The sequence below is a fragment of the Arvicola amphibius genome, chromosome 10 (assembly GCF_903992535.2).
Source record: "Arvicola amphibius chromosome 10, mArvAmp1.2, whole genome shotgun sequence".
NCBI lineage: Eukaryota > Metazoa > Chordata > Mammalia > Rodentia > Cricetidae > Arvicola > Arvicola amphibius.
In genome coordinates this window covers 95,389,124-95,502,307 of record NC_052056.1, presented here as the reverse complement: position 1 = coordinate 95,502,307, position 113,184 = coordinate 95,389,124, and the positions used below count along the sequence as shown (strand labels likewise).

General features: G+C 50.5%; 6 protein-coding genes across 9 annotated transcripts in view; 4 read left to right on the top strand and 2 right to left on the bottom strand.

Moving 5' to 3' along the window:
- The first annotated feature begins 7,322 nt into the window (after positions 1-7,322).
- Slc12a9 (solute carrier family 12 member 9) lies at positions 7,323-23,819 on the top strand. 3 transcript variants are annotated; one of them, XM_038346452.1, is made up of 14 exons: positions 7,323-7,450; positions 8,195-8,417; positions 8,614-8,748; positions 9,578-9,709; positions 13,033-13,341; positions 14,049-14,156; positions 14,271-14,382; positions 15,896-16,053; positions 16,170-16,252; positions 16,965-17,089; positions 17,225-17,417; positions 17,559-17,733; positions 18,301-18,447; positions 22,572-23,819. In XM_038346452.1, exons 2-14 carry the CDS (start codon positions 8,237-8,239, stop codon positions 23,456-23,458), a joined length of 2,745 nt encoding a protein of 914 aa, XP_038202380.1. In that variant the 5' UTR covers positions 7,323-7,450; positions 8,195-8,236; the 3' UTR covers positions 23,459-23,819. The 3 variants fall into 3 exon arrangements, with proteins under 3 accessions (XP_038202380.1, XP_038202381.1, XP_038202382.1); XM_038346453.1 differs by having other exon boundaries at positions 7,433-7,557; XM_038346454.1 differs by lacking the exons at positions 7,323-7,450; positions 8,195-8,417 and having other exon boundaries at positions 8,626-8,764.
- A 133-nt stretch (positions 23,820-23,952) lies between these two features.
- Trip6 (thyroid hormone receptor interactor 6) lies at positions 23,953-28,237 on the top strand. 2 transcript variants are annotated; one of them, XM_038345667.1, is made up of 10 exons: positions 23,953-24,408; positions 24,664-24,791; positions 24,905-25,030; positions 25,305-25,362; positions 25,564-25,688; positions 26,191-26,284; positions 26,366-26,535; positions 27,378-27,556; positions 27,749-27,869; positions 27,972-28,237. In XM_038345667.1, exons 1-10 carry the CDS (start codon positions 24,300-24,302, stop codon positions 28,101-28,103), a joined length of 1,242 nt encoding a protein of 413 aa, XP_038201595.1. In that variant the 5' UTR covers positions 23,953-24,299; the 3' UTR covers positions 28,104-28,237. The 2 variants fall into 2 exon arrangements, with proteins under 2 accessions (XP_038201595.1, XP_038201594.1); XM_038345666.1 differs by having other exon boundaries at positions 25,305-25,688.
- Positions 28,238-30,645: 2,408 nt separating this feature from the next.
- Positions 30,646-41,935, top strand: Srrt (serrate, RNA effector molecule). The gene is given in 24 exon segments (XM_042055905.1): positions 30,646-30,914; positions 31,155-31,294; positions 35,161-35,289; positions 35,532-35,678; positions 35,905-36,093; positions 37,794-37,963; positions 38,047-38,231; positions 38,343-38,441; positions 38,523-38,637; positions 38,827-38,984; positions 39,189-39,250; positions 39,335-39,413; positions 39,655-39,843; positions 40,175-40,351; positions 40,434-40,460; positions 40,462-40,565; positions 40,567-40,586; positions 40,678-40,821; positions 40,824-40,870; positions 41,024-41,054; positions 41,057-41,179; positions 41,333-41,422; positions 41,531-41,657; positions 41,745-41,935. Coding segments are annotated over 23 exon segments (2,610 nt in total). The 5' UTR covers positions 30,646-30,914; positions 31,155-31,172; the 3' UTR covers positions 41,821-41,935.
- A 39-nt stretch (positions 41,936-41,974) lies between these two features.
- Positions 41,975-42,989, bottom strand: Ufsp1 (UFM1 specific peptidase 1 (inactive); the record flags this gene model as incomplete). Its single annotated transcript, XM_038344469.2, has 1 exon — positions 41,975-42,989. A coding segment is annotated over one exon (789 nt), but the record flags the coding sequence as incomplete, so codon positions are not given.
- A 181-nt stretch (positions 42,990-43,170) lies between these two features.
- Ache (acetylcholinesterase (Cartwright blood group)) lies at positions 43,171-48,995 on the bottom strand. The gene is given in 15 exon segments (XM_038345837.1): positions 43,171-43,514; positions 44,293-44,346; positions 44,349-44,461; positions 45,398-45,417; positions 45,419-45,474; positions 45,477-45,521; positions 45,524-45,680; positions 45,682-45,883; positions 46,223-46,445; positions 46,448-46,493; positions 46,496-46,699; positions 46,701-46,721; positions 46,723-46,935; positions 46,937-47,336; positions 48,923-48,995. Coding segments are annotated over 14 exon segments (1,863 nt in total). The 5' UTR covers positions 47,324-47,336; positions 48,923-48,995; the 3' UTR covers positions 43,171-43,392.
- Positions 48,996-110,356: 61,361 nt separating this feature from the next.
- Muc12 (mucin 12, cell surface associated) overlaps positions 110,357-113,184 on the top strand; it is a 119,915-nt gene continuing 117,087 nt past the window's right edge. The window contains exon 1 of the mRNA XM_042055841.1: positions 110,357-113,184. This exon is cut by the window's right edge and continues 8,382 nt beyond it. Coding sequence (XP_041911775.1) covers positions 110,357-113,184 — 2,828 coding nt within the window.

Genomic DNA, 113,184 nt, shown 5'->3' with positions numbered 1-113,184 from the left:
ATGGGCCACCATGCTTTGGTTATCAGGACAGGGGTTCTCTGTGTAGCCCCGGCTGTCCTGGAATTTGCTCTGTAGACCAGGCTGACCTCTAACTCGGGGATCTACCTGCCTCTGCATCCCCGAGTGCTGGGCTTAAAGCTGTATACCACCACTGCCCAGCTCAGGATATTTTTTTCAGAGAAAGACTATGAGGCTGAGGAGATATTCTTGCAGAGGACCCACCTGGGTTTGGTTTCCAGTACCCAGATGGCAGCTTGCAACTGTAACTCCAGTTCCAGGGGATCTAACACCCTCTTCTGATCACCATGAGCATGTTTATCTGTGCACACGTGTGTGCCCATTTCCTGTAGCAGCCAGGAAAGGTCACGGAATCTCCTGTTACTGGAGTTACAGATGGCTGTGAGCTATCATGTGGGTGCTGGAAACCAAACCCAGGTTCCCTGCAAGGGCAGGAGGCTCTTTTAACCACGGAGCCATCCATCTCTTCAGTTCATAGTATCTTCTTAGTTTCTAAGTTCTATGATCACTTGCTCGGAACAGACACTAAAGATTCTCGGGCTTCACCAAGGTTATCTCCATAGTTGCTCTTTTCATTAGGGGATGGCAGTTCAGGACTTCATATTGTTGTTGCTAAAAGGGTCCATTATATATGGATAACATAATACTAACCCTTAAGTGTTTTACAGGCTTAGAGACCCATTTGAGAGACATGTGAGCACACTTAAAGGAATACAGATTGGGACTGGAGAGGTGGCTTAGAGGTTAAGAGCACTGGCTGCTTTTCCAGAGGACCCCACACTCATTTGTCAGCTCAGAACTTTTTTCTTCTCTTTCTTCCCCCCCCCCCCCCCCCAAGACAGGGTTTCTCTGTGAAACAGTACTGGCTGGCCTGGAACTCACAGAGATCCTCCTGCCTCTACCTCCCGAGCTCTGGGATTAAATGGGGTGCGCCACCACCGCCCGGCTGTTCACCACCAGTCTTGAAGACTTGAGCTTGATTCCCCAGGCCCCACATGGTGGAAGGAGAGAACCGGTTCCCACAAATTTTCCTACGATCTTTTATTCATAAGCCATGGCACAGGTTCAAGATTGCATGTGCGTGTACACATGAGTGCGTGCGTGCACACACACACTAAAGTATAAAAAGAAGGTTTGGTGACCTGTCAAAAGCCCCGAGACCTGCTGACCCACTGTTTCTTCCTTCCATTGGGGTCAGCATAGAGATGGGCACCCGTGCCACCTCAAGTACCTGATAGCTCCCTCAGCCTTCCCTCCTCAGCCACAGTCACTCACTGACAAGAGCCTGCCCAGGTTGAGGGTGTCATTCTTCTGAGGAGGCAGCATCTTTTCTTCTCCATTTCTCTTTTTGTTTTTGTTTGTTTGTTTGTTTTTGTTTTTTCGAGACAGGGTTTCTCTGTAGCTTTGGAGCCTGTCCTGGAACTAGCTCTTGTAGACCAGGCTGGTCTCGAACTCACAGAGATCCGCCTGCCTCTGCCTCCCGAGTGCTGGGATTAAAGGCGTGTGCCACCACCGCCCAGCTCCATTTCTCTTTTTGAAACTGGCACTGTGTAACCCAAGCTGGCCTCCAACTCCTATATATTTGAGGATGACTTTGAACTCTGGATCCTCTTCCCTCTGCCTCAGGACTGGGATTACAGGCAGGTACCACCGTGCTGGTTTATGCAGTGGTAGGAATCAAGCCCCGGGCTTTTTGGGTGCCTGGGTAAGCAGTCAGCAAACTGAGCCACATTCCCAGCCCTAAACTCATACTTTGCATTCACTATTAATAGAGGCTTGTTAAGCAGGGCGCCTTTAATGGTGGTGCACGCCTTAATCCCAGCACTTGGAAGGCAGAGGCGGGAGGATCTCTGTGAGTTTGAAGCCATCCTGGTCTACAGAGTGAGATCCAAAACAGCCAGAGCTACACAGAGAAACCCTGTCTCAGAAAACAAAAAATAAATAAAAAAATAAATACATAAATAAAATAAAAAAGAGAGGCTGGGGTGGGGCAGTTCACCCCTTACTACTGCAGGGGTGCCTCTCCACCTTGCCTTCACCCTTGTCAAGAAAAGGGACCCAGAATGCTGTTGAGATGTCAGCAAGTAGAGAGAACCCAACCAGTTGGGACCTAGTAGGGTAGAGCTTGCTGGGGTGGGGAGGGGGCATGGAGAAGAAGAGGAGGGAAGCTGAAGGACCAGGGAGGGGCAGAGTTTAAAGTCGGTGCGTGGCGGGGCGGGGGGGGGGGGGGGGGGGGGGGGGGGGGGGGGAGTGGAAAGGTGGAGCAATGGGAGGGTGGAGGAGAGTTAGTGGGAGGCTCATTGTCCCGGTAGGGGGAAGTCTTTTGTTTCCTCTCTTCCCTTGGCAGCCTGACAGGATATGAGGCCAAGCCCCCCAACCTTCCACGCCAGTATCTCCGGCCCCAACCATTAGACTGCTCTTTCCCTTGTCATTGTGCTCCCGCTGGGAAAGGGGGCGGGGGCAGGGGCAGGGGCGGGGGCAGGCAGGCGACTAGCTCTAGTTGGGACTAAGAAAACTATCAGTGGTTAGGGCCCAGGTTACCAGAGTTCTAGACGGACCCAAAGAACCAGAGCAGGCTAGGTCACTTGGCAGGGTAAGATCTGTGCTGGGGAGGAGCAGGAAGCCAGGCCCCGGGTGGGGCCACCACAGAGGGTAGCAGGTCGGGCCAGGGGGAGGTAGCCTGGGTCCCAGAGGAGATGACGCAGGGCTTCAGGCGTCTACCAGCCCCCACTATTCACGCCTGGGGGCCAAACAGCACACCTGAACCCCAAGATTGCCCCCACCCCCTCCATTCCCTAAGGTTGACATCACCCCACCAAGGAAGGCAGCTTGCAAGTTCAGGTGTCCCCAGTCCCTTTTAGTCTTAGTCCAGTTCCCCTGATGCGTTCTCTGCTCCCCAGGACGTGGAAGGATCCCTGGAGGAACCCTGGAATGTCATCTCTCCTGGACCTTTTTTTTTTTTTTTTTTTTTTTTGCTCCATCAGCTGTCCTGCAGGAAGGGCGCCCTGCTCAGCTTCGCCTCCCTTCCCGAGCCTTTTGTTTGCTGGGTTTTCAGGAAATTGGAGGGGTGGTGGCCGAGGGCTCATCTGCTCTAGGGACCTGACATGGTCGTGGTGGAGGGGGGAGGGACAGAATCTCCAGACTCTGGGGAGCTCACGGTGGGAGGGAGGATGGGGGTATCGCCAGGAAATTATTTGAGGTCTCGTTCGGAGTTCCCTGGTTGATTGGACTTCCTGACCCGCAGAGGAAAGAACAGATTATGTGTGTGTGTTTGGGAGGAGAGGCTGGGCTGACACCGAGGTCACTCAATAAGTTGACAAGGGGTTGACACAAAGGGTTTGGGGGAAAAAGTTATTGAATGCCACAAGTTCATCCTTCTGCCTTGGATCCTGGGATCCTCAAGAAGTGGGGAGGTCGCAGGTAGGTCAGATCATGCTGTCTCTGGGGTTTAGGTGTTTTGCTTTTTTTTTTTTTTTTCTTCCCTCTCTTTTAAAAACCGGGAGGAGGTCCAGTGCATAGACCCAGAGTTCCCGCCTTCCCAGCATGCAACTGCAGAAACGACGCCGGTGTGGACGCTCTGGCGCATCAGCGTCCTCTCGTTGATTGCCCTCTTTCTGAAGCCATCCTGGGCGCCGCCATAGTCCCTTCCCTGAGGGCGTGGCCTGCACAGTCACGTGACGAGCAAGACCTTGGCAGGAGCTGCTTACTGTGGACTGGGGGAGTCAGAGGGTTTCTACAGCTGCAGTCTAAAGACGTGGCTTCTATTTACTTATTGAAGCCAGGCTGTCCTTGAACTTGCGGTCCACCCGCCTCTGCCGAGTCAGTGCTAAGATGAGCCACCATGCCCAGTTTGAGGATGGTGGGGGTGTCTTAATTCTGAAAGGGGAAGAAAGAGACTAAGTAACTAGATTAACCCTGGGTTGTAGCCTTGGACAAAGCATTCTCTTTTTTAAAAGTTCTTTTCATTCAAAGCTACAGAGAAACACTATCTCAGACAACAAGGAAAAAAAAAGTTTTTTTAGATTTATTTATTTACTCTAAGTGTATGAGTGTTTTGCCTGCCAGTATGTATGTATGTGCACTATGTGCATGCATGTTGCCCAAAGAGGTCAGAAGGCATCGGGTCCCCAGGAACTGGAGTTAGAGATGGGTTTGAGCCATCATGTGGGTGCTGGGAACCGAGCCTGGGTCCTCAGCAAAAGCAACAAGTACCCTTAATAGCTGAGCTATTTCTCCAACCCCAGACAAAACATTTCTCAACTCACCAGCGTGTCTATATGTGAACTGGAGCAGAATTTGGCCCAAAGATTAAAAGCAGCAAAGCAGACAGAAGCAGGACGAGACCAGTTGCTGTTCCAGCTCATCATCGTTATCGTCAACTTATGAGATCTAGAGTCACCAAAGAGATAAATAACCCCTGGGGAGGTTCATGAGGGCTTTGGTGGGGAGACACACCGGCACTGTAGCCTGGCAAACCGTACTGGGGACTGAATGAAAAGGAGCGAGCAGAGCGCAGAAGCACAGGGTTCATCACGCTCCGCTTCCTGACTGTGGATGCCACGTCACGTGACCCAGCAGCCTCCTAGCTCCAGCTGCCTCTGTGTTGCAAGCCAAAACAAACTCTTCTTTCTTAGGTTGCCTTTGCTACAGTAATGTAAAAAGAAACTGAATACAGACGCCAAGACTTCTCATCCAGTTCTAGCCACCCTTAGGACATTTGCTAGCCCAAGAGAAGCATCTTCGTTTGTTACAAAGGCAGCCCTTATAGTAACCATGTAACCCACGGGAAGTGTTATCTCCAGCAAAGCCCCTGGGAGACGCATCAGATTGCCCAGCTGTGGGCTTCCGCCTGATTGTGAAGTTAATTACAGCGAAGATAAACCAGATGTGATGCTGTACTCCTTTAATCCCAACACTCAGGAGGCCGAGGCAGGTGGATCTCTAAGAGTTCAAGGACAGCCTGGTCTACAGAGTGAGTCCAGACCAGCTAAGGGCTACCTAGGGAGACCCTGTCTTACAAAAAGATTATGAAGCCAGAGGGTGAAGGCTCTTCCTTACCTCCTTTCCTCTCCTCCTTGATGCTTTGAAAGAGGATCTAGTGTAGATGAGGCTGGCCTCGAACTGACTATGTAGACAGAGATGGCCTTGTCCTCTCTGTCCAGGGAGAGGGGCTCGTTATGAAAGGATCCTGATTCTGCCCTGATGGGCTGTCCAACATTGGAGCTGATTCTGGGTGGCTTACCGAAGATATTTCCTGGGGTAATTGTGGGACAAACAGTCTGAAGCGAAGCGTAGAGGTTCAGGCTGACATACAACCTAGTGCTGGTATACAAGTGGCAGTCATACCTCTGAGTGCAGGCATGGGGGTCAGGAGTTCAAGACCAGCCTGGGCTTCATGACCCAGTCTCAAAAACAAACAGACCCACACTTAAAACATGGACAAGAGCATTTGGGTGTGGTGTCTTGTGCTCACCTTTCATCCCAGCACTCGGGAGGCAGAGGCAGACGGAGCTTTGGATTCAAGGCCAGCCTGGTCTACGGAGCATGTTCCAGGGCAGCCAGAGCTACACAGATAAACCCTGTCTTGAAACTAAACAAAAGACAAAATCTATAACCAAGAAAGAGTAAGGCAGGCATGATGGTGAAATACCTATAATCCTAGCACTTTGGAAGTAGAGGCAGGAAGGTCAGGAATTCAGGGTCCTCTTCAGCTCTGCAGCCAGCCAAGGTCACTTAGGAGCCTGTCTGTCTCCACCACACAAACGGGGAGGGGTGTGTCTAGAGCACGATTTTTTTAATTTTTTAATTTTTTTACTGGAGTACATGTGCAGACTGGAGGGAGCCACATCCTAGCTCTTAGGAATTACACAAAATCTCCAAAAATTATGACTGAAACACGGGTAGCAGAGATGATTCCGGAAATGCCAAATTTCTCCCTGGCAGAGCCACCCTGTGTGAGTGTGTCCACCTATGCTCATGCATGTGGGAAGCCAGAGGTCAATGCTAGGGGTTTCTCAGTCACTTTCCCTTTTCTTTCTTAAGATAGGTCTCTCCAGGTGGATCTCTGTGAGTTAGAGGCCAGCCAGTGTCATCTACAGAGTGAGTTCCAGGACAGACTCCAAAAGCTACAGAGAAACCCTGTCTCGAAAAACCAAAACCAAACCAAAAATCCCCCCCCCCCCAAAAAAAGTAAAACAAAACAAATCAAAACAAAAACACAGTAGCAGCAGTCACAGAACGGTTATGTCTATTTAACAATAGGGGAAATCAATGAACATGCATGCATTGGCCTAGAGAGTATGGTAAGGTGTGTGTGTGGTTGAGTGCTACAGCTCTCACTGTGCCTAAGGGGGGGGTGTTTAATGGGGGCGGCGGTGCTCTTTTAGGAAAATAAACTATTAGCATCGGGATGTGTTCCTTACCTGGAACCCCAACACAGGGGAGGTGGAGGTAGAGAGATCAGAAGCATAAAGTCCTCGTTAGCAACGTAGCGAATTGAGAGGACTGGCCCGGCCTCTATAAGGGCTCCCTTCCCCACGCCCACAAAAAAAAAAAAAGAAAGAAAGAAAGAAAGAAAGAAAGAAAGAAAGAAAGAAAAGAAAAGGAGCTTACATGATTAGCTCATCTCTCAACTGCTCTTTTAGGAGGGATGTTTTAGTTAAGTCCCGTTTTATAGAAGAGGAAACGCCGTTAGTGAGACCTGTAAGGGCTGGGGAAGGGACACCAATTTGAGAGTTGGGGGTCACAGTTTTACGATCTTTGCTGACAGGCACAAAAGCAGGCAGGGCAGCTTATCCACTAGGACCTGCGCCTGATGGGGGCTCACGGCTCCCTCCGGTGGCCGACAAGAAGAGCGCAGCCCGCGAGCTGAAACTGGACGAGGAGAGAGGGTCTTCTCCGGGTCTGAAAGGGGCGAGGCTGGAACCCCGAGGGCATTCTAGGTCTCGGGAGAGACTGGACTCGTACGACTCCGGAAGGCGCCGACCGACGTCGCTCGCAGTTCCCCGCCGCACACCTGAGTCAGGTGCCGCGGTTCCGCCCACTCCAGGCCACTTTTCCGCAGTCGCCACACGTTCCTCGGAGCTCGGAGTGGAGTCGGATCCGCACCTCGGGCATCCGTTAGCATCGTGGTAACGGGGGACATCTGGGGAACGTCACCCACTACCATGCAGATGACACCCGGGATGCACGTGGAGCAGTTTGGCTGGCACAAGCCGCTTGGCAGAGTGCAGGCGGGGCTTGTGCATGGGCCACGCCTTTGGGGCGGGGCTTGATCCGGGACCAATGGGACGCCTTACTGGGGAGGGCAGGCTCCGGGCCTGACATCCCGGTAGCCCGTTTGCCTTTTCCGGGCCCCTCGCCCCCTCCTCCGCGCGTAGCGGAGCCCCCAGGCGCGCGGGGATCACCCCGGAGCAGCTGCGTTCCTAGGGTGGTGAGTGAGCACCCTGCCGCATCCAGCTGCGGGGTGCGCTTGGCCGGCCGCAGCCAGATCTCTGGCCCCTAAGGCATCCAGTTACTGGAGCAAGTGGACAAGAACGGGTGGGTGGGGGAGGAGGACCCTGGGGACCCCGTGTGGCGAGATGCCAGGTGGCCTGCGTGCGTGTTTGGACAATCGGTGGCTCTGTTTGGACTGATAGAGTTTTTGGGGGGGGCTCTCGTAGGGAATTAGAAAAATCTGGTTACGATAGAAATGGGTTCAGAGACAAGATTGATGGCGGGTGGAGCTTTGAAAGTTTCTTATTGCCTATGTGTGAGATGCTGTACGGGGGGAGGGTACTCGAGGGGTGCAGCTTAGGACTCCGGAGTTGGTGCTTACAGCTTGTCGCTAACTTCCCTTTGGGGAGATCTCCTTCCTCTCTTGTTGCTAGTTAAGAAGAGACCCGGTGTGACGGGGAGAAATCGGTGTTCCTTTTGCAGATCTTCTGCTGCCTCTAGTTTTAGGGGCATAGAGGAACGGACGGTTTCAAAGAGCTGAAAGGGGCCCTGATTACTTATACCCCGGGGTCCGAGAATATAGGGGAAGTTGCTGGGACACTTTTGAGTTTCTTGACCCTGTGTGGGTGTGTGTCCTTTGCAACTCTCCTTTTGAGGAAGCTCTGAGTGTTTGATCAGGGTTTTGTTTGGGAGGAAACGGTTCTGAGGAATTGCTTTCCAGCCCCCAACATCTATTTTACAGGACACCTGGCTCTTTTGTGGCTTCCTCTGCCCACGCTCAGCCATGGCCAGCGAGAGCTCCCCTCTGCTGGCCTACAGGCTTCTGGGGGAAGAGGGGGCTGCTTTCCCTCCCAATGGAGCTGGAGGATCTGGAGTGGCATCAGCCCGAAAGCTCTCCACCTTCCTGGGTGTGGTGGTGCCCACCGTCCTGTCCATGTTTAGTATCGTTGTGTTCCTGAGGATTGGTGAGTCTGGGGACAGGCCAGGCTTGGGCTAGGGACGGTCCCTAGCAGATGTGGACAGATGGAGGGAGGACAGAAGGGAAAGACCTCCGGTGGTCTGGTGTGTGGCTCTGCTGTAGGACTCTACTACCCAGTGAGACGGGGATAGGGGAAGAGGCTGTAACTGTCCCTTGTGACCTGCTTTTCTCCCCCTCTTCAGGCTTCGTGGTGGGCCACGCTGGGCTGCTACAGGCCCTGGCCATGCTCCTGGTCGCCTACATCATTCTGGCACTCACGGTCCTCTCAGTCTGTGCCATTGCCACCAATGGCGCTGTGAGAGGGGGTGGAGCCTACTGTATCCTCCCACATAGGTGAATTGGCTCTCGGGGTTGTTCTGTCTTCCCCCGGTGGGGTGGCGGGGAGGGACCAGTATCTCCTGTCTGAAAACAGGCCAAATGTTTGTGAATGGTGAACAACAGGATGAGATGATGAAGGAGATCTGCACTGTCTGTCAGTTAGCGGAGGCTGTGGCTCAGTGGTAGAGTGCCTGCCTGGCATGCCTGAGGTCCAGGGTTTGATCCCCAGTCCTGCTCCTCTCTAACAACAACAACCATTAATAGTCATTCTACAGCCTAGGAAAGTGGATTCCGGGTATGGAAATGCAGGCCTGTCACCCTGCGTACCTGGGAGATGGGAGCGGGAGGATTAAAAGTTCTTGACCATCCTGGGCTGCAGATCTAATTTAAGGCCAGCCTGGGCCACTAATGGAGACCTTGTCTCAAAGTAAAATGAGTGGGGCGCGCATCACCCATGCCCCTAATCCTAGCACTGGGGAGATGGAGGCAGGAGGATGAGGAGTTTGAGGTTATCCTAGGCTACACAGTGAGCTGGAAGCCAGATTGGGCAGAGACCCTGTCTCAAAAAACAAGACAAAATAACGGGTAAGAAGAGAACAGGGTAAATAGCTCAGGGGAGAAGATTTGCCTGGCAGGAGTAGGAAAATGGAGAAGATTGTGTATTCTTGTCATTTACGCAAAGATACAAGACATGGGTACAGGGTTGCTGAGAACTGAGCTGCTATCTGCAGGAAACCTACGGGTGGAGCTGAGAGGATCAACTTATGGCCCCTTCCTCCATTTCGGTTTCTTTTCCCTTAACGCTCAACCCCCTGCTTCCACTTTTAGTCATGATCAGCAGAACCCTGGGGCCGGAGGTTGGCGGCAGCATTGGCCTCATGTTCTACCTGGCTAACGTCTGCGGCTGTGCCGTGTCCCTGCTGGGACTGGTGGAGTCTGTGCTGGATGTCTTCGGGGCTGGTCTGTATTCTCCCTGTCCTGCTCTGGGGGATGCTGAGTTTTCTAGGGTCTGGAATGACGGAGTCACGTTTCCCAACATGCACACACTGAGTCTTCTCTTTGTGTGGCCTGCCTTCTGCAGGACCTGCAGGCGGCCACGTACTCGCCTCAGTCCCCAGGGCACCATCTCCAGGCATGTCCAGCCTGCAGCCCTCTGGCCGCATGCGACTGCTTGTGGCCAAGGATAGCTAGCTATAAATGCTCCCAACACAAAATTTTAAGCTTATGTACAACATTAGATTCTTTTCAGATATGTATGTTTTTCTTTTCTTTTTTGGGGTGGAGTGGCGAGTGTGGGGCGTACACGTGTGACGTGTAAATGTGTATGTGTGAGTGAGCCTACCTGAGCATGCCTATATGGAGGCCGAAGGTCAGTGTTCTCTGTCTTCCTCTACTGCTCTTTACCTGATTTGTTCGAGTAGTCATTAATTGTTTTATTGTTGTGTGTATGTCAGGAGGACACACGCCTACTATGGTTTGAGCGTGGAGGTCACAGGACAACTTTTGTGGAGCTGGTTCTCTCCTTCCACCTTTGTGCTATTTCGGGGGACCAAACGCAGGTCTCCAGACTTGCTTAGCAGCATTGTTTACCCCCTGAGCCATCTTGCCTGTCTTATTTTTTTGCGCAGAGCAAAGTTAGATTTATTGAGGAAAAGCAAGAAATATCTCCAAAAAAAATAGGCATGGTGGCACACGCCTTTAATCCCAGGACTCAGGAGGCAGAGGCAGGAGGATCTCTGTGAGTTTGAGGCCAGCCTGGTTTACAGAAAAAGTTCCAGGACAGCATCCAGGGCTACATAGAGAAACTCTGTTTTGAAAAAACTTAAAAGGAAGGAAGGAAGGAAGGAAGGAAGGAAGGAAGGAAGGAAGGAAGGACAAACTCCCGAGAGTGTGAGGAGGCTCCAAGGAAGGAAGCCCTTAATGTTATTATTTTGTATTATTATTTTTGTGTGTGTGTATGTACCAGCATGAGTTTATGTGCACTGTGTGCATGGAGGTAAACTCAGAAGTCAGAAGAGGGCATCAAATCCCTGGTGCTAGAGCTTTGGGTGGCTTTAAGGTGCAGTGTGTATTCTGGGCGCTGACCCGATGCTCTGCAAGGGAAGTAAGCATTCTTCTTTCTCTTTCATTATTATTATTATTATTATTATTATTATTATTATTATTATTATTACTATTATTGACAGGGTCTCTTTGCATAGCCCTGGTTGTTCTCATATTCACTCTGAATCAGGTTGGCCTCGAACTCAGAGACCTGACTGCCTCTACTTCCCAAATGCTGGGATCAAAGGCATGCACCACCATGCCCAGCAGAATAAACATTTTTCACTGCCAACTCTTCGTCTTATTTTTTTGAGACAAGGTCTCTCACTGAGCCTGAAGCTCATCCATTGACTGCACCGCCTCGCCAATTAGCCAATTAGCTCCAAGGCCCTGCCCGGCTTTGCCCAACCAGCACTGCTGAAGTAGCTGACAGATACTTGCCATTGAGCCTGGCATTTGCATGAGTGTTAGGGATCCAAATTCAGGTTTTCACGGCGTCTTAGCTAGGGTTACCATTGCTGAGATGAAACACCATGGCCAGAGCAGCTTGGGAAGGAAAGGGTTGCACTTTGACTTTTACGCTTCCACATTGTGGTCTGTCACTGAATGAAGTTGGGACAGGAACTCAAACTGGGCAGGAACCTGGGCAGGAGCTGATGGAGAGGCCGTGGAGGAGTGCTGCTAACTGGGATGCTTTAGAACCACTTCTGGTACCCAAATCTGTATTTGCCGGGGTCTAGAGTATATAATCTCTCTATATGGGGATTTATTAAACTGATTTACAGGCTGTGGTTCTGCCAATCCAATAATAACTATCTATAAATGGAAGGTCCAAAACCCAGTAGTTGTTCCGTCTGTAGGCTGGATGTCTCAGCTGGTTTTCTGTAGAAGCCAGAATCATCCCAAAGAAGCAGGCTCCAGTGCCAGTCAGTGAAGGAGTGGACTTGCCAGCAAGGGCGAGAACAAGCAAGCAAAGAGAGAGAGCACCCTTCTGCCGGGTCCTTTTATAGGCTGCCAGCAGAAGGTGTGGTCCAGATTAAAGGTTTATCTTCCCACCTCAAAGATTAGAAGTGGGTTCTTCCTCCTAATAATTTAATTAACAACAAAAAAAATTCCTCACAGGTGTGCCCAGTCATTCGGGTTTTAGTCAAATCCAGATGTAGTCACGTTGACAACCAAGAACACCTATCACACATGGCAGGCACTTTACCAACTGAGCCGTCTCCCTCCTTCTTTTATTTATTATTATTTTTTTTAAATAAAAAGCCTCATGTATCCCAGACTGTCCTGGAGAAAACCTTGATCTCCAGACTCTCCTGCCTCTGCCTCCCCAAAAGTTACAGGCATGTGCCGCCATGCCTGGCTTTGTGTGGGGCTGGGAATGAAACCCAGGCCTTTATGTTTGCTAAGCAAGCACTCTGCCACCTGAGCTACAGATCCAGCGCTTGCATTCTCTCTCTCTCTCTCTCTCTCTCTCTCTCTCTCTCTCTCTCTCTCTCTCTCTCTCTCTCTCTCTCTCTCTCTCTCTCTGTGTGTGTGTGTGTGTGTGTGTGTGTGTAGCAGGCCATGTGGCTTTCTGGTGGAGGTCAGAAGACAACTTGTGGGAACTATTTTTCTTCTACCATGTGGGTTCCAGGGGGGAGTGAGCTCAGTTTTGTCTGACTTGGCAGTGGGTTTGTTTACCTCCTGAACCATCTTTTTCTTTTCTTTTCTTTCTTTCTTTCTTTCTTTCTTTCTTTCTTTCTTTCTTTCTTTCTTTCTTTATTTGGTTTTAAGAGACAGGGTTTCTCTGTAGCTTTGGAGCCTGTCCTGGAACTAGCTCTTGAAGACCAGGCTGCCTTGAACTCACAGAGATCCTCCTGCCTCTGCCTCCCGAGTGCTGGGGTTAAAGGTGTGCACCACCACCGCCTGGCCATCTTTGTTCGTCCCTTTATGAGATTAAAAAAATTTTTTTGTGGGGAGAGGAAGTTCCTGAGAAGGATTTGCTAATGACAGTGTCATGTTGCAAAGTCAGAAGATTGGACATGCCTGGTTTTAGTCAGACAGAATGGTCTAATGTTCTAGAAATTGCCATAGCAAGATTGGTACCCACTGGGAGAGAGCAAAGATGCCGGGGTTACCCTGAAAAGGGATACAGGATAAATGAGGTCTCTAGTAGCAGGTGGGTGGAGGGGGGTCATAGTTAGGGCTGGGTGTCTCCTTGGATCCAATCTTTTATCTCAATCCTGTTTTTTTTCCAGATGTCACAGGCTCCAGTGGGATCCGGGTTCTGCCCCAGGGTTATGGCTGGAATCTGCTCTACGGCTCTCTGCTGCTTGGCCTCGTGGGTGGCGTGTGCACACTGGGAGCTGGACTCTATGCCCGTGCCTCCTTTCTGACATTCCTGTTGGTTTCTGGCTCCCTGGCCTCCGTGCTGATCAGCTTTGTGGCAGTGGGACCCCGGGACATCCAGTTAGCACCCCGACCAGGCACCAATGGTTCCTCTGTACCACCCCGGTATGGCCACTTCACTGGGTTCAACAGCAGCACCCTAAAGGACAACTTGGGCGGTGAGATGAACACTCCAGTGCCGGGGGGTGGGGTGGGGTGGGGGCCTTGAGTGATGGGTGGGCCTTGGGATCCCTGGAGGCGCGTGGCTGGGGAGATGCTTCCGTGGTTAGGAGTGCCCAGCACCCAGGTCAGGCAGTTCATAGCACCAGCTTCAAGGGGTACTGACACTATCTGTGGCCCCTTTGGGCACCTGCACACACATTGCATAACCCCCCATACCTATAATAAAACATACAAATAAGCCTTAAAGACAAAGATCCCAGGAAAGGCTGTGGATGTAGCTCAGTTGGTAGAGCACAAAACACAAGGTTCTCCGCCCAGGACCACGTCAGCCACTCATGCTGGCCCACGCTGTGACCCCAGCACTTGGCTCCTTCTCATCCTCGGCTGCACAGTGGATTTGAGGCCGGCCTGAGAAGCAGGGAGGGACAGGCTAAGGGTAGTTTAAGCAGAGAAGGGGGAACCTGACCTTGGTTTTGGGCTGGGGGAGGCAAGAGCAAGCCCTGCAGGTACAGTGAGCTAGACGGGTGAATCTGGAGAGGAGTTGGGATGGAGGAAGAGACCCATGAGACGTCCGAGAATGGGGAGGAGGCGACGCGTGACCCCCGCACGGCTTGGGTGGAAGTCAGGGCTGTGGAGGGGAGGGATGGCAGGGCGGAGACGCCTGGACCCCCGAGAGGGATGCTGACATACTCTTCTCCATCAGCTGGTTATGCTGAGGACTACACCACGGGCGCCATGATGACTTTTGCCAGCGTCTTCGCTGTCCTCTTCAACGGTTGCACAGGCATCATGGCTGGGGCCAACATGTCAGGTGAGAGTCTGCTCTTGGTGGTGGTGGTGTGTGTGTGTGGTTAAGGTTGCCACCGTGAGCGAGATAGGTGTGATAGGAAGGCTGGCCTCTTTCTCTCTGCTCCTGTCTCTCCAGGGGAGCTGAAGGACCCCAGCCGGGCCATTCCACTGGGCACAATCATTGCCGTCGCCTACACCTTCTTCATCTACATCCTGCTCTTCTTCCTCTCCAGCTTCACCTGTGACAGGTACGTGGTGGAGGGAGGCGGCAGACCCTCACTGAGGCTGGGAGATACTGTCTCCCCATGGGAGAGAGATGGTGCCACCCATGGGGACGGCTATAATCAGCCTGTCACCAGCAGCTGCCATGCAACTGTTTGAATTGTAAGCACTTTGGAGTTGCAGGGGTGGTGGGGAGAGGGGGTAGGAGTGGGGTGGGCGGGGAATGCAGGTCCTTTCTAGTAATGGATGGTTTTTTGTTGTTGTTTGTGTTTTCTTTTTGGGGTGATAGAGTAGGTTATTATGTTGCCCAGGCTGGCCTTGAACACGCACTCTTCCCACCGTTCTTCCGGAGTAGTGCATGCACAAGCATTCCCTAGTCGCGTTTCTCGTCATTTGTATTTGTACAAATGTTTTGCCTCTTGGTTGCGTACTGTTGGGAATGACAAGCTCCAGGGAGATCAGAGATAACCGGTGGATGCCATGAACACATCTGGGCATCTCTGATGTATAGGTCAGGCTTGTCTAGATGTCAGGGCTGTAGTCATTGAGGGGGAATTTATTTTGTATTAAATTCTTATTTTTTGAGACAGGGTTTCTCTGTGTAGCCTTGACTGTCCTGGAACTCACTCTGTAGACCAGGCTGGACTCGAACTCACAGAGATCCGCCTGCCTTTGCCTGCTGGGATTAAAGTTGTGTGCGACCACCACCTGATTTTGTATTAAAGTTTTAAATAGAGTGTGCGTGTGTGCACGTGTGTGTGTGATATGTGTACATTCCTCTCCAAGGCTAATCAAGTATCCTCTAGTACATTCTTGCTCTTTTTTCAAGCAAGGTCTCTCACTTTGTAGCCCTGGCTGTCCTGGAACTCGCTCTGTAGATCAGGCTGGCCTCAAACTCACAGCAATCTGCCTGTCCCTGCCACCCCCCTCTCATCTGGCTTCTCTTTATTTTGAGGCAGAGTCTCTCACTGAATCCAGAGACCCTTGTCTCCTGTGGGGCTACAACTATGCTTGGCTTGTTACATGGGTGCTAGGATCCAAACTCGGGTCCTCATGGTTACCAGGAAGTTCTCCTAACTGCTGAGCTATCTTTCAGCCCTTTGTAGCTCGACCAAGGCTGGGGATGAACCAGAGATTCTCTCGTCCCTCCCGCAGACGTGCACCATATTTCCTGGCCTAAACTAGTTCTTTCACAGGGTTTTATCCTATGGTCTTACACTCATGGCCATCCTCCAGCCTCAGTCTCCCAAGTTCTGGGATTACAGGTGTGAGTCTTCCTGCCAGGCTCTAGGACCTAACTTCTTTTGTTTGTTTTTGAGACAGGGTATCAGATAACCCAGGCTAGCCCCAAACTCCCTATATATAGCTGAGGCTAGTCTTGAACTCCAGACCCTCCTGACTCGGCATCCTGAGTGCTGGCATCACAAGGCCCCCTCTGAGACATAGCTCTAGAAACACAGCGTCAGAAGTACCTCTTCTCATGAGGACCTTATGATGGCTCGCTGACAAACCCTTCCTCTTCCTTTTCTTCCTGGCTAGGACCCTGCTTCAGGAAGACTATGGGTTCTTCCGTGGCATCAGCCTGTGGCCCCCACTTGTGCTGATCGGCATCTACGCCACGGCACTCTCGGCCTCCATGAGTTCTCTCATCGGTGCCTCCCGAATCCTGCATGCCCTGGCCCAGGATGACCTCTTCGGTGTGGTGCCCTCTGGGTCTGCGTGCTGCTCTGGGCTTGCCCTCCTGGGTCTGCCTTTGGCCCCTCTAGGCCCAGACTCACGTGTCTGGTATGATTCTGTTTTGTTTTTTTAATAGGAGTCATCCTGGCACCGGCCAAGGTGGTTTCTGGAGGGGGCAACCCCTGGGGTGCTGTCCTGTATTCCTGGGGCCTGGTGCAGGTAAGTCTTCCTTTCAGCTGCCCTGACCCTCACTCTCTAGCTAGCAGATTGAGAACCCATCTTAGGTCTAGATCAGAGGTATAAATGAGAATAAGGATATAGGCCAGCTGGTGTTGCAAACCTGTAGTCTGAATTTGGGGGTAGGGGATTGGATTGAGACTGGAGCCAGCCTGAGCTGCATGATAAGACCCAGCCTAAAAATAAATAAAGTCGGTGGTCAAAGCATATTATCTTAACACTCAGTAGGTACAAGGATTGCAACAAATGTGTGGCCAGGCTAGCCAGTTAGAGCATAAAAACAAAAACACAGACAAACACGCACACACATATGCACACACACATGAATACACGCACACACACACACAGAGACACACACACATGTACACACTCATGCATGCACATGCACGCACACAGACACATACTGGCATTGAGACAATCTCAATATGTAGCCCTGGCTGCCCTGGAACTTGAGACGCACCCCAGAATGGCCTAGAATGCTTACATGTCTGCAACGGTTGCCCAGACTTGAGTGTGTGTATGTGCACACCTATGTCTGAGGACAGCTCCGGAGAATCGGTTCTCGAGAATGTGAATCCCAGGGATTGATTCAGGTCATTAGACTCAGCAGCAAACATCTTTATCCACTGAGCCATCTGGCCGGTCCTTGGAATTGGCACTTTTGATTAATGCTCACCTCTTGGTCTGTTCCCAGCTGGTCCTGCTGGCTGGGAAGCTGAACACATTGGCTGCTGTGGTCACTGTCTTCTACTTGGTGGCCTATGCCGCGGTGGACCTGTCTTGCCTGAGTCTGGAGTGGGCTTCAGCCCCCAACTTCCGGTGAGAAACATTGATGCCTGGGAAAACCAAAAAAAAAAAAAGGAGGAGCAGGAAGGACGGAGCCTCCTCAATGGGGAGGCAGGTGTTCAGGGCCAGCCCTGACTGTTTTTCCTACCCTCTGTCTGCCCATCCCAGCCCCACCTTCAGCCTGTTCTCCTGGCACACCTGCCTGCTTGGGGTGGCCTCCTGCCTCCTGATGATGTTCCTCATCAGTCCTGGGGCCGCTGGTGGGTCCCTCCTTCTCATGGGCCTGCTTTCTGCTCTTCTCACCGCACGAGGAGGACCCAGCAGTTGGGGCTATGTCAGCCAAGCCTTGCTTTTCCACCAGGTCGGGGAGCCTTGAGGAAGGGTGGGAGGTAGTCTTGGGACGCTTCCTGCTCCCACCCCTGAGGGCTTGTGTTACTGTCTGAGAAGAGCCCAGCAGCAGCTGCTGAGCGGAGCCCCCCCCCCACCTCCTCCTGCTTCCCAGGTGCGCAAGTACCTGCTCCGCCTGGACGTCCGCAAGGAGCACGTGAAGTTCTGGAGGCCCCAGCTGCTGCTTCTAGTGGGAAACCCTCGGGGTGCCCTGCCTCTGCTACGACTAGCCAACCAGCTAAAAAAGGGGGGACTCTATGTGCTGGGCCATGTCACTCTGGGGGACCTTGGTGAGTGACTATTCTTCTCGCCCTTGTCCTTCCTTTCTTCTGTGTCAGGTGCCCCATGTTTCTGTCCAGATTCATGTAGACTTTGCGCTCTAGGAAAGAGTAAATGATTTAAACAACCCAGGGTGTTGCTGAGCTACATCCTCAGCCCCTCACTGGGGGATTCTAGGCAGGGGCTCTACCACTGAGTCACACCCCTAGCCCCTCACTGGGGGATTCTAAGCAGGGGCTCTACCATTGAAATACAGCCCCAGCTCTAGTAAAGAGTAAATGACCTTGGCCAATAGCTGCTCCCCTACCCTGTTTCGCTCTCTGTCTCTCCCCTGTTTTTGAACTGCTGAGGACTGAAACCAGCCTAGTGCACATGCTGGGCAAACACTTCACTAATGAGCTAGATTGTCAGTCCTTTTGTGTGTGTGTGTGTGTGTCTGTGTGTGTGTGTGTGGTAGGTTCTCTCTACACAGGCCAGCTGGTCCTGATTTTGTCATCCTCCTGCCACCGTCCCCTAAGCACTGGGGTCAGGTGTTTGTCACTGTACCTTCACCGCCTCTCCCCTCTCTTTCTCTGTAGACTCCCTGCCATCAGACCCTGTACAGCCCCAGTATGGCGCATGGCTGAGCCTGGTGGACCGTGCCCAAGTGAAAGCCTTTGTGGATCTCACGCTGTCACCCTCTGTGCGCCAGGGGGCTCAGCATCTGCTACGGATCTCTGGCCTCGGTGAGCTGCAGTTCTCTAGTTCTCTGTCTTTAGCCCCCTCAGTGGCCCCTTTCTGTCTCTGCCCTTCCTTCAGGGAATCAGCTAGATTGTGGCTGCCAAAGGGACTCGCCACACAGAGCAGATAAGACAGGAGCCAGAGATAGCAGTGACCACAATGTCTGATTGGAGATGTGGCGTAGACAGGGCATGATGCTGGTGGCTGGCTTTTAAAAAAAAAAATTACATTTATCTGGGCAATGGTGGTGCACGCCTTTAATCCCAGCACTCTGGGGGCAGAAGCAGGCAGATCTCTGAGTTCGAGGCCAGCCTGGTCTACAGAATGAGTTCTAGGACAGCCAGGGCTACACAGGGAAACCCTGTCGCGAAAAACAAAAACAAACCAAAATTACATTTAATCATTTGTGTGTGAGTGTGTGTGTGTGTGTGTGTGTGTGCACGCACACACACATACATGTGCAGGCATGCTGCAGTGCATGTGTGGAGGTCAGAAGACAGCCTGCAGGAGTCAGTTCTCTCTCTATGTCATCTGAATGCTAGAGACTGAACACAGGTCATCCAGGTTGGCCGCAAACAGCCAGTGCACCACGGATCTGTCTTGCTGGCCATGTTTTGTTTTGTTTTGTTTTTCTCAAAGACAGGTCCAGTGGAGCTCAGGATTCCCTCTAGCTGAGGCTGACTTTGACCCACTGATCCTCTCGCTCAGGATCACAGGCCTGCAGCACTGTGCCCCTCTAGGGGGTGCTGGTGATGGAACTCAGGGATTTGTGCATGCCAGACAGAACTCTGTACACTGAGAACCATCCTCAGCTCTTTCTTTTTACTGAGGCCACAAGTAGAGAGAATTTGGGCTTTGGGCAGTATTTTTCCAAGGAGAGTGCGAAAATTGTTTTGAGTCTTTAGAAGGCCCCATTAAAACGGAATTTCTTTCATCCAAATACTAACTGGGCTTAATCCTGCTTAGTGTCTGAGACCCAGTGAGGCTAGGGAGATGCTGCTGCAGATAAGTAGATGCTCGTTAAGCACCGGAATTCAGAGCCGGGGAGAGCCCTGAATACTGCTGTAGTCAGCAAAGGTTTCGTGGTGAGACGCTAACTGAGCCTGGCCTGCAAAGACTCTGCAGTCGGGAAGCCTGGGTGATGGTTCATGCCTGTTGTCCTAGCACTTGGGAGTCTGAGGCAGGAGTTCTAGACAGACTGCGCTTTACAGCCGGACCCTACCCCAACAAACAGGCAATCAGGGTGGCAGGAAGGAGGAGAACGGGGTCCCTAGGTTACCAAGGATACTTGAGGGTGATGCTTTTGGATAAAATAGAGTGTTGCCGGCTCTGTGACTCTTTCTGTACACACACACACACACACACACACACACACACACACACACCTCTGTTTTGAAGCTAGGGCTTTGCTTAAGTTAGGCAGGTGCTCTACCGCTAAACCATGTCCCCAGCCCCTCACTGGGGACTCTAGGCAGTGGCTCTACCACTGAGCCACACCCCAACCCCTCACTGGGGGATTCTAGGCAGGGGCTCTACCACTGAGCCACACCCCTGCCCCTCACTGGGGGATTCTAGGCAGGGGCTCTCCCACTGAGCCACACCTCAGCTCCTCACTGGGGACTCTAGGCAGGTGCTCTACCACTGAGTCACAATTCTAGTGATACTTTACAGATACTCTACATGTCAGCCATTTTTTTGAGATAGAGACTCACTAAGTTGTCCAGGATAACCTCCAATTTGAGATCCTCTTGCCTCAATCTCCTATGCACCTAGGGCTACACAGAGAAACCCTGTCTGGAGGTGTTGGGGTGGGGAGACCTGGCAAGATGGCTCAGTTGATACAGTGTTTACAGCACCAGCCTGACAACTGAGTGCCCACAGGAGGTTAGCAGAGAGCTGACTACACATCAGGCCCCAGCACACACAACCTCCCCATCATGCACAGCATACCGTAATAACATGATAAAGGTAACGGCCCAGTGTGTGGGCACACACTTTTAACCCTATTGCCAGGGAGGCACGGACAGGCAGATCTCTGTGAGGTCCAGGGTACACAGTGAGACTTTGTTTCCAAAAAGAAAGGGGAGAGGGAATAATTAAAAATTTTAGATGGGAGCCGGGCGGTGGTGGCGCACGCCTTTAATCCCAGCACTCGGGAGGCAGAGGCAGGCGGATCTCTGTGAGTTCGAGACCAGCCTGGTCTACAAGAGCTAGTTCCAGGACAGGATCCAAAGCCACAGAGAAACCCTGTCTCGAAAAACCAAAAAAAAAAAAAAAAAAAAAAAAAAAAAAATAAAAATTTTAGATGGGGTGTCACTAAGTTGTCTAGGCTGGCTTTGAACTCGTGATTCCCCTACTTTAGCTGCCCAAGTACTGGGATTGCAGGCATGAGCTGCCATAGCCTGCAAATGAGGTTTCTAGGGCAGTAGTACGGTGAGTTCAAGGCCAGCCTGGGCAACGTAAGTAAAATTCTGTCTCAAAAATATATATATATAACTAACAGCTGGGCAGTGATGGTACACACCTTTAATCCCAGCACTTTGGAGACAGAGGCAGGTGGATCTCTGTGAATCTGAAGCCAGCCTGATCTACAAAGCTAGCTCTCCGACAGCCAAAGCTGTTACACAAAGAAACCCTGTCTTGAAAAACCAAAACCAAACCAAAACAACAAAAAAACTAAAGCACAAACTCCAGCAACTATGGTCAGGAATTTGAATGGCCCATGTTTTTTCTACTGCACCCTTGGGACTTTGGGGACAAGAGATTTCGGTCACGGAGGTTGGTCCAAGCTGACTTAGGTAGGTCAGGACTAGGCCAGTGACTTCATGGCGTGGGGCCTGAGGTCCTTCCTTATCTGTAAAGGGAGAGAATAAACAGTCTTATCTCACAGCGTTGCCGCGTTCAGATGAGGTGAGCGCCTTCTCGGGGATCTGGCCTCTGACAACACCAGATGCTCTCTGTCTCCTCTTGGGTACCAGGCTGCAGACCTCTGTCCTTAGAACTTTGCCACAGGAGGAAGCTGCGGTGCCCAGCTGCAGTCCCATCCTCCCCTGGAGGGATCTGGGATGTCAGGCTGATTTTATTTTACTCGGGCCTGGTGATGCAGGCAGTAACCTCTGCTACCGTGGAGGCTGAGGCAAGGAGGGTTGCAAGTTCAAAGCCAGCTGGGCTACAGAAGAAGTCTCATTTCCTCAGTAGAGTTCAATTTCAATCTCTGGGTTTTTGTTTTGCTTTGGTTTTTGTTTTTCGCGACAGGCTTTCTCTGTAAAACAGCCCTGGCTAAACTGGAGCTTACTGTGTAGACCAGGCTGGCCTCGAACTCACAGAGATCCACCTGCCTCTGCCTCTCCAGTACTGGTATTAAAGGCAAGCGCCACCAACCCCTGGCAAATCTCTGGGTTTTTGTCAGTTTGTTTGTTTTCTGGTTGAGACCAGCTCTTGCTCTGTAGCCTGCGCTGCCTGAAACGTGTGGCTCAGACTGGCATCAAACTTGTAGCAATCTCCCTGCCTCAGTTTCCCAGTTGCTGGGGTTACAGACTGGAGCCATCACGCCTGGATGAAACGGCCTCTCCTAATGAGATAAGGATGAGCCATTTAAAGCCTGTGGTGGATAACAACCAACCCTAACCCTAAAAGAGCCCAAAGCTAGGGCTGTGTAGCTCAGTGGTGGAGCATTTACCTAGCATGCATGAAGCCCCTCCCCCCACGATTCATCCCAGCCCTCCATGAACTTCACGGGATAGTGGTGACGGAACACCTATAATCCCAACACTTGGAACTGGGACTGGGAGCATAGCTCAGTGGTTGATTGCGTGGGTGAAACACCAGGTTTACTCTCCAGTATCACTCCCCCCCCCCCCCCGAGGAAAAAAAATCCTAATGTGAAATTTACATATTTAAAGTGGAGGAGATTATTCCTAGAGATAGTCAAATAAATGCATGTGAAAGTGTTTAAGAACGCCAAATCGTTGTGCAAACGTGCGTATAATGTTGCTGTGGGGAGGGCCCAGCCAAGTAAGATGCCATACCTCATGGCTGACCTAACTGTGAGTGGGCGCATTTTATGTGGTGTAAACTCAGCCCTCATCCTGATTTCTGTTCCTTCCTGCCTCCCTTTTTTTGCCCCTAGGCGGCATGAAGCCCAACACGTTGGTGCTCGGCTTCTATGATGACGCCCCACCCCAGGACCATTTTCTAACAGACCCAGCTTTCTCCGAGCCTGCAGAGGGCGCCAGAGAGGGCGGGTCGCCTGCCCTGAGCACGCTGTTTCCTCCACCTCGAGCTCCAGGGAGCCCCAGGGCCCTCAGTCCCCAGGACTACGTGGCCACGGTGGCAGATGCTCTCAAGATGAACAAGAATGTGGTTCTCGCCCGGGCTTGTGGGGCTTTGCCCCCAGAGCGGCTAAGCCGGGGGTCCGGTAGCAGCGCTCAGCTCCATCACGTGGACGTGTGGCCCTTGAACCTGCTGCGGCCCCGGGGTGGGCCCGGCTACGTGGACGTCTGTGGCCTTTTCCTGTTGCAGATGGCTACCATCTTAAGCATGGTGCCTGCATGGCACAGTGCCCGGCTCCGGATCTTCTTGTGCTTGGGGCCTAGGGAGGCTCCTGGGGCAGCGGAGGGAAGGCTGCGGGCTCTGTTGAGTCAACTCAGGATCCGGGCGGAGGTGCAAGAGGTGGTGTGGGGTGAAGGGGCCGAGACTGGGGAGCCTGAGGAGGAGGAAGGAGACTTCGTGAATGGTGGTCGAGGAGATGAAGAGGCTGAGGCTCTGGCTTGCAGTGCCAACGGCCTGGTGCGTGCCCAGCAGGGGCGAGGCACGGGAGGAGGCCCTGGGGGGCCAGAAGGAAGGGATGGGGCGGAGGGACCCACTACAGCCCTTACCTTCCTGTACCTGCCTCGACCGCCGGCCGATCCTGCCCGCTACCCCAGATACCTGGCGCTGCTGGAAATCCTGAGCCGCGACCTAGGCCCCACCCTTCTTGTTCATGGTGTCACTCCGGTCACTTGTACTGATCTCTGACGCCTGTTCATACAGGGTAGAGAGGGCGCAGGCCCATTTTCAACAATGGACCCTGCCCTTCGGATGATGTTTTAGGGGGACCATGGCCTTCTTTGGATGGGGGGGACATAGTACACTAATTCGGGTGGCCGTCCTCATTGTACATGGGAGGACACCGCGGCCCTGTCCCTGGCCTGCCTCCGCTTCCTTCATTGGTGCCTTGACCAGAGGGGCTGGTCTCTTCTGTGACTCTAGGCTACCTCAGTGACCCCATCCTGGCCACAGACGCACCGCCTCCCTCTCCTGACTTCCTTGGGTGGTGATGTTTGTGTTTTGTTTTATTTTTCTAACTACTGACCATTAATAAAAGACCAAAACACTACGTGCTGGTGGAGCCCTGCTGGTGGGTAGGTGAGGGGGGCGGGTGGGAAGGCAGAGATCTGGAAGGGGGTGGAGACCAGAAGCCTTTGGAGTCCCGGCCAAGAGGCTGCCACGTGCAGAACCGGGGCAGGGATCACAGAGAGTTGCTGGGCCGCAGCCGCTCTGAGCAGCTTGCAGCCCACCCTGTGGCTTGGCTCCGGAGGAGGGCGGTTCTTTCTTAACAGGAGGGGGCCAGAGAGAGGAGGGATTGCAGATTAGGGTTTAGGGGACCACGTGACCCTCCCCCAGGAATGCGGTGACGTCAGGGGGCGTGGTCGTCCCCAAAATTGGGGAGGAAGGGGAAAAAAAGCCAGAAAAAGTTTCTTTGCAGGAGTCCCAAACGGGGCGGGGGACGGAAGGGGAGGGAAGGGGCTCAAGGCTCCGGCCTCCGGGCTTGTGGGGGCCCTGACCTCTGTCTGGAGTGGAGTAACCATTCCAGACCATGTCGGGACCCACCTGGCTTCCCCCGAAGCAGCCAGAGCCCTCCAGAGTCTCTCAGGGAAGAGCTTTTCCCCGAGGCGCCCTGGGGCCGCCACCGGCCCATGGAGCAAGTAAGTGTTCCTCTCTCACACACCCGGGAGTGGCGGAAGGGCCACTGGCCGGCCGCTCCTCTTCGCCTTTTCTTCCCTGCCTGTCTGCTTCCTGCTGTCTCTTCCCCAAGCCAGAGGCCCCTACCTCTTGTGCAACCTTCCCTGACTCCTATCCATTCCCAGACGCCCCAGGTACGTGAAGGAGAGGCGCCCCGAAAAGGGCAGCCTTCAGGAGGTACCCCTTCTTCATTCCCACGTCTGTTCTCTCCCGTACAGCACTCCAGCCCCACCCCAGGGTCAATTTTTGCCCCCTCCCACCTGAGCAATGTTACCAGCCTTTGGGGGTACAGGACGATCGAGGGCCTTCCTGGGTGGGATCCCACGGAGCACCCCAGCGCCTGCAGGTGAGACTTGGAGGTGAGGGTAGGGTGTGTGGGTCTCTTTCTCAGGTTGAAGGCGAGAGAAGCCCAGGGGTTGTGGTTTATGTTTGTTCTCCCTGCTTTGGCTCTGTCTCCAGGGGCTCCCGCCAGACAGGGGCGTCATCCGCCCTGGAAGCCTGGATGCTGAGATCGATTCGCTCACCAGCATGTTGGCGGATCTGGACGGAGGTCGCAGTCATCCTCCTCGGCGACCAGACCGACAGGTCTGTGTCCTGTGTCCTGTTTCTGCTTCCCCGTCCCCAGCCAGTTCCCTTTTGTGGATTCTCAGCCTCAGCTCACCCTTTCCACTCCCCACCTACCCTCTTCGCAACTAATAGACGCCTGGCTCCAGGAAGCCCAGGAAGCCCGAGCTTCCTTCTTGTCAGGCCTTGTTTCTGGGAACTTGTCAAAAGTCATTGCTTCCCCAGGGCTCCCACCTGGCTTGCCTGGATGGTGGTTCTGCCTTACTCACTGTTTCTGCATTGCTTGTCTCCCCAGGCTTTTGAGGCCCCTCCACCCCATGCTTACCGTGCAGGCTCCCTGAAGCCCAGTGGAGGTGCGGGTCCAACCCCTATGCTCCCAGCATCCCCTTATGGCGGACCTACCCCAGCCTCCTATGCTACCGCCAGCACTCCGGCTGGTCCTGCTTTCCCCGTGCAAGTGAAGGTGGCTCAACCTGTGAGAGGCTGTGGACTTCCTAGGCGGGGAGCCTCTCAGGCCTCTGGGCCTCTTCCGGGCCCCCACTTTCCTTTGCCAGGCCGTGGTGAAGTCTGGGGGTCTGGCTATAGGGGTCACCGTGAGCCAGGACCAGGGGTTAAGGAGGAAGCTGCTGGAATACATGGCCCTGCAGGAGGAGGAAGAGGAGGCGGGCATGGGCCCCAGGTAAGCCGGGATGGGGGTCAGGGGGCACTGTGGTTTGTGGTCATTGTAGGTAACTGGGCATTGATTGGGCGGCTTGGAGGCTGGGGGTTGCTTAGGATGCTGGTTTTAGGGCTGGGGATATGGTTCAGTTGGTAGAGTGCTTGCTTGGTATGCAGAAGCTCCTAGGGTTCTATCCACAGCACCACATAAACCAGGCGTGATGGAGGTAGAGGCAGCAGGATCGGTAGATTAAGGTCATCTTTGGCTACGTAACGAGTTCCACCAGCCTAGGCTGTATGAGACACTGCGCAGATATAAATAAATGAATACATCATTCCTGGTTTTAGAGTACTCACAGGTCAAGGGTCAAGATGGCCAAAGGGAAGGGGCTAGGGCTCCCCACCGCCCCCAGCAGCTTCTGAGAGACGTTCTCAGAGGAGATTTCAGGGTTCCTGACCTTACGGATAAATTATGATATTAGAGACTGTAGGCCCGCACCGCAAAGCCCTGATTCTCACTACAGGTCCCCTTAAGCCAACCTCCAGAAGAGGAGCTGGAGAGACTGACTAAGAAACTGGTGCATGACATGAGCCACCCGCCCAGTGGGGAGTACTTTGGTGAGCTGGCCTGGTGGGTAGGGTGGGAAGAGGGCGGAGACGGTGGAGCTGTGCGCGGATCTCATTGCTCTCCATCCTCAGGGCGCTGCGGTGGCTGTGGCGAAGATGTGGTTGGCGATGGAGCTGGGGTTGTGGCCCTGGACCGCGTCTTCCACATTGGTTGTTTTGTGTGTTCTACCTGTCGGGCCCAGCTCCGGGGCCAGCATTTCTACGCCGTAGAGAGGAGGGCTTACTGCGAGAGCTGCTACGTGGTGAGTGGGGGCTGAGCCAAGCATCCGCGATGGGCAGGCGGGCTCCTGTCTGAGAGAGATGGGGCACGTTTCCAAAGATCAGTTGGCCCATAAACCAAAAGAGCATTTTGGGTTTTCTTTCTTTGATTTCTAGTTTATTGTTTTGGGATAATATGTCGTGTATCCCAGGCTGGCCTGAAACTCTTATGTATATAGCTAAGGAAGAATTTCGCGGGGTATGGGGATTCCAGGCATGTGCCACCAGGTGTTTTAGGGGGTGCTGGAAATGGAATCCAGGGTTTCATGCATGCTGAGCAAACACTTAACCAACTGAGCTTCAGCCCCCAGAGCAAGGAAGGAGTTAAATGTGGATACTAGTTGAGGGGGGTGGGGAGAGCAGCTGCTCTTTTCAATTGGCCTGCCTTCCTTCCTTTCTTCCTTCCTTCCTCCCTCCCTCCCTCCCTCCCTCCCTCCCTCCCTTCCTTCCTTCCTGTCACTGTGTAGCCCAGGCTGGCCCTGAAGTCATGGTCCTCCTGCCTCAGCCTCCCGAGAGCTAGGAACACAGATGTGGTCCAGTCCCCATACCCAGCTGGAAGGCATTTTAGGGTTGAGGTCATTTGTGAAAGCCTGGCAGCGTTCCTCAGAGGCAGCCATTACTGTTGACTCATCCTACTGGAGAAGGAAGTGTGTGGAAGCTAAATTCCTTGTCTGGAAGCCACAGTGCTGGGATAAGAACCGAAAGATGCCTGGCCACCTTCCACTGAATCCTGTGCGGGAACTGCGCACAGAAGATGGGTGGGTGGACAGCGAGCCTCCCTGGCTGTCGCTGCTTCTGTCTGACCTTCCTTCCTCCTTCCTATTAGGCCACCCTGGAGAAGTGTTCCACGTGCTCTGAACCCATCCTGGACCGAATCCTGAGGGCTATGGGGAAGGCCTACCACCCTGGTTGCTTCACCTGTGTGGTGTGTCACCGTGGCCTCGATGGCATCCCTTTCACAGTGGATGCCACCAGCCAGATCCACTGCATTGAGGATTTCCACAGGTCTTGCCTTGACTCACCTATCCTGTCTCTTCATGTTCCTTTGTGACTTCTGGTCCTCTCTTTCTTTGACATCCCTTTCTTTCCCAATCCTTCTCATTTCCCTCCCCTTTGCACTTTGGCTCGGCTCCATTGTGAGCCTCCTACGGGGGGGGGGGGGGCCCTGAAAGCCCCTATGGTTCCCTTCCACCTCAGGAAATTTGCCCCACGGTGCTCAGTGTGTGGTGGGGCCATCATGCCAGAACCAGGTCAGGAGGAGACGGTGAGAATCGTTGCTCTGGACCGAAGTTTCCACATTGGCTGTTACAAGTGTGAGGTGAGGGGTCCCTGGATGAGAACAAGGGCTTTGCAGAGCCTGGGATGTTGGGGGAGACACAGTGCTCTTGGGCTAATGGGAAGGTATTGTTTCTCCCTGCAGGAGTGTGGGCTGCTGCTGTCCTCTGAGGGTGAGTGTCAAGGCTGCTACCCGCTGGATGGCCACATCTTGTGCAAGGCTTGCAGTGCCTGGCGCATCCAAGAGCTCTCGGCCACTGTCACCACTGACTGTTGACTCTTCCTACAAGTGCCTGCTGGGATCTCAGCCCCGTCCGTCACCTCCCGACAACTACCTTTACTGTTTGTTACCAAGTGCTATCGCCTCTTCCCCTCTTTGTGAAATAATAACCCCTGAAGAGTTTAAAAGTACTTGTGAATCTGCTGTTTCATTGGGATCTTAGAGGATGAGGGCTGTGTAAGCCTCAAATTCCAGCACTTGGGAGTTTGGGGCCAGCCTGGTCTACATAGGAAGTTCCATGCCAGTGAGGACTCCATAGTGAGATCATGCCTAAGACAAATGATATCTTATACTTTATTTATGTATTTGGGTTTTTTTTTTTTTTTTTTTTTTTTTTTTTTTTTTTTTTTTTTTTTTGGAGATAGTGTTTCTCTGTTTAACAGCCCTGGCTGTCCTGGAACTCACTTTCTAGACCATGCTGGCCTTGAATTCATGGAGATCTTTCTGACTGCCTCTGCTTCCTGAGTGCTGGGATTAAAGGTATGTGCCACCACGCCTGGTTGCTATCCTGCTGTCCTATGCTTTCGTTGTCATTACATCGTTAATTAGCCCATTTATTGTAGGCTATGGATTCCTCAAATGGTTCCATTTCTACTGCTCTTTCAATTCCTTCAGTCTTCTGACAGCAGACTTGGCAAGCGATGTTGCAGGTCAAGGCCCACCAGCCACGGTTCTCATGCAGGAACCACAGTGCCAGGCTTGGTGGCACATACTATTTCCTCATCTTGATCTTGCCCTGGAAGGAAGGAGCCGATGCACTTGACATGCTAGCTGATTTCAATTTTCTTTGCTGTTTTTCAAAGGGAGTCGGTATAGCAGGTCCTGTGTTCACCGGGGACGCTGACCTTCTCAGCGTATTTAACTGTGATGTCATGACATAGGCTAGAGCCACATGAAGTACTTTTTATTAAGGACCAGTTCTGATGTATCCCAGGCTACCCTTGAATTTGATACACAGCTGAGATAGCCGAGGCTGTTCTTGAACTCTAGATCCTTCTGCCTTTACTTCTCAAATGCTGAGATTATAGGAATGCACTGCTGTGTCTGGCTACTTTTTTGGGGAGGGTGCTGGGGATGGATCAGGGAGACATACACGCTAAGCAAATGCCCTACCACTAAACTGTACCCCGCCTCCCTCTCTCCTTCTTGTTTGGTTTCTTCCTAAACCCAGGTTCTTTCATATGGTAGGCAAGCATTCTAACTCGAGCCATCTACCGCCACTGCTTCCCTCATCTTAAACTATGTGTGGATGAGCTGGGCACGGTGGTGCACGCCTTTAATCCCAGCACTTGGGAGGCGAGGCAGGCGGATCTCTGAGTTCTAAGCCAGCCTGGTCTACAGAGTGAGTTCCAGGACAGCCAGGGCTAAACAGAAGAAAAAAGAATTGTGTGTGTGTACCCATGTGTGGGTGGGTATATGGGCATTTGAGCATGGTGCCCTTGTAGTCCAGGAGAGCTCATCAGATCCCCAGGAACTGGAGTTAACCCGCGAGACACCAGACATAATGAAACTGGTTCTCTGCAAGATTAGGAAATTCTCTGAATCACTGAACCTTTTTCCAGACCCTTTTGTAAATATTTCTCTCTCTCTCTCTCTCTCTCTCTTGAGGCAGGGTTTTCTCGGTACTTTTGGAACCTCACCTGGAACTAGCTCTTGAACACCAGGTTGGCTTTGAACTCAATGAAATCGGCCTGCCTCTGCCTCCCAAGTGCTGGGATTAAAGGCCTGTGCCGCCACCGCCCGGAGGAAAATGTTTTTGTGACAGGGCTTCACTAAATTGTTCTGCAGTCTTTGAATTTGTGATTTTCTTGCTTCAATTTCTTGAGTAACTGGGATTACAGGCCGGTGCCAACATGACTGTACTAAATTTTAAAATGCCCCTTATTGGAAAGACATCTTTTTACATGCTGAGGTTTTCTTGCTGGGAGCAAGGCTGCCCCATTTTTTTTTAGCTTGGCATTCTATTTACTGAGACGGACTTAGTGTTATCTTGGGGAATTACGCGTTTAAACTGGGAGCTACAAGATCCTGGCGGTTGTTTTGACTGCTATGTACAGCTTCTCCATTAAAGTATTGGGCACTAAAACTGAGATCTGCATGGTTTTCACGAGGATTAGGCGCCTCTGTCGAAGAAAAGCAGGAAGAGCGCGTTTTGCAGGTAGCACATACCGTGGATTTCTGCGGAAGGAGAAAATGGTGGGAGGAGATGCGTTTAAAATGGTTGCTTCTATGCATTATTCCCTAGACATCCACTGCCCTCAACCCCATCCATAGCGTGGAGAGGGCAAATCCACCCTTGAAGAGGTCAAGAGGTGCAATAGCCCAGGGTTCTTGCAGAGCAACTCTTGGATGCAAACTTGTTCCGACCCAGAAGACGTTAGAGGGAGCGAAATTCCCTCCCCATCTCCATTACCCTCGTGTGCAAAAGGAACGAGCACTTAGGGGACGCCTGGCTTGGCCGCGCTCAGCTTCCGTAGCTCCTAGCGCTTGAGGGATTTTTTTGTCGTAACACCGCGCGAGATTTCCGCGTCTCCACCCTTTTCCCATCAGCCCCTCTTCCTCTCTCTTAGTTTAAGTTTGGCCGGGGGGCTTGTTTGTAGTTAGAAGCCCAGCTCGGGGCTGCTCCGACCGCGCGCGCTAACCCCGCTCACCCTCAGCCGTCTCGCCCTCCTCCTTTTCGGCCTCCGGGCCGAGCATCGCCCCGTCCTCCTTCCAACCCTCCTTGCGAGCCATCGCCGCGCGTTCCGGTCCGCCCGGAAAACAAGCCCGCCGCCGGCGCGCGCTTCCAACGGACCCGACCGCTGCCAGGTGGGGGAGGGGAAGGAAAGGCCCGGGCGGCGGGATCGGAAGCAGAGGACCGTGCCCGGGGGCTTCGGGGTGGACAAGGGGGAACCCCTGGGGACAGTGGCACTGTCGGAGCGATCGCCCTGCCCGGGATGGCAGGCCGGCCTCGGCGGGAGGGAGGCGGGCGTGCTGCCCCCGGGGGACTGTCCTTCCTCTGGTCCTCCTTGTTCATCATCACCGTGTCCGCCCGCCGCCGGGCCCCAGGCCTCCTCTGACAGCACGATGGGTGACAGTGATGACGAATACGATCGGAGACGGAGGGACAAATTTCGAAGAGAACGGAGCGACTATGACCGTTCCCGGGAAAGAGATGAAAGACGGCGAGGGGACGATTGGAATGACCGGTGAGACTATATTAAATTTTAACGTAGTTTCCCCCCCCCCCCGCCCCCCAGCCTTTCCACTCCGCGGTTTTATTCCGTTGCACCTTACCTGCGTCGCCTTTTCCCTTAAAAAATTTTGTTAAGATGTAGTCCACCATTGGACCGTTTTCTGTAATTCCATCTATTGACTGTTGTCTTGGATTTGAAAAGCGTTTAAGATCAAAGTGACAGCCAGTGGTAGCAGTGGACAGGAGCCCTATGCAGCTAGCTAGTTGGACCGGTGCATCTACCGTGCAGGTGTAGGCCACATAGGGAGAACTCCAGCTCAAACCTGCACTGTAAGGACGAACAGACAGATCAAAGCGTTAGAGCCAAGAGTTTGAATGGGAAAATCAGCCTTTATAGAGGCATCAGGAGGTTTCTTAGCCCTTTGGCTTGGAACTTGCTGGGTAGCCAAGGATGACATTAAGCTTCTGATTCTGTCTACCTTCCCCAGTGCTGGGATTACAGGCATGTGCCACCACATCCTTCGGTAAGCCGTGCTAGGGATGGGACCGAGGTCTTTGTACTTGCTGGGCAAGAGCTCAAGAAGTTATGGCCCTTGTCCAAGAAGCACTGCATTTTGTTACTTGTACATTGTATCTTTTATCTATCTATTTTTGTTTCCTTGTTTTGTCAGCTTTGTGTTTCCTTTCTTTTAGGGGTGTGTGTGTGATACAGGGTCTCTGTAGTCCTGGCTGTCCTGAAATTCACTACATAGACCAGGCAGACATTAAGCTCAGAGACCTGTCTGCCTCTGCTTTCCCAGTGCTAGGATAAAAAAACAAACAAAACAAATAAACAAACAAAAAGAAACAAAAACCCAAAAAGCAAAGAAAGGCCGGTGGGCGGTGGTGGCACTCCTTTAATCCCAGCAGAGGCAGGCGGATCTCTGTGAGTTTTGAGGCCAGCCTGGTCTACAAGTGCTAGTTCCAGGACAGGCTCCAAAGCTACAGAGAAACCTTGTCTCAAAAAAAAAAAAAAAAAAAAAAAAAAAAGAGAGAGAAAAGAAAAAAAAGGGAAAAAAAGCGAAAGAATACGGCAGAACAGTGTTGTATTCCTAGAACTGGAAAGTTGACAGATGGTTGTGAGCTGCCGTGTGATTCTTAGAACAGAGCCTCGGTCCTCTGAACTGCTGAGAGCCATCTCTCTACACCCCTTGCACTTTGGTTTTTCAGACAGGGTCTCATTATGTAGTATAGCCTGGCCTGGAACATGATCCTCCTGCCTCAGCCCCTTCAGTGTTTGAGTTAGGAGTGAGTCACCATACCCAGCTTTCCTTGGTGTTTCTTCCTCTTGAGAGAGTTGCTTTTCTGAGTCTGAAACTAGATGAAGTCCTTCAGAGTTCAACAGCGAGGTCAGAGTGGCTTTGGGTACATGCCACAAATAGCCACGAGTGAGAGATCATTGCAGAGAAACTTGATTTCTGAGGAGCAGATGCTTAGCACGGAGGTCATGGAAAGGATGCCAGCTAGGAGAAAGACCATCAATTAGTGTTTCTGGTTTGGTTTTCAGGATGAGTGGCCGATGGGAAGTATTCGTTCTAGAGCACTGTGCTACCTTTAGGGTCGGTGTCTTTAGCAGGAGCAGTTGTGTGGTTGGCTGGGGAGCCTGGAGCAGCTTTACTGGAGCCGTTTTTATTTGAGCAGTGTCAACACTGGGACTTCACCCTGATGTTAGCAGACTTGTGCAGAAGAATAATAAGCTAAGAGAAATTGTTGCTTAGAAGAAGCTGTCTATATTTGTTGCCAATGGAACTTGATGGTAGAAACAAATTTTGGAAAACTTGTATCTACTGGTATGAGCTTGAAAATGTCCTAGTGTTCAGACTTTTCTGAGATGAGAAGCCTTTTATGAAATAGGTCTTTTTTGTTTTTTGTTTTTGTTTTTGTTTTTTGGTTGTGTGTGTGGGTTGTTTGTTTTAAACACAGGGTTTCTCTGTGTATTCCTGGCTGTCCTGAAACTCATTTTGTAGACCCAGCTGGCCTTGGAACTTAGACATCCACCTGCCTCCTGAGTACTGGGATTAATGACTTGCCCTGTGGAATATATCTTGATACTGTATAGTGAGAAATGTCAGGAGCTGCTCAAAGAGCTGGTAGTACAGTGAGTAGTAGGGCATTGAACATTCAAGGCAAGCTACAGCATAGCCTACTGGTGTGGTTTTGGTGAAACAGTCCAGCTAACTTTTTAAAGACAGGGCCTTATAGTAGCCTCGTTTGGTCTCATATTTACTATGTAGCTGCCTCCATTTTCCAAGTGCTAGGTACCTGCCTCAGCTTTTAAACTTCTCTTTCCAGGAACAGAGCTCACCCTGTAATCAGCACTCCTGAGGCAAATGCAGGAGGATTTGTGCAAGTTGGAGACAATCCTGGTTTAAGTAGGGAGTTCCAGACCAGCCATGATTACAAATGAGAAGAACCTGTCTCAAAAACTAAAAAGGGGACCAGCGAGGGCCTCACACCTTCTATTAGTCGCAGGAGTCAGGGGCCAGCCTGATCTACACAGTGAGTTCCTGGACAGCTAGGACCACATAGAAAGACCCTGTCTAAAAGATATATAAATAAATCCCCCCCCCCCAAAAAAAAACCCCACAATGCCTGAAAACTACCTGGCCCAGCTGCTTGAGAGGCTGAGGCAGGAGGAATGAGAGTGGCTGGGCTTGGTGGCCCACACCTTTAATCCAGCACCTGGGAAGCAGATGCAGGCATTTTTCTGAGCCCGGCGGCCAGCCTGCTCTACAGAACGAGTTCCACAACAGCTAGGGCTACACAGGAAAACCTGTCTCAAAAAAAAAAAAGTTTGAGAACTCTGCCAGCACAGCAGGAGTCTGTTAACTTTATGCAGAAGGTATAGCGGTGTAGCCCAAATTGTCTGAAAGGGCCATTTAAGTGTTTTTCTTTTATGATAATACATGTGGGCCACGGTTATCTGTCTTTCCATCTTTTTTGGTTTTTTCGAGACAGGGTTTCTCTGTGGCTTTGGAGCCTGTCCTGGAACTAGCTCTTGTAGACCAGGCTGGTCTCGAACTCACAGAGATCCGCCTGCCTCTGCCTTCCGAGTGCTGGGATTAAAGGTGTGTGCCACCACCGCCCGGCCCTGTCTTTCCATCTTACCACTGTGGGCGCTCTTCTGAACCAGACCTCCTCAGAATAACTTTGTGATCTAAGCTTATAATCTCTTCCCTCTTGAAACTGAGGCAGGAGGGTCTCAAGTTTAGGTACTGCCTAGTATGCAGAGTGAGTTCAGGGGCAGCCTGACGGGTACACAGCTCAAAGGTGGAACAAATTCAGGAAGCACGAGATCTATATTAGTGTATAGTTTTAGGGTTCACACTAGATTGAGTTTCTGTACCTCCACAGTAACCTATATTAGTGTATAGTTTTAAGGTTCACAGATGCTAAAGCTTTGCTTTAATGGAAGTGTTGTAGTGATGTGTGCACTTGGGATGTGAAAGCAGCAGATAAGTTCAAAGTGAAGCTGTGGTCACATAGGGAGTTGAAGGCCAACCTGTGTGTGAACCACCACAGCTGTCAAGCTACTGTGCCTTGTGTGTGTGTGTGCAGTGCTAGAGAATGAACCCAAGGCCTGTGCTTTCTTCTCCTCCTCCTCCTCTTCTTTTTTTTGTTTTTTGAGACAGTTTTTCTGTGTAATAGACTTGCTTTGTAGACTGGACTGGCCTTAAACTCACTGAGATCCACCTGCCTCTGTTTCCCAAGTGCTGGGATTAAAAGCATATGCCACTGCAGCCCAGCTAGGCCTGTGTTTTCCAGCAAGCATTCCACCAATGCATCTGCATTTCAACCTTAGCTATCGTCTTTCCTTTTGTGACTTGTTCTTACTTTCAGAGAGTGGGACCGTGGCCGTGAGCGCCGCAGTCGGGGCGAATATCGAGATTATGACCGGAATCGAAGGGAGCGCTTCTCACCCCCTCGCCATGAACTTAGCCCTCCACAAAAGCGCATGCGGAGAGACTGGTGAGGTGGCATTGCTTTCTTTTTATAACCCTCAGCTCCCTCGGGCTTCAGCCCTCCTCTCCTGCTGAAAGCTGGTTGCTTCTATGTCTCGGCCATCCCCCACATACAGCCTTCCTTTGTCCCATTTATCCCTTGGGTGAGAGACTACATTCTATGTGTGCCCCTCCTCCTGCCCTTGTCCATGTCCTGGAGAGGTGGCTCTGGTTCTTTCTGTGTCTGACTTTTGTGTCCCCTACCCTCAGGGATGAGCACAGCTCTGACCCATACCACAGTGGCTATGACATGCCCTATGCTGGGGGGGGTGGGGGACCAACTTACGGCCCCCCTCAGCCCTGGGGCCACCCAGACGTCCACATCATGCAGCACCATGTCCTGCCTATCCAGGCCAGGTAAAGCCTGGGGTTGTGGGGAGAAGGGATTTTCCAGGTTTCGGGGACTGTCTGGGGCTGCTAGAGACTATGGTTGGAACCTGGGAGAGGACTAGGTTCTGGGTGCCTGTGAAGTTAGCACTTACCGCTTGCGGTGGTGGGCATGTGGGCAAAGGAAGGGGTGGGTGTCTGACTGCCTAGGCCCTACCTCTCCTTCACAACCAAGCCTTCCTGATTGAACCCTCAGGCTAGGCAGCATTGCAGAGATTGACTTGGGTGTGCCACCACCCGTAATGAAGTCCTTTAAAGAATTCCTCCTGTCCCTGGATGACTCTGTGGATGAGACCGAGGCAGTTAAGCGCTACAATGACTACAAGCTCGACTTCCGAAGGCAGCAGATGCAGGACTTTTTCCTGGCTCATAAAGATGAGGAGTGGTGAGTGCCCCTGTGTGCCTGCCCCCTTTGCCCTGGCCCATTTCTTCGGTCTGGCTGGAGGAGCTGCAGCCTTGTCCTCCTGTGCCCCCAACATGGTGCTTCCTGGGAGTGGGAAAGGGGAGGGAAACAGTGTTGGCTGGTGGGACCCTCCCACCCGTCTCCCTTCTCTGCTGTCCTCACTGGGACACCTCCAGGCAGCTGACCAGAGCTACTCAGCCTCTGGGGGCAGCACAAGACTGTGACCCTCTTGTTGGTGTGGGTCATCATCCCCAGTCACCAGGACCCTGTGTGGCAGTGGTCTCCCAAAGGCAACGAGTGAAGCCAGACAAGAACAGCCAAGATCTCAGGGTCGTTTGACAGAAAAAAGAATTTGAATTTTTTTTCTTTATGTGGATGTTTTAATTTTAATCAACCATCTTTTCCCCTCTCCTGCTCCTCCTCCTCATCCTCTTTCTGCTCCTCCTCCTTGAAAAGAGCCAGAACTGGGAACTACACCCGCTCATCGACGGAGCTCGGAGCAAACCCACCTCCACCCCCACCATACCCAGCCCATACATGAGCCCCTGGCAGAGCGGCGGGGCCCGGCCAGGCAGACAGGCAGGGCACCGCTGTGCACAATGCAGTGGTCTAGCTGAATGTATTGCTTAGGCAGCTAGTCAGTTAGGGCCCCCACCGCGGAGGCCCGCGGGGGCGGGGCATCTAGGCCGGTCACCCCAGCCAGGAGCCAGCGGGCAGCCCGCCAGCCAGCATGGGCCCTGGGCGCCACTAGTTAAATCTTGAGCTCTGTTTGACCAAGCAGCCAAGGTAAAGATCCTGGAGGTGACGCCTGCGGCTTTCCTCTCTGCTCAGCCTGTCCTGTCCTGTCCTGTCCTTGTGTGCCCTTTCTGATGCCCTGTGTGTCTTTGGATCGCTCATGAACCTTTCATTCTTTCTTTGTCTATATTCTGCTCTCTGCTGAACACTTGTTTTCTCAGCTCGTCTGTTTTTGTTTCAGATTTCTGGCCCCCCCTTACATTTCCACATACCTCCTTTCCTCTTTATTTCATACCCTAGTTTGTTCTGTTTCGGCTTTCCTTCCCTACCCTCAGAGGCCTATCAAAATGCTTCCTTTTCACACTCTACCCCAATTCTAACCCTCCAGCCCTCTTTTCTCTCCCATGGGCCTGTCTGAGCTGTACAGCCCTGGCCTCACCCTTTGCTCTTTCCTGTCCCTTCACTGCCTTATCATCCCGCTAGGGAAGAAAGGTGTCCTGCCTTCTGGCCTTTTCTGTCTGGTACACTTCAGGTTTCCTTCTGGCTCCACCTGGGTGGAGGGAGTTGGCGGGAACCTCGTCTGGGCTTGGCCAGGAGAGGGAGGTTCTCTGAGGGCTCCTGCTCCCTAGCTTTCTGTGAAGCATTGGGAATGGAAACCTTGGTACACCAGTGCTTCTTCCCACAGCAGTAGAGCTGCCTCATGACCCGTGACCAGAGCATGGTCCTAACAGAGCTCTCAGTTCTTGCTTCTCCCCAGATCTTCCCAGAGCATGATCTCTGGCTCCTTTTGGGATATTGGGTGGTTTTAGTGCACCCCTTTCTTGATTTTATTACCTTCTGTGGGTGTGAGAGGCTATGCCCCACCTTTCTTGGGCCCCTCCCCACAGCCTTGCCTGGACCTTTAGTAACTGTTTTGTTTCTCCTACCCTGCTTGCTTCTTCCCCCAGGTTCCGATCTAAGTATCACCCTGATGAGGTGGGAAAGCGTCGGCAGGAGGCCCGGGGGGCCCTGCAGAACCGATTGAAGGTGTTTCTGTCCCTCATGGAGAGTGGCTGGTTTGACAACCTTCTCTTGGACATAGACAAAGCTGATGCCATTGTGAAGATGTTAGATGCAGGTGTGGGCTTAGAGGCTGGGGAGGTCTTGGCTGGGAATAGAAGCCGGAGTTCTGGTTACGACCTCTGCTGTTGTTGTTGGTAGCTGTCATTAAGATGGAAGGTGGCACGGAGAACGACCTCCGAATCCTGGAGCAGGAGGAAGAGGAAGAACAGGCAGGCAAGGCTGGGGAGGCCAACAAGAAAGAGGAAGGCCGTGCTGGACCAGTCCCGGGGGATGGAGAGCGCAAGGTCAACGATAAGGATGAGAAGAAAGAAGATGGAAAACAGGTCAAGGGCGGGGGCTGAGGGAGCCGTAACCTCCACCGCGGCGTGGTAGGGGTGGCTCTGATGGTGGCCAGAGGGAAAGATTGACATTCTCAGAACCTGTCCTTCCTGTAGCCGGAAGATGACAGTCCTAATGATGACAAAACTAAGAAACCTGAGGGTGACGGGGACAAGGAGGAGAAGAAAGAAGAGGCTGAGAAGGAACCCAAGAAGGTAAGGTGTGTCTTGCATGAGACCAAGGTGTCAGACCGGATCTTGGGTGGTCTTGATTGGCTGGCTCCTGTTGTTTCCCAGAGCAAGAAACGGAACAGGAAGCAGAGTGGTGATGACAGCTTTGACGAGGGCAGTGTGTCCGAGTCCGAGTCCGAGTCCGAGAGTGGTCCAGCTGAGGAGGAGAAAGAGGAGACTGGTACGCTTCACTTTTCTTGTTTCTGCTCCTTTGTTTTACTGCATGGGCTGGTGGAGAGAGAGACAGAGAGAACATGCTCCAGAGATAGAGTGTCTGGTGGGAAGGCATCCTGTGAGGTGATGTCTGGTAGTGACTGCTACTCCACCCAAGTGAATAAAGTTGTATTAACTCCTACTTCTTCCTGCTTAGAAGAAGCACTTAAAGAAAAGGAGAAGCCCAAGGAAGAAGAGAGGGAAAAGCCCAAGGATGCTGCAGGGCTGGAGTGTAAGCCCCGGCCCCTGCACAAGACTTGCTCTCTCTTCATGCGCAACATTGCCCCCAACATTTCGAGGGCAGAGATCATTTCTGTGAGTGGGGACATTGGTCTTGGGGACAGGGTTGGCTGAGGTTCAGATTCTTCAGGTGGCAGACTTCCTTTGGCTTAGGGACACCTGGTTTGGTCTGCCTTGTGGTTTTGGGTGTTGGGGACGATGGGTACTTTAGGGTTCTGAAGGTGCGGAGATGAAAGGCGTGAGCTGAGTCACTCTTCTCTCTGTCCTTGACTCCTGCAGCTCTGTAAGCGGTACCCAGGCTTTATGCGAGTGGCGCTGTCGGAGCCCCAGCCTGAGAGGAGGTGAGCTGGACAGTGATGAGCAGTCCCGCTGGCTCCATCCTGGGACCGAGATAACAAGCTCTGCTAACAAGCTTTCTCATGTAGGTTCTTCCGCCGTGGCTGGGTGACTTTTGACCGCAGCGTTAACATTAAGGAGATCTGTTGGAACCTGCAGAACATCCGCGTAAGTGCTGGACACGGGGCTGCAGGAAGCAGCGCAGGCTCTGCCTGTTCACTTGCAGCCACGAGTGTTCACCTACTTATTTCCCTTCTGTCTGAGAAGCTGTGGGGCTGGGACCATGTTCAATCCCTCTGGTCCCTGACCCTTGGGGAGTTTGGATTTAACCACCAGTTCTCTATAGGGCCCAATCTTGAGGGTGTAGCTTCTGGGGGCAGTCATTGGCCAGCTTTTTGTATCCCTACAGCTCCGTGAGTGTGAATTGAGTCCTGGTGTGAACAGAGACCTGACCCGTCGTGTCCGCAACATAAATGGTATCACACAGCACAAGCAGATAGTGCGCAATGACATCAAGCTGGCAGCTAAGCTGATCCACACACTGGATGACAGGACCCAGCTCTGGGCCTCTGAGCCTGGGACACCACCTGTGCCCACAGTAGGTGACTCCCAGGGATTGTTTCCAGTGCATCCAACAGCTCCTTAGAGTATCTAAGTTGAGAAGTCAGAAGGGGGTAAAGTGTAGAACAATCAATTGGGAGAACTCACTATCCCTCTGACCTGCCCTCTGACCTCATTTTCTTATTTTCATGACCTCTGGATCCTATCCAGAACTTCCCTTATTTGCCCCTTTGGGTGGTATCTCCCCATTTTAAGTCATTTCTGGGCTGGGCAGGAAGGGCCTAGACAGTGGGGAGCAGTAGGAAGCTTCCCTCTCCATCGTTTCTGCCTTGGTTCTCTTGCCTCACTCTCCGGCTCCTTCCTGTCAGAGCCTGCCCTCGCAGAACCCCATCCTCAAGAACATCACTGACTACCTGATTGAGGAAGTGAGTGCGGAAGAGGAGGAGCTTCTGGGGAGCAGTGGAGGGCCCCCTCCTGAGGAGCCTCCCAAGGAAGGCAACCCAGCAGAGATCAATGTGGAGAGGGATGAAAAGCTGATCAAGGGTGCCAGCTGTGCCCTTCCGGGGTGGGTGTGGCCCCTGGGGGTGCAGGCCTGTGTAGTGACCTGGTGTGTCCTCACTCCCCCAGGTCTTAGATAAGCTCCTCCTCTATTTGCCGGATTGTGCACTCTCTGGATTATTACAACACTTGTGAGTACCCCAACGAAGACGAGATGCCCAACCGCTGTGGCATAATCCACGTTCGGGGGCCCATGCCTCCACCGGATCAGTCACGGAGAAGGTATGCGTCTGGTCCCTTCAGTCTTCTCCTGTCCCTCCTTACCCCTGCTTCCAGCTCCCTCTCATCCTGCACTGTCATCTAATCCACACAGTGCTAGAGTGGCAGAAGACGTTTGAGGAGAAACTGACTCCGCTGCTGAGTGTGCGTGAATCGCTTTCTGAAGAAGAGGCCCAGAAGATGGGGCGTAAGGACCCCGATCAGGAAGTGGAGAAGTTTGTCACTTCCAACACGCAGGAACTGGCAAGGATAAGTGGCTGTGTCCTCTCAGTGGCAAGAAATTCAAGGTCTGGGATGTGGAAAGAATTGGTGGGAGGGTTGGGCGGTGGCCTTGGGGCAGCAAGACCCCTGGGGGACTGGAGGAGGCTGTGACTGCCCACGGGGTTCTGGATGAATGAGTCTGCAGCATGTGCTGCCCTCTGCTGGTCCCTCCCACCCAGGGCCCTGAGTTTTGTGCGCAACATATCTTCAATAGCACGCAGAGAAGATTGAGGAGGTGAAGAAGGAGGTGGCATTCTTTAACAACTTTCTCACAGACGCTAAGCGCCCAGCTTTGCCCGAGATCAAACCCGCTCAGCCACCTGGCCCTGCCCAGAGTAAGATACGATCCATGGGGGGCTGCCACACCTGATCCTTACTCCTTGAGAAGTGTACCCCACTAACCTCCCGGCCCTATTCCTAGAATCCTTGTTATTTCCTTTCCTCCCCCGCAGTAATTCATGTTCCTGTCCATGTTGTACTCCCCCCAGGCCTGACTCCAGGACTTCCCTATCCGCACCAGACGCCACAGGGCCTGATGCCATATGGTCAGCCCCGGCCTCCCATCCTGGGCTATGGAGGTGAGTCTGGAGGGGCAGTGCAGGGGCTTGGTGTTTGAGGAGGGCTCCAGAGCTTAGCTAGGCTGAGGTTGAGGTCAGTTTTTAGTTCAACCTGGGTCTTTGTCATAGCTGGTGCTGTCCGCCCTGCAGTCCCAACAGGAGGGCCTCCATACCCCCATGCTCCGTATGGTGCCGGTCGCGGGAACTATGATGCTTTTCGAGGTCAAGGAGGATACCCTGGGAAACCTCGGAACAGGTGAGCAGGAGTGGACAGGCCCACGTGCCTTCCCCTCCCCTGACCAGGGGCTCCTTCCTGTTCACCCCACACCCCTGTATTTCACAGGATGGTTCGAGGAGACCCGAGGGCCATAGTGGAATATAGGGACCTGGACGCCCCAGATGACGTTGATTTCTTTTGAGCCCCTCTACATCGACGACCATCTACTACCCATGACCACTTTATCCCATCAGCTGAGAATTTTTTTGTACGTTGTTTTTCCTGCTAGTAAAAAGCACTTTGGTAGTGTCTCTTAACGCTGCTGTACACCTTTTCCCAAACACAGGCAGGACGAGTCAGCTGAATTGTACCAGTTTATTATTATTTTTGGGTCGTGTCCATCTAACCCTGGCTAGCCTAGAACTTGCTGGGTAGACCAGGCTGGCTTTGAACTCAGATCCACGTGCCTATGCCATTGTCCCCTGTCCCAGAGTTTTGGTGATGGAAGAGACTTCTCTGCTGGGGACCTGTGAGCAGTCTCAGTTCTGGAGCCTGTCCCACAGTGCAGGCAGGGGTGTCGATTCAGGTGCGTCTGGTCAAGCACAGGTTGTAAAAGGAATGTGAGTCAAAGACGCTGCTTACCTTTTGCCAGCCCACCCACCCAGCAGCTTGCAGTTCGCTACTGTTCTTTGGAGTGCCCCAGTAGTGTGGGTCCAGTATCAGTATATAGGCTTCCGGACCTGGCCCCTCACAGATTCCCAGCAAGGCTTTAGACTGAGCATCTGCGTCCCCTCCCACCATTACTGGGCCGCCGCCCTCCATGAAGTGGGAATAAATCCGCTCCAGTTCTCCCAGAAGTCCGGCTCCACGGGGCATGTGGCATAGGCGCCCCTGAAGTCCTCCAAAGTGTTCAAGGCAGAGACTGGCCTCTACACAGCCAATCCAGTCCCGAGAGTCCCGGAACCCGGGGGGCTTATCGCCCATGTCCTCCAGGGCAGCCTGTATGGCTGCCAGCCCAGGCACGCCGGAAGACTGGCCCTCTGGCCAAGAGCACAGCGTCTGCAGCGTGCGGTAGCCACATCCCCAGCCGCGGTCGTCCAGTCCGTCGCAGCCGTAGTGATAGTAAAGGTAGTGGCCCGAGAGGAGGGCCAGTCGGGCAGGACGGTGGCAGGGCAGAGCCAGGCCCAGGTGCACGTCCTTCAGCAGCTCCAGGGTGCTCAGACAGGTGTCCGCCGAGGCGGGGCGAATTACGGGTTCCCGGTCTTTTCTGGAGCTAGCGGCGGGCAGGGTGGGTGCGCGGAACCGGGCAACCCTCACCAAACCGAAGCACGAAGGAGAAATGCCACAAGTAGACCCCGATTTCCGAGCCTTCTAAAAGGCGCGGACACGAGCAGCCTTGCTGCGCAGTTGCAAGCTCCGCCCCAAGGGGTGGGTCCAGAACTTGCTTCCGCCGGATCTTGCAGACAAGGTGCACCGATGTTCGCCAATCCTGAGGCTTCTGTTTCCAGCAGTGACTCGGTCCCCGCCCCAACTTCCCGCCAGTCGCACAGACTAGTGGCTGTAACAGTTTATTGGCGGCCCGGAGGGGCGAAGGCACCGCGGGGATGGGAGCTCGGTCCCAGACATGCAGAAGGAGAGCCCCTAGTGGGGGGAAGTCGGGATGGGGTGGACAGGGTCTGGGGCTTGGTTGTATTATATCCCAGCCCTTAAATAAATAGTATATATACAGCTAGGGGCTCGGGCAGGGTGGCGGGACCTGAGGGTCCCCCCAGGGTCACAGGTCTGAGCAGCGCTCCTGCTTGCTGTAGTGGTCGAACTGGTTCTTCCAGTGCACCATGTAGGAGCTCCAGCGGTGGAACTCGGCCTTCCACTGGCGCTCCGCCTCGTCCAGCGTGTCTGCGGCCGGGGAGCCCCGCAAGAGTAGAAGGAAACGGAGCGGGTCGGGCAGCGAGAGGGGGCGTGAGTGCGCCGCCGTGCACACCACGCAGGAGGCCGAAGGGAGTGGTGGGAAGAGAACAGTGGATGGTACGGAGAACGAGAGTAGAGGTGGAGAAGGGTGGCAGGAACGCGAGTGGAGAGAAATGGTCGGAAGATGGAGGGGAGGGACAGGACCAGAATGGGAGGAGGGTCCATGGGTTGGGGAAAAGAGAGAAGACACAGAAATGGTTGGCGGTTATAAGCCCCATTGACTGACGCTGTCTATCCCCGGGTCCTTCTTCCCTCAACATCAGGCTCAATTTCCAGGTGATTTTACATTAAAAAAGAAAACTGGTTTTTGGGTTTTTGCTTAAACTGACTTTGTCCAGTTTGTCTCGTCTTGAGAAGGGAGTGGGGTGCAGTATCCCTAGAAGGGACCCCTCCTTTCCTTCCAGCCACATACTAGAGTAAGTGTCCTCTGAGGACAGAGGAGAGAAGAGGCTGTAGTCACAGCCACGGAAGCCGGGAGTGGAGGAGGAAAAGGAAGAGAAGGAGAAGGGGCAGGAATAAGTCGGGCCTGGGCCTCGGGGCAGCCTCCCCATGGGCGGGGCTTGGGCAGGTGCAGGGAGCCTCCGTGGCTGGGGGAGGTGGAGAAGAGAGGGGATTACACCCTGTCTTTGCATCCCTTTGCTCTCCCCTCCTTCCAACCCTTGCCGCCTGTTTAGTTCCCTGCCCCTCGCCCCCACCCCGCGCCTACCAGTGGCGCTGAGCAATTTGGGGAGAAAGCGATTCCAGAAGGCGCAGGTCTGGCGCGCAGCCCCCGCCGCACCTCCAAGGGCCTCAGGTTCAGGCTCACATATTGCTGCGCTCCAGTGGTGTACGGTGGCCACTGTGGGGTCTTGGAGTCTCGAGGGTCATTGGGGTCCCTGCGGAAGGAAGGGGAAAATCTCAGCCTGCCCAGAGGGATAGGAATGAAGTCGTTGGTCCTCTTCCTGACTCTGAACCCTCTTCAACTCCAGGGAGACACCCATCCTCTCCTCCCTACTCCTCCAGCCATCTGTCTATCTCATCTGTGTGTGTTCGCGCGCGGTGTAACTGTGTAACTCAATTTGGCAAATGCTTCTGCCTCAGTTTCCCTGAGCGCAGGGACGACAAAGGGTGTTTTTCCTCCGGACTTCTCTGTCTCTCCACTTCCCTTTGTTTCTTTGTTCAATTTTATTTTCCCCTTCCATTAAAAAAAAAATCCCTGGTTGGGCATAGGTAGGTGCAGTCCTGTCTCTAAAACATGGTGACAAAATATCTTATGCCCTCAAGGGTTTGTAAGTACTTTACCAACTGAGGTACAACCCCAACCCTCTATTTGCCTTCTCTGTCTTTAATATATTTTTAATTATGATGATGAATGTGTGAGAGAGAGAGTATGTGGAAGTCAGAGATAAATGTGTGGAGTTTTCTCCTTCCATGCTTATGTGAGCTCCAGGGATCCATCTCAGATAGTCAGGCCTGCACACGATCCACTTTTACCTGTTTTGAGACCCATTTTGGCCAGTCTCCTCTCTCTCTTGCAGTGCTGGGAACGGCCTCATGATATTTGTGTTCTTAGCCTTCTACCAGCGAGCCCCACTCCCCCACCAAGGCTTCCTATGTAGTTCCAGGTAGCCTGGTATATAGAGTGGACTGGGTTCTATCTCCTGAGTGCTGGGATAAAAGGAACCGGCTCTGTCTCTTAAGGACTTACCCCTTCTGCCTGCCTTGTTCTCGCATTCCCCTTTCCTTGTGGGTATTTCTCTTCTTCCGCTATCAGCCATAAGCACCCTCTCCCCTGGACCCCCAGAGGCCATCTCCACTCCAATACCAATGACCCTGTGCGGGCAAAATTGGTCCCAGTATTTCATAAGTCGCTGAGCAAAGATTCTCTCCTCCATGGTGTAGTTCAGCGAGGGTCCAGGGGGAGCCCAAAGATGAACTCGATTTCATAGCCATGGGCACCCCCATCCAGAGGGGCCAAGTCAATGTGGAGGCACGGTGTTCAAAGACGTAGGCATAGACCCGGGCCCCTTGGGCAGCCAGTCGCCCAGCCAGCTGGGCCACGGGGCACACAACGTTGTGGTCGCCTACCACTGCACTCATGGCGTCCCTCAGGTTGGGCAGGGTCCTCAGGGTGCAGCCAGTCTGTATAGTGTAGGACCACAGCCTCGGCCGCCAGGTCACTTGCTTGGGGTACACCGATCCGCACCCCAGCCAGGAACTGGGCCCGGCTGATGAGAGATTCATTGTCTTTGCTGAAGCCTGGGACCCCGTAAACCAGAAAGTAGGAGCCCTCGTCCTTCACCACACCCACCAAGCACCTGAGGATTGTTGGAGATGGGGGAGAAGGATGGAGAGATGATAGACAGGCAGACAGAAACAGATGAACAAACAAATAGCCAGAGGGACGAACGCATCACAGAGTCAGAATTACATAGAGCAGAGAGCAGGGAAGGGACAAGGCATGGAGAGAAAGAAAAAAAAAATATACCCATAGTTTCTTTTTGCCCAGCAAACCACTATGGGATCTGAACCCTCCTCAGGGAGGGAATAAACCTTGGGACCCACAAGCTTGGGACCTCTAACAGTGGGTCTGCAGTAAGCCCTCATGCTTGGGGCTCTGGGGAAGGAAGGGGAGGAACGGATGAAACCCAGAATACTCTGGTCAACCATTAGTCACCTGCAGGTCTTGAAAATCTCCAGCATTGATGAGGGCCTCTGGCGTGTCACTGAGGAAGTCCCCGTCCACCACAGGCACGAAGGAAAATCGAAGATACTTTCTTGAGGCAAGCACATGCCATTCATGGTCCACCAGGTCCTGAGCTGGCCGCGTCCGCAGGCAGGCTATCAGCTCTGTGTCATTGCCACCAGCGCCACCTGGGGACAGCCCACTAGGCGTGCTAGCAGTGTGGCCCTGCGCCTGGCCTCCTCCTGCACTCACGGGTGGCCCAGGGCCCGTTGGGCGTACCACTCTGTAGGACAGCCCTGTGGAAGAGGCTCCGGCTTGGCGGGGACAGAATGTGCATGCCCACCGAGGCTGCACCTGCACTCTCCCCAAACAGAGTCACTGACATCGGGTTTCCCCCAAAGGCTGCAATATTCTCTTGTACCCATTGCAAGGCAAGCCGTTGATCCAGCCAGGCCTACGTTGCCAGGGGCTTTCTCTGCTGCCCGGCAGGGCCAAGAAGCCAAAGGTTCCTACTCGGTAGTTCATAGATACCAATACGGTCCCCTCAACCTGGGCCAGGAAACGGCCATCATACACGTCCAAGGAGGATGCTCCACTGTAGAAGCCACCCCCATAGATCCAGATGAGGACAGGTGCGGGAGAAGCAGGCCTGGGGTGTGGTGTCCACACATTAAGATACAGGCAAGTCTTCACTCAGCTCTCGGTTGGGGTTCCACATCTCAGTACCCTCAAACCCAGGGTACAGGGTGTCCACATATTGGTAGCAGACATTTTGAAAGGTGGTAGCATCCAACACTCCTGACCAGGGCCGCTTGGGCTCTGGTGGCATAAACCTACGTGAGCCCACAGGCGGCTCTGCAAAGGGGATGCCCAGAAAAGCTGCAACTGGGCCCCCAGGGGCCTTCAGGCGAATGCCCCTCAGCTGGCCCCCTCGAACCCTCACCAGCAGCTGTAGGTCTTCCCGGCCCTCAGCCCCTGCCCCTCCTCCCAGGAGGGAGAGGAGGAGGAAGAGGAGGGGAGATGCCAGGGAGGGTGTGTGCAGGGGATACCAGGAAGGCCTCATCACTGCCATGACAGGTGGATGTCTGCTGGGAGAAAGAAAGGTAAAGGGTGAAGACTGGAAGCAGCTCGGAAGGAGATTAAGTAACAGTTTTGCCCAAGGATTATCAAGGAGTTGCAGACGAGGTGGGGCAGATTGGCAAGGGGAGGGGAGGAATGGAATCAAACTCGGAGACAAGACCGCAGGCAGACAAACCAGAGGGAACACAAGATCAAACAGACACACACACACACCCATACCACAACAAGTGCAGCCGACTGAGATAAGACACACTAATACATACTCTCCCGGACTCGGCAAGTCCCAAGGCCTCCCACACCTTCTTCCCCTGCCTCTGTGGCTTGGCCTAAGACCCTCCTTGCAGACAGCGCTGGGTTGGAAAGGCCTCAGTTCAAGTACAGGCCTCAGGACAGGGGCGGGGCCCTCGAAAACGGGTGGGGCCCTTCAGGAGCTTGCAAGTTTTGGTAAGAAAACACAGCCCAAGTCTCTCCTGGGTTGGCCAAAGCCTTCCGGGACTGGGTTGGGCATTCAAGGTATTGGGAGTCCCAGGTCCTGAAGGCATCCCAAATCATGTCCAGTCCACACCTTGCCCCACCCTGCTCCGCCTCATCTTCTTCCTGGTACAGCCGGTTGGTACCCGTTTGCTTCTCATCAGCCGCACCCCTCTGGCCTGACTCCAGCCAATTGGCTCACCAGCTCCTTGAGGGGCTCCCCAGGACTCAAGCCCCTATGCATCCCTATATTGCAGTGCCTGCCGCTGCCAACCGGGAGCAGTAGAGACCAAGAGGAGGCCAGTGCTCCCCGCCCGAGCCTTGATGGGGGGGGGGGGGATCTGAAGGATCGTGAGCATCGCAGAGGGGACTGAAGGGCGAGTCAGGACGCCCGTGTTCCGGAGCTCCGGAGATCCCCGCTGCAAAGGCAGGGGTGCTATTTTGGGGGCAACAGCTGTTGTAGTTCCGGCATCTCCAGCCAAGAGATCAAAATTCCCCGGGTCGGAACTACCCCCTCCGGGCGTTCACCCATCACCCAGCCAGCCCTGTTCGTCTGGATCTGGGGATAGTGGCGTTGCTGGAGATTAATCAGGAAACCCGAGTGGGGCTAATTATAACTCGGGGCTTCCGCTGAGCCTCTCTTAAGAAAAAAAAAAAAAAGAAAGAAAGAAAAATAGAGACGGAATCTCCGCAGGAGGGGGTCCTGGAGCTGGCAAGGGGCTCTGGGTAGGGACGTTGGGGTCGCGGCCTTCGGGATGGGGGGTGGTGCAGTCGGGATGTCAGTAACCTGCGCAGTTTGGGCTCCGCCCAAACAGGGGGCGTCTTCCAATGTCCCCAGACTTGGAGGAGAGTGGGGAATGGGCCTTCAGGGGGTCCCTGCAGGAAGAGAGCGCAGAAGCAGCGACCGGCCAGGCGAGCATCACCAGTAAGTATGCAGCGACTAGCGGGAGTTTCAGAGGAGTGCGAGGTAGTGGGGGGGCCCTCTGGGCAGGCCCCGGGAGGCAGAAGGTGCAGTGGAATCTGTCTGGGGGGCTCCGATCATTCCAGGACCGCCCGGTTCCCCTGGGAAGCGGATTGGTCCCCAGGCGGTGGAGGGTCCCGGGTGGGTTGGGAGACTCACCTGAGGCGGCTAAGCGGGCCGGTCGGGCCCCGCCGGGAGCTGGAGGCGGCCAATGTTCCCCGGCGCAGGCTGAGCCGACAGTGACAGCCGCCTCCGGCCCCCCGCACACACCCCTCCGGGCCGCACGGCGCCCCCGCCCGCCCACTGTCTCCGCCCCCCGCCCCTCCCCGCTCCCCCGGGCTGCCACCTCCCCTCCTTCTCCCTCCCTTCAAGCCCCGGGACCCCGGGGAGCGGGGGCCCAGACACACTCCAGTGTTAGACTCAGACAGACCGATAGACCCGCAGACCTGCAGCGACGGGTCAGACACCCACGTGACAGATAGACGGACCGCAGCCTGCGGAGACACCAGACACCGCTCACGCAGGCGACAGTCTCCTGCGGTGACAAGTCACAGACAGACCGACTTTCATGGACGGAAGGCCATAATGACAGCCCTAATCCAGAAAGATCAGAGGCCTATTACTTGAGCATCTGTAACCACGACATAGCATGGGGGTGGCTTAGGAGAAGCGACACGTGAAATCCTGGCCGAGGACCCCCTCAGCTGGCACTGGTAGAAAAAAAATGACGTGGAGCATCTCTGGAGATGAAGGGACACCTGTGGGAACAGATACAGAAACACAGGCTCTTCCTCATAGGAGGAGACCCCCGAGGGCAAGGATAGGTGACGCGGGGACAGTTGAGAAGGCAGGCCGCACAGTGGCCTGCAGAAGGCTGCAGGGCGAGACTGCACGCGGCTGCAGCAGTGGAAACTTCCGGAACCCCCAAGGGTGGGCTTGAGCTGAGTCCCCTGACCGATGACCTCTGGCTGTCATCACAAGGGTCCGGCCGGGCCATGACATCACCAGGCCAAGCTTTCATTGGTCGCTGTGGTTAGCAGGTGGGAGCGGCCAGGCCTTGGAGCCCCCAGCCTGCTCAGGAGTCCTATAGACCACAGCCCTGCCTTCTAGGGAGTCTCCCTATCAGCACCCGAGTGACGGTGGAAATTTTGCAGCTTTGTACCCACACGAGATCACTACGCGGGAGGGACAAGTGGCTCGCGTGGTGGGTGGGGGCATCTGTCTCTGGAGCCTGCCTGCCGCTGCTGCGTGGGAGACCGGCCTGCACGCGCGAGCGTGGGGACGTGCGTGCGCGCGCGCGGTGCGGGGCGCTGCGTGGAGCGATGTTGGGGGGGGAGGACACGCGCACGCATGCTCGCTGTGACCGCCACGCGCTGTCCCTCGCGCCCCAGACACTCCTCGGTCACCTCCTAGGTCCTGGGAACTAGGGCGCACTGCCTTGAAGAAGGTTGGCTCAGGGGACACCAGCGCTGAGTCGAACCCCGCCCAGAAGAGCGCTATCCATCTCTCCAAACTACCGCATCCCCACCCCCCGACCCTCCTGTCCCTGGAGAACCTGGCCACTGCATGCCGGGAAACGCATCTGCAGGCCAGCTCACCCGCGACGAGTCGGTGCTTGACTCCATGACACTATCGCCAGGTGGCGCCAGAGGCTGCCACTCTGGCCTGGAAGACGGGTGGGATCAGCCCTTCATTATCGGTTTCCTGGTCTTTCTGGAAAGAGGGGCGAGGGTGTGTTACTGTCGCTGTGGGAGAGAAAGTCTGAAGCGGCTTCTGAGCGTGATAATGCGAGATCATTAAAACCATGGGGAAACGGGGGGGGGGGTGAGGGGGACGAATGACCCAGTTTGTCCGGTCTTGACGCTCAGGGACTTTTAGCCCATAAAGTGGGCCCTGTTAGTGATGTTATCTTGTTCCTTGTCCAATTTGTTGAGCAAGTGATGCTGGGCAGTTTACCATCTGATCTTTGTAATTACGAGTTTGTTTCACGGAAGGAACGATCTGGGACAGGAATAAGCTATCTGTGGACCTCAGGGCTATTGCTAAACCCATAATAGCTGAGATGACTAAGTAAGTGAAAGAGCAGGGAAAAAGGCGGGTGGTGACCAGGCGGTCAGGGCGCTTACCATCAACACTGTAACCTAAGTTCCACCCCTGGGCACACAAAGTGGAAAGAGAGAAGCAATTCTCTGAAAGGTGTCCTTTGACCTCCACGTGGGCACTGTGGCATAAATAAGGATGAAGAGAAGAAGAGGAAGAGGAGGAGATGAGAAGCTTTGGAGACAGCCATGTAAGGCTGGCGCATTGCGCTTGACGTCAGGGACCAGTTGCTTTTACCGCAGGGAACCTTGCTGCCCCTTTCACTGCGTCTTGCTTTACCATCTTCAGCAAGGGACTCCCGCCACGTGGCGTGATGAGGCTACTGTTACATCAGCCATGACGTCTGCAACCCCCAAAACGGGATCGAAGAAACATTGAACAGCATTCCTGCTCCTTTTAATGTCATTTTCTGGAAATTGACACGCAGTCCTTGTGTTTCCACACCATTGGCCAAAATACTTAAGTTTCCATACACCAGGTCAAAGTGTAAAACTAAGATCATAATTGCTACGAAAGAGGTCCAAATATGTTGACTTTGTTTGGACTGATCTAAAATTTGACAGTATTTGACACATTTAAATCACGTTTTATTTATTACAAGGCTGGGCGGTGGTGGCGCACGCATGTGTGTAGAGATCAGAAGAAAACTTGTGGGAGTCAGCTCTCTCTCCCTCCAGCACATGGGTCCTGAGGACAGATTGCAGGTCTTGGTGGCAAGCCCTTTACCCGCTAAGCCAATTATCAGCTCTTGACTGTCTTTTTTTATCCAACTTATTTTTATTTTATGTGCATTGGTGTTTTGCCTGCGTATATGTCTGTGTGAGGGTGTCAGATCTTGGAGACACAGACAGTTGTGAGCTGCCATGTGGGTGCTGGGAAGTGAACCCAGGTCCTCAGGAAGAACAATCAGTGCTCTTAACAGCTAAGCTGTCTCCAGCCCCCAGCTATCTTTTTTTTTGTTTGTTTGTTTTTTTTGTTTTTCGAGACAGGGTTTCTCTGCAGCTTTAGAGTCTGTCCTGGAGCTAGCTCTTGTAGACCAGGCTGGTCTCGAACTCACAGAGATCCGCCTGCCCCTGCCTCCCGAGTGCTGGGATTAAAGGCATGCACCACCACCGCCCAGCTCCCAGCTATCTTAATAATAGAAAGAAGAGAGAACATATTCTTGGGGAAGGTTCCTATCTGCTAAATGCCATGACACCTTCCTTTGTCTCTATCACCTCATGTGTGAAACGCACCCAAAATATTCAGATTTGGAAGATGACCCCATTACTTCCACAAAAATCTGCACCCCTAGTTTGTAACTTGTGCTCCAGGATTGACTTGGGTTTTCTTGCCATGCCTGGGTTATCCACCGGAGGATGCTGTTTGAGATCCTGTGGTCCTCCTGGAGGAGTAACATCCATATCGTCCACTGGAGGGCGCTGTTTGAGACTTTGGAGGTTGGCCGGGAAGGAGCATCCAGGATCCTTGAGGGCATTGTGGACATGGGGAGGTGGACAGGACAAGCGGTCCTAAACGGGAGTTCTGTTCTGGGGACACTAGGTCCTGATTTAGATCTTTCCAGAATGAGAGGGACAGTCTCCAGCCAAAGCCATACTAGGTTGTTCTGCCCCAGGGGTGTCCAAAGCAGCCATTGCATGACTCCCAAGAATCGAGGTTGTGACTCTCAAAAATGGGCAGTCTGAGGCTATTCTTTTCATTGTCCGTTGTCTCCTATGTCCCTTACTCCAGGTTATCCTAAATTTTAGGCTTGGGGCTTGTCTGAGTGATAGAGCCCCTGCCTAGAATCCCCCAATGAGGGGCTGGGGTGTGACTCAGTGGTAGAGCCCCTGCCTAGAATCCCCCAGTGAGGGGCTGGGGTGTGGCTCAGTGGTAGAGCTCCTGCCTAGAATCCCCCAGTGAGGGGCTGGGGTGTGGCTCAGTGGTAGAGCTCCTGCCTAGAATCCCCCAGTGAGGGGCTGGGGTGTGGCTCAGTGGTAGAGCTCCTGCCTAGAATCCCCCAGTGAGGGGCTGGGGTGTGGCTCAGTGATTGAGGCTGCTGCCCTAGGATGTGGAAAATCCTGGGTTCTATCCCTGTCCAGCATAGGAGAAGTCGAGGAAGATAATATCCCATTATTTTAAAAGAAGCCTTAACCTTGGATTACACTTTTGAAACCCAGATGACCAAGGAGAACTATCTTTTACATAATAGTGGGACTATCACTTTGGGATACTTTTATTTAAAATGTTTTATTTTGACGTTTATTTATTTGCTTTTTATATCCGTGTGTGTGTGTGTGTACACATGCATGTGTGCATGTGTTTACAAGTGCGCCATGTCACACGCGTGGTGGTTAGGATGGGTCCTCTCTCTCTATGTGTGGGGTCAGAGGATGGGACTCAGATCATGGGGCTTGGTCCACATCAATCAACAAGCTGCGAAGACACTGGCCAACCCAGGCAATTTTAGGTTAGCTATCGTAAAAGTCACAGGGCCCTAGGACATGAGGAAGAGTCCTCGGGAAATGCAAAGTCAGCCCCAGTATTTGCTTCTCTCCCTGTCAGTCACCCACAGGCTCAGCGTCGTGAGCCCTGCACCGAGGCTCGAGTAGAGACATATAGGCAGAATCAAAAAATGAGAGCAGGGAGCAGCCACGGTTTCTGTCCACTTGTCACTGACCTAGACACATCCGGGAAGTAGGAAACTCAGTGGAGGAACTGCTCCCAAGAGACTGACCCCTGGGCATGTCTGTGGGGGCATTTTCTTAGTTGACAATCCATGTAGGAGGGTCTAGCCCGTTGTGGGTGGTGCCACTCTTGCGTAAATGGGTCTGGGCTGTCTATGAAAGCAGGCTGAGAAAGTTAAGAGAGCCAGCCAGAAGCCAGGTGGTGGTGGCGCACACCTTTAATCCCAGCACGGGATTTAATCTCAGGTGGATCCCTGAGTTTGAGGCCAGCCTGGTCTACAAGAGCTAGCTCCAGGACAGGCTCTAGAAACTACAGGGAAACCCTGTCTCGGAAAAAAAACAAAACAAAACAAAAAAAAACCAAAAAAAAAAAAAAAAAAAAAAAAGAGAGCCAGCCAGTAAGCAATATTCCTCCATGGCCTGTGCTTCAGTGTTTGCCTGCAGATCCCTGCCTTGATTTCCATAGCGATGGACCTGGAAGCCCAGTAAACTCTTTTTCCGCCCATGTTGCTCTTAGTCAGTGCTTTATCACGTGTCTAGTGTATGTTTGGACAGATGTGAGTGGGTGGGGCGTGTGGATCTCAGGAATCATTCCTAATTGTATTTTTTAAAAAGATTTATTTATTTAGTATACAACATTCCGCCTCCATGTATGCCCTCACGCCAGAAGAGGGCGCCAGATCTCAGTATAAATGGTTGTGAGCCACCATGTGGTTGCTGGGACTTGAACTCAGGACCTCCGGAAGAGCAGCCAGTGCTCTTAACTTCTGAGCCATCTCTCTAGCCCCTCTAATTGTATTTTTTACTCTATTCATAGAAGCAAGGCCATTCAATCTAACCCAGAGCTCACTGATACGGCTCCTCTTACTAGTCAGCTCGCTCTGGGGAGCCCCTGGCTCTGCCTTCCGGAGCTTGAATTATAGGCAGCCTGCCACACCCACTTAGCATCTACACGGGCTCCGAGGATACGAACCGTGGCTCTCACACTTGTACAGCAAGTAGGTATCCCTCCAGCCCTGGGAGGTACTCTTCTGAAGTCACAGAAAGGGGCGAGTGGCTCATTCAACACCGTGGCTTCAAGATCAGAGTTCCCATGTAAAGTCCAGGGCCTCCTGCTTATCACCCAGTGAAATCAAAGCAGTAAGCAGTCATAATCTGCGGATGTCTCAGCCTGTCTTGACGCCCTGCCTATTTCGTGGCCATGAAGACAAAGGCTCTCTGCTGCAAGGGATTTAAAAGACAATGAAATGAGATGGTGTTTAGTGGCATGTTGGTTGGCAAAGAAGAACTCTCCCCAGTCCCACATCCTAATATGGAACTACCAATGGGTCTGGGTTCCTCACTGACCCACCTTGGTATCCCCAACATCACAGACCTGCTAAGCTAGGGGCTCTCAGTGGCCCTTAGGTACTGACCACATGGATAACTTTGCACCCTCCCCTGGCCAAGGCAGGGTAATCTCAGGCAGGCCCTCCCCTTCCTGTGCCACTCTGTGCAGCCTGGATGTCCCTAGAGCAACAGTCAAAGTCACGTCACGTAAGGAATCTAGGCTTCTGACATGGCTCCCAGTTGGCCGGCTGATACCTGCAGAGCAGACCAGGAGTGGCTGCCTGGCTGTTAACCAGGACAGCACCTCTTGTGACTTCATTCAGTTGTTCCCAAGCAGACAGTCAAGATGCACAGCTAACCTGTAATCAGAAACCTTGTCAGGGCACCCAGGGCCTGCGGGAGCCTGGGTGTGAGCAGGCAGCCAACCAGGGGTGCATCAGGAGGCCTGAGTCTTCTATCCATTTTAGGGGAATTTGGATTTCTTCGCTCTGGAGATGCTGTTTCCCGTAGCTCAGGCTACAGGAACTTGCTGCGTAGCCACGGATGACCCTGAATTCCTGACCGTCTGCTTCCGTTTTGAAAGTTCTAAGATGCCGGTGTGCACCACGCAGATGACTAAGGGGACTGTTCTCGTTCAGACGGTTCTCAGTTCTCCGCCCTCCTTCCCACAGCCACATCGATCTTGGCAACACGTTTGCGATTTCCATGACCTTGTCCACGGTCCAGATGCAGTAACCAGAGTAACTGGCAAATTACGTCTATACGACTACGCTCTTCCGGGAGCGGACTCTTCCCGGTTTCTCTGCCCCTCATCGAATGATGCAAATTGTAGTCTTTATGGGATTTTGCCTTTAGAAACTCTGAGTCCCTGAGCTTTGGACACCAAGAGAGTTTTCAAGGCACAAGCCGACTCTGGCCATCAGTAAAAAGGACTTAAAACTGTTACTCTGTCACATGTTATTTCCCTACCATACTTTTCCCTTCCTCCCCTCCCACCAAGACCAACTCTTCCTGTGTTTCACTATTTTCACGTCTTCTTATAAAAAAAAAAAAAAAAGCAGGTCTCCTAACTTTTAATTTTCTTCATCAGCATGATCGCCAATAATTATCTCACCTGGATCATTCTGCCACCACACCCATTTTACGTGGCACTTGGGGTGGAAGACAGGGTTGCACACAGGCTTAGCGAGTGCTCTACCAGCTAGGCTACCTGCCCAGTTTTCAGAATTTTGTGTTCATTTTTTTTTTTTTTTTTTTTTGGACAGGGTCACCGAGGCTGCCTGGAATTCACAGCCCTCCCCCTCCCCGGCCTCCCGCGTGCTGGGATTAAAGGTGTGTGCCACCACACCCAGCACACTTTCTCAGTAGATAACTTGGTCATATTATTTTGCCCAGAGAAACTTTGGTGTCTATGATGGCCCAGTGTTCCTTTGGTGGTAAAATCAGGTTTATCTGGGACACTGAAAGGGACAGTGGGTTAGGCAGTGACAAGAGCTCTACCAGCAATTATATTGCTTCTGTAAATGCATATATTTATTTACTTATAAATGTGTGTGTGTGTGTGCGTGTGCATGTGCGTGTGCGCACATACTAACGCGAGTGCCATAGTGCATGAGGACAGCTTTCGGAGTCGGCTCTTTCCTTTCACCATGTGGGTTCAGGGACCAAATGCAGGTTAGTAGGCTTGGCAGCAAGCTCTGTTATGCACTGAACCATCTTGCCAGCTCAAACACAATCCTATTTCCTTAGCTACATTAATTGCTCTGTCTTTTTCTTTCTTCCATTCTTTTCTTCTTTTTTTATTTTTCTTTTTTCTTTTCTTTTCTTTTCCTCCTCCTCCTCCTCCTCCTCCTTCTTTTCTTTCTTTCTTTCTTTCTTTTTTTTTTTTTTGAGACAGGGTCTCTTTGTGTAACAGACCTGACTGTCCTGGAACTCACTCTGTAGACCAGGCTGACTGACCTCAAACTCACAGACATCCACCTGTCTTTGCCTCCTGAGTGCTGGCTGGGATTAAAGGTGTGCATCGCTACTGCCTGGCATCTATTGCTTTCTTAACGAGAAGCAATTACCATCAGTTAGCTCCCCGCCCCTCCTCACTTATCACATGATTTTATCCCTCTCAGTATTTACCTTTGTACTGTTAGATCTTTTAAAACATTTATTACTTGATTAACCAACTGATCTCTGTGGCTCTCTGGGTGAAAATTACAGTAAGCTTAATCAGCACTCCAACCGCTCAGAATAACCCCGAGTAATATTTTTATGCTATTGAGTTTTAGTTCGGAAGTTTCACATCTCCTTATTTATTTAGCGTGGGGAGGGCACATGTGTGCCACCGCTGTGTGGATGGCGGTTAGAGTTCTCTTCTGGGAGTTGGTTCTCTTTCTTTACCAAGTGCGCTCTTGGGATCTGACTCAGGTCGTCAGGCTCGGTGGCCAGTGCCTTCACCGACGGCGCCATCTCCCTGGCTCTGTTGCCAAAATTTGCAATGCATACATTCTGTATGTACATGTCTATATATTACCTTCCCCCCATGTCTTGGCACTGCAGATGAACTCAAGGTTTTGTGCACACCATAGAAGCACTCTGTCACTGCCTACGTAGACTCCGTCCTTTCTTATCTTTTTTTTTTTCTTTTTGTTTTTCAGAGAAGGTCTTGTAGAATAGACCTGATTGTCCTTGAATACACTATGGCCTTGCTCCTCACAGCAATTCTCCTGCCTCTGACTGCTGGGATTACAAATACATGCCACCATGCCTTTTTCTTTAGCCAAGGATGATCTCAAACTGATTCTCCTGCCTCCACTTCTTAAGTTCTATGATGATAAGAGAATAATAAAGCTTTTCTTCCTACACACACACACACACACACACACACACACACACACGCATGCACATGCACACATGCACACACGCGCACGCACGCACACACACACACAGTCATTGTTCCCAGAAGAGCATTGTTCACTGCTCTTCCCTGACACAATTGGTCCACACAGTTTGGAATTACCCATGCTTCCTATTCATCAGTAAAACATGTCTATTTGATCCTGTGTAGGTTTCAGCTTTTCTCTCTTTGTTTAAAAGTCAGGAGCTGGCAAGATGGCTCTGCAGGTAAAGGTGCTTGCCGCCAATTCTGAGGACCTGAGTTCAATATCTGGGACTCACATGACAGAAGGCGAGAACCCCAGTCTCACAAATTGTGTGCTGCATCATGTGTGCACAGCACCCCCACCCCAAAATAGATGAAAATGTGATGATGATGATGATGATGATGATGATGATGATGATGATGATGATGATAACGAGGCTGGACAGTGGTGGCACACGCCTTTAATCCCAGCACTTGGGAAGCAGAGGCAGGTGGATCTCTGTGAGAGAGAGAGAGAGAAAGAGAGAGAGAGAGAGAGAGAGAGAGAGAGAGAGAGAGAGAGAGAGAGAGAGAGAGTTGAAGGCCAGCCTGGGCTGCATGGTACTCTGTGTCAAAGACCACAAACAAACAATCCAAGAAAGAACCAAATTTTCATTTTTGTTTGATTACTGATTTTCTTCTTCCCTTTTTCTTTCCCTATCCCATCTCCTTTCTTTTCTTTCTCTCCTCTCCCTCTCTTCTGAGATAGTCTCGCTGTCCCTCCCATCCCCCTCTTTCTTTGAGACAGCCTCCCCCGACCCCCCCCCCCCAGCCTCACTGTACAGAGCCGACTGCTGTGGAACCCCCATCTGCTGTCTTTTGTTTTGCGGCAGGGTTTCCCTATGTAGCTCAGGATGACTTTAAACTCACAATCCTCCTGCCTCATACTCCGAAGTGCTTGGATAGTCCCTGTGTGCCACACATGGTGGCTTCAGCCCTGTGTATTGGTTAGTTTTTGTGTCCCCCGACCCAGGCTACAGTTTGGAAGAGGGAAATTCAATTGAGAAAATGCCTGCGGCAGATTGACCCGTGGTGCATTTTCTTGATGGATTATTGATATGGGAGGGCATAGAGCACAGGGGTGGTGCGCCCCCCGCCCTGCGGGGGTGGTCCTGGACGGCGCAGGAAAGCGGGCTGAGCAAAAGCAAGGAGAACCCGCCAGTAAGCAGTGGTCCCCCAAGTCTCTATTTTAGTTCTTGCCTTCAAGATCTGGTCCTGGCTTCCCTGGATGATGGGTTACAAGCTGTAAACGGAAATAAACCTGCCCGCCCCAAGTTGTTTTTGGTCGTGGGGTTTTATCACAGTAATAGAAACCTAACTAAGACATCCGGTTTGAGTGAACATTAACTGAGTTCCTCTGTTTGCAATAGCAAGAGTCACCCAGTGGCCCCCCCTTGACGGTGACAGTTGCTCCTGCCGCCATGTGCAGCGTGGGCGGCTTTCAGACAACTTCGGGTGCTCACACTCTGGGAAGAAGAAACGAAGAGGGAGGAAATTAGCATCAGCGGAAGCCAAGGAGCCCCAATCCCTGGCTCAGTTTCTGCTCGACCTTGAGAAAATTCAGGCTGCCCTGCGCTGCCTTTCATAGGCAGTCTGAAAAATAATTAACCACCTGAGACGTGTTTGCGCAACCCTGCCTTGCCACTCATAAATCCATAAACGACGTCATTTCACTGCTTGAACTCACTGAGAGCGTCCCTCCAAGGGGATAAGCTCTGTACTTAAGTTTATGAGTTTATTAATCTTTACCAGAATCAGGAACGAGAGGTAATGCCTGATATCTTATGGTCGATGGAAGCTGGCCTTGGGATTAAGCATTTAATTTTATACTCAGTGTCAGGGAACATGTATAAAAAACACTACCAGTTGGTTTTTAAAATTAAAAAAAAATTCTATTAAATTTTAGGTGAGATATTTCTTTTTTTTTAAAATTTAGTTAACTTTTATTTTATGTGCATTGGTGTCAGATCCCCTGAAACTTTTTACAGACAGTTGTGAGCTGCCATATGGGTGCTGGGAGTTGAACCCAGGTCCTCTGGAAAAGCAGTTAGTGCTCTTAACCACCAAGCCATCTCTCCAGCACCCCTTTTTAAAATTTATTTTTGTTTTTTTGAGACAGGGTTTCTCTGTGTAGACCTAGCTGGAACTCACTCTGCCTTGAACTCACAATGATCTGCTGCCTCTGCCTCCTGAGTGCTGGGATTAAAGGTCTGTGCCATCACCACCCAGCAATATTTATCTCTCTCTTAAATATGTGTATATATATTTCACATATTATCTTGGGTGTTATCCTATATATATATATATATATATATATATATATATATATATCTGTCACACACATCACACATACATGCACACAGGATGTTCATCCATTAGAACCCTTCCTCTCTGCTGGAGTTCTTTCTCACTTTTCCTTAATGAATATATATTTGCCCTGCTACATGCACACATACATACACACAAACACACACATACACACAGATAGAGAGAGAAAACAGGTAGAAAACAAATAAAAAATCAAATCATGTAAATGGGTTGTGATATATATAGTCATCTGTAAATATATCTTTATTCTCAATATTGATTTTTTTTTCTTCTGAGGCAGGGTCTCACTATGTAACTCTGGCTGTCCTGGAACTTTTTATGTAGACCAAGCTGGTCTCGGACTCACAGAGATCCATTTGCCTCTGCTAGTCAAACGCTAGAATTAAGGTATGTGCCACCATACCTGGTCTCTCAATATTGCTTTAACGCTTCATTTTAAGATGTTGAGAAAACCATTCCTGGTGGCACACACACCTCTAATCTCAGCAGACAGATCTCTGCGAGCCCAAGGTCAGCCTGGTCTACACAAGGAATTCCAGGACAGTTAGGGTTACATAGAGAGAGCCTGTCTCAGAACAAGCAAAGACAATGCTAAAGGGTGGTTCAGTGGATCAGCTGTTAAAGATGCTTGCCACAAAGGCTGTTCCCTGAGACCCACATGGTGAAGGAGAACTCACTGTCAGGTGGCCCTCTGATCTTCACATTTAAGCTGTGGCATTCACACCTTCAAATAAATAAATACACATGTAATAAGTAAATAGGTCAGGCGGTGGTAGTACATGCCTTTAATCCCAGCACTCGGGAGGCAGAGGCAGAGGCAGGTGGATCTTTGTGAGTTCGAGGCCAGCCTGGTGTACAGAGTGAGTTCCTGTCTCAAAAAACAAAAACAATAAATACATAAATGTAATTAATGTAATTTTTAAAAAGAGATGTTGAAAGTTGGGCACGGTGGTAAATAGTTGCCACCCTAACACACAGAAGGGTCAGTCTTGTCTATGTAACATGTTTGAGGCCATCCCTAGGCTACATGAAACCCTATCTCAAAGCTACCACAAGAGTCAACAAGATGACTGGGAGGGCAAAGGTGCTTGCCACCAAGCCTAATGACCCGAGTTTATTTCCTGGGATCTACATGCTTGAAAGAGAGAATCAGCTGTCACAAATTGCCCTCTAACCTACACACACAAGCTGTGATATGCAGTCCCCAGCAGATATAATAAAAAAATTAAACAACAAAAGAAAACAAAATTTATTGATAATTTTATTCTATCATCTTTAAGTTTTCTTATTTATTTTTATGATTCTATCATCTTGCATCCAACCCCAGTAGTTTTTACTATGCTCACACAATGGCCAAAAAGAGACATAAGTCATAACCATCCATGTTTCTCATATGATCTCAACATTGAGAGGAGCTTGGGTTAAAGCCACCCTCTTCCCACTGATAGAGGCCTCTGGTGATACTCCCCTGAGCACTCCGGTAATTTAAACTGTCCACTTCACACGACCCAGGATCGCTGGAGAAAAGAGTTCCAATAAGGGGTGGTCTACATGGGGCTGGTGTGGGCACGCCTTTGGGAGACTGTCTTAAGTTAGTCGACGTGAGAAGATCCAGCCCACCGTGCGGGGCGCCATTCCCTAGGCTGCCGAACCAGGAACAGGCGAACGCAAGTGAGCCGAGCACAATCAAGCAGAGAGTTTGGTACCTGCATTCATTTCTCGTTGCTCTTGGCTGTGACTGCGATGTCACTAGCTGCCTCGGGATCCTGCCTTGACTTCCCCACAGTGATGGGCTATGACCTGGAACTGCGAGGCGCACAAACTACCGTCTCTCCTAAGTTTCTTTTTCCCCCCGGGTCACATTAGCACAGAAACAGAAGTGAAACTACAGCAAGCAGCCGTGGTGCTTGCTAAATAAACTGCATTACCTGGTGTATGTGTGCATGCTGTGTGCGCGCACATGTGTGTGGGGGTGGGGGCCAGAGAAAAACCTCCACCGCGCTCCCTCTGGTGCTGTCCGCGGTTTTGTTTCTATGCCTCGCGCGTGCGTGTGTGTGTGTGTGTGTGTGTGTGTGTGTGTGTGTGTGTGTGCGCGCGCGCATGCACACAGGTGGGAGGGTGCCCATGCACTTGTGTGCCCATGCATGTGGAGACTCAAGGTTGATATCTGATTTCATCCACAGCTGCCTTTCTTCCTTAATTCACTGAGGCAGGGTGTCTCAGTCAAACCCAGAGCTCACTGACATGGCTAATTTTGCTTGCTGGCTTGCTTTGGGAATCCCTTGTCTCCACCTCCCAGGGTTGGAATTAGAGGTGCCCCTTCCTGCCTGAAATATCCATAGGTTTCTAGGGATCCAAATCCCTGTCCTGAAGCTTGCAAGGCAAGCACTTTAGCCACTGAGCTGTACCCCCAGCTCCACTCTGTTTTTTGAGGCAGGGTTGCTCATTGAACCCGGAGCTTGTCAAGTAGGCTAGGCTGGCCGGCCAGTGGACCCTTCCATCTTTATCGCTCCAGGCCTAAGGTTACAAGTGTGCACCGCAGTACCTGGATTTGTTTAGCATGTGCCGAGGGTTGAACTCTATTCCTTGAGCTTGCACTTTACCTGCTGAGAAATCTCTCCACTGTCAGATACTGATTGGCAGGAATCATAACCACTCCAGGGATCTTATCTGTGGTATATTGTGTTACTGATTGGAATTAGTTTTCTTTTTCTGGACCAATTGTATGTCCCTGCATCTCTTTGATATGGAGGTTGGTATCTGACTTTCACTGTCTCTCCCTAATGTCCTGTCTATTCCATGAAAAGCACACCACTTGCCTTAGCCAGCAGACCACGGCGATGGGCACACAACATCTCTGTAAACAACCTTTAAAAGCAAGATGTTGGCCGGCCGTGGTGGTACACACCTTTAATTCCAGCACTCGGGAGGCAGAGGCAGGCAGATCTCTGTGAGTTCGAGACCAGCCTGGTCTACAAGAGCTAGTTCTAGGACAGGCTCCAAAGCTACACATAAAAACCCTGCCTCGAAAAACAAAACAAAACAAAACAAAACAAAACAAAACAAACAAACAAAAGCACTATGTTAACCGTGGTGATTGTTAGCGTCTATGATCAACTTGACACAGACTAGAATCTTCTGGGAAGAGAGCCTTAGTGAGAGATCATCGCTTTGTGTTGGCCTGTGGGCATGTCTGTGGGAGCATCCCTTGATATTAATTGATGTAGAAAGAGCTAGTCCACAGTGGGCAGCACGATTCCCTTGGCATGGGATCCTCAACTGTGTGAGAGCAGAGATATCCATCCGAGCAAACAAGTGAACATGCATGCTTCAGCTGGCTCTGCCTTGGGGGATCCTGCCGTGTTCTGCAGCTGGTTTGATTCTGGAGTGTTAGCACCTAGCTTTGATTTACCTTTTGTTACCCCTAAGTTACTTTTTGTTAAGTTATTTTTTTTTTTATCAGAGCCACAGAAATAAAATTAGGGCAGTGGTTTCGCCTTCTGCTAGGAGATCGACAGTGTCTTTCAGACAGGGGCTTCTCCACCATTCTAGATCCCAAAGCAGAGGGAATCTGGAGGAGGAGACAGACACTGGGGTGAATAAATAGCACGAGCTACAGCCTTATGCCATTGTAAAACACAGTCTAGATGGGCCGTTTGTTATGGCAATGTAACCTGACCTTTTCTGACTGATACACCAACTCTCCCAGCAAAGTAACCACTTTACCAACTGAACTGTCCATCTGGCCTTTACATTTTTTTATATAAGGGACTGGAGAGATGGCTCTATGTTTAAAACTGGGTACTGCTCTTTCAGAGGACTTTAATTTATTCCTCGGCGCCCACAGCTGGACAGCTGTGGTTGGACAGCTCACAGACACCTCTAACTTTGTCTCCAGGGGGCTAGTGTCCTCTCCTTGATTCTGGAGAATGCCTCACTGAGAAAAGGTACCAAGCCATGTGGTTAAGCATAGATGAGAATTATTTTTTTCAGTGAGGCATGCTCATCTTGCTTCCTCTGCGTCTGGTTTGTGACTCCATCTCTGCCTTTTTTCTTCCCAGAATTCTCTTAGTCTGGTTGCTCCACCTACACTTCCTGCCTGGCTACTGGCCAATCAGCGTTTCATTAAACCAATACGAGTGACAAATCTTTACAGGGTACAAGAGGATTCTCCCACAGCACTACCTCAGTGAATAATGCAGGAGGAATTGAGGGTGATTCTTGACATCATTTGACCACACACATACATGTACACACACGCAGGACTAGTCCCATACATACGTGTCTACACACAAGCAAAACATGTGCCCACCTATATGTATACCACAGACATGCACATGCAGATGAAAAACATGTAACTACTTTCTGATGTTTCTGGAGACTGAGCCCAGGGCCTTGTGCACAGTAGACTAGAGGGCTTCTCTTAAGTTGTGCCTTCAACTATAAAATACATATTTTCTAATTACCTTCAAACACACACATACACAATGTTCTCTAATTACTTTCAAATTGTCAAAACTAAACAAAGACAAATACACAGTAAAACAGTCAGGACAGATTTTTTTAATTAAAAAAATTTTTCTATTTGAGTGTATGTGTGATGTGTGTGTGGTGTGTGTGTGTTTGTGTGTGTGGTGTGTGTGTTTGTGTGTGTGGTGTGTGTGTTTGTGTGTGTGGTGTGTGTGTTTGTGTGTGTGGTGTGTGTGGTGTGTGTGTATGTGTTTGTGTGGTGTGTGTATGTGTACAGGATCTACAGAGGCCAGAAGGGGGCAGTCAATTCACTAAAGCTGGGGTTGCAGGTGGTTTGGAGCCACCCTATGTGGGTGCTGGGAACTGAACCCAGGTCCTCTGCAAAAGCAGCAAGTGCTGTGAACTGCAGAACCAGCTCTCTGCCCCACGTCAGGTTTTAGTCACTAGGAAATAGGAAATAAGAGTCCAACACATTTGTGACTAGGTGCTCTAATGACACTTGGTGAAGCTAGGCTCTTCCCCTTCCACAAGAATGGAAAACAGGGAACTTAACCTTACATACTGCTTGGAGCGAGTGGCAGAATCTTACATCAGCCTTGGCCACTTATAGGAATGTGACTTCGGTCTGTTGGAAACAGACTCTGAAGGTTAGGGGCCAGGGAGTTGACTCCATTGGTAAAAAAGGCACTTGTCACCAAACCTGACAACCCGAGTTCGATCCTGGGACCCACAGGGTAGAGGGTGAACACTGGCTTCTGAAGGTTGATCTCTGCCCTCCGCAGTTCTGGACCAGTGGTGACGGGGCGGGGTGGGGAGGGCTCTCGGAGGGAAAGGGTAGAGGAAGCTGTTGCTTACTGCATGCCTATGTGGGAAAGGAAGAAGTCGGGGTTGCCTTTGTGGGAGTGCCCAATACCTCAGAGACCTCCAGCTAAACCTCAGCTTGTGTGCTAGTTACCTCTGCACCACCGTGACAGAACACTTGATATAAGCCTTCAGCTCTCAAGATGACAGCTGTGTCACGCATCTGGTGTTTGTATCTGCGCTTTCCCATTTGAGCATGGTGGTCCATAGCGTGAAGGATCCATGGTTTCCTGGTGATGCTCTCTCCCCCCTCCCTCCCTCCCTCCCCTCCCTCCCTCCCTCCCTCCCTCCCTCCCTCCCTCCCTCCCTCTCTCCCTCCCGCTTGAAGGTTGAACTGAGGGCCAGCATGCTACACAATCACTGATCTACACACCCAACCCTCATCGTCTTTCTGGGTGGCGATAACCCAACTTGGGTTGCTACCTGTTTTTACTGAAGGGCAACGAACATCTGCGGGAATGCTTGCCCGAATGAAGAAGAGGGGTGGGTGAGTAGAGGTTGTGTAGGGAATTATTTAATGTGTGTGTGTGTGTGTGTCCGAGTATACGTATGTGCACCACATTCATGCAGGAGTCCCCAGGGATCAGAGGAGGGCAACGGAGCCCCTGGAACTGAAGTTACAGATGTTGATGAGCTGGCGGATGGAGGTGCTGGGAAGATTAATTGAGAGCGGGACAGGCTCTTAATTGCTCAACCCTCTCCCAGCCTCTCGTTCGGAATCATAATCGCTGGGCTGGGGCTCTAGTTCAGTGGTAAAGGGCTTGCCAGCATTCAGGAAGAGGCCCTGGCTTTGATCCCCAGTGCCACCCAGTTTTTTTTTTAAAAAGATACCATCAAAATACCTCCTGTTTTGCTTTTCAGAGTGCACCCTTTCACTGTTTCCTATGTATGATATGATATGTATAATATGTATGTTTCCTATGTATGATATGATATGTATAATATGTATGTTTCCTATGTATGATGTGACCTGTAAGCTACATATTGTACTTCGATCATATTTCGTCCGTTGTCCTCTCGCTCATCTCTTTCTTCTCCCGTCCCACCCTTCTCCCCGCAAAGCCCCCCTACTTTCTTGTGCTTCCTTTAAAAAAAATTGTATGTGTGTGTGTGTGTGTGTGTGTGTGTGTGTGTGCATGTGCGTGCATGCCGCAGTGAGAATAGAGGTAAGAGGTAAACTCTTTTTATTGCTTTTATTGCGTTATACATCTTTCTCTGCTCCCTTCCTTTCCTCCCCCCTCCTACTTCCCTTCTACCCTCTCCCATGACCCCCACGCTTCCAGTTAACTCAGGAGATCGTGTCTTTTTCTCCTTCCTATGTAGATCCACGTATGTCTCTCTTAGGGCCCTCTTTGTTGTCTAGGTAGTCTGGGGTTGTGGACTGTAGACTGTTTTTATTTCTTTGCTTTATGTCTCAAAACCACTTGTGAGTGAGGAGTGAGTACATATTATATTTGTCTTTCGGTCTGGGTTAAAGAGGTCAACTCTTGGGAGTCGGAGATCCCCTACCATTTGGGTCCTGGAGACTGAACTCAGGTTACCAGGCTTGGTGGCAAGCACCTTCACCTGAGGAGTAAAGGTGACTTTTCTCTAGCCAACCCCACTCCTCTGGATTGAATGAGAGTTGCTGCATGGGCAGAGGCGTGGGTTATTTGCTTGGACAAAGACTATTTACCAATGTAGTGGGAGGTAGCCTTGAACTTCTGATCTTCCCCCCTTCCACCTTGTCTTAGTTAGGTTTCTGTTGCTAAGATAAAATAACATGACCAAAAGCAACTTGAGGGAGAAAAGGGTTTATTTCAATTTATAATTCTCATATCACACTCTATCGTTGAGGGAAGCCAGAGCAGTAACTCAAGGCAGAAACCAGGAAGCAGGAACTGAGCTCTGTCTGTCCTGGAACTTGCTCTGTAGACCAGGTTGCCTCTAACTCAGGGGTCCATCTGTTTCTGCTCCTGAGTGCCGGGATTAAAGGCGTGTTCCATTATTGCTTGGCTTTTCTTCCTTCCTTCCTTCCTTCCTTCCTTCCTCCCTCCCTCCCTCCCTCCCTCCCTCCCTCCCTCCCTCCCTCCCTCTCACTCTCTCTCTCTCTCTCTCTCTCTCTCTCTGTCTTTCTTTCTTTCTTTCTTTCTTTCTTTCTTTCTTTCTTTCTTTCTTTCTTTCTTTCTTTCTTTCCCTGCTTTCTTATAACACCCAGGACCACCAGCCTAGGGGCGGTGCCACCCACAGTGGGCTGTGCTCCTCCCATCTGTCATCTATTAAGAATATGCCCACAGGTGATCTCTCTTCATAAATGGATTCATAAGGTGCGTGACGCACCATTCCAAAATGTCTGAAAACTCCACATGGTCTCTTGGGTTTGTGACTCTATGACCCGTTTTCTTCATTTATCTAAAACATTATTTTCTCACATGGAAATTTAGATGACGTAATAGTTATTCCCATTTTCATTTTTTGGTTGTTAAATGTCTTTCGCTGTTGCCCTGGCTAGAAAAGGCTACGGCAGTAGACAGCGTGTGATTCCTGTCGCTACTCGTTTGGTATTGACTTAGGAACAGCGCTAATCTTTGTCACAGCTCAGTAGACAACTGCATTCCATTGAAAAGTTGGCCTGGCCGGGCAGTGGTGGCGCACGCCTTTAATCCCAGCACTCGGGAGGCAGAGGCAGGCGGATCTCTGTGAGTTCGAGGCCAGCCTAGTCTACAAGAGCTAGCTCCAGGACAGGCTCCAAAGCTACAGAGAAACCCTGTCTCGAAAAACCAAAAAATAAAAAAAAAAAAATAAATGAAAAGTTGGCCTGGTAAGATACAGTCCTCATTTACTATTTCATGCTTTTGTGCCTTTAAGGAAATATTTTTCTTATTTTGTGTTAGAGAACTATAATGTGTTCAACGTGTCTGTAGGCTTACTTGTCATAAAGGGTCATGTCTCTGTCTCTTTATTTCCTTCTCTATAGCTGAAGAATATGTAAGCAGTACTCTTACAAGGTTTTGTCTAGTTACCTATTTCAAATATATTTGTACTCAGACATCATTAAAGTAAACTTGTCAGATTATTCTGAGTATCGTAAGCTGTGCCTTTTTTGATGGAGTTTACACTGTTTTGGGTGTCTCGTGCCATATTCACAGACTTGTGGAAGGCATTTTTAACTTTTTGAAGAATATCTTCATCAAAAATTTAAAAACAAATGTATAAAATTTCGTCTTTTTCCAGTGTTTAGCATTTCTAGTCAGCAGTAAATAGTTTTGTTTGGCTTTTATGTACAGGGATGATGGCATAAAATGAACCATACATAAGAGTGCAGATTATTTTGAATTATGTTAAATATAAATAATGAAAATATTCATGTCTATATCAAAGTTTCCAATTTGACCTATGGGGGGAATCTCCCATAATTCAATAAGTTTACATTTCAACCTCTCTTTCATATTTGACTAAGTGTGTTAAGAGATTCCTTAAAATGTATAACCTGCCACCACTGCATAATTTTATCTAATTTTGTTAGATATTTTGTGGGTTTAGTATATTCGCTTTTTGTTACAATTATGATATTATTTTGTTACAGTTTTTTATAATGTTTATTTAATTTTTTTATTTTATGTGCATTGGTGTGAAGGTGTCAGATCCCCTGCAACTAGATCTTCAGACAGTTGTGAGCTGCCATTTGGGTGCTGGGAATTGAACCCGGGTCCTCTGGAAGAGCAGTCAGTGCTCTTAACCACTGAGCCATCCCTCCAGCCCCTTTTGTTACAATTTTTAAATGAAGATGGACTGTTAAAATTGTACAGGACCAATGTCCTATCACTAAGAGTGGCATATTTAGTGAGAGCCACAGGAAAACCTTGACGAAAATGAATGTGTCTATACTCTGTGAGGTATTTAGAAAAATTAGCCTCTTCATTTGTCATGAAAATTACTTCAGTATCATAATATTGCAATTCTTTATTTGAAAGAAATGCCATGAAACATTTGAATGATGAACCACAGACCTTCGGCTGAATTTACTTTCACTTTTTGGCATGTTAAATACACATTTAGTTTTAAATGCATCAGTTAATGGCTGCTTATAAAGTCGAGCACCACCACTGGCCGGTTCTGTATGATAGGCTACAAGTGTGTGGTTCCTGCACACTGCTGAGTTCTCGTGAGGCACACGGTAAATGTGCAGATAGTCACAGGAGTTTTTGTAATGTATACATTTCTAATCTATTGTTCCTAACCCGTTGTGTTTGCAGAGAGAAAAGAATTTCTCCAATGATCTGTAAAATTATGTGAACTTCTACAAGTGGGTATTCTGAATAAGCTTTTTAAAAGCAAAAAAAAAAAAAAAAAAGAATATGCCCACAGGCTTGCCTACTGGTTGTCATTTGCTTGTTTTCTTTTCTTTTTTCCCAGTTGAGATCCCCGTTCCCGGAAATGTCTAGTCATCATGTCAGGTGAGTGACATTTCACTTGTATTTTAATAAACAAAGCTTGCCTGAAGACCAGAGAGCAAAACAGCCCTACAGGTCAGCCTTACAGACCAGGCAGCGTGACACACACTTTAATCCCAGTAGCCACACTAGTTGCCGTAGAACCCCGGGCGGTGCACGCCTTTAATCCCCAGTGGTGCACACCTTTAATCCCAGAACTAGAGAGGAATATAAGACAGGAGGAGACAGCTCTCAGTCTCATTCTGAGAATCCTGGAGGCAGGATGGCCCTTTTAGACTGAGGTCGAAGTAAGAGCCAGTGGCTGGCTGCTTTGTTTTTCTGACCTTCAGGTTGAGCCCCAATTTCTGCCTCCGAGTTTTTACGATTCTGCTTCAGTCAAGTTCACCAAACACCAAACACCGGCCAGCACGTAGCTTCTGAATTCATGGGTAACAGGTGTGCATCACTACCCCCGGCCCCTAATCATCATCATCGTCATTTCTGCTGCCTCTGCTGTTTCCCTTCCTCTTCCTAGGCCCCTCCTCCTTTGTGTCTGTCTGTCTGGGGAGGAGTGCAGAGAGAGGACAGCATCGGGGTAGGCTTTTCTCACTCACTCTCCACCTTATTTTTCCATGTAAGGTCTCCCACTGATTGAGGAGTGCTCACAGTGGTTAGACTAGCCAGCCAGAGCCTTTAGAATCTGCCAGTCTCTGCTTCCCTAGTCCTGGGGTTACAGACACTCGCTCTGCCACACCTCTGGGCGCTGGGGATTTGAACTCTGGTCTTCAGGATTGCCAAACAAGCGCTGTACTGGTGGAGTCATCTCCCAAGCCCCACAAACCTACTTCTTCAAGCAACAGTGTCTGCCGTCGCCTTCAACGCTAAACCTGCAGTTGTGTTTCCATGGCTAGCTGGTTTTCCTTCCTGGGACCCACCCAGTCCAGCTCTTCTGATAGTGAAAAGACTTCCGGTTGAATTATGGGTTATTCTCCAGAAGAGTCGCAGCCCCAAAGCCCGGTGGCTGTTAGGGTAGAGAGAGGGCAGAGAGGGCCTGAAACAAAGCGGAAGGGCTGATGCCAAACAGAGGCTTTGTTCTGGTGTGTACTCTAGGGGAAGCAGGGGGAGGAAGGCAGCGTCCTTAGAAAGGATGGAGCCTGGCAGAACAGGCCAGGCCTGCGGCTCTCCCACCTGGCCCCTAATAGGCAGGTCCTAGCTTGCTGTCCCCTCCCTTTCGACAGCACTGAGGTCGGGGTAGCAGGGAGAAGAGAGGGAGGCTGCGGAGCTCAAAGGTGAAGTCGTTCCGTCCGTTTTTTATGCCAGGCAGGGCAGAAAAACAGTCCACTGTGTGTGGGCCATGAACCATGGCTCGCAGCTCACACACTTGGCTCTGTCCTCAAAGCAGTCGGCTCTGGATCCGGTTCTGCTCCCAGCCTGCCGCACCCACGTTGCTGCTGCTCTGGCTCCTCAGGGTCTGCCTCGGGGAAGCAGGTGACGGGGGAGCTACAGAGAGAGGGTGGGGGACTGGTGAGACCGTCGGGACTCCTGATCAAGCATGGGGAGGCTGGCTGTTCAGAGCAGGCCAGGAGGGGTCCCTCTGGTCTCTGGTTGTGGAGGCTAGGTGGGGAGGGGAGGAGCTGCAGCGTTCCCCGCTCAGGTCTGCATCCTGAGGGCGCTCAGGTCTGCATCTTGAGGGCGGCAGTTGGACTGGGAAGGCAGCTTGGACTTTGCTTGCTGTCTCCTCCTCTGCAGCGGTCACCACTCCTCAGTCTCCCCCAACCTCTGTGCCTCTTTCAAGGGGATTCTTTTTCCTTGTCGGACATTTCTGCCAGTTCGTCGTCATCATTATCATGATCGCCACAACCTTCTTCATCTTCCTCTCCTCCCTCCCTTCATTTTTTTCTTCTTCCCTCCTCCTCTCCTTCCCACCTTCCCTTCTCTTCTTGCTTCTGCTTCTCTCTCCTTCTTGCCTCTACTCTCTCCTTTTTCCCCTTCCCCCTTTTCTCTCCTCCCTACTCCCCGTTTGCTGCCCACCTCATCTTGGGGAACCTCCAAGCCTGCTTTGCTTTCTCCCAGGTTCTCCGGGGCTGGAGAGGCGCGGTGGATATGGGGGCGGGCAGTGCTTATTCAGTGTGCGGGAGTCTCCCCAGCTGGATCTCCAGCATCCCCCCAAACAAACAGAGGGTATGGCCCCAAGGCTACCCAGTGTGGGGCCTACCTCTCAGGACCCACAGTCACGGCCACCTCCTCCTTCCTTTCTGCCCTTTAGTGCTTATCTCTGCCATAGCCCAACGACAGAGCACCCCAGCTTGGAACCCTCAGCTCATTTCACTTCCCTGGAGGCCAAAGACTTGGCTGGAAAGGACCCAGACTGAGAATCCTCATCCCTTGCCCTATTCTCCCTCTTTCCCCACCCACTGGGCTGAGAGGTGACATCAGTCCTCAAGAAGAGCACGTCTGAGTCCTTTATGCAGAGATGCTAAAGGCAGCCTGCAGGAGGTGGGGTTGCTCCCTGCTCACCCCAGCTAGGGCCGTCTGGTCTTTAATACCACCATATGTAAAATGTGCTGGGAATGCACAATGAGTCCAAGCTAGGAGGGGGGACATACCTGTAATCCTGACACTTAGGCTGAGCGTGTCTAAGCCGTGCTTGCTGGCTTCGTCCTAGATGAAATGCATGTATGCAGAGAGAGGGAGAGGACACTTTCGCATCAGTGATATGGCTCAGCGTGAAGATGCTGACTGCCAAACCCGACCATCTGAATTCCATTCCCAAGAGGAGAGAATGGACACCCAAAAGTCTTCTGACTCCTGCATTTGCGCTATGGTTCATGCACCCCTCCCTATAAATGTAAAACAGAAAAGTTTGTTTTGATATACTAATTACTCCAGTAGCCAGGACAGAAGCACTATGGAAGATGTGTATCCCTCTCACCCCGTGTGTGTGTGTGTGTGTGCATGTATGTGTGAGACAGACACATGCATGTGCATATGTGTGCCCACAGAAGCCAGTGGAGAACAATGGAGCTGAAGTTACAGGCAGCCTTGAGTTGCCTGATGTAGCTGCTGGGACCAAACTCACAATGTCTGGAAGAGCAGCAAGCTCTCTTACAGGCTGAGCTGTCTGCCGGGCTCCTTCAACGTGTGTTCCTATGGTTAATGCTGATCCCTAAGCCCTAAGGCCATCAGAACCCACGAAGATCTGCTCAGATATCTCATCCTGGATGCTTCCTTCTCCTCCAGATCCCTTCACTTCTCCATGTGATTCTCTCTGTCCATTCCTCTGTCTTAGCAGACTGTGAACGCCGCCATCTCTTCCTCTTGATTGGTGTTCCCTCTCCAGTTGTCCCCTCTTGAGCTCTGGTTCCTGTTTCTGTGGTGTGGGTTACTTCTCAGACCAATGCTGGAGGCCCCCTAATATTCAGGGAAAGGGTAGGGGTTGGTCAAAAGGTGGGGCCCAAAGGCCAAGACAGCTGGAAGACTGGCAGCAACAGGTGGAGACGAAGGCTGAGGGAAGGGAAGATGGGACGTAGAGAAAAAGAGAGGGGAGCCGGGTGTAAGTGGCGCACGCCTTTAATCCCAGCACTCAGAAGGCAGAGACAGGCAGATTGCTGTGAATTTGAGGCCAGCTTGGTTGACAGAGTGAGTTCCAGGTCAGGCTCCAAAGCTACAGAGAAACCCTGTCTCAAAAAAAAAGAAAGAAAGAAAAGAAATAAAGAAAGAAAGAAAAAAAGAAAGAAAAAAAGAAAGAAAGAAAGAAAGAAAAAAGGAAAAGAAATAAAAAGAGGGGAGACTAGCTGGGGAAGTGTGGCTTATTTGGTAGCATGCCCTCAGAACTACATAAAGCCTGGTATGATTGATCACACCTGAGGTAGAGGTAGGAGGGTTAATATCTCAGGTTCATCTTAGCCTATGTAGTGAGCTGGGGGCCAATCAGGGTGGCACAGGGCTCTGCTTATACATTTATTTAGTTTGCTTTTGTTTTCAAGACAGGGTCTCTCTTTGTAGTCGTGGCTGTCCTAAAACTAGCTCTGTAGACCAGGCTGTCCTTGAACCTGAGCGCTGGTATGCCTCCACTGCCCAGTGAGACCCTGCTTCAAAAAAGGGGGGGGCTGGAGAGATGGCTTAGTAGTGTTGCGGGAAGGCTGCTTGTTGGTTCCCACCTGCTTTGCACTGAAATAATCACACAGAAATTGTATGAATTAAATCACTGCTTGAGCCATTAGTTCTAGCTTTTTATTGGCTAGCTTTTATATCTTAATTTAACCCATTTCTAGTAATCTGTGTATCGCCACGAGGCTGTGGCTTACCAGATAAAGTTCTGGCATCAGTCTCTGGTGGGGCTATATGACTTCTCTCTGACTTTGCCCTCTTTCTCCCAGCATTCAGCCTAGCTTTCTCTGCCTAGTTCTGCTCTGCCCTATCATAGGCTAAATCAGTTCTTTATTATTCAATGGTAATCATAGCATACAGAGGGAAATTGCATATCATCTCCCTTTTACTGTTTAAATAAAAAAGGTTTTCTTAAGCAAGAATTACAGTTACTATATATATATATATATACTTTATCTTTTATCATAATTAAGAAAAACTATAATTATAACTATTCTTCAACTCCATCAAAGACTCCAGAAGGATAAAATATTACCTAAGTTAACAGGAAGTGCATTGTAAGCAACTTCCAAAAGTCTAGAACTGACAAAGACATCTCGCCGCCTGGACAGTCACTCAAAGCTCTTCTGTAACATTGGAGCATCCGTCTTCAGCCTACGGACCCATAGTATCTGGCAGACATTTCCATGAAGCAGGGAATTTCAAAGACAGTTCTGCCTATATTGACAGTTTGTCAGTCACTTTCTTCTGTGTCCTGCAGAATGTCTGGCATATTCTTTTATGAAGCAGGAACTCTGAAGGACCATCTCACCTTTAGGCAAGCTCAGCAGTTGTTTCTCTGTGAGTCCTACATGTCCAGTTCATCAAGCAGTTCAGGCAAGAGCAGTTTCTTGCCCAAATGGCTAACAAACTCCATAAGGAGCTTCTTCAATGCACATCATCCTCTTGTAGATTGGTGCTGCCAAGAGCAGACGTGTCTCATTGTCATGAGAAGTCCTAACTTCTTAAAGCATTTTAAATGCCATATTCTGTAGTCTTTGAAAGGTTTAAAGAATGCTTAGCTATCTGAAATACATCTCTCTACATCTAGAAAATCTAACTAACATGACTACAAGCTTGATTATTATAGATGATTATCTATTAACCTATATTTCTTAATTATATTTTATATTTTTATTTTTTTAATTTTTAAAATATATATTTATTTATTGTGTATATAGTGTTCTGTCTACATGTATGCCTGCATGCCAGAAGAGGGTACCAGATCTAATTACAGATGGTTGTGAGCCACCATGTAATTGCTTGGAATTGAACCCAGAACCTCTGGAAGAACAGTCAGTGCTTTTAACCTCTGAGACACCTCTCCAGCCCATACATTACATTTTTAAATGAACTGCACAAACACAATACCCTAATCAAGAGCAGAAATATACATATGCACAGTATAACAAAATTGGCCTAAATTTTGTATCAATAAAGCAAGATACATACCAATGCAAATCTCTATAGCATATCCTCCTTTAAATGTAAACAAACATTTATAATCAATATTTGGGAATATGGGCATAGTTCTTCTCCAAACTGCTTCCTGCTGTTTATTGGGTGAAGTAATTTTTGAGGGGTGTTTAAGGCGATCTTTCAGGGGATCTTACCATCAAACCATATTAGTCTGGAAGGATTCCACAGGTTCTCATACTCTGTGGAAATAAAAGAAGAACCTCTTTTTCAAAGCAACATATCCTTAGAGCCATATTTTGAAATCAAGATACCTTTAAAGTATATATGTTGGTTTAGCTTAGCAGCCCATAAAATGAAATGTCTCTCTGTACTTAGCTCCTTCACATACACATAATATATACACAAACCACATACATATACACATACACCATATATACATAACACACAGATCACACACATATAACACATACACATACAAATCACACACACACAAACCTCATACACAGTACACACAAACTCATATGACACACACAAGTCACATACATATAGCATAAATACACAAATCACATGCATACAATATAACACACACAACAATATACACACAAGACACACATAACACACACAAAGTACATACACATAGCATAACACAACATGTAAATAATGTACACACACAAAATACATACATATAACATATACACACAAACCACACACACATAGCACACACAAAAACCACATTCCCATAATGCACATATACACAAACTATTTTACAAAACACAAACACAAACCATATACACATAATACACACAGACCACACACACACATATACACACAGACCTCTTTCACACACACCATTCCCCTCCACCAGGAAAAAAGACGGGAAGGAAGAAAGGAAAGAAAGAACTTGGACACTCAGTAGCCAGTAAGCACTTGAGGGATTCCCACCCCATTGCCCCCTAAACAGACTCCAAAGGCTCCAGCTGCAAGTTACCTCCCCTGAGAGAGGCACATCCTGTTCTTTGTGACACGGGTGTGGAAGGCTGAGAGAGTGGATTCCCCCATGGTGTGTGACGGTGGCAGAATAACTTGGGAATTCACCATGGATTCCTCTATTCTGCCGACACAGGAACTCCATCCGCGGCCACAGCCACCTCTAGCTCACGCTTGCCTGGTGTGGAAGCAGCTCACACTGCTCTCAACACTCCTCTGCAGGCTGGAGGTATGCCTCGGTGGCATCTCAGTCCCCACGAACCCCCCTTTCCAGCTCCCGACGATGGGGAACACACACCCAGGACTGACCACTTGCCCAGTTACTTTAAACCCATTTATGAATCATTGCCCAGATCTCCAACCGGTCCAGACACCATGATGGCCCTGATGACTGTTTGCCATCGAGGTTGAGACCAGTCCTACTCTCTTGGTCTACATATCCACCACTGAGTGTATGCACCCCTCTGGCTTTGTAATCGGCCCCACCCACCCACCCCACCATGCCTGTGTAACCACAACCCATGAGCCCCTCACCATTCTTATACCACCACACCCAAGACTGACAAGCCAGTGACAACTGTCACCTCTATCAGGAGTGACCTCATCCATGACCTCTGCTTCCACTGTTACTAATGTGGGGGCCATACCCACGATAATGTCTCCACCTTCTTCTTCTGTCTCAACCGTACACACAACTCAAGGTACTCTGACGCCTTCTGTCGTAGGGACCACGGAAATGGTCACCATGACCCCGGCAGGTGTGCACACAACCCTGTCTCTCACTTCCAGGAATTACTTCTCTGTCTGCTACTGCTCCTTCTCAAATTCCTACGCAAGCCTCCCTGACAACAGTAACTGATAACATTGCCCCACCCAGAACTGGAGCCTTGATCACCACAGGCATGACAACCAAACCATTTCCTACTGAAAGCAATTCTCTCGAAACAGCAGCTTCCTCCACCCATTCCCTGGGTTCCACCAAGGAGTCAACACCTTTTGCTTCGGTTGCTAAGGAAACAACCACTCAAGCAGGTGAGCTGTCTGTGGAGATGACAATGATGAGCTCTGGGGAATCATGTATAAACACATGAGTGACACTCCCAGAGAACCTGTCAGCATGGCATCTCCTCACCCAACCATATCAACAACGTCATCCACCAGCAAGGTGATGATTTTTATGACAATTTCTGGCCTGGCTACCTCCATGCCTTCTAAACCTTCTGATATCGACTCCACCTTTAGAACATCCACACCTGGGATGGTTTCGATTTCCACTCCTACAGGTCTTGTGATGACATCCCAAACCACACACACAGCATCTGCACTTGGTCCAAACACCCCACCACAATGTCAGCAGCTACCTGCCACGCGTCTGTAGGCACAACAGGTTTCACGCTTATGACGAGTCTCAGGTCAGCTTCTAGTAGGTCCGCATTCAGTGTGACACTCGTCACCTAGTAAAGGCATCCACACCTTCAGGAGCACAAATCTCCCCTCATTATCTGTGGGTGACACTGGTCCATGGGGTACCATCACAGATGTCACCTCAACCCACAAAATTTCCGGCATGTCAGCAACACACACCAATTTCATCCCATCTTACCTCGCCATGAAGAGCAGTGATATGCTTATTAACGAATCTCACCCCACTACTTCCAGTACGGTGACTACCCTTCCAAATACCAGAAGCGCTCGGAACACCACAAGAGTCCTAGATACAAGTATTGCAGGCACATCTTCATTCCCTCGCCCATATTCAGCAACAGTTCTGGGTCCACACAGATTGACCGCGTGTCATCAGCTCCAACCGTCACCCACACCCTCCACACAACAACTGAGCCCATCCCAACACCCACACTCGCAGCCCCCACCTCTGCGGAGCCAGCTCCTCCGACTTTAGCAGTGACTGGAGCAAGTGAGCTCCCTTCCCCACCCCTGCTGCCACACTTGCTGGAGACTCTACACTGAATCCCACCACAGACCCCCTACTGAGTCTCTCCTGACAGAAATAACCACAGCTCCTTCGGTTACTTCTTCTGGTGCCGCCACAGAGGTGTGGCTTTCTGGGATATCTGGCATCTCCTCTCTCATGAGTACCACTGTGTTGACGCCACCCACAAGTAGGGTTCTCTCCTCTGCACCTGCCCCAGGCATGCAATCTTCCACCATTGGTACGATATCCACCACCCCTTTATCTACGTTAATGACAGTACATCCAGCTACCAATGCCACATATACAGGCCACTCCACACCAACCCCCCAAGTAGAGCAGCTGTTTTTACACACACCGGAAACACCTGAACACCTTCTCTTGCTATCCGTGTTCCTGCTGTAATTACACTCAATGGCTGATGTCAGTTCTGGGAACACAGAAAGTACACCTTCAGCTCTGAGCATCCCTCAAACACTCCACATGACAACGAATCTGCCCCAACACCCACAAGCACCACATCTACAGAGCCACCTTTAACTACTGCCACCCTGACTCCCACCATGGACCTTCCTACAGAATCTCTCATGACGGAAATCACAGCCACTTCCCAGATGACGTCGGCAGTCGCACCCGTGGATCCACTGACTTTTGGGACAGCAAGTGTCTTTCCGCCCGTGAGCACCAGTGTGCTGACTTCACCCAACACTACTGCTTTGTCCTGTGTCCATCTCAGGCTCACAGCCAGTCGTCACTCACAGGGCCCCATTCTCCACCCGGAGACCGCATTCCCAACTACCAATGCCGTGTCCACAGGTCTATCTCAGGCCACCCCCTCCAGCCCTCATCAGAGACCTCCTGTCCCTCCTCCACCACAGTCACAACGGCCCCTACCACTTCTGTCATTTCCACCGGACCTTCCTTACCCAGCTCAGAAGCAGTGAGGTCTTCTACCACACCCTTAGTCACCATGGCTGCCCAGACCCCATCTCTCATCACCTCCAACATCTACTCCATAGATCGGATCTCTATGCCTACCACTTCTGGTGGCAGGGACAGAGTCACACCCTTAACCCTGGCTTCACCCACCATGGACGACTCTACCATACCAGTTACAGCGTTCAACACCTTTTCTTCAAGCAACGCTGTCCCACCAGCCACAACAGGCATCACCTCCACCTACAAAGGTTCTGTTACGTCAGCAACCCACTCCATTCCCATCCCATCTTTTTCAAGCCCCCAGAACTCAGGAATAATGCCGTTTATCACTCCGACTCATGCCACATCCAGCAGGACAGCCACACTGGGAAGAGCTCAAGCCCTCTTGCCACGAGCCTTCCAGTCACATCTGCTTTTCCCTTGTCTACCTCTGCCAGAGGTACTGGGACCATCCAGACATCTAGCGCACCCCCAGCTTCAACCTTTCCCCATGCTCTCCACACAGCAGTTGAGTGACCACCAACTACATCCACAGAACCACCTTCTGCTACTGCATCGTGACTAGAACCTTTGCCACCACCATGACGTCCACTAGAGACGTTTCCAGTCTCAGAAATGGCAACCTCGGCCTCCACCCCATTCTTCTTGTGCCCCATTGATACGTTGACTTCTGGTACTCACCACCTTTCCTTCACTGACCACCCACGTGCTGCTTTCACACACAAGTGGGGTCCTGTCCCCAACAATTGTTCCCAACATGCATTGGGTCACTACTGGCTGCGCACACGCTCCTCCATTGTCTACTTTGGTGACAATGCTCCCAACTACCAAGGCTGCATCTCTAGTCTCTTCCCCCAGCTCTCCAACCAGGTCAGTTACACAGTCTGTGCTCTATTTCACGTCTCCTACCTACACCACAGACACATCTGCCACTGCCGCCCCATCAACAGCCAGGTTCGCTTCTGAAACAGACAAGGCTGCCACCACAGCCACAGTCAACTTGGCTACCCTGACCCCCTCTACCACTGAGCAACACCCCCAGATATTATTCCAGAATTCCTTCTCCTTTCCAGGCCCTCTTTAGTTGAGTCTTCAGGAATGATGGAGAAGGACAGAGGAGAAGCCTATGGATGAGAGAGCTGTGGCAGTGATGGCAGACAAAGGCAGATGGGAAGGAGTCAGAGCTAGGTATTCCGTGTTACAGACACAGTGGAGACCGAAGTGGGCGTGGAGGTATCTGTGAACCAGGAATTTTCTCCAAACCTCAAAAACAGCACTTTCAAGGCCTACAGAGATTTCAGCAATGACTTCCAGGGTCAGGTGAGCAGGGAGGAGAGAGCTTAACTATTTTCCCCTGGATCTGAGCATGGGCCCCTGGGTTTCGTCAGGCCCACAGGTTCAGACATAATCCCAGAGACCCTCAGCATTTCAGATACAGAAGATTTAACCAGACTGTTTATGGTTTCCAGAGTGTGCAGATCCTGTCCCTGAGGTAGGAGACCCTTCTGGGGCTGTGGCGTAGGGGAAAGGAACCATCAGCTACCACAAAGAGAGACAGAGGGAGTCTTCAGGGGAGTTCTGTGAGGGGGACTTTTACATTAATTTTGGGGGCTATTTCTTTGCAGGGGAATGATTCCCTTTTTAAAAACAACTGCATCAGACTTGCAAAGGTGGGGTTGTTGACTTAGTCTCTATTTAGCTGGTACCAGCTCCATCTGTGGGAAGGAAAGAAGGGGAAGAAGAGAGAGGGAAGAGATATATGAGAGAGGAGGAAATACACACACACGCACATATATATACACACATATACAGAGTATCTCTGCCATGCTGGACTCTGCAGAGTGAGGGCAGGAATTATCATATTTACCATAATAACAGCACAGCTTAAGTTTTAAGTTTTAAGACTGGGCAGACAAACAGGCTGTACCGTATTACCCCCAATAAGGGTGCACCTAAAGTTTTTAAAAAGCACTTAATATTTTAAGAAGTGCTCCTGAATAGTAAAACATTACAGATTCACAATAGGACAAATTCAGACATAAAAGACCTCTAAATGGGTCACAGTGTTGAATAAATGTATGTAGGCTTGGGAGAGAAAATGTAAAGAGTATACAGAGTCATAAAATAAAGTTAATGCTTTAAAAAAGGGTAAAGGTTTTAAAGAGACAGAGTACAGATAATCATAGATTAAATAAAGTAAAAAAATAAGCCATGTAAAAGTAAAAAATTCACAGAGAGTCTGGATTCTGTATATTATTATGTTTTCTTTAATCTTTTTTGACCGTGAAGGAGCTAAATACAGAGAGATATTTCATTCTATGGGCTGCTAGGCTAAACCACCATGTATATTATAAAAGTATTATGACTTGAAAATCTGTAGCTAAGGATATTAATCTTTAAAAAATAGGTTCTTCTTTTGTTTTCACAGAGGATGAGACCCTGTGGATTGCTTCTAAACCAATATGGTATGATAGACCATGCCCTCCTAAAAGGTTGCCATAAACACCCTCAAAAAATTACTTCACTCAACTGCTGACTGAGATAATCCTAACACACAGGATATACCATAAAGGACCTGATTAACAGTGCCCCCATACAGCAGAAAAAACCCTGATGGCTCCTTGGCCTTGAGAGGGAGGGAGGGGAGGTATGGGTGGAGGGGAGGGGAGGGAAGGGGGAGAAGGAGGGGAGGGAAGGGGGAGGAGGAGGGGAGGGAGGGGGGAGGAGGAGGGAAGGAGATGGAAATTTTTAAATATTAAAAAAAATAAACCATGAGAGAAAAAAAAAAGTTTGGAAAAAAATAACTGTGCCCATATTCCCAAATATTGTTTACAACTGTTTGTTTACATTTAAAGGGGGATATGATATAGATATGAATAACTCACATTGGTATAGATTTTGCTTTATTGATATAAATTTAAGGTCAATCTTGTTATATGTATATTTCTGCTCTTGATTAAGATATTGTGATTGTGTAGTTCATTTAAAAATGTAATGTGTAATTAGGAAATATAGGTTGTTAATAGATAATCATCGATAATAGTAAATCTTATAGTCATGTTAATTAGATTTTCTAGATATATAGTTATATTTAAGTTAGATAGACATTCTTTATATCTTTCAAAGACTTCAGAATATGGCATTTAAAATGTTTTAGTAACTTAGGACTTTTCAGGACAATGAAACATGTCTGCTCCTGGCAGCACCAAGCTACTTCGAGAGAAAGATGGGCATCAAAGAGTCTCCTTAGCCATTTGGGCAAAAAACTGCTCTTGCATGCTTCACTAGACATGCAGGACCCGCAGAGAGAGGACTGCTGAACTTGCCTAAAGGTGAGATGGTCCTTTGGGGTTCCTGCTTCATGAAAGAGTCTGCGAGACATTCTGCAGGACACAGAAGAAAGTGACTGAACTATCTCTAAAATTTCATGCTTCATGGAAAAGTCTGCTGGATACTATGGGCCTGTAGGCCCAAGATGGATGCCCCAACAGTACAAAAGCACTTTGGGTGACTATCCAGGCAGTGAAATGTCTCTGTCAATTCTAGAGTTTTGGAAGTTGTTTATAATGCACTTCCAGTTTACATAGGTAATATTATATCCTTCTGAAGTCTTTGATACAGTTGAAGAATAGATAGATAGTTAGAGTTAGTCTTCCTTTTTTATTATAAAAGATAAAGTAGATATAAATATTGTAACTGTAATTCTTGCTTGATAACTGTTTTGTTATAAGTAATTTTACTATGTTAAAGTTAAAGCCTTCCTTTTTGTTTAAACAAAAAAGGGAAAATGGTGTAGGAGTTCCTTCTGTTTGTGTGTTGCTTTCATTGGATAATGAATAAACTGTCTTGGCCTAGTTGATAGGACAGAACTTAGGTAGGCGGAGTAGACAGAATGGAATGCTGGGAAGAAGGGCAGAGTGGCAGATACCATGGATCTCCTGCCTGAGATGGATGCTGGTTAGAATCTTGCCAGTAAGCCACAGTCACGTGGCAATACACAGATTAACAAAAATGGGTTAAATTAAGATGTAAAAATTAGCCAATAAAAAGTTAAAGCTAATGGGCCAGTCAGTATTTAAATGAATATGGTTTCTGTGTGATTATTTTGGGTGTAAGCTAGCCAGGTGGCCGGGACAACAAGCAGCAAGCTCCTCCTTGCAACAGTTTCGCGATATCTTTTTAAAAAATTTATTTTATGTGTATGAGTATTTGCTGGCATGTAGGTACCACATATGTGCCAGAAGTCCCAAGAGGGTATCAGGAACTGGAGTTACAGATGGTTGTGAGCTCCCATATGGGTGCTGGGAACAGAATCCAGGTCCTCTGGAAAAGCCAGTGCCCTTAACCACTGAGGCATGTCTCCACCCCCCAGTCTGGTGATATCATGACACAATAGGAAGAGCATGTTACACATTCTTCCTTTGCTTCCCAGGCTGAGCATCCCTTCTGAAAGGGATGTAGCAGGACTGGGGAAGATGCTCAGTCAGGAAAGGTCTCCAAGGCATAAAGACCCAAGTTCAGACTCCCAGAAGCTATGTGAAAAGCTGGGCTTGGGGCTGGGGAGATGGTTCAATGGGTAAGAGGGTTTGCTGTGCAGCGAACAGGAAGACATGAAGAGTTCAAATCCCAGCACTCATGCAAAAAGTGGGACACGGGCATGCATGTCTGCAACCCCAGGGATGGAGGCTGCAAGGTTAGGTGCATTACTGGGGACTTGCTGACTGCTGTCCTAGCTCCAGGATCTGCAGATAGACCTTGTCCCATGGGAGTAAATACAGAGAGATGGAGCACGGCACCAGATGTTATCCTTTGGTCTCTAAGCATGGGCGAGTACCCACACACATGCACACACACCACAAACACACGTAGACGGAAGCTGATGGTGATGATGGTGATGACAACCAGTGTCTCTGGAAGTTCACAGGCCCTATATGGACGATATGGGGACCTTCTAGACCAGTGAGAATCTCTATCTAAAAACCAGACAAGCAAACAAACAAACAAAAAAAACAGTGGAAGGCACCTGAGAAGCAATGCCCAAGGTTGTCCCTTGACCTATACACATACAGTGTCCTTGCATACCGGTGCATGCACACACGTGCGTTCTCTCTCTCTCTGTCTCTCTATCTCTCTCTGTCTCTGTCTCTCTGTCTCTCTGTCTCTCTCTCTCTCTGTCTCTCTGTCTCTCTCTCTCTCTCTCTCTCTCTCTCTGTCTCTCTCCTTTCTCTCTCAAAAAGAATGTGACATTTTATGTCACAGCCTGAATCCATGTTTCCTTCTTGGACACCTGTGGTTGGTCCTAAAGGTGCCCCAGGGACCTTTTGTGCCCCGTGTGCCTCTGATGCCTTTGGCCCCTTAGGAACAGCAGCATGGTGCTCGACTCCCTGGTCCTGCTGAAGCTGTCCTTCAGTTCCCAGCTGAGCAGCGAGTGTGAGAAGGTGATGGTGACATTGACAGAGGAGCTCCAGAGTGCCAGTCATGATGGTGATGGCTGTCAGGACAACCAGAGTGAGCTGAGGCTGGAAGAGGGGACAAGGTCAACGCTGTCTGTCTAAGCTATTGAAGCTCAGTCAGGGGACCTTTGGGGGCTCGCATGCCCGTCCTGAGGCCATTGTCACAGGCTGTGAGAGGAGGCACAGTGTATGCTCAGCTGGGTCAAAGGTGGGCCTGGGAGGGTCTCGGGAGGGTGAGTATTCAGCAGGCAGGAGCGAGGAGACAGCATACTTTCCCCGTGGCTCCTCCACATGCCGGGGACGCTAAGGGAGCTCCCTCTTCCTCCCCCATACCTGGATGTTGCCCTTCTCCCTCCAGCCCTGTACTTTAAGCTGGATTTCATCAAAGTGAACACTAACACCAGTTACTGTTGTGTAACTGGCCAGGGCTCAGTGACCTCAGGTGGGCGTGGACTTTCCAACAGAGAATACCAAATCCTTGAAGTTCCCAGGGAAGAAACCACTGTTGTGGGTGAATGGCAACTTTCTGGGCCCTCCCTTTTTCTTTTTTTTTTTCCTGGTTTTTCGAGACAGGGTGGGAGACAGGGTGGCCCTCCCTTTTTATTTCACTTTATTTTGTGTGTGTGTGTGTGTGTGTGCATGAGTGTGAGTGTGTGTACATGTGTATGTGCGTGGCATATGTGTGGGAGTCAGTTCTGTCCTTCCACCTAGTGGGTGGGTGTGGAGGGGGGTTGAGCTGAGGTTATCAGGCTTACACACACACACACTCACACACACACACACACACACACGCATGCACGTGTCAGCACGCATCTCCCCTCCCCCGCCTTACTTCTGGTCACTAAAGCCAGGTTACTGAGTAGAAAAAAATGGAGCCCCTGTTTCTGTCATCTCCCCTTGTCTTCCTCTCCAGCCATCTGTCACCGAACTGCCCCCAAGGCCTATGCAGAATTCTCCTTTCCCTTGGTGGAGCTGAACAGGCGTCTCTATGTCACCAATTGCACGCCTGGAGTGTGGAAGGCTCCATGGGTTGTCACCAGGGACAGTGTTCTCTGCAGAAGATTGGTCCAACCTGTCGGTGAGGTCCCGCCCCATCAATAGGCCCCGCCCCCGCCCGAGAGGTTCTCAAGGTCACGCCCACCACCCAATGCTCCTCCCAGAGGAGTCCTGCCCACTGCCCTAGGGTGGAGATGCTATCTACAGCCCCACGGACCCTTCTTTTTTGTCTTTTTGGTTCTTACAATTTGTTTTATTTTCAAATGATTTAGCTTTAAAGATGGCGCTTTGTTTATTTTTTCTGTGTGCACGTGGGAGTGCGTACCATGACGATGTGGAGGTCTGAGGATAACTCCGTGGAATCGGTTCTGTCCTCCACCTTTAGGTGCATTCCAGGAATTGAAATCAGGCTGCTACACCAGGCTTGAGCAGCAAGCAACTTTGCCCCCCTGAGCCATTTTGCCTGCCCCATTTTCCTTCCTCTCTCCTGCTCTTCTTTTCTACAGTCCGTCCTATTCTCTAAGACTTATGTGATCCAGGCTGGCCTCCGTCTCCTAAGTAGTGGCATCTGGCTTTGAACTCCTGAGTTTCTCATCTTCATTTCCTATAGGCGGAGCCTGCTCGTTCATTTCCGGCTGACCAGACCCAAAATAATCACACAGAAACCTTATTATATTTAAAACACTGCTTGGTCAATAGCTTAAGCATATTGCTAGCTAGCTCTTTTATCTTAAATTAACCCATTTCCATTATTTTATATTTTACCATGAGGCTCATGGCCTACCAGCAATGTTTTGGTGTATCTGTCTCCGATACTGGCTACATGACTTCTCACTGACTCTGCCTTCTTTCTCCCAGCATTCAGTTTAGCCCCCCCATACCTAGCTCTACTCTGCCCTATTACAGGCCAAAGTAGCTTCTTTATTCATTAGCCAATAAAAGCAATACATATACAGAAGGACTTCCCACATCAATTCCCCCAAGCTCTAGAATTATAGATGTGAGCCACCACACTCCACTGTCCCTTCTGGAGACCCCACCCATGTGCCCTAGGGTAGTGGACGCCAGCCTGTGAGGCCCTGCCTACCAGTCTGTGACCTGTCTGAAGTCTGTGACTCCCTTTGTAGCTGCTTCTCCACAGGCACCTACTGGTCTCAGGCTGGCACTGTGAGGTGGCAGTGCACTGGAGGGCACCGATTGGGGTCCTGGGGGGGAGCTGATGCTCTGCTGCTGTTGTTACGGGTGGCCCTAAGTGTCTGGGTGGCACATTCCGGGAGAGACAAGGACACCAGCCCCCAGACAGGTATGCTAGAAGGAAGAAGGTTAGGGTGGGGTCCCCAGACACTACAGCTTTGGCCCAGCTGACCTCTTGAGCTGTTACCTAGGTCCCAGACCCAGAACAGGAAATGGTTTGAGATCTGGGATGAAGACAACAAAGGGACTTTTTCCAAACCGGGCTCCCGGGATTCCCCAACTGGTGAGTCCTGCTGCCTGGAGACAGGGCTTTCCTGCACTGAGGGCACGTTGACTTCCTTAGCGAGAGTAGACATGTCTCGTGCCAGAGAGTGTGTGCCATGGCTCTCGAGGAAGGAACAATTCCTGACAGACCCTTCCTGGGTCATGTAGTCCCTGTCTCCTCCCCTTCACCACCCTCTTCTCTTTCCTCTGTAGTTAATAACGAAAACTTCCCCGTTGCCCTGGAGAAGGTGGAAACGGACGTGAGGGTGAGGCCACAGTGGAGGGGTTACTAAGCAACTCTCCCAAACTCTCTGTCCAGGCAGGTGGCTGGTGGGGACCAGGCAGTGACTTCCCTGAGCTCCCATGTGTGGCTGAGCATACTCAATGTCCATTCTGTGGCAGGTCCACATCCAAACACCCGAGGTGGCTTCATCGTCGCCATCCCGAGCCCTGCAGGGCCACTTCCATACCCTTCCACCCCACCCAGGACTGCAGGGCTGAGTCCATTGTGCAAGAACTGGTTCCAGTACCCACACCCCCAGGCTTCCGGGGTTCTTGGGCAAAATAAGTCTGTTTCTTTGCCCTCCCATCCTTCTCTTTGTTTGGCTGAAGCCCACTTGGAGAATGTATCTGTGTTCTTCACTCCAGTGTGGCGGGCAAGTCAGTTTTATCTTCTGCCTCCCTATCCCCATCCGTGAAATGGGTGTGATGCACTCAGGCCTTTACCCCAAAACTTCGCACAGTTACTATGAACTTCACATGGATTTGGTAGAGTTTTTGGCTCTTGTCTATCCTCCCATTGCTTCTCTCAGATTCTCTCTCCCATACAACCTCATCTCCTCTCTGTCTCGGTCTCAGGTCTCCATTGTAGACAGAGCCTCATGTATTCCAGGCTGGCTTGAACTTGCTATGACATTCTGATCCTTCTGTCTCCTCCTGAGTGCTAGGATTGCAGGTATGCACAACTGCTGCTGGGTTTTGTGGTGCTGGGGATTGAACCCAGGGCCTTCTGGGTGCCAGGCAAGCACTCTGCTAATTGAGCTACATCCTCAGTCTATTGGTTCTTATTTCTGCATTTGCATTCTTTTTTTAAAAAAGATTTATTTATTTATTAAGCATACAATGTACTGCTGGCAAGGAAGGCACCAGGTCTCATTATAGATGGTTGTGAGACACCATGTGGTTGCTGGGAATTGAACTTGGGACCTCTGGAAGAGCAGCCAGTGCTCTTACCCTCTGAGCCATCTCTCCAGCCCCCTGCATTTGCATTCTATCGCTGTCCTAACAATCTTTATCCTTCACCTTGTACCTATAGACAGCCTGAACTTGCACCTGTGGGCAGTCTGAACTTGTGCCTGTGGGCAGACTGAGCTCACACCTATAGACAGCCTGAGCTTGTACCTGTGGGCAGTCTGAACTCACACCTGTGGGCAGCCTGAACTTGCACCTGTGGGCAGTCTGAGCTTGCACCTGTGGACAGCCTGAACTTGCACCTGTGGGCAGCCTAAGCTTGCACCTGTGGGCAGTCTGAACTCACACCTGTGGGCAGCCTGAACTTACACCTGTGGGCAGTCTGAACTTGCACCTGTGGACAGCCTGAACTTATAACTGTGGGCAGCCTGAACTTACACCTGTGGGCAGTCTGAGCTTGCACCTGTGGGCAGCCTAAGCTTGCACCTGTGGGCAGTCTGAACTTGCACATATGGGCAGCCTGAACTTACACCTGTGGGCAGTCTGAACTTACACCTGTGGGCAGTCTGAACTTGCACCTGTGGGCAGCCTAAGTTTGCACATGTGAGCAGTCTGAACTTGCACCTGTGGGCAGTCTGAACTTGCACCTGTGGGCAGTCTGAAACTGGTCACCCCCTCATAGTTCCTTATTATAACTCTTGCTCTCACTCCCCAAAGCTCCTCACTCTGAGTTGATCTCCTCAGTTGAGTCTCTTCCCTCAGTCTTACGCCTCTCCCAGTTTTCCTTTTAAGACAGGGTCTCATAAAGTACAGCCTGGCCTTGAACTCTCAAAGTAGCTGAGGATTACCCTGACTTTATATCCTTGCACCTCTATCCTGGTACCTGCAAACCTGCTCCCTCCTCCATCCCAGCACCTAGCCCTGAACCCCACCTCATTCCCACATCTCTGTTCTTAGGTCCTCATAGGGTCAGGGTGTCAAAGGTTCCCCAGTGTGTGTCCCCAAGCCTCGGCTTCCCTATCCTGAGTCTACACCTTTTCTTTCTACTCTTCATGGTGTCTGAATCATTCTAAGTAGGTATGGGGTATGGTTTCATCCAAGGATGATGGGACAGAGCCCTCCCTTTACACCCTCCCCGTCCTCTTCCTCTTTTGTGCCTCTTCCTGTCCTTCCCTGGTGTCACCATGTCACTTCCGTAGCCTCTCAGCCTGGAGCCCCCAACCTCCTTTGCCAGGACAGGAAGTCAACAAGTGTGTATCTCCCCACATAAATCCAATAAACACATTTGTGTAAACAAAACTGCTCTGTACGTGTGTCTTTCTCCTATCCACCCCTGACCCTAGTCGTCCCCATTTGGCTGAAAAACTGAGACTCCATGTTGAGATGTAAGAAGGTTTGGCAGCATCCTTTTCTCCCAGGAAGGAAATGAGCATCTCTTGGGGCCATAACTGTACCTAGATCTTATGAGGGATTGAGTTTCACTAACTGCTTGGTGGCCGGGGAAAGGGGGAAGGGAGAGTCTCTCCGTCAACAATTAATGGGAGGAGTACCTTGTGTTTTGCAATCTTGCCCTTTCTTGCCTTGACCATGGAAGCGTAGAGCTGGAATTAGCTGAAAGGAATTAGATCCCCTGGTGCTGAGTCAGGGGGGTAAAAAGATTGATATTTTTATTACATTTATTTGTGTGTGTGTGTGTGTGTGTGTGTGTGTGTGTGTGTGCATGTGTCACAGCATCCATGTGGAGGAGGCCAGATGACAACTTGCAAGAGTTAATTTGCTTCTTCCACCTGTAGGTTTCAGGGATTGAACTCAGGGCATCAGGCTCGGTGGCAGGTGCCTTTACCTGCCTATTTGTGCAGCCTTGGTCCCCTCCTGCTCCTGCCTGGACTTGGCTATGTGAGTGGGAATCTGACCTGGTGGCTCTTTGTGTGTGCATGCGCGCACACGTGTGTGTGTGTGTGTGTGTGTGTGCACGTGGTTCGGATGTTAGGAGAGGTCCCTCTGAGTTTAGTTCTGTGAGGGGAAGAGACAGTGAATACTGGTTTCTCTCATTTCTGACTCTGACCAGGGGTGGAGAACAGCCCATGAAATCTTAGGTGTAAATGATAAAGAAAGCAACAAAAGTGGGTGGCTCCAGGGGGCAAATGGGGAAAGAAGACAAAAAAATCAAAAGGTTGCTGGGCTCCGAGGAAGGCTCACCATCATCTAGCCTGGCTTCTTTGAGACGGTCCCTCTCTGGGATCCAGGCATTCTTCCGTCCGTAGTTACCACACCTTTGTGTTACTTGGCGTCCACCTCCTGGCTACTCTTTTCAGAACCTCAACACCTTGGTCTCTGGGTCTGTTCTACCTGTCTTGCCCCACCCAGCCAGTGATTCTCACTTCCGTTGACTGTTGCTTGGGACAGTCAACACACCTGGAGTTAGGGGGGAGGACAGGCTACCCTTTAGCCAACTCCCTGTGGTCACCCCCTCCCGCCCCTGCCACCAAACCATCCCCACCCCAGGCCAGACACCATCCTCCCCCAAGGCAAAGGTCTCTAGGGTCCTTTTTATAAGAGCTCCACTTGTTCAGGGCTCTCAGTTTTTGGACCTCTTGAGGAGAAAAGCTCTTATGGCCAGGGGCCTCTCCCTGGGAGATGCTGGTGACCTGGATCCTGCTGCTGGTTCTCCAGCTCTGGGCGCCCACCTCCTCAGCAGCTCCGGGTGAGTGACACCCAGCCTGGTGCACCGGGGCTTTGGGCAGAGATAGGGATGTCTGGCTTCACTTTCTAGGGGAAGGGTCTGTGAAAGGGTTAGAAATATGTGTGAGGGCCTCCTTCTGCCTGTGGGGTGCAAGGAGGCCATGGAAGATGTCTGCAGGTGCAGAGCAAATGGCCTGAGACACCATCCCTAGCCTGTGCAGGTTGACTGAAATCCATCTCTCTTGCTCTTCAGCCATTCCTTGCAGGAGAAAGGGGATCTTTGGTGACTTAGCAGTCTCTGCATGTCCCTTACATGTGGGGCTGTGTCTGCTCAGAGGCCAGGCCTTTCTAACCTTTCCAGATGATATGTGGAAGTGAGCGGACAGCTTTTAGGAGCTGGTTCTCTTCAACCACATCGACCACAACGGTTCTGGGGAGGGAATGGCATTTTCCCCATGCTCCTTTGCTGTGTTTTTATTTTGTTCTGTGTGACAAGGTTTCCCCATGGAGTCCAGGCTGGTCTCTGCTCAGGGTAATCCTCCTGTCTCAGCTTCCTGAGTGCTGGGATTACAGACGCACGCCACAATCCTGGCTTATCTTCCACTCTTGACTTGGCTGAGGGGCTGAGTGGGGAGATCTCGGCTCTGGGTGTTATGGGGGTACTGGGGTGCTCCTCTTTGAGGCTATCATAACCATATCTAGGATGCAACTGATCAGAGACTGATGTCTCTCAGGTACAGAGAGATTTCCCGATTTCTCCTGAAGCATAAACGAGCCCCAGGGGACCAGGGTGCCAGGGTGTGTGTGGGGACTAAGGATGCAGATGGGAGGAGTCCTTGGGCTGAAGGCTAAGAGAGGAAGGAGAACATCCCTAACCGAACGCTCATCTGGGGCTGGACGTGTCTAGAGCCTTATGGCTCATTTCCCAGATAACCCTCAGAGTAAGTTCAGGACCCTGGCCAGGAGCTCAGCCCTTCAAAGGCTGCCCTAGCCCAAGGAGTCCTTGCTGTCTCCGCGTCCACACTTAGCTATGATTTGGGGATCAGAGCGGGAGGGAAGCAACTATGGGGTGAACTGCATGGGTTTGGGGCCACTGTGAAGGTGCCTTAATATCAGACACATCAGTTTTGAGGTCTTATGTCAAGGACAGAGAGAGATGCACATTAGGAGGAGGTCAGTGTTTATTGCTCTCGGTGGAGCTTGGGACCCAGCTCTCCGAGGGGAGTGATGATGCTGGTGGTGGTGGTGATGATGACGGTGGTGATGGTGGTGGTGATGGTGATGATGGTGGTGATGGTGATGATGGTGATGGTGGTGGTGATGGTGATGATGGTGATGGTGGTGGTGATGGTGATGGTGGTGATGGTGGTGGTGGTGATGGTGGTGGTGGTGGTGATGGTGGTGGTGGTGGTGATGTGGATGGTGATGGTGGTGGTGATGGTGATGGTGATGGTGGTGGTGGTGGTGGTGATGGCGATGACATCAGTCTGCAAGCCATCGTACCTGTGTGCCCAGACCACAGCTGACCAAGTCACCCTGTCCTTCAAGTACTTAACCTTGCATGTGGAAGGTGACGTGTGAGCCCATTAGCACACAAGGGAGCCAGGTAGACATCCATATCCTATAAGTGTCAACAGCAAGCCGGAGAAGGCGGTACAAGCCTGTGATCCTAGTATCTGGGAGGAAGAAGATCGTGAGTTCAAAGCCAGCCTAGGCAACAGAGTAACCCTGTCTCAAAAACAACCATAATGGCTGGGCTGGGGCTCAGTGGATAGAGTCCCTGCCTAGTATGCACAAAATCCTGGATTCTAGTCCCCGCACTGCGTGAACCAGACATGGAGGCATAACCCTGCAATCCTAGCACTTGAGAGGTAGAGGCAGAAGGATCAGGAGTTCAAGGTTAACCTTAGCCACGTGTTGAGTTGGAGTCAACGAGACTCCGTCGGCATCCATCCTTGATATGATGGCTTGTGCCTGGTGTTATTGTAGCATATTATACCATGTTTGGTTGATGTCCCTGGGAGGCCTGCTCTTTTCTGAAGGGAGATGGAGAGGGATGGATCTTCAGGAGAAAGGAGGTGGGGGGGAGAGACTGGGGAAGTATGGGGAGGGGAAACTGTGGTCCAAATATAGTATATTAAGAAGAATAAAAAAATTAAAATGCTAATACTTTTCAAAGCTATTAAAATCAGTCAGGGATATGTGAGACCAGGGAAATAGAGTCACCCAGAAACTTAGACCTGATTATGTACCCAGCCACCCCATTGGCCGAGGGCTCTATCATTTCCCAAGATACTTCCCTGAGGGTAGTGCCTATGGTTCACGAAAGAGGGATTGTGTAAAGATGTCAGGAGGGATGGAGAGACAGAAGTTCAGAGAGGGTGTGCAATTTCCCATGGGCCACACAGCAAATAGCACAGTCCCACTCATCTGACACAATTTGTGCCCCTGCCCTTCCTCCCTCTGGGGGACCTTGGTCTTCCTCACTCGTGCCCTTTCGACCCCCGGGTACCCAGGCTGGTTCCTTAGGAAGAACTCCAGAGGTCAAGTTCAGGACCCCAAGTAGCGACTGTAGCTTTCTCTCATGTGTGTTCTGTGCCCTACTCCAGAGTTTTGGACACATGGGTATGGAGGGGAAACAAGGCATAGAGATGCTCTACAAGGTAAGAGACCATACTCCAGATAGAGTGAGATCTTAATAGGAGAGGCAGGGTGGCGCAGGAGGGCTTGGGAGTGACAGGGCTAGACTTTCACACACCAGAGGAAGCACTGGGCTGAGCAGAGCTGTGGACAGCTCCCGCCAGGTATACAGGGTGCAGAGAGGTCCATGGCGGCCCAACTGGGCACCCAGCCTGCTAGAAACTAAAGCTCAACTTGTTGGTGATCCCCAGGGCACCAGCACGGTTAGTCCTAGAGCCCACAGTGCTTGCGATGGCAGAAGCCTGTTTTCTGGGATTCACAATGGCTTCCCTCTGTACCTGCTGAGTTTAGGGCGATCGTGGGTTTCCTGTGTGAAGCTGTCCCAGGTACCTGGAACTCCAAGAAAGGCCTTCAGGGACAGAGGCACAATCAAAAAAAGAATCCTCTGTTCTCTATCTGCTGGGACACAAGGGCCAGAAAATGCCAGAAAAATGTCAAAAGTCAACAGGAAGATCGAATGTGGGGATGCTTGTCCCTAATCCCAGAACTTGGGATGCAGAGGCAGGAGGATTGGGGGTTCAAGGTAATCCTCAGCTACCTGCGAAGTTGGGGGCTATCCTGGGCCGCGAGAGACCCTCTCTCTCACACTCACACGGAAATAGAATCAGCTTGAGTGTTTCATGGATGTGAAGCTCACAGTAAGGGGACGGATGTTCCTGGGTGACAGGAGGCCAAGGGACAAAGTGTCTGTCCTGGCAGGACTGGGGCAGGAGTCTGCAGGGACCGGAGGTCTTCCGTTCAGACAGGAAGAGGGAAAATGAAGGGATGGTCGCTTACACGTGTGAGAAGAACTGATCTCAGTGCGGCGGGCAGGCAAACACTGAGGATATCAAGGGCAGTGGATCAGGATTCTGAGGCCAAAATCCTGTTTTATATGAAAACAACCATATGTAACTCAGTAAAATAATTTAAAAAAATTAGCTAGGCAGTGGTGGTGCACACCTGTAATCCCAGCCCTTGGGAGGCAGAGACAGGTGGATCTCTGTGTGTTTGAGGCCAGCCTTGTCTACAGAGTGAGTTCCAGGACAACCAGAGCTGATACACAGAGAAACCCTGTTTCAAAAAACCAAAATAAATACATATGTTAATTAACTAATTAATTAAAAGGAAGAGGGAAGAATGTTTGCCTAGGGAGCATGAAGCTTTGGGTTCCATCACCAGCGCCATGGTTCATTCCTGTAATCCTAATACCTAGGAGGTAAAGACAGGAGGATCAGAAGATCCAAGTCATCCTTAGCTATAGAGAGAATTCAAATCCCGCTTCAAATACATGAGACAAAAAAGGGGTCCAGGAAAATTGACACAATGAACAAGCACTGTCACCCTTGAGGAACTGAGTTCAAGTCCCTGAACCCAAACAAAGGAGGGAGAGGAGAACTGACTCCTCAGAGCCGTCCTTCCACTGCCACGTACCCCATGGCATGCACGTACCCCTCATCAGGCACACACACATATAGCTATAATATAGAATAGTATGTAACAGGATTTAGAAATGGCTAAAAACAGAAGAAACCAGTTGGGGAAAAAATGGGAAGAGTACATCGTGTGGGAGTGGGGGAGATAAGAGATTTGCTTATGCCAAAGAGGCAACCTTTGAGACTTGCAGAGGATGATGGGGAGGAAGTGCTGTTTTGTCCAGTGCACCATAAACCCCTCACAGAGCAAATACTGCAGCCAAGGACGAGCTTCTCTAGGGCAGGCACTTGGGACCAGGCAGGATGAATAAAACGTTTACAGGACATTTAATGAGATGGGAACAGTACAGAAAGAGCCACCACCCAATCTGGCACTCAGACTCCTGGGGGTGGGGGCAGGACTTAGGGGGTGATGACGTGGGGGGGCACAGAGGCTGCCGCCGTCCTCAGGAGAGGTCATGGTGGCTGCTGAGGAGCCATGTGGGAAACCCAGCTAGCCACACGAAGACTCAGTACCCAGGAGGCTAGAGAAGCTAACGGGTCCCCAGGAGTCTCAGCGTTAATACAGTACCTTAGCCACTTTTAATTCTGCCTGCGACAGAACTGAAGGGAGGAGGCCACTTGAGAAAGGCTTGCAGTTTGGCGGGACGCAGTCCAGCATGGCGGGACGGCATGGCGGCAGGGGGCATGAGACGGCTGTCACATGGCATCTGCAGTCGGGAAGCAGAGGGAGACGGATGCTGAGGCTCAGCTCACGCTCTCCTTTTTCCCTTTAACTTTGCCGCTACATTTATTTATGTGGTTGTGGGTACAAATGGCATGGGCTTGTGGAAGCCGGTTCTCTCCTGTCACGTAGGTGCTGGTCAGGCTTGGTGGCAAGCACCCTTGGAGCCACCTTGCTGGCCCCTCTTTGGTGGTCCTCGGAATTGAACCTATGACCTCTTGTGTGGGAGACAAGCGCTCTATCACTGAGCCACAGCCCCAGAACTCTTTCTACTTTTTATTTTGAGACAGGCTCCTGCTAAGTTGCCTAGGTGGGCCTTGAACTTGTGATCCTCATGCCTCAGCCTCCCAAACAGCTGAAATCACAAGCCTGAACCATCATGTTCACCTTCATTAAACTTCCATATTGACCTTAAGAGAAGGTTCTGGTACTTTCTGTTTTCATCCATGGGAACACCGAGACCCAGGGGCCTACATGATTTCTTCGAGGTCACCCATCTTTCAAGTAGGGGAACCAGGATTTGAACCAGAGCCCTTTAGCCTCAGAACCCGTATTTTTCACCATTTGCTATAACAGGAAATTTTTGTCAGTCTCGTTCCCTTGTGACTGCTGTTAACAAATGACCCCATGCTGGCGATCTAAAAACAGATGTTTATTCTTTTCAGTTGTGGAGGGCAGACATTTAAAACGAAGGTACTGGGGTGCGAGCTCCTCAAAGGCTTCTCGAGAACATGCTTCTTCCAGCTGCTCAGACTTCAGCTCACGACAGCATCGCTCCAATCTCCTCTTTGTCTGCATCCCGCACAGGCCAAATGTCCTCCAGCTCTGCCTGCGCAGGTGTCCTGGACAAGGCGGATCACATAAAAAGTTTACAGGGCATTTAATGAGATAGTAATAGGGGCCTCTTACAAGGGCAGCACTGTTTGGATTTCAGGCCAACCCTAAATCTGACCTTGAGGTCCTTGAACATAATCACACCTGCAAAGACCTTACTGCCACAGGAGATCACAGCCACAGCTCCCCCAGGTCAGGACCCGGCCACACCTCATGGTGTGCTGGATAGTTAGTTCTGCCATCTTAACCCAAGCTACAGTCATTTGAGGAGGGAACCTCAATTGAGAAAACGTTCCTATAAGATCCAGCTGGAAGGCATTTTCTTAATTAGTGATTGATGTAGGAGGGAGCAGTCGATAGTGGGTGGGGCCATCTCTGGACTGGTGGTCCTGGGTTCTATGAGAAAGCAGACCGGGGAAGACGTGATGAGCAAGCCAGTAAGATGCACTCCTCTGGCCTCTGCATCAGCCCCTGCCTCCAGGTTCTGTCCCTGTTTGAGTTCCTGTCCTGACTCCCTTCTGTGATGGGCAGTGTGATACAGAAGTGTAAGCCAAATACACTCTTTCCTCCCAACTTCCTTTTCGGTCATGGTGCTTCAGCACAGTCATAATAAGCCCAGCTAAGACACACGGGAAGGGGGATGCACTACTCAGTGAGCCAGATTGCCAGCAGCAGGCAGGAGGCTCTGGCTTGAAGAAGGCGGTAGGCACGGCCCAGGTGACACTACCTGCTGACAAGAGAAAACGAAGAATTTGTCTTCTTGCCACGGGTGTCTGCAGAGGAAGGAAAGAGAGTGTGGCCTGTCTCATTCTCCATCACAAGTGTGACAGATATGGAGGATCTTACAGAAAAGGAATACCAGGCTGGGGATATGGCTCAGTTAGTAGAGTGTCTGCCTAGCATACAGGAAGCTGTGGGTTCAAGCCCCAGTACTATATAAACCAGAGGTTAGAGGAACAAGCCTGCAATCCTAGTATTTGGGAGATGGAGGCGGATGATCAGGAGCTCAGGGTCATCCTTGGGCTTGACAGTTTGCGCTACACAGGAGGAAGAGGAGGAGGAAGAGGAGGAGGGAAAAGAGAAGTGAGGCCCACACCACTGAGCACATGCATGGCAGGATAGAGGATGCATCCGTGACAACTGGTCAACGCTCACCCCAGTGTTCCTTACCACAATTTTAGAACATACTAGAACATTCCAGATGAGCAGAGTGGCCATAGCAGTCACTTTCTCCGCTTTTCAGGGTGAAACGGATGTGTAGACATGTTCACTGCATAGCACTAAGCCACAGCTGTGGCCAGGCTGGCCCTGGAGGCCCTGAGTCCTCCCGTTCGCAGACTACCAGGGCTGCACCCGTTGCTGCTGCCTTTCTAGGACATTCGTTTTGGGGATATCCATTCCTCACCACCCTACAGGCATGAGCGTGTTTTGGAGGTGGAAGGAGAATGCCATGTGTCATGGCAGTCTTCAAACCTCTTCCCCCAAGGTGCCTTCCAGTGTGGAACATTGTTCACAGGGGTACATGTGTGTGCTGGACTCACGGGTGGGTGCGGGTACAGTCACCTGTACCAGCATGTGTGGAGGCCAAAGGCTGGCTTTGGACACCCTCCTCAGTCACATCTCTGCCTTATTTTGGGGACAGGGTTTCTTCCTTTCCTTCCTTCTCTCTCTCCCCCATCTTTCTTCTTTCTCTTTTCTCTTTCTTTCTTTACTATTTTTAATTAATTTATCCATTTATTTTACATCCCAACCACAGCCCCTTCCCTCCTCTCTTCTCTCTCTCTCCCTCCATCCCTCCATATCCTCCCCTCTTTGCTCAGAAAGGGGCAAGCCTCCCATGGTCAGCAAAGCATGGCATATCAATCTGCCATAAGACCAACCACGGCCCCCTGTATTTAGGCTCAGCAAGGCAATCCAGCATGAGGAATAGGTTCTCAAGAGCCAGCCAAAGAACCAGGGACAGCCCTGCTCCCCTTGTCAGGAGTCCCACAAGTAGACCAAGCTACACAACTGTCATATATATGCAGAGGGCCTCAGTCAGTCCCATATAGGTGCCCTGGTTGTTGGTTCACACTCTGAGTTCCTGTGAGCCAGGGTAGAAGCCTGATGCAAGGAAGTCTGCAAGGACGGCCCCAGTTAAGACGCTGGAAGCAGTGGATGCATAGCCTGAGCTGGCCGACCCCTGTGGTCAGATTGGTGACTACCCCGGTTGTCATCAGAGAACCTTCCTCCAGTTCAGATACATTGAGCTTGGGGAGTCCTGCTGAGGAGGGGAAGCAGGGGTTGTAGGGACCTGAGGGTCAGGAACATTGGAGGAAAACCTACAGAAATGGCTAGCCTGGCTCATGAGACAGAGTTTCTTTACTGAACCTAGAGATTGCTGTGCTGGTTGACTTGGCTGGTCAATGAGCCCCAGGAATCTGCCTGTCTCCTCAGCCCCCATGGTGGCATTGTAGGTGCACATCCCCTCACCTGGCTTTACATGGGTTCTGGGGATTTGAACTCTGGTCCTCATGCTTACACAACAAACTTCTTACCCACTGAACCATCTTCCCAGTCCTATTTTTTCTGCTTTCTTTCTTTTTACATCCTTCTTACTTTCTCTCTCCTTTGTCCTTTACTTCTATCTTTTTTCTTCTTTCATTTATGTCTTTCCTTTTTTTTTGAGGCAATGTCTCATTACATAGCCCAGGTTGCCCTGGAATTTACCCTGTAGCCCAGGCTGGCTTCATACTTGCAGTCCTCTGGTCTCTGTGGTGGGAATCTACAGAGTCTTTGTATCTAGTAGAGTCATTGTATCTAGTACAGAGTCACTGTATCTAGTACAGAGTCATTGTATCTAGTATAGTCTTTGTATCTAGTAGTCTTTGTATCTAGTAGAGGAGTCATTGTATCTAGTACAGAGTCATTGTATCTAGTATAGTCTTTGTATCTAGTAGTCTTTGTATCTAGTAGAGGAGTCATTGTATCTAGTACAGAGTCATTGTATCTAGTACAGAGTCATTGTATCTCGGGTAAACATTAGAACGAGACAGCTGTTTTCCAGAAGTACTAGACCTTGAAGAAATCAGCGGAGAAAAACAGTGATTGGGTTCTGTGACCTACAGAGTGTTTTCCTGAAGGAGTTTTAGCTTCTTTGCATGACTTAGTCACAAGACGGGCCTGGCAAACCTGGAGCGTCTTGCATCATTGGGTACGGCAAACAGTGCACAATAAGGACTGAGGTTGCAGGGGCGTGATGTTTTCCTTCACAAAACAAATAGGTTAGATCAGGAGTTTTGGTATGTAGAGCTTGTGTTACCCCCAAACCAACTTTTGGGTGTCAATGAATAAATACGCCTTTGCAAGTTGTTTGGGGTTCAGTCCATGGAGGCTAGACATCCCCACTGCCACACAGGCCTGAACTCATCTTGGAGGGACCTTCTGTTTTTGATCATCTCATGCAACACAGAGCATCCACAGGCCTCAGTTTCCCAAGCAGCAGGATTCCAGGCATGAGCTAGGTCTCAGTCTTACATTAGTCTCTTAAAAGAAGAATCCATATATACACAATGAAGAAATAAAAACCGTAAACTGAGCACAAAGGTACGCCGTGTGCTTCATGAGATATCACATCATAATGTTAAATAGAATAAAAAATAAGCTAGGTCAATATGGTGGTATATGTCTGTAATCCTAGCATGTTGGAGGCTGAGGCAGGAGGATTGTGAGTTCAAGACAGGTCTGGACTACATAGCAAGACCTTTAAAAAAAATCAAAGCAAAGCAAACATTTCTCGCTTGGTAGCACAGCTGGCTGGCGTCAGGGTGTGCGGTCAGTTTGATTGTGTTGTCCACAGAGGTCTAAGGAATTTCTCCTGGACTCTCAAAGGAGTGGCATTTCACACACCCTTTCTCCTCTGAAAGTCTGCCACTCACTGTGGTTTGCTGGTTGCGACGTGGGGAGCAATGCAGGTGCAGAGCGCTTGTGGAGTCCACACGAGACCCTGGGTTCCATCCTCAGCTCTGTGGGAGTTCGGGGAGCTGCAGGGACGATGGACAAAATGGTAAAGAGATGTGATGGCTCTCATCTGTAACCCCAGTGCTATGGAGGCTGAGGCAGGGGGATCACCCAGAGTTTGAGGCTAGCAGGGCCACAAAGCGAGACTTCTTTCAAAAACAAAAAACATCAGGTGTGGTGGTGCACACCTTTAATCCCAGCACTTGGGAGGCAGAGGCAGACGTATCTCTGTGAGTTCGAGGCCAGCCTGGTCTACAGAGCTAGAGCTACATAGTGAGACCCTGTATATATACAGAGGGTTACCCACTGAACCCTCTCACTAGCCCCTCATGTGTCACTACGTAGCCCAGGTTACCCACTGAACCCTCTCATTAGCCATGCATGAGTCACTATGTAGCCCAGGTTACCATTAAACCCTCTCCCTAGCCCTGCATGTATCACTATGTAGCCCAGGTTACCCTTGAACCCTCTCACTAGCCCCACATGTGTCACAATGCAGCCCAGGTTGCCCCTGAGCTTGTGATCCTCATGCTTCGGTGTTGGATATATATATATATCCAAAAGAAAACAAAAAGTATAAACATTTGCCAGGTGTGTTGGTTGGTGTGTACCTGTGAGTCCAGTTCTCATGACAAGAAGATTAGCTTAGGTTACCTGAGACCCTGTCTCAAAAACAACCACAAAATCCAACAAAAAACAAACAAGACAAAAACAAAAGCAAGCAAACAGACAAAAAAATTAAAACCTTGTTGGGAGCAGTGAGACCCCAGATCCTGAATTTCTTGTAATCCCCTGATCTGAGTGCCTACAGCTGCTCTGAGCACGAGACCTTCAGGAGTTCCTGATGGCAGGAGAGTGGTTTCTGGTGGGTTTGCTGGGGCGTGGCTATCTCTATATAATCTGCCCCTGACCACAATAAAGGGGGCATTCTTGGGGAATTCAAGGATGACCTGTGTCTCTGTCTCTCTGTCTGTATGTGTTTGTGTATTTTAACCTCCTGCCCCTTGCCCGAATCTCGTGAGCTGGGTGCCAGCGCACCGAACGCAGACACAGGGGCACGGTGCGCGGCAAACCTGATGTGATAAAAACACAGTTGTGATTCCAGCAGTTGGGAAAGTGAGGTTGAAAGGTTAGGAGTTCAAGACTAGCCTTACCTCATAAGACCCTATGTTGAAAAGTAATAATGAATATAAGTAAAAAATTATAACATTCTATCTTCACTGTGGAGAATTTAGAACAAAAGAAAGGCTATCTCTCTCAAATGCACCACTCAAAGACTTAATATTTTACTCTATTTCTGAATATGTGTTTACATTTATTCCGTGGACAGTTGACTTCTGTGTAATTTTTGAAGCTAGGAATCTGTGTGTCACAATAGGCCTGTAGGAGTCAGAGGACAACTCTAGAAAGTCAGTGGGTCCTTCTACCACGTGGATTCATGGGGTAGAACTGAGGTCCTCAGACTTCGCGCCTGGAGCCTTTGCCCACTGAACCCTCTCACTAGCCCTGCACGTGTCACTATGTAGCCCAGGTTACCTTTGAACCCTCTCACTAGCCCTGCATGTGTCACTATGTAGCCCAGGTTACCCTTGAACCCTCTCACTAGCCCTGCACGTGTCACTATGTAGCCCAGGTTACCCTTGAACCCTCTCACTAGCCCTGCACATGCCACTATGTAGCCCAGGTTACCCTTGAACCCTCTCACTAACCCTGCATGTGTCACTATGTAGCCCAGGTTACCCACTGAACCCTCTCACTAGCCCCTCATGTGTCACTACATAGCCCAGGTTACCCACTGAACCCTCTCACTAGCCCCTCATGTGTCACTACATAGCCCAGGTTACCCACTGAACCCTCTCACTAGCCATGCATGAGTCACTATGTAGCTCAGGTTACCCTTGAACCCTCTCACTAGCCCCACATGTGTCACAATGCAGCCCAGGTTGCCCCTGAGCTTGTGATCCTCATGCTTCGGTGTTGTGTTGCTTTCTGGGGAGATATGAACAAACACGAGTTCACTCTCGATCGGGCACTGCGCTTACTGATAGGAGTGTGGGTGACCCCTGGAATGACTGTGTTACCAAAACCTCCCCAACCCCACATGAGCAATGACCTCTGTGAGGCTCCTTGAATAAAGTTTTCTGTGTTAATTATTTTTCTATCAGTTTGACAGACATCTGACAAAGCCACTTAAGGAGGGCAGGGTGGATTTGGTTCACAGGTTGACGTTATGGTCCACCGTGGTGGGAAGACGTGGTGACCGGAGCGTGAGGTGACTGGTCACATGAAGCCAGCAGTCCGGAAGCAGAGAGAGATGAGTGCTGGTGCTCAGCTCACTTTCTGCTTTCCACGTGGTCTGGGATCCTGACCGATTCCTTCTGTGAGGGATGTTAGCAGATTAGATACAGTCACCCGAGGACCTTGCTCCACAATGCTGTAGAGCCCAGGCTAGCCTCAAGCCCACGGTGCCTCTCCTTGGCTCTCTCAAATGCTGTAAATGTGGGCTGTCACATACAGTTCTGTCAGTATATGTTTTCCTGGCTGCTTTCTCTTGCATCCTCTGGAGAACCTGTGAAGTCCCATTTGTCCTTTCTCAGCACATGTGTCCCGACCGTTCACAACAGTGAGTGATGAAGTCCTGCACATTCCAGAATAAAACCTTTCATATGGGCATCAGATGGCCTTCTAACAGTGACTACAGATGACATCGTGAAAATGGTAGCCCTCTCTCCTGGCACTAACTTTGTAGACCAGGGTGGCCTTGAATTTAGAGATCTACCTGCCTCTGTCTCCCGAGTATTGGGATTAAAGGCGTGCGCCACCACTGCTGGCTTGGAGTTACCCCTTAGATGTGCATTCGACACAGAAAGAATGGTCACCATCATAACAGCATGCAGAGAGAGTCAACCTTGAGTGGTCTGAGCCGCCCCATGTGAGTGTGGGGCGCGGAGCTCAGGCCCTCTGGAAAGACAGGTGCTCTTATCTCAGCCGTCTCCCCAGCTCTCATACTGCTCTCTGAGAGGGGTCTCTACTGGCCTGGGTCTCCCTAACTTGGCCCAACTGTCTGGCCTGGAAGCCTCAAAGATCAACGTGTCTCCATTTCCATAGAGCTGGGGTTACTAGCGTGAGTCCCCCCATCTGGCTTTTATTTATTTAACACAGGCTCTGGGGCTCAACTCATGTCCTCACCCAGCAGGGACTGAGCTATCTCCCCACTCATACTTGTTTGTTTGTTTGTGTTGAGGCCTGGGTTCCTGAAACCTAGGCTTGCCTTGAGTTTGCTACGTAACTCCTGATCCTCCTTCCTCCACCTCCCGAGTTCTTAGGTTACGGGACTGTGTTGCCAAGCCTGGCTGCCAGTGAGGATCGTTTTCTACCACCATGTGGCTTGCTTTGTCGCCGGCTTTGTTTCCTGGCAAGGTTTATTTACTTTTCTCACTCCCAGAAGCTTCTTGGCTGCTTGTGTTTCTCTGGAGGAGAAATATGCTTTTGCAGCCAGGCGTGGTCCTCCAAATCCCTGTCGTAACCCTGGTGCTGTGGGTGCTCGCTGGCCGGGCGGTCTAGCTGAGTCAATGAGACCCATTTTCAGGGAGAGACCCTGTTTTAAGATAAAACAAAGTGGGGAACAGTAGAGGAAGACATCTGACCTCTGACCTCTGGCCTCCACAGACACATACACAAGCTAACATGCCCTGTACTCACAGGAACATACACAGGCACCCCTTCACACAATGCACACACGCGTGCACGCACGCACGTGCACACACACACGCGCGCACACACACATACACACACACACACACACACACACACACACAGGAGGGTGCTTTGACTACCTTCCTAGTGCAGCACCCTGAACCTTGGAGTTGACCTTAGGAGGACGGCCTTTCCTGCTCCTCCTCCTGTTTGGATGTAACCACCTCTCAGAAGCCAGGCCAGGGAGAGTCTGAATCTTCTCACACGATGCCCTCATCCCTTGTCTCTTCTTTAAGGGAGTGAGAAAAGCTCCAGTGGGGAGGAGTCCGCCTGGAGAAAGGGGGTGAGAGACAGTCCAAGCTTCCCCTTAGTGGACAAGGATGATTAGGGCTTGGGGACAAAGCTCAGCTGGGAGAATGCTTGCCTAGCATGCATGAGGTCCTGGGTTCGATCCCCAGCACTGCTTAAACCTAGCGTGGTGGTGCGCATTTGGAAGGCTACCCTCCGGAGAGGGAGGGGAAGAGCAGAAGTTCAAGGCCATTCTTAGCTACATAACAAGTTTGAATCCAGCCCATGCGACAAGAGATCCTGTGTCAAAAACAGTAAAACCACCCCCACCCAAAGAGAAAAACCAGAAACCAACCAACAAGCAACACTTGATATTTCTCCTGTATCTCAAAAGAAGGTGGGAAATAGAAATTGACGAGGGAAATGGGATTTATTTATAGTGTGACCACACGGGAGAGAGAGGGAGCCTAGTTTCTCTCCTGCTTGTCTGAGGCAGTCTTATAAGAAATCTGTGCAGGTCTGAGGATGTGGCTTGGTTAATTGAGCAGTTTGCATTTCCAGCACTGCATGTGATGTGTGCCTGCATTCCCAGCACTGCATGGTGGCATATGCTGCATTCCCAGCATTGCATGGTGGCATATGCCTGCAATCCCAGCATTTGGGAGTCCAAGGTAGGAGGATCTTGAGTTTGAGGCCAGCCTGGGTTGAGACTGGCTTGCACTGTGAGACTCTGATTTGTTTGTTTGTTTTTCAAGACAGGGTCTCTATGTAGCCTTGGCTGTCCTGGAACTTGCTCTGTAGACCAGGCTGGCCTTGCTCGGCCAAAGTTATCTATTTTTTGCATGTTTTGCCTGTATGTAATGTATGTCTGTATACCCCATGATCACCTGGCACCTAGGGAGGCCAGAAGAGGATTTGGGTCTCCTGGAACTGGGGTTACGCACCGTGAGTCACTCTGTGGGTACTGGGAATTGAACCCAGATTCTTTGGAAGAACAATCAGCGCTCTTAACCACTGAGCCATCTTTCCAACCCTGAGATGCTGTCTTAAAAGAAGATTATGATTTTAAAAAATGGCACTTCTGGGTCTTGAGGTAAATTGAGTCCTAATTTTCTGAGAAATCGCCATACTGATAACCAAAGGATTTGTACCAGTTTGCACTCCCACCAGTAATGCAGGGGTGTTCCCTTTACCCCCTCTTCAACATAAGTGGTCATCAGTGTTTTTGAAAATAACCATTCTGACAGGTGTAAGATGGAATCTCAGAGTCATTTTGATTTGCATTTCTCTGATGGCTAAGGATATTGAGCATTTTCTTAAGTGTCTTTCAGCCATTTGAGATTTCTTCTATTGTGAATTCTCTGTTTAGATCTCTACCCCCATTTTTAATTGGGTTATTTGGTATTTTGATGTCTAGTTTCTTGAGTTCTTTATATATTTTGGAGATTAGCCCTTTACCCTTTCTGAGGAGTGGATAAGGGTTGGGTTTTGGGGAAGAGGGAGTGGGTGGAGGGGAGGGAGGGGAACTGTGGTTGGTATGTAAAATGAATAAAAAATTTTTAAATAAATTTTTTTAAAAGAACACGAACTTTGGACCCCCTGCATGTACTCCTGTGTGACAACATTTAAGCAGACAAAGGCATTCCCTAGGCTGGAAGGAAGTCAGTGAGCTTGGTTTGCACAGCCTCTCCTGGGAGGTGGAAGGCTGGGACTCTGGCTGGTTCTCAGTAAAAACCACCTCTCCCCACCTCTATGAATTCTTTGTGAGTCAGTTAGGAAAAACAGCCATAAACTACACTTAAATCCTTTTTATTGTTTGACTTGTCACAGCAATAATGGTACCTTGTCCCAAAGTAAAAAGTCCAGTAAACTTCAAGAATATACTAAGAAACTCCTTTTTAATCTTTTTTATGCGGAAGGGAAACACAATAGCTTAAGTATTACCTCCTCCCTTAAACCTAGGTGAATAGAGACAGGGCAATTGCGGTCTCCCTTAATGGCTCCTGGTGGTGCCTTTCCAATCTCTCTCTCTCCCCCCCTCCTTCCTCCTCCTCTCTTTTGTTCTCACTCTCTCTCCCTTTCTGAAATAGAGCCTCCTGTAGCCCAGGCTGGCCTGGAATGTACTATGTAGCAGAGGATGGCCTTGAAGTTTTGCTCTTCTTGCCTCTCCCTGCTGACAGAAGGCAGGGCGGAGTACACGCTAGGCAAGCATTCTGCCCACGGAGCTATATCCTTGGATCTCTGAGCTCAGGTCTGCCTCATGCTCACTATCCTCTTGCTTCAGCCTCCCGAGTGCTTGAATTACAGGCTTGCTCCACTCACCCCCCTCCTCCGTGTTGAGGTTGGAGCCCATAGCCTTGTACATGCTAGGCAAACGTGCTACTGAGCTGCATCCTCCAACCCTTCCTTTGGTTCGTTGAAGATGGGACCTCACAAGCTCATGGTCCTCCTGACTCAGCCCCGCAGGTGCTGGAATAACAGGAGTGCTTCACCATGCCTGGCCTCTTCTACTTCATCATCGGGTTGGGGAGGATTTGCGATTGATTTGTCCTGGATTCCAGGGCCTGGTGTGGTTCCTGTGGCTGGTCCCAAGCAACATGGCATGGCAGAAACATGGGCAAGCGGACACAGGATTGAGAAGGTGGTGGCCTGTAGACACACAGAGGCAGGATGGCTTCGGAAGGCAATTGTCTCTGGGAGAGAAGGAAGAGGGGGCTTTGCAGATGGTGGTTGTGGGATGAGACAGGAGGACAGAGAGATTGTTCTCTAATGACCAAGAAGGGAAGGAAGAAAAGTCATGTTGTGGGAAGACACACACTTCTGAGACACAGCTGCCAGGCAGAAAGTGACTTGTTTGCAGTTATGTGGCCCAGACACTCTCATGATGGAAAGAGACCATTCGTGATCTCTTTTATCTCTCCGTTTACCTGTTTATACCACGGAGGGAGGCCCGACACCTTCCTGGCAAGATAGATTTAGCTCCAGGCTGAACGAGACAACCTTAGATCGAGGAGAAAAGATGGAGCAAAATCAAACATTCACTCATTTATTTTTAAAAGTAGAGACAGAGGGTGTGTCTCAGTGGTGAAACATTTGCCTAGCAGGAAACCAAACCAAACCAAACACAAACCAAACATAAAAACCAAATGAAAACTAAACTGGACCTAGTGGCACAGGCCTGCCATTCCAGCAAATTGGGAGCCTTAATCAGGTAGACCGAAAGTCAGTTTCAGGCCAGCGTGGACAACCTAGTGTGAGACCTTGTCTCAAGATAAAAGCGAAAAGAGAGCCTCCAACCCACAGACACCACTTGCCTCTGCTTCCCCAGCGCTGGGAATAGGACCCAGTCAGACAGACATATTTGTCACCTGTAAGGCCCTAACAGAGTCACCAGGACAGAGGTGTCCTCTGTCATCACAGATAGCGCTGTTTTCACAGGGCCCTGAGAGAGACCGTCAGAGAGAGAGAGAGGGTGAGAGCTGTACCAAGATCGAGGGCACAGGACTGTGTGGCCACCGCATTTGGATCTTGTACTTTGCAGAACATTGGAGGATGTTAAGCAGAAAAGGGCCAATCGCTGAAATGCAGGCAGAAGGTGCCATAATGCCTAAGGTTTTAGGAATTAAAAATCATAAATTATAAACTCAGGGAAAAGATGGAAAGATTGTTTTTTGTTTCCTTTCCCTTTTGAGGTTTTGTTTTATTTTGTTTAGAGTACTGGGAATTGAATCTAGGGCTTCATTTATGGTAGATAAGTGCCCTACCATTGAATCCCAGCACCAGCATCAGCCCCTCACTGGGGGATTCTAGGCAGGTGCTCTACCACTGAGCCACACCCCAGACCTCACTGGGGATTCTAGGCAGGGGCTCTATCACTGAGCCACACCCCACCCCTCACTGGGGGATTCTAGGCAGGTGCTCTACCACTGAGCCACACCCCAGACCTCACTGGGGATTCTAGGCAGGGGCTCTACCACTGAGCCACACCCCAGCCCCTCACTGGGGGATTCTAGGCAGGGGCTCTGCCACTGAGCCACACCCCAGCCCCTCACTGGGGGATTCTAGGCAGGTGCTCTACCACTGAGCCACACCCCAGCCCCTCACTGGAGAATTCTAGGCAGGGGCTCTACCACTGAGCCACACCCCAGCCCCTCACCAGGGGATTTTAGGTAAAGTTCCTACCACTAAGCGTATTCTCCAGCCCATTCTTAGGTAGATGTATGAAAATCAGGTATTATATTCCCATCTATATCAGATAATCTCTATGTGTGTGTGCACATGTTCACATGTGTGAAAGGCACAGATTGACATAGAGATCTTCCATGACCTCCCACTTCGTCTTTTGAGACAGGGTCTCTCATTCCACATTGAGCTTGCTCTTTCAGCTAGATTGTACAGCTCTTAGTATCCTGTCTTTGACTCCCCAGTGTTGGAATCACGGGCATGTGCCACCTGGCTTTTCATGTAGATACTGAGGATCCAAACTTATATCTTCATGCTCACACTGCAAACATTTTGTTGACTAAGAAATTCCCACAGCCCCTAGCTACTTTTCTTGTTGCTATGGCTAATTATTACCTGAGCATAGCACCATAAGAGAAACAAGGCTTATTCTTTTCAGTCTGAGATCCCAGCCCAGAGGGATGGCGTCACTTATATTCAAGGTAGGCTTTCCCTCCTGGGCTAAAATTCTCTGGAAACTCTCTCAAAGTTAGACATGAAAGAGTGTTTCTAGATGATTCTGGATCCAGTCAAGCTGATGGTGAAGATCAGCCACCGTCAGAACGCAGGAATGGTGCCGCCTGCACAGCGGCATGGCCCTCCTGAGAACGTGCTGCGAGCCCTCTAGTCATGAGAGCACAGGAAACTCTGAACTCTGCTACTTCAGTACAGATAGAGCCCATAGGTGGGTGGCGGGGCTGAGGGTGGAGAAGGAGCCTATTGCTGGAGGCAGTGAGGACGGCAGGACGGCCTGCAGGACTTGCAGCATTTCCCGAAGGGTGGTATGCCCCGGGGTGGGTGTGCCTCGAGAGAAAGGACACAGAGAGAATTGCCCATAGAGTTGACTGACTCCATCACCTCTCCAGTACCTTCTGTGTTTGTGGGAAAAGCCGGTGCACACACGCAATGTAAAGAGTGGGTAAGGGGGGGATGGGTAGGCTACCCATAAGCCAGAGGCCATAAGACAGGTGTGACCTAGAAGGTGAGAGAAAGCATAAAGTCAAAGGGATGTGCCTGGCCCTGAGAGAATTATGGCCAGAGCACCAGAGGCAATGACCTTAGCCCCATGCAATGAGGAAGGAGAATGTGGGAAATTCTGGTTGGGATGAATAAATGTGGCTTTAGCTAATCCACAAGGGTTCGTCGCATGCCCATAGCATACGACAAACCCATCATAAATTATCTTGTGACACAGTCACTACTTGATAAGCTATTATGTTGCTTGGAAGAGAAAAGAGGTGTGCAGGATTATTGGCTATTTGGTCAAGTTTACAGGTTCACGTGTCAATTTCTACATACCAGGGAAGAAGGTCCAGTTTCAGTTTTATGGGAGACCTAGCTAGTTCCCATTCCTTCCTCAGGAACAACAGGAAAAGTGGATAAGAAATTGAGCAATCATCCCTTCTTCTCTGATTTCTTTCAAACTATAGCGTTAATGAGCAGTAAATCAAACCAAGGACGAGAAAAAGCAGCGGCATCAACCACGGGCTACTTAACTCTACAATCTGGTGTGTATGGATCTGCGACCTTGTCAAGCCCCACAAAATCAGCACACAAAACAGTGTCTGCTGGGCGCAAACAAACAATAGAAACAGTCACAACCAAATCCACAAACAGCTCGGCAAACACGTCCGTGACCACCGAAGGCTCTCAGACTACAGTCTTGGGAGAGGGACTAACCACTGAAGTAGGAAGCACAAGTTCAAGACCCGTGCCAGTGACAATTGGAAATTCCCAAAGTATAGCCCCAGATGAAGGATCAACACCTAAACAAAGCACCAAAAGATCAATATCAACGACAAGGGAAATTTCTCAAAACACAGTCCTGACAACCCATACAGCTCCAAACCCTGGAATTTCCGAGTCAATAGTCCTCATCACAGAAAATGAAATCTTCCAAGAAAGCTCAGTTTCGACAGACACAGCAGGACCTTCCAAAACCTCCCACACCACAGAGCAGATTCAGGAATCAACAACACCCCCAAGCAACCCAAGTTCAAAACATGCAACTCAGGTTGCTGAGTCCTGGCAAACAACAGTCTCCACTAGGGTGTTTAGAACCTTCCCAAGCAGCCCAGTTTCCACAGAAGCTGCAGTCCTTCCTGACACCTCGCCGATGAAAGGACAGACTGAAACAGTCACTACCCCCCAAAGCAGCTTGATTTCAACACAAGCAACTCAAGGAACTGAGACAACCGCCAAAACAGCCTTCACTTGGGAATCGACAACTTTCCAGAGTGCCTCAACTTCAACAGAAACTGCTGTACCTCCTGAAACGTCCGGCACCCCAGCTCTGACTGAGGCATCTACAACCTCCCCAAGTAGCCTTAGATGGACACAAGCAAATCAAGGAACTGAGACTTCCCCAGGAATCTTCACTCAGGAAACAACAATCTTCACAACCCCGTCAATTCCCTCATTAACAGCTGGACCTGCTGAGATCACCCAGACCACACACCAATTTGAGCAATCTACAACATCCCCAAGCACCCCAATTTCAACAAATGCAACTCAGTCCATTGAGACCTCTAAACTAGTCTTCACCCACCAATCTACAACCAGCACAAGTGACTTAATTTTTACAGAAACATCTGTAATGCCTGAGACCTCCAATAGCACAAACCCAGCAGAGGAATCTACAAGTTCGTTAAGCAGCTTAATTTCCCTGGAAACAGATGTATCTGCTGGAACCTCCCAAACCACATTAATAGGTAAAGAACCAACAACTTCCCAAAGAACACAAATTTCTGAGCGGGCAACTAAACCTAATAATATCTCTGAAACAACAGTCTACCTGGAGGAGCCTACAACCATGAAAACAGAGTCAGTTTCTACAGAAACTGCTGTAGCTTTCAATGTTACTCACATCTTTGCCCCGACTGAGCCAAGTAACCCATCCATAAAAAGCCCACTTACAACTCATTCAACTCTACCAAGTGAAACTTACAAAACACCCTTCCATAGGAAGACTATAAGCTTATCAACCATTTCAATTACCACAGAAACAAATCAAAATATAGAGAGCAACTACACTTCAGCTCTGAGAGAAGAAACGACCACGTTCCCAAGTGGCCCGCTGTCGACTCAAGCCACGCAAGCAGCTGACACAGCCCGAACAACAGTCTCCAGCCACGGATCTGCAGCTTCCCAGAGCCACTCCATTTCAACACAGACTGCTTCTGTCCCCGCTGAGAGCCCCCTCACCAGAGTGCAACCTGAGGCATGTACAGCCTCCACAAGCAGCTCCATTTCAACGCATGGCTCTCAAGCCACAGGGTCATTCCCAGGGACTGTCTTCACTCTGGAACCTACAACCGTCTCTGGCAGCCCGACGTCGCCAGAAAGCACGCTACCAGCTGACACTGCCCACACCACAGTCCCATCTGAAGCCTCTACAGCCTCCCAAGGCAGCCCAGTTTCGTCAGAAGCAACTCACGCGCCTCAAACCTCCCAGACAAGGGTCTTCCCTCAGCAATCTACAGTCTTCCCAGCCACAGCCAGCACAACAGCCGCAGAAACAGCTGGGACTCCTGAGGCCTCCTCCACCTCAGCTGTCACTGAGGAGTCTACAGCCTCCCCACGTGGCCCAGTGTCGACACAAACAACTCGGGCACCTGAGACGACGTCACCAAGACTTTTCACTCAGGCATCTACAGTCTTCTCAGCCGCCTCAAGGTCACCAGAGACCTCTGTAGCTTCTGAGATCTCCTACGCCTCAGCTGTGAGTGAGGCATCTCCAAGATCCTCCAGGACCCCGATGACAACACGGGCCACCCAGCCCAGCCAAGGCCCCGAAACCGGGTTCTCTCAGAAGTCTACAACCTTGTCGGGCAGCTCCGCGTCCCCAGAAACTGCTGTGCCTCCCGATGTCACCCACACAGCAGCGCCGACTGAGGCGTCTACCACGTCCCTGAGCAGCGCCATATTGACACCAACAGCTCCGGCTCCAGAGAACTCTGAAACAACACTTCACACTCAGGAACCCACCACATCCCTAAGCCGCCCCGTGTCCACGGGAACAGCTGGACCTCCTGGGACCTCCTCCACCGCAGCTGTGAGGGAGCCATCTACAACACACACCAGGAGCCCGGTTCCAACACATGCAACTCAACCAGCTGAGTCCCGGGAGACGCTGTTCACTCAGGAATCAACAACCTCCCCAACCGGCTCCATTTCCACAGGGACGGTGGTCCCTCCTGAGACCCCGCATACTTCACGGTTAAGGGAGGCATCGACCACACCCCCACGGACCCCAGCATCAGC

What these genes read in the sequence shown, in the direction of transcription:
- Slc12a9 (XM_038346452.1), top strand. Translation starts at nt 8,237, where the DNA reads ATGGCCAGCGAGAGCTCCCCTCTGCTGGCCTACAGGCTTCTGGGGGAA. An exon ending in CCTAAAGGACAACTTGGGCG is followed by an intron (nt 13,342 to 14,048) that starts GTGAGATGAACA and finishes CTTCTCCATCAG; the next exon opens with CTGGTTATGCTGAGGACTAC. An exon ending in GCTTCAGCCCCCAACTTCCG is followed by an intron (nt 17,090 to 17,224) that starts GTGAGAAACATT and finishes TGCCCATCCCAG; the next exon opens with CCCCACCTTCAGCCTGTTCT.
- Trip6 (XM_038345666.1), top strand. Translation starts at nt 24,300, where the DNA reads ATGTCGGGACCCACCTGGCTTCCCCCGAAGCAGCCAGAGCCCTCCAGA. An exon ending in GCCACCGGCCCATGGAGCAA is followed by an intron (nt 24,409 to 24,663) that starts GTAAGTGTTCCT and finishes TCTCCCGTACAG; the next exon opens with CACTCCAGCCCCACCCCAGG. An exon ending in GCCCAGTGGGGAGTACTTTG is followed by an intron (nt 26,285 to 26,365) that starts GTGAGCTGGCCT and finishes CTCCATCCTCAG; the next exon opens with GGCGCTGCGGTGGCTGTGGC.